This window comes from Ranitomeya imitator, chromosome 5, assembly GCF_032444005.1.
Source record: "Ranitomeya imitator isolate aRanImi1 chromosome 5, aRanImi1.pri, whole genome shotgun sequence".
Taxonomy (NCBI): Eukaryota; Metazoa; Chordata; class Amphibia; order Anura; family Dendrobatidae; genus Ranitomeya; species Ranitomeya imitator.
In genome coordinates this window covers 410,881,612-411,025,790 of record NC_091286.1, presented here as the reverse complement: position 1 = coordinate 411,025,790, position 144,179 = coordinate 410,881,612, and the positions used below count along the sequence as shown (strand labels likewise).

Genomic DNA, 144,179 nt, shown 5'->3' with positions numbered 1-144,179 from the left:
ACATATCATTAGTGCAAACTATGCGGCAGCACATGGGCCCAAGAGTTAAGGGGGCCCTTTTCTACCTCTAAATAAGGTGCAATTTTGTATTTATAGAAGTTCTTGGGCTGCAAAGGGCCCATATATTGTTCTTGCACATGGACCCTTTTCTGTCTGTGTCCACCTGTGGCCCTTAACTAGGTAACCATGATTGTAACTACGGTGGCATAGGGGAACCTCAGGAGATGACCGCACTGTTATTGAAAATAAATCTCTATACAATAACCAGCACTGATATTACCGCCATACGGTAATACCATATAGTGGTAGATACCAGTCCTGCATGACATAGAGAGATCACAGTACAGTTGTAGATGGTGACTTACAGAGGACGTTCTTTCCGGTGGAGCCATTCACTTTTCCCATCTCTGTATACTATTACTTCCACATTTTTCAGTCACCGCTCTGTGTATAGAGAGCGGCGATTGTAACTGATGCCCCGGTACAGACTGACAGCCGGTACAGCACTACCTGCCACCCAGTAGTTAGGCTTCAATGCTTCGTAAGTGCCTACTTAATATTTAGGAGCCCCCTATGTCCAGTAATAATGGCCCCAACATCGCTGATGAGAGCAGGAGGTCATGTGACGATTTTCTTCTATTGAGAGAAGTCAAACTTGTCTAGTCAACACGTGCAAATAGCAAACGTGGTCGCATGACCGCCTGACCACACCAGTGGTCTTGGGGTCTCATGACGGCAGGTGCACCCCATCATGATTTGGCAGTCTGTAGAGTGACTGCAGACAATTATCCCAAGCCTTTAATAACTTAAAGGGAACCTGTCACCCCCCCCAGGGCCTATTAAGGTAAAAGAGCCACCTTCTTCAGCACTAAGGCTGCATTCTGTGAAGGTGGCTCTTATGTTTTTTATCCCTAATAACACTGAAATATTCACTTTTATAAATTGTGCGCCATACCTGTATTGAGTCCAGGGGGTATGTTTTCTCCCCCTGACTCAGCCGCCTCGCAGCCGTTCATCATCCCACCAGGCGCCGCCTCCTTTCTGTCTTGTGCCGTCACCGGCGCTCTGCAATTATTTCTCGAGCATGCGCCGTGCGCGCTGCCCTGGAACTTATATCAAGTGATGTAAGTAGATCGCACCTGCGCATAGCACCAGATTCCCAGCCCCGCAGTGTGAATAAATCATAACACACTGCGGGGTGGGATCTCGGGCCTCCGCTACACGCAGGCGCAATATCAGTACATCAGCTGATGGGAGTTCCAGGGAAGTGCACACGGCGCATGCCCGAAAAATGAGAGCCCAGGCATCGGCGCCCGGTGGGATGATGGACGGCTGGGAGGCGGTTGTGTCCGGGGACAAAAGACATATCCCCCAGACTGAATACAGGTATGGGGCGCAATTTAAAAAAGTGAATATTTCAGCGTTATTAGGGAACAAAAACATAAGAGCCACCTTCACAGAATGCAGCCTTAGTGCTGAAGGTGGCTGGCTCTATTACCTTAATAGGCCCTGGGGGGGTGACAGGTTCCCTTTAATAATTTAATTATAAGCAATTTAATCTTATAACATAGAATGCAGCCCGTGGTTACTGTATTGTTATACTTGTTAGGGGGCAGACAGACGGACGTATTTCTCATGTGAGGATCGCATCGCAATCCTCGGACTGACCGTCGGCTCTCCTGACCTGAGGCTGACAGTTGCATAGTAATCTATCACGCTGTCAAGCTTATGTCAGGAGAGGTGTCAGGGCCAGTCCGAGGATTGCAATGCGCTTGTCGCATGAGTTATACAGTGTCTGTCTGCGCCCTTATGTTAATACTTATCCTTGTTATAGTTAACCTTCTTTGCTATGCTTGTTTTACTAATACTTATAAAAGACCCAGCTCGCAATAATAAAACCCCCCCGACCTCCCCATCTCCAGCACCCAAGACAGCAACTATTAGGGTATGTTTCCAAGGGGCATAGTGCTTGGGGTTTTGCTGGGGATTGGATGCTGTGTACATCCGCAGCATCGAAATTGCAGCTTCCAGATGTTACAGCATAGTGGAAAGGATTTTATGAAATCCCGTCTCCACTATGCGTACATAGACGCAGGTGGCAGACCTGTGTAACCGGACATGTGGCCCGTTTTTCTAGACAGCAGCATGTCTATTGATCTTGTGGAGATGCTCCGTCTCCACAAGATAAATAAAACAGTCTATGAATAGGATGTGGTGATTCCACCTGTGTTCAATGAATATATGCGGAATCACCGTGCGTACAACAGGGGGCAGCGCTTTAGGCAGAGATGGGTATCTGCTGTGTCCAAAGCGCTGCCAATTCACCTCGAGGACACATACCCTCAAATATGATAGAGTGAATATCTCATAACATTAAACAGTATAATAATAATCAGCTCCCCAGTGCCCCCTCACCCACGTCAGCCCTCATAATACCCTTAAACTCTCCCTTTCACCCCACAGTGCCCTGTCTCCCTCCCAGAATAACACCACCCTCTCATTTACCCCCACAGTGCCCTGTCTCCCTCCCACAATACCACCATCCTTCAACATTTACCCCACAGTGCCCTGTCTCCCTCCCACAATACCACCATCCTCTCACATTTACCCCACAGTGCCCTGTCCCCCTGCACACCCACAATAACCCCCATGATTGTTTCACATTTACCCCACAGTGCCCTGTCCCCCTGCACACCCACAATAACCCCCATGATTGTTTCACATTTACCCCACAGTGCCCTGTCCCCCTGCACACCCACAATAACCCCCATCATTTCACATTTACCCCACAGTGCCCTGTCCCCCTGCACACCTACAATAACCCCCATCATTTCACATTTACCCCACAGTGCCCTGTCCCCCTGCACACCTACAATAACCCCCATCGTTTCACATTTACCCCACAGTGCCTTGTCCTCCTCTCCCACTTCAGCCCCTACAATAACACAATCCTCTCACATTCACCCCCACAGTGACCATGATATGCCTAAATCGAATTACTCTAACAAACTCCATCTCCACTTACTGATGAAGTTTTCAGGCAGTGAGGAGAACCAGGAAGTGTCCATATAGATGCAAGGAGGGCACTAGGACCCAGCGTGCCTCAGCCAAACCAAACATAAGTAACTGCATCTGCTGCTGCCAGCCAGGAAGAGACTCCACAGGTGAGACCACATCGCACTCTGCAGGAGGGGGGCTCTGCAGCTGGCATTGTGCTGCTCTCTCCCTGACACCTCACACTCGGCAGTTTATCTCCCAGTGGGCCCCTTCAGGTGACTGGGCCCGGGGCAATGGCCCCCTCTGCCCCCCCAGTAGCTACGCTACTGACTGTACACCTAGATTAATTCATTGAAAGGTTTAGTTTGTAAAATGGGGTCACGTATGGGGGGTTCTGCTGTGTTAGCACCTAAGGGGCTATGCCAATGTAACATGGCACCCTCAAACAAGTGAAGCAAAATCTACACTGTAATATGGTGCTACTTCCCTTCTGAGCTTTGCACTGTGCCTCAAAATTAGTTTTTGATTACATATGTGGTATCAGTGAACTCAGGAGAAATTGCACAACAAATATCGCGGCCCGTTTTCTCCTGTTATCCTTGTGAAAATACAAAATCATTGAGAATCAGCTGACACCGGGCTGCAATCGGCAGCACACCCTCCCCCCCGTGTGCGCCGCCGATCGCTGAGACATATAATCTCAAACATTGTCATACGGGCCCAGGCCACATGGATGAGATAGTACATCAGATGGCTGAGAGGGGTTCAACTTACCCAACAGCATTTTATTTTTGGCCATTACTGAGATCCACAGACAAAGCAAGCAGGGCACTGTGTTGTGCACTACTTCTATTGCGCTCCATGCACGCATATGTGCATGCTGCTGTATCCCACCTTTTCATTTACTGCTGTGGTGATATGAAATTGCACACCTAAGGCACATTTAAAAATTATAATTTTTCAGTTGGAAAAAGTTAGACCACCGTATCACACTTCGTCATTTTGTTGGGTTGAAATTAAGCTGTCTGCAGATCTCATGCACATAATCAAAAAATGTTTACTGTTGCTAAACGTCATACAGTAGGAGACCTGATTTTTAAATAGTTTGCAGCATCTAATGAGTTATAGAGGCCTGATCCAGAGGCTAGAAAAAAATATTCTGTTCCTAGTGTCATACAGTAGTGGACCTGACTTTAAAATAGTTTGCAGCATCTAATGTTTTATAAAGGCCTGATTCAGAGGCCACAAAAAATTCTTGAGTGCCTAACGTCATACAGTAGGGGACATCTGACTTCCAAATTGTTTGTAGCATATCTTCTTTGTCATACAGGCCTCATCCACACTCAAACAATTCTTTTTTCTGTGACTAACTCGATACAGCACGCCATATTTTACCTTGGAATTTACTGTCGCTGAAATTCAGCTGTTTGCAGAGATGGTGAAAAGCTTAAAATCTAATTTTTTGGTGCAAATAATGTGCTCCTACTACAGTATCTGAGCAACATTCCTGGAAAAAAGTGAGGCCATGGTGGAAAGGGAATTAGGCTTGGTGTTCAAGGTGTACGTGGGGTAAGTGGTAAGGTTAGTGAACCAACAACGTCATGTCCTATGCAAAGACATCTGACAACTTTGTTACAGGATGGGCTACTCCACTACCTTTCTTTGGTAGACACGCAGCAGTACGCCTTGTTGATGAGGCTCAGAATGAGCGCGTGCTTGAGTGGATGGCAAGTGCAGTTTCAAGTGGCCTCTCTTCCTCTTCATCCACCTCAACATCACACCCAGTACAGTCCACAGAGGTGGCACCCAAATTCTCCTTGCTTCCCCCCCCCCCCCCGCGTCCCAACTCTCCAACCGTACAACTGAATGTACGGAACCACAGACGGGCGTGTCTGAAGAGCTGTTCAAACATTCTGTGCCATGGTCTTTTGACCGATTTCAGAGAATGAGCACATCACATCTTTCTCAATCTGCCTGAACCTCCCTCACGGTCCAGCAGTTTGACTGGTTCACTGCACCATGCCCTCTCTCAGCACTGGAGCCAACCCACGGTTCTGCAGTTGTGGTCAAGTAAAAGATTGTTTCCTGCTATGCATGTGTAGGGAATATGATATATTGCGGTTATGTTTTTGCCATATATCATCTGTTTGTATATATTTGTAATATACAGTTAGGGCCAGAAATATTTGGACAGTGACACAATTTTCGCGAGTTGGGCTCTGCATGCCACCACATTGAATTTGAAATGAAACCTCTACAACAGAATTCAAGTGCAGATTGTAACGTTTAATTTGAAGGGTTGAACAAAAATATCTGATAGAAAATGTAGGAATTGTACACATTTCTTTACAAACACTCCACATTTTAGGAGGTCAAAAGTTATTGGACAAATAAACATAACCCAAACAAAATATTTTTATTTTCAATATTTTGTTGCAAATCCTTTGGAGGCAATCACTGCCTTAAGTCTGGAACCCATGGACATCACCAAACGCTGGATTTCCTCCTTCTTAATGCTTTGCCAGGCCTTTACAACCGCAGCCTTCAGGTCTTGCTTGTTTGTGGGTCTTTCCGTCTTAAGTCTGGATTTGAGCAAGTGAAATGCATGCTCAATTGGGTTTAGATCTGGAGATTGACTTGGCCATTGCAGAATGTGCCACTTTTTGGCACTCATGAACTCCTGGGTAGCTTTGGCTGTATGCTTGGGGTCATTGTCCATCTGTACTATGAAGCGCCGTCCAATCAACTTTGCAGCATTTGGCTGAATCTGGGCTGAAAGTATATCCCGGTACACTTCAGAATTCATCCGGCTACTCTTGTCTGCTCTTATGTCATCAATAAACACAAGTGACCCAGTGCCATTGAAAGCCATGCATGCCCATGCCATCACGTTGCCTCCACCATGTTTTACAGAGGATGTGGTGTGCCTTGGATCATGTGCCGTTCCCTTTCTTCTCCAAACTTTTTTCTTCCCATCATTCTGGTACAGGTTGATCTTTGTCTCATCTGTCCATAGAATACTTTTCCAGAACTGAGCTGGCTTCTTGAGGTGTTTTTCTGCAAATTTAACTCTGGCCTGTCTATTTTTGGTATTGATGAATGGTTTGCATCTAGATGTGAACCCTTTGTATTTACTGTCATGGAGTCTTCTCTTTACTGTTGACTTAGAGACAGATACACCTACTTCACTGAGAGTGTTCTGGACTTCAGTTAATGTTGTGAACGGGTTCTTCTTCACCAAATTAAGTATGCGGCGATCATCCACCACTGTTGTCATCCGTGGACGCCCAGGCCTTTTTGAGTTCCCAAGCTCACCAGTCAATTCCTTTTTTCTCAGAATGTACCCAACTGTTGATTTTGCTACTCCAAGCATGTCTGCTATCTCTCTGATGGATTTTTTCTTTTTTTTCAGCCTCAGGATGTTCTGCTTCACCTCAATTGAGAGTTCCTTTGACCGCATGTTGTCTGCTCACAGCAACAGCTTCCAAATGCAAAACCACACACCTGGAATCCACCCCTGACCTTTTAACTACTTCATTGATTACAGGTTAACGAGGGAGACGCCTTCAGAGTTAATTGCAGCCCTTAGAGTCCATTGTCCAATTACTTTTGGTCCCTTGAAAAAAAGGACGCTATGCATTACAGAGCTATGATTCCTAAACCCTTTCTCCGATTTGGATGTGGAAACTATCATATTGCAGCTGGGAGTGTGCACTTTCAGCCCATATCTAATATATAATTGCCTAGAATACTACTTCCTGCAATTTGTGCCAACTTCCTGTCCGGAGCTAATGTCCGGAGCTAATGTCCGGAGATAATGTCCGGAGCTAATGTCCGGAGATAAGTGACGTCAACAGTGTCCAGTGTCTGATTGGTTGCCGCCTGCTGCGAGCGACCAATCAGAAACGTGCCGTACTGTGACACACTCCGCCCGCCATTTTGGTGTGATTTTTGAATTTTTACCTCACAGCAAGTTTCTACTGCGTGGAGGCGGGCCCAGTGACGTTGCTCTTCAAGCTCCTGCCGAATTCCGTCAAAAAAATGATAATACCATTTACCAAAACTATATATATTTAGTTGTGAAGTGGTTCAGTGACATTTTCACACCAATTTTGAACTTTTGTTTGGTGTTTTCTCCATATACTGCCTATTATTCACTGACTGTTATACTGAGAGACTGCCGTTTATTAACCTCTTCTTTGCCACATTGGGTATATTGCTCTATTATTTGCCACATAAGGACATTGTCCATTATTGCCCAGCAATTTCTCTGCAATATAAACTGCCTATTTATTAATATCTGCATTCCTGCAAAGAACTATTGCCTATTATTAACTGGGTATTTTCCTACTACCTGACATTGTTCTTAAGCAAAGAACCGTTGTTGTGGCATTTGCCACAACACGCAAAGTTGTCGTCTGATGTCTTTCATCCCTCCCCTCATAAGCATGTTCATGGATCCTGTGTAACTGTACCTTAAATAACAAGAATTGTCAACAGCTGGTGAGTGCAGCCATTTTTTGTTCTTTCTTACTATTTATTAATTGTATTATTTTTACATTTGAATAAATAAAGTATATATGGATTCTAGACTCCCGATTCTTTAGAATCGGGCTGCCATCTAGTTATATATATAATTGTATTTCTGAACATGTTTTTGTAAACAGCTAAAATAACAAAACTTGTGTCACTGTCCAAATATTTCTGGCCCTAACTGTATATACACATTGGTTCTGCTACACATTTGAGTGTATTACCATTTGTGTATAAGGATACTGCTACACATCATGTGTATTACTCCTCTTGTAATTTTATGTTTGTATTAATGTATAAGGTTATACCCTTTTATTGTTGTCAGGATAATGTGTACATTATGCCTCCTGTTAATGTATATTTGTGCTTAGTGGATAGTGTAAGTGCAGTAAGAAGTTTTGCCACTAGATGGGGCATTAGAGGATAGGACATGTAGTACAGTGTTAGTTAGGAATTTAGGACAGTATATGGTTAACAGTAGGAGGGGCTGCTGCTTGGTAAGCCAAGGAATAGTTCCTGGAATAGTTCAGTAGGGCGGGAGCAGCCAGAGGGTCCACATGGGCTATAGGCCCAGGACACAGCAGCAGCTCTGCACCGTTAAAGTGGGGCCTAGCCATCCACAGCAGAAGGAAGAAAATACAGCAGGCTTGTACAGCAGAGTGCCCAAGGAAACATCAGTATGTGGCAGCTCTTGGCATGGGTGGAAACTCTGAGGTCCAGGACAGAGCGGTCGGGGAACCTCACAGATGCAGTGAGTACAGACAAAAGGAATCTGGCACCTACACATAGCGCAGCACAGAAGGGCAGTTTACTCTCTGAGTGGCAAGTGACTCCGGTAATTATTGAACTTGTGCCTGGGGCGAAGCAGACTGAAGGATGCTTAACTGTAGCAGAGCTGTACAGAGAGTATTCAGAGGAGCCTTCAGGGACGGTCCGACCCGTGCTATGTAACCATGGGAGAGGTGCAGGGAAAGAAAAGGAACAATGCACTGTGATGAATGTGGTGAATGCTGTAAAGACCACAGATGTGCTGAGTAAAGATAATTTTGTTCAAGTTACTTTGGACTGTGTCTCAGTTAATAAAAATTTGCCTGGAGTGGGTCTACCGCATCCTAGGGAAGATCCAGAAGGAGCTGGACCTGAAGACACAGGTATGCTGACTAAAGGTGGTTATTTTTCTGTGAGGGGAGGCCAGGACACAAAAGCACAATTGTCCTTGGCCAAGTCTACAGTCCGGGCCGACCCTTACACTTGGCGAAGTCGACAGGATGCGAGTACCTTGCAATGCGGAGAACCTGCGAAGAAAAGAGATAATGATGTTGTGTCTGCGACTGCTGTGTCCCTGAAAGATGACAAGGAAAAGGAGCAAGTAGTTGCTGTATTTAGAGAATTAACCCCTTAATGACCGCCAATACGTCTTTTAACTGACCTGAGATATAAGAGAATAGCCTCCCCATACAGATGACAATCCAGCATCTGTTGGTTGTGCACTATAGCTGACAACTTGCTGTATCAGCCACGATCAGTATTTGCACCTTCTAAATCTGTTTAACCCCTTAGATGCTGCTGTCAATAGTGACTACATCATTATAAATGGTTAACAGAGTGTGGGGGCTTCTTCTTTATCCCAATTGGTGCCCTCAGATCATGATTTTGTTGTCCTGATGTTTGCGATGGCAATTCATGACCAAATAGCGGCCTTAGAGTCTGACGGCTATAGTAATCTGTTTAGAAGTTAGCAACATTTAGGTGGTAAAAATACACATTTTCATTTCTGTCATGCCACTTTGCATTAATAACTGTAAAGCACCTGAAGGGTTAATAAACTACCTGACAGCAGTTTTTGATATGTCAGGGGGTGCTGTTTTTAAAATGGTATCACGTTTGGGGGTTTCCCAATATATGGGACCCCGAAAGTCACTTCAAACATGGATAAGTCCCTAAAAAAATAAATGTGGTAAATTTCTTTGAAAAATTGAAAAATTGCTGCTACATTTTTAAACCTCCTAAAATGCTAACAAAATAAAATAACATTTTACAAATGGTGCTGATGTACAGCAGACATGTGGGAAATGTTATTTATTAATGGTTTGCTGTTGTATGACTATCTGGATTAAAGGGATAATCATTCAAATTTAGAAAATTGCTAATTTTTTAACATTTTTCTCAAATTTTTTATATTTTTTATAAAGAAACACAAAAAATGTTGAACTAAATTTACCATTATCATAAAGTATAATGAGTCACGAAAAAACAGTCTCAAAATCACTGGGATTTGTTGAAGCGTTGCAGAGTTATTACCACATAAAGTGACACTGGTCAGATTTCAAAAATTTGGCTCGGTCACTAAGGGGTTAAAAGAAGAAGATTTTTAGTATATTGATGAAACACTGGATTTGAATGTTAAAGATTCTGTGACAACACCAGACTTGACTACCATATTGGACATTGGCTTATTTTGTGAGAAAGTCTGACACCATTATCGTGACTAAGATGGTGGCTGTGGAATTGGCGGGAAATGGTGGTAAGGAAGAAGATGACCAATGTGATCTCATCCTTCGTGGGTGTGACTGCACTGAGATGTCGTGAAAATCTGCCAGACGACATCCCTGGTATCGCCCTCAGAGGGCGCGGCGAGTGCCGTTGGCCCCTCGTTTCCTGAAGCAAATTGCCAGAAAATGGGTGGAGCGGCCAGAAGCGACCCACCCTGGAACAGGTGGGGCCCAGAACACTATTCCATGGGCAGCTGCGGCGGCCTGGGCCGCATTCAATGTAGTCAAGAAGAAGAGAAGGCCCGACCCGGACGACAGGGGACTCGCCAATGAGTCCTGGACTCACCGTTTCCCTGGTCTTGCGGAGGAGCAGTGCCGGCGGCAACCGGAACAAGAACGCCAACATCGGGAGCTGGAACCTCTTATTGCGGAGCTTCAACGTCCTCTGGAGCAGGAACCTTGTCGCCGAGAACTGGAACCAAGTCATTGGGAGCTGGAGGCCGGCGGACCGGAAACAGCAACCCCCTCGGAGAGCCTGTGCCAGAAGTGAAGGCCGAGCCAGAACTTCAGTCAACACCAGAGTGCGCAGCCGCAACCGTGGAAGAATACAGCGGGCCCCGAGGCGAGCGCGGTCAGCGACAGCAAGTAGGAGAGAGTGAGTGCACCACAACCCTTGACCCCAGATGGATGGTCCCTGCCTTAGCCCGCCGCTGCAGGAGCTGTTGCCCAATCCCTCGCCCCTGATGACTGGTCAGCATCTTGACCCCACACCCCGGAGGCTGGGCCTACCTTCAGCAAGGCCATGTCCCTGGGGACCTCGCGCTTCCATCACCCAGCGAAGGGCCCCTTCTCATCCCCCGGGGAAGCCGCATGGAGTGTGGAGGATCACCTGGAGTTATATGCGGGTCTGGAGCAGGAGCAATCGGCCCCCCGGGAAACAGGGTTTCCCGGTTAATGAATGGCTGGGTTTTGCCCCTCTCCTGTCATTGGGGTGCAGGGTCGTCTACTGGAGTATGGGCACAGAGGTCAATGTGGAGTGGAGCGACACAGGATGCGTACCACTGAAGATAAAGTTTTGCTGTCTGTATGTCTTGTTGCACCTAAACGGCTTATGGAAGGACTGTTCTGCGTCCTACAGGGTAGAGGAAAAGCCCTGATATTTTGCCCTCAAATGATGGGGGAGTTACATGGCCAAAACTAGTCATAAGGACTTTTTTTTGTGTGTATGTATGTTTTGACCTGGAGGACTGCGAGCCGGGTATACATTTATATAAAACCTGTGGACACTCCTTGTTTTCTTGCACCGTTGTGCCCATTCTGCTGGAAAAGCAGGACCTTATTTAGGAACTGTGTTCCAGTGTACATTAGTACCTCTTACAAAGGAAGGGGGTGGAACATCTCCCTTTGAAGAAAAGGAAAAGTTGTGGACTTGACTCATACTGAGTCCCCTTTGCTGTTTTTAGTATTGTTCTTTGTATGATGGATATATATTAAAATTTTTACAGTGGTTGAGGACAACCATATTAAAAGGAAGGGGGAATGTACAGCCAGCTCTTCCCTCTCCTAGTGTATCCTCACCCACCCCCTGCAGACTGTGAGCCCTCGCGGGCAGGGTCCTCCCTCCTTATGTACTCGTGTGCCTTGTTATCTGCTCATGTTTAATGTATTTGTCTATATTTGCCCCGTATTCACATGTAAAGCGCCATGGAATAAATGGCGCTATAAAAATGTATAATAATAATAATAATAATAATGTAGGGGTTATGATATATTGCGATTATGTTTTTGCCATATATTATTTGTTTGTATATAGTTGTAATATATACACATTGGTACTGCTACACATTTGAGTGTATTACCATTCGTGTATACGGGTACTGCTACACATCATGTGTATTACTCCTCTTGTAAGCTAATGCCTGTATAAATGTATAAGATTATACCCTTTTATTGTTGCCAGGATAATGTGTACAATATGCCTCCTGTTAATGTATATTTGTGCTTAGTGGCTAGGGTAAGTGCAGTAAGAAGTTTGGCCACGAGATAGGGCATTATAGGATAGGCCATGTAGTACAGTGTTAGTTAGGAATTTAGGACAGTATATGGCTAACATTAGGAGGGGCTGCTGCTTGGTAGGCCAGGGAATAGTTCCTGGAATAGTTCAGTAGAGCAGGAGCACCCAGAGGGTCCACATGGGCTATAGGCCCAGGACACAGCAGCAGCTCTGCACTGTTAAAGTGGGGCCTAGCCATTTGCAGCAGAAGGAAGGAAATACAGCAGGCTTGCACAGCAGGGTGCCCAAGGAAACATCAGTATGTGGCAGCTCTTGGTGTGGGTGGAAACTTTGAGGACCGGGACTTAGCGGTCGGGGAACCTCACAGATGCAGTGAGTACAGACAAAAGGAACCTGGCGCCTACACATAGCACTGCACAGAAGGGCAGTTTACTCTCCGAGTGGCAACTGATTCCGGTAATTAATGAACTTGTTTTTAGGGTGAAGCAGTCCGAGGGATGCTTAACTGTAGCAGAGCTGTACAGAGAGTATTCAGAGAAGCCTTCAGCAGGGCCGGACTGGCCATCGGGCACTTCTGGCAAATGCCAGAAGGGCCGGTCCCTCCAATGGGCCGCTCCGTAACCCCCCTATTCAGCGTGCACATCAGGCAGCACTAGCTTACCATGCAGACAGAATCACGCTGCAGTGCACTGATGAAACCAGCAGGAACAGGGGGGGCGGCTCTGTGCTGTTCTGTGCCGCCCCCTCCCTTGGCCCTGCTGATTTCATTTCTGCTGCGTGATCATGTAAGCAAGCAGGGGCGCTGTGCAGGTCCTTGTGCAGAAGTTGTAGGCCTCCCGGCACTGTACTGTACCATAGAGTTGTACAAGTGCAGGCCAGCCATCCCAGGATTACAGACACACATGATGGGAGGGTGGACGTCACCTGCGAGCGCCGGGATCAGAGGAGCTTCTGTGATGAGGTCAGCCAACAGAGCAGGGGGCCGGGGCTGGAGGTCACTGGCAGGGTCGGATCTTGCCTTGTGGTATCTGCAGTCGAGCTGAAGCAGGTGAGATTTATTTCTCTGCTTGAAGCTTGACACAGATCTGGTCGAGCTGTCAGTGGGGTCATCAGCTCCAGTGTGGCCTGATCTGTGTGTAACAACAAGCTGCAGCAATAACTCACAGCAGAGAGCTGTATACAGGATCATAGGCTGATCACTCCTGAGCCTGGCTGCAGGACATCATACACTGCATATATATATATATATATAGAGCCGCCATATATTATATCATGTATGTCCTGTAGCTAGGTCCAGGAGCGATCAGTCAGTGCATATATCTTAGTATACACAGTGTATAGGAGAATATGTCACTGACATATCCTATACTGCAGTGTTCCCCAAGTCCAGTCCTCAAAAGCCACCAACAGGTCATGTTTTCAGGATTTCCTTAGTATCGCACAGGTGATAATTGCATCACCTGGACAGGCAAGCATTCAATGACCTGTGCAATACTAAGGAAATCCTCAAAACATGACCTGTTGGTGGCTCTTGAGGACCGGAGTTGGGGAACACTGCTATACTGTGTGCACATACATCTGATCTTATATACAGGACAATTTGTGATGATATAAGACCTGATGTCTATATACATAGTGGAATATATAACACTAGCTGAAGAGCCCGGCGTTGCCCGGGCATAGTAAGTAACTGCCGTCCTGCTCTCTCCCTCTGCAGCCCCGCTCTCCACTTGCCGTCCCGCTTTGTCCCTCAGCAGCTCCGCAGCCCCGCTATCTCCCTCCGCAGCCCAGCTGTCTATCCACTGTCACGCTCTCTCCTTCTGCACCCCCACTCTACAATCACCATCCCCCATTCTCCCTCTACAGCCCCGCTCTACACCTCAGCAGCCCCGCTCTCCACTGGCCGTCCCGCTGACTCCCTCTGCAGCCCCGCTCTCCAATGGCCATCCGGCGCTCTCCATCCACAGCCCCGTTCCACTCGCCGTCCCTCTCTGCACTCGCCGTCCCGGTCTCCACCCACCGTCCCGCTCTCCACCCACCGTCCCGCTCTCCATTCACCCATCCACATGAGGTCTGGCATTGTCCTGCATTAGGAGGAACCCAGGGCCAACTGCACCAGCATATGGTCTCACAAGGGGTCTGAGGATCTCATCTCGTGGCAGTCAGGTTACCTCTGGCGAGCACATGGAGGGCTGTGCGGCTCTCAAAAGAAATGCCACCCCACACCATTACTGACCCACTGCCAATCCGGTCATGCTGAAGGATGTTGCAGGCGGCAGATCGCTCTCTACGGCATCTCCAGACTCTTTCACGTCTGTCACATGTGCTCAGTGTGAACCTGCTTTCATCTGTGAAGAGCACAGGGCGCCAGTGGCGAATTTGCCAATCCTGGTGTTCTGTGGCAAATGCCAATCGTCCTGCACGGTGTTGGACTGTGAGCACAACTCCCATCTGTGGACATCGAGCACTCACACCATCCTCATGGAGTCGGTTTCTAACCGTTTGTGCAGACACATGCACATTTGTGGCCTGCTGTAGGTCATTTTGCAGGGCTCTGGAAGTGCTCCTCCTGTTCCTCCTTGCACAAAGGCTGAGGTAGTGGTCCTACTGCTGGGTTGTTGCCCTCCTACGGCCCCTCCATGTCTACTGGTCTCCTGGCCTGTCTCCTGGTAGCGCCTCAAGCCTCTGGACACTACGCTGACAAACACAGCAAACCTTCTTGCCACAGCTTGCATTGATGTGCCATCCTGGATGAGCTGCACTACCTGAGCCACTTGTGTGGGTTGTAGAGTCTGTCTCATGCTACCATGAGTGTGAAAGCACAACCAACATTCAAAAGTGACCAAAACATCAGCCAGAAAGCATTGGTACTGAGATGTCTGTGGTCCCCACCTGCAGAATCACTTTATTGAGTGTGTCTTGATAATTGCCAATAATTTCATCTGTTGTCTATTCCATTTGCACAACAGCATATGAAACTGATTGTCAAGTGTTGCTTCCTAAGTGGACAGTTTGATTTCACAGAAGTTTCATTTACTTGGAATTATATTCTGTTGTCTAAGTGTTCCCTTTATTTTTTTGAGCAGTGTATATAACTGTACTGTGATCTCTTATATGTTCTGCAGAACTGATATCTACCAGTATATGGTCACGATATGGTGGTAACACAGATCTTGGCCTTTGTAGAGATTTTTCGTGGCTTAATGATTGGCACTGTTGCTTTGCAGCACTTGGGTCCTGAGTTCAAATCCTACTAAGGACAACATCTGCAAGGAGTTTGTATGTTCTCCCCCGTGTTTGCGTGCGTTTCTTCTGGGTACTCTGGTTTTCTCCCACACTCCCATGACTCATAGGGAATGTAGATTGTGAGCCCCAATGGGGACAGTAAAAATAACATCTGTAAAGTGCTGTGGAATTAATGACACTATATCAGTGAGTAAAATAAATAGATAAATATTAGCTCAGTGGGTACAGTTAAGTCCATATATATTTGGACAGAGACAACATTTTTCTAATTTTGGTTATAGACATTACCACAATGAATTTTAAACAAAACAATTCAGATGCAGTTGAAGTTCAGACTTTCAGCTTTCATTTGAGGGTATCCGCATTAAAATTGGATGAAGGGTTTAGGAGTTTCAGCTCCTTAACATGTGCCACCCTGTTTTTAAAGGGACCAAAAGTCTCCAATCTGTTGGCCACGGAAATGTTGCCCTTCTGCCTGGTAGATACAGATGGCTACTGTAAGACTCATGCTGGTGTGGTAGATGGAGGCAGGTATATCTCGCCCAGGTGTTTGTCCTATGTGAACTAGGCCACTCAGTATCTTCAGGGTGCTAATGGGTTAATGATTACAGGAATAAAAGATGACCAGCTGGGTGTTTCCAGTGTCTGCCTGGGGCACACAGATTGCCTGCCTGTGTGGGACAAACGTGAGTGAAGAGCTCTGCTCAAGAATTGTGTGATGTTAGCTGGGTGGGAGAAGCCCCCCAGTTGTTGAGATAGCAACGTATTTGTTTAGTTAGTGCCGGACAGGCTAGGATTTATTTTTATGTTTTGTTTTTTGTGTTGCTTTCACGTTAATAAATCTGACCTGAGGTCAGCCTGCTCAGAAACCTGCTGTACGCCTCAGATTCAATGCACAAACCACGTGTCCTTTGACCCCAGCAAAGGCGATCCCGGAGTGTTTTGTCACATTGTGGTGGAGAACACGGGCATACCGTGGCACAGGCGACAGCATGGAAGACGTGGTGAAAGCCTTAGTACAGTCCACTGCCGTACAGCAGCAGGCCACTGCCGCACACACGAAGCTAATCGCTTGATGGCCGCACAGCTGAAGGAGTTACTGGACATGACGGTTGCAGACCGCCAACTTCTCCAACAGGTGGCGCAGCGCCTGGTGAGCATGCCTGACGCTGACCCGGAAGCAGAGTCCAGAAGGATCCATGTGAGTCGATACTGGCAAAAGCTGACTGCAGAAGATGACGTCGAGGCATACCTGACAACGTTTGAGCGGACGGCATTGAGAGAGAAGTGGCCGAAGGCACGATGGGACGATTTGATTGCCCCGTTTCTCTCCGGCGAGGCCCAAAAAGCTTACCATGATTTGGACCCGGAGGTCGCTCAGGACTTTGAGAAGCTGAAAGCTGAGATCCTGGCCCGGCTGGGTGTGACGACGGCTGTCCGTGCACAGAGGGTACATCAGTGGACATACCAGCAAGATAAACCAGCGCAGTCTCAGATGTTCGACCTGATCTACTTGACAAAGAAATGGCTGCAACCCGAGGTACTGACAATACCCGAAATAATCCAGCGGGTTGTCCTGGACAAGTACCTGAGAGTACTACCCCCAGCGCTGAAAAGGTGGGTAAGCCAAGGAAATCCCACGACAGCGGATCAACTTGTGGAGTTGGTCGAGCGTTATTCCGTGGCAGAAGGACTTCCCGACGACACCGCCAAACCCCGGTCTGTGCCTCCTCCTCGTGGAACCGGTAAGACTGTTCCAGGGACCACGGGTGAAGGAAAATCGCTTAAAACTGTGGGGGAGGAGTCCGGGACTGCTCGCACTCCGAGACCAAGAGTATTGGACGGTGGTCTCAGTAGGGGACCTGTTAGGTGTTTCCGCTGCCATGAGAAGGGTCATGTTTCTGCGAACTGTCCTGTTACCGCTGAACCCATGCAGTGCGACGTTATAGACTCTAGAAAACGCATGTCTTTACCGCTGAACCCATACAGTGCGACGTTATAGACTCTAGAAAACGCATGTCTTTGGTTACACAGCTAGTGAGTGTGAATGCGGGTCAAAATGATACAGTGAAACACCTGTGTGAATTATCTGTTGATGGGAAAAATGTTGTGGCATTACTAGACTCTGGAAGTGTGGTGACTCTGGTGAAAGCTAGTCTGGTGGCACTTCCGTCTGGTCCGTCTGACAAGTTTTCTGTGACGTGTGTGCATGGTGACACCCGCTCGTACTTAACAGCGGTCATATGGATTTCTACTCCCTATGGGTCAGTGCAGCACAAAGTGGGACTCGTTCCCGCATTGTTACAGGATGTAATCCTGGGCAGGGATTTTCCCTATTTCTGGCAGTTGTGGGAGAATCAGTTGCTCCTTCACGGTAGCTGTACCCGTGAATCTTCTCCCATGCCATCTGGAGGTCCCGAGTCCCTAGAGGAGACCCCACAGGAAGATGTTGCTGGGGAGGGTAGTGAATCTAACCTTCAGTACCCCTTCTCCGTCATGGTGGGGGAAACAGAGGAAACTGAGGAACCTCAGCGAGAGGCGGAGGCAGACAGCCATCCGGCACCCTGCCTGCCAGATTTGGGAGTCCAGGTGGATGACTTCCACAGCGAGCAAATGAAAGATCCTACCCTGACTCCGGCTAGGAAAAATGTAAAAATGATAGATGGGGTACCCGTAGAACCTGACACTAGGCTAGCGTACCCGTATATGGTTCTTGAAAATGATTTGCTCTACCAGGTAGAAAAAAAGGGGGAAGACACAGTGCAACGGTTAGTGGTACCCAAACCTTATCGGCGGAAGGTACTGGATTTGGCCCACGGACATATAATGGGGGGACATCTGGGGGTACAGAAAACCACAGAAAGGATATTGCATTGTTTTGTGTGGCCTGGAATACATTGTGATGTGCGTAACTATTGTGAGTCCTGTCCAGAGTGCCAAATCGCGGCCCCTAAATCTCAGTTCCGTAGTCCTTTGGTACTCCTTCCTATCATCGGGGTCCCTTTTGAGAGAATTGGGATGGATTTGGTTGGGCCCCTTCCCCGATCCGCACGTGGGCACCAACATATCCTCGTCATCGTGGACTATGCCACTCGTTACCCGGAAGCCGTCCCTTTGCGTAACACAGCTACCAAGACGATCGCCAAGGAATTGGTACAAGTGTTTAGTCGGGTGGGAATTCCAAAACAGATACTCACCGACCAGGGGACTCCCTTTATGTCGAGGGTAATGAAGGAGCTCTGCAGGCTCTTACAAATAGACCCGTTGCGTACGTCTGTCTATCACCCTCAAACAGATGGCCTGGTTGAGCGTTTCAACAAAACCTTAAAACAGATGCTCCGGAAGGCGATAGACAAAGATGGGAAGAACTGGGATTACTTGTTACCCTATTTGCTGTTTGCCATTAGGGAAGTTCCCCAGTCTTCCACAGGGTTTTCGCCTTTCGAACTGTTGTACGCCCGTCGTCCCCGGGGACTGCTGGACGTCGCAAAAGAAACCTGGGAAGGTCAAGTCACTCCCTTTAAAACGGTGATCGACCATGTAACACAAATGCAGGATCGTATTGCCGCTGTCATGCCCATTGTTAGGGACCATATGTTACAGGCCCAGGGAGCCCAGAGGCAAAGTTATGATAGAGGCACTAAGGTCCGTACATTTGCACCCGGCGATAGGGTGTTGGTCCTAATCCCTACGGTGGATAGTAAATTCCTGGCGAAATGGCAGGGCCCATTTGAGGTCCGAGAAAGAGTTGGTGAAGTGAACTATAAAGTGTACCAGCCGGGTAAGAGAAAACCGGAACAGATTTATCATGTGAATCTGATAAAATCCTGGAAAGACCGCTCTGCCCTAACGGCGGATCTGCCCCGTCCGGTTTGTTCACCTACTGTACCAGAGGTGCAGGTTGCTGAGACTCTCTCAGAACAACAAAAATCTGAGGTTAAGCAATTTTTGTTACAGAACCGACAGTTTTTCTCCGAAAAACCTGGCCGGACTAAGTTGGTGAAACATGAGATTGTCACAGAGCCTGGCGTCACTGTTCATGTGAAGCCCTACCGGATTCCGGAAGCCCGCCGTGAAGCCATCTCCCGGGAAGTGATGGCAATGTTGGACTTAGGAGTCATTGAGGAGTCACACAGCGCCTGGTCCAGTCCAATTGTGTTGATACCTAAACCGGATGGCTCCATCCGGTTTTGTAATGACTTTAGGAAACTGAATGCAGTTTCTAAATTTGATGCGTACCCTATGCCCCGGGTCGATGAGTTGATCGACCGGCTTGGTAAAGCCCGATACATTACGACCCTGGATTTAACAAAGGGGTACTGGCAGATTCCTCTGGCCGAGGCGGCCAGAGAGAAGACGGCATTTGCTACACCGGAAGGTCTGTTCCAGTATGTCTATATGCCGTTTGGACTTCACGGAGCTCCCGCAACGTTCCAGAGATTGATGGATCGAGTCTTGAGGCCTCACAGACAGTACGCTTCTGCCTACCTGGATGACATCGTAATTTACAGCATGGCCTGGGAAACTCATCTCCAGAAGGTACAAGCGGTGATTGATGACCTGCGAGATGCAGGTTTAACGGCAAACCCCAAGAAATGCCACATCGGGCTTGAAGAAGCCCGATACTTGGGCTACGTGATTGGCCGAGGAGTGGTTAAACCCCAGATCGACAAAATACAGGCAATTCAGGGCTGGCCACAACCAGTGAACAAGAAACAAGTGCAGGCTTTCCTGGGGATTGCCGGCTATTATCGCCGGTTCATACCCAATTTTGCAGCCATGGCTACTCCCTTGACGGATCTTACCAAGGGGAAGGGTTCCGTCATGGTAAAATGGACCTCAGCTGCTGAAGAGGCCTTCCACAGCCTGAAACGGGCTTTGTGCTCTCAGCCCATTCTAGTGACTCCTGATTTCAGCAGCGAGTTTGTGGTACAAACTGATGCCTCTGATACTGGTGTCGGAGCTGTACTTTCCCAGGTGAGGGACGGAGTCGAACACCCGGTCCTCTATCTCAGTCGGAAACTGAATGTACATGAGCAGAGGTATGCGGTGGTTGAAAAAGAGTGCCTAGCCATTAAATGGGCTCTCGACTCCCTCAAGTATTACCTGGCTGGTAGGAAGTTTAGGCTGGTCACAGACCATGCCCCTCTCAAGTGGATGCACCTCCACAAGGACCGTAATAGTCGGGTAACCCGGTGGTTCCTTGCCCTGCAGGCTTACTCTTTTACGGTGGAGCACCGACCTGGGGTGCAGATGGGGAACGCCGATGCCCTATCCCGAGTGCACTGTTTCAAAAGTGTTCTTGCTCGACCGGAGTGGTCTGAGCAAGGGGGGGGGATATGTAAGACTCATGCTGGTGTGGTAGATGGAGGCAGGTATATCTCGCCCAGGTGTTTGTCCTATGTGAACTAGGCCACTCAGTATCTTCAGGGTGCTAATGGGTTAATGATTACAGGAATAAAAGATGACCAGCTGGGTGTTTCCAGTGTCTGCCTGGGGCACACAGATTGCCTGCCTGTGTGGGACAAACGTGAGTGAAGAGCTCTGCTCAAGAATTGTGTGATGTTAGCTGGGTGGGAGAAGCCCCCCAGTTGTTGAGATGGCAACGTATTTGTTTAGTTAGTGCCGGACAGGCTAGGATTTATTTTTATGTTTTGTTTTTTGTGTTGCTTTCACGTTAATAAATCTGACCTGAGGTCAGCCTGCTCAGAAACCTGCTGTACGCCTCAGATTCAATGCACAAACCACGTGTCCTTTGACCCCAGCAAAGGCGATCCCGGAGTGTTTTGTCACACTACCAAAAGCTGATGGACATCACAGTCCCCCAGTACCAACTGCCCAGTATCCATTACTTTTCTAAGAAAGCTGTACCTGCGCTACACCAGCATGACAACATCACACCTTCCTTGACTAAATCTCGGTCTGCCAGGGTGAATTTCACTACAGACTCTCGGACGAGTAAGCATGGCCAAGGGCGTTACATATCACTGACTGGGCACTGGGTGACTCTGGTGGCTGTGGGGGCAGGCACTGTTTCACAAGTCTTGGAATCCCTAAGGCTTGCAAGACAAAACTCTACATTTAACACTTCCTCCACTGTTTCTGCCTCCTCCACCTGCGCCCTCAACCTCTGCCTTAATGAGATACGCGTTCCAATAGTGCAAAGAAAATCCACACCACCTCCGTACTGTGCAGCCAGGGCTCACCACAATCAGGCAGTATTAAAATTGATATGCCTTGGAGATCGCAGTCATACAGCTGAAGAGTTGAGGACAGCTCTCCAGGCTGAGTTTAATCAATGACTGTCTCCGCTGAATGTGCATTCAGGGAAGGCTGTGTGCGATAATGGTGGAAACCTGGTGGCAGCCTTATGGCGAGGCAAGCTCACACACCTTGCATGCAGGGTCGGGTCCAGGTTTTTGAGGGCCTCGGGCGAAAGAGTCTCAGTGGGCCCCCCTTTAACACATACCACGATTCATGATGCACAGATACAGCAGAGAAATATACTGTAGGTATAGTACAATGCCAGATTTCACTTCTTACATGAGTGATAGCTATTGTAAATTCTACAATATCATACATCAGAGGGGCTTTATATACTGTAAGTCAGCCCCTTATATGCCAATTTTTGTGACCTACTCCCTCTTCCTCAGTTACCAGTAGGCATTTTATTGTTAGCTGAACTTGCTGCAAAGAAACAACTGCATACATTGAATATGAAATTTTTTTAATGGAAAACTTTTTTAAGGTAAACATGAAAGTATTAATGTAGAACATTTGTAAAAGTGCAAAATGGGTAGCATATAGCACAGCCAAGTAGTATATAGCACAGGCACGTAGTAAATAGCACAGCTACGTTGTATATAACACAGCCCACGTAACATATAACATAGCCCATGTAGTATATAGTGCAGCCACGTAGTATATAGCACAGCCACGTAGTATATAACACAGCCACGTAGTATATAACACAACCCATGTAGTATATCACACAGCCCACGTGGTATATAACAGCCACGTAGTATATAGCACAACCCACATAGCATATAACACAGCCCACGCAATATATAACACAGCCCATGTAGCATATAGCACAGCCATGTAGTATATAGCACAGCCACATAGTATATAACACAGCCACGTAATATATAACACATCCCACGTAGTATATAGCACAACCACGTAGTATATAACACAGCCCACGTAGCATATAACACAGCCCACCCAGTATATAACACAGCCCACGTAGCATAAAGCACAGCCATGTAGTATATAGCACAGCCACGTAGTATATTACACAGCCCATGTAGCATATAACACAGCCCACATAGCATATAACACAGCCACGTAGTATATAACACGGCCCACGTAGCATATAGCACAGCCATGTAGTATATAGCACAGCCACATAGTATATAACACAGCCGACATAGCATATAGCACAGCCATGTAATATATAGCACAGCCACATAGCATATAACACAGCCATGTAGTATATAATACATCCCACGTAGCATATAGCACAGCCATGTAGTATATAGCACAGCCACATAGTATATAACACAGCCCACGTAGCATATAGCACAGCCATGTAATATATAGGACAGCCCGCATCTCCCCCCGAGAATGGCCCCACAGTCCAGTACTCACTGTTATAGAAAAAAAAACACCTCACTCCTCATCTCTCCTCATGCCCGCGCCGCGCTCCCTGCTGCTGTCTCAGCAGCTGCATCTGGCACACAGTGAGTGCGCAATGACGTCATCGTGCACCCACAGTGTCAGAGGCAGAGCGGGGAATGATGGGAGAGGGAGCGTCAGCTGATGTTCTCTTCTCCATCATTGCTTTGAACTGTACCAGCAGATGCCGACATAGTTCAATGCGTTGGCAGTGGGGGAGTTGGCGCTGGTGGCAGGTGGGCCCCCCTGCCTCACAGGGGCCCCATAGCGGCTGTGTGATGTGCTGCCAGCTGAGGGCCCCATGGGGAGCAGGGGCCCTAGGCAGCTGCCTGTCGCTAATGCTGGCCCTGCCTGCAGGGGCCTTCCGGAGCTTCAGTGTACCATACGGTGAATGGCCAGGGCCCCGACACTTGCCTGGGTGCGCCGGGTGTTGACGCCGACCCTGCTTGCATGGCTCACATCCTCAACCTGGTGGTACAGCATTTTCTCCACCACAAACCTGGCCTGGGTGAGCTGCTCAAGAAAGCATGTAAGCTGTGTGCTCATTTCCGCCGTTCCCACCCCTTAGGTCATCGACTTACATCGATACAGAGGTCTTTGTCCATGCCAGTTAACAGGTTGGTATGCAATGTGCTGAGACGGTGGAATTGCACTTTGCACATGTTGCAGCAACAGTAGCAGCAGCAGCAACGAGCCCTGCTGCCATAAGTCATGTTGTATAGCCTGGGCCAACGCAGTACAGATGTGACGCATATCACATTTACAGAGTGAGCACCGATTAAGAACCTCTGCACCCTTCTGCACAGTTTCGAAATGGCCACTAAGTTGGTTAGCAGATGGAGGAAGCAGAGGAGGATGCGGAAGGGATAACTTTGTCTCTAAGTTCCAGACTGTCGTCACACAGGCGGGTGCCAAGTGATGGTGGATTACTGCGATCGAGGGGGGCTGGTGATAACAAACAAACTCTTATCGAAGGTGTAAGACCCGAGGAACAAATGGAGGAGGAAGAGGTAATTGGCGAGCAACTGTCAGATGAAGAGGATAATCCTCTCCTCTCTGTTCATGGTTGGCGGGAGGAGATGCAGGAAACAAGCCTCAAGGTAGAGCCTGACATGAGTGCCTTCTTGCTGCACTATCTGCAACATGATCCCCATATAGTTATGATTAGGAATACTGGTGACCACTGGGTTGCCACTCTGTTAGATCCACGTTCTAATACCAAATTTTGCCAGATGCTTCCCACCCTGGAAAGGGACCAGCGAATGCTGTAGTATCGAAACATGCTTTTACACATCCTTAACCCCTTTACCCCCAAGGGTGGTTTGCACGTTAATGACCAGGCCAATTTTTACAATTCTGACCAGTGTCACTTTATGAGGTTATAACTCTGGAAAGCTTCAACGGATCCCAGTGATTCTGACAATGTTTTCTCATGACATATTGTACTTCATGATAGTGGTAAAATTTCTTTCATATTACCTGCGTTTATTTGTGAAAAAAATGGAAATTTGGCGAAAATTTTGAAAATTTTGCAATTTTCCAACTTTGAATTTTTATGCAATTAAATCACAGAGATATGTCACACAAAATACTTAATAAGTAACATTTCCCACATGTCTACTTTACAACAGCACAATTTTGGAACCAAAATTTTTTTTGTTAGGGAGTTATAAGGGTTAAAACTTGACCAGCAATTTTTCATTTTTACAACACCATTTTTTTTAGGGACCACATCTCATTTGAAGTCATTTTGAGGAGTCTATATGATAGAAAATAACCAAGTGTGACACCATTCTAAAAACAGCACCCCTCAAGGTGCTCAAAACAACATTCAAGAAGTTTATTAACCCTTCAAGTGTTTCACAGGAATTTTTCGAATGGTTAAATAAAAAAAAATAAAAACATTTAACTTTTTTTCACAAAAAATTTAATTAAGCTCCAATTTGTTTTATGTTACCAAGGGTAACAGGAGAAAATGGACCCCAAAAGTTGTTGTACAATTTATCCTGAGTATGCTGATACCCCATATGTGGGGGTAAACCACTGTTTCGGCGCATGGGAGAGCTCGGAAGGGAAGGAGCGCCGTTTGACTTTTCAATGCAAAATTGACAGGAATTGAGATGGGACGCCATGTTGCGTTTGGAGAGCCAGTGATGTGCCTAAACATTGAAACCCCCCACAAGTGACTCCATTTTGGAAAGTAGACCCCCTAAGGAACTTTTCTAGATGTGTGGTGAGCACTTTGACCCACCAAGGGCTTCACAGAAGTTTATAATGCAGAGCCGTAAAAATAAAACAAACATTTTTTCCCACAAAAATTATTTTCTAGCCCCCAGTTTTGTATTTTCCCAAGGGTAACAGGAGAAATTGGACCCCGAAAGTTGTTTTTCAATTTGTCCTGAGTACGCTGATACCCCATATGTGGGGGGAACCACCATTTGGGCGCATGGGAGGGTGTTGTGAATTCTGTGGCAGAGCTCCCTCCTGTGGTCACAAGTGGTACTTCGGCTGGTTCTCTCTGTGAGCTTCCGTTGGTGGAGGAAAGTGGTACTGCGGCTTCTGAGTTTCCTTCCTCAGGTGATGTGGTGAAGTCGTTAGGTGCTGCTCTATTTAACTCCACCTAGTGCTTTGATCCTGGCCTCCAGTCAATGTTCTAGTATTGGACCTGTTTCCTCCTGGATCGTTCCTGTGGCCTGCTGCTCTGCATAGCTAAGTTCTTCTTTGCTATTTGTTTGCTGTTTTTTTCTGTCCAGCTTGTCAATTTGTTTTATACTGCTTGCTGGAAGCTCTGGGACGCAGAGGGTGTACCTCCGTGCCGTTAGTTCGGTACGGAGGGTCTTTTTGCCCCCTTTGCGTGGTTTTTGTAGGGTTTTGTGTTGACCGCAAAGTTACCTTTCCTATCCTCGCTCTGTTCAGAAAGTTGGGCCTCACTTTGCTAAATCTATTTCATCTCTACGTTTGTCTTTTCATCTTAACTCACAGTCATTATTTGTGGGGGCTGCCTTTTCCTTTGGGGTATTTCTCTGAGGCAAGGTAGGCTTATTTTCTATCTTCAGGCTAGCTAGTTTCTCAGGCCGTGCCGAGTTGCATAGGGAGCGTTAGGCGCAATCCACGGCTGCCTTTAGTGTGGTTGGAGAGGATTAGGGATTGCGGTCAACAGAGTTCCCACGTCTCAGAGCTCGTTCTTGTTTTTTGGGTTATTGCCAGGTCACTGTATGTGCGTTGACCTCTATGTCCATTGTGGTACTGAATTACCTTTCATAACAGTACTGGAGGCCCAAAGTACTAATGATTCTCAATAGAGGGAAAAAAGAAGTTATGAGACCATTTTTTTTTTCTTTGCACTGTGTTTTGCCTTTTTTTTCCCCTAGACATTTGGGTGGTTCAGGACACAGGTGTAGCAATGGACATTAAAGGTCTGTCTTCATGTGTGGATCAGCTCACGGCAAGAGTACAAAGTATTCAAGACCTTGTGGTTCAGAATTCTATGTTAGAACCGAGAATTCCTATTCCTGATTTGTTTTTTGGAGATAGAACTAAATTTCTGAGTTTCAAAAATAATTGTAAACTATTTCTGGCTTTGAAACCTCGCTCCTCTGGTGACCCAGTTCAACAAGTTAGGATCGTTATTTCTTTTTTGCGTGGCGACCCTCAGGACTGGGCATTTTCTCTTGCGTCCGGAGATCCTGCATTAAGTAATATCGATGCATTTTTCCTGGCGCTCGGATTGCTGTACGATGAGCCTAATTCTGTGGATCAGGCAGAGAAGAATTTGCTGGCTCTGTGTCAGGGTCAGGATGAAATAGAGGTATATTGTCAGAAATTTAGAAAGTGGTCCGTACTCACTCAGTGGAATGAAGGTGCGCTCGCAGCTATTTTCAGAAAAGGTCTCTCTGAAGCCCTTAAGGATGTCATGGTGGGATTTCCTATGCCTGCTGGTCTGAATGAGTCTATGTCTTTGGCCATTCAGATCGGTCGACGCTTGCGCGAGCGTAAATCTGTGCACCATTTGGCGGTATTACCTGAGCTTAAACCTGAGCCTATGCAGTGCGATAGGACTTTGACCAGAGTTGAACGGCAAGAACACAGACTGTTGTGAATTCTGTGGCAGAACTCCCTCCTGTGGTCACAAGTGGTACTTCGGCTGATTCTCTCTGTGAGCTTTTGTTGGTGGAGGGAAGTGGTACTGCGGCTTCTGAGTTTCCTCCCTCAGGTGATCTGGTGAGCTCTTTAGGTGCTTCTCTACTTAACTCCACCTAATGCTTTGATCCTGGCTTCCTGACAATGTTCCAGTGTTGGACTTGCTTTTCCCTGGATCATTCCTGTGGCCTGCTGCTCTGCATAGCTAAGTTCTTCTTTGCTATTTGTTTGCTATTTTTTCTGTCCAGCTTGTCTATTTTGTTGCTGGAAGCTCTGGGACGCAAAGGGTGTACCTCCGTGCCGTTAGTTCGGTACGGAGGGTCTTTTTGCCCCCTTTGCGTGGTTTTCTTTAGGGTTTTGTGTAGACCGCAAAGTTACCTTTTCTATCCTCGATCTGTTAAGAAAGTCGGGCCTCACTTTGCTGAATCTATTTCATCTCTACGTTTGTCTTTTCATCTTAACTCACAGTCATTATATGTGGGGGGCTGCCTTTTCCTTTGGGGTATTTCTCTGAGGCAAGGTAGGCTTATTTTCTATCTTCAGGCTAGTTAGTTTCTCAGGCTGTGCCGAGTTGCATAGGCAGAGTTAGGCGCAATCCACGGCTGCCTCTAGTGTTGTTTGGAGAGGATTAGGGATTGCGGTCTGCAGAGTTCCCACGTTTCAGAGCTCGTTCTATGATTTTGGGTTATTGTCAGATCACTGTATGTGCTCTGACCGCTATGTCCATTGTAGTACTGAATTGCCTTTCACTAGGGGGACTTGTCAGGGAGTCACAAAAACACTGAACTTTAGGAAGGCAAAGTTTGACCAGCTTAGAGATGCCCTTAATCTGGTAGACTGGGACAATATCCTCAGAAATAAGAATACAGATAATAAATGGGAAATGTTTAAGAGCATCCTAAATAGGCAGTGTAAGCGGTTTATACCTTGTGGGAATAAAAGGACCAGAAATAGGAAAAACCCAATGTGGCTAAACAAAGACGTAAGACAGGCAATTAACAGTAAAAAGAAAGCATTTGCACTACTAAAGCAGGATGGCACGATTGAAGCTCTAAAAAACTATAGGGAGAAAAATACTTTATCTAAAAAACTAATTAAAGCTGCCAAAAAGGAAACAGAGAAGCACATTGCTAAGGAGAGTAAAACTAATCCCAAACTGTTCTTCAACTATATCAATAGTAAAAGAATAAAAACTGAAAATGTAGGCCCCTTAAAAAATAGTGAGGAAAGAATGGTTGTAGATGACGAGGAAAAAGCTAACATATTAAACACCTTCTTCTCCACGGTATTCACGGTGGAAAATGAAATGCTAGGTGAAATCCCAAGAAACAATCAAAACCCTATATTAAGGGTCACCAATCTAACCCAAGAAGAGGTGCGAAACCGGCTAAATAAGATTAAAATAGATAAATCTCCGGGTCCGGATGGCATACACCCACGAGTACTAAGAGAACTAAGTAATGTAATAGATAAACCATTATTTCTTATTTTTAGGGACTCTATAGCGACAGGGTCTGTTCCGCAGGACTGGCGCAGAGCAAATGTGGTGCCAATATTCAAAAAGGGCTCTAAAAGTGAACCTGGAAATTATAGGCCAGTAAGTCTAACCTCTATTGTTGGTAAAATATTTGAAGGGTTTCTGAGGGATGTTATTCTGGATTATCTCAATGAGAATAACTGTTTAACTCCATATCAGCATGGGTTTATGAGAAATCGCTCCTGTCAAACCAATCTAATCAGTTTTTATGAAGAGGTAAGCTATAGGCTGGACCACGGTGAGTCATTGGACGTGGTATATCTCGATTTTTCCAAAGCGTTTGATACCGTGCCGCACAAGAGGTTGGTACACAAAATGAGAATGCTTGGTCTGGGGGAAAATGTGTGTAAATGGGTTAGTAACTGGCTTAGTGATAGAAAGCAGAGGGTGGTTATAAATGGTATAGTCTCTAACTGGGTCGCTGTCACCAGTGGGGTACCGCAGGGGTCGGTATTGGGACCTGTTCTCTTCAACATATTCATTAATGATCTGGTAGAAGGTTTACACAGTAAAATATCAATATTTGCAGATGATACAAAACTATGTAAAGCAGTTAATACAAGAGAAGATAGTATTCTGCTACAGATGGATCTGGATAAGTTGGAAACTTGGGCTGAAAGGTGGCAGATGAGGTTTAACAATGATAAATGTAAGGTTATACACATGGGAAGAAGGAATCAATATCACCATTACACACTGAATGGGAAACCACTGGGTAAATCTGACAGGGAGAAGGACTTGGGGATCCTAGTTAATGATAAACTTACCTGGAGCAGCCAGTGCCAGGCAGCAGCTGCCAAGGCAAACAGGATCATGGGGTGCATTAAAAGAGGTCTGGATACACATGATGAGAGCATTATACTGCCTCTGTACAAATCCCTAGTTAGACCGCACATGGAGTACTGTGTCCAGTTTTGGGCACCGGTGCTCAGGAAGGATATAATGGAACTAGAGAGAGTACAAAGGAGGGCAACAAAATTAATAAAGGGGATGGGAGAACTACAATACCCAGATAGATTAGCGAAATTAGGATTATTTAGTCTAGAAAAAAGACGACTGAGGGGCGATCTAATAACCATGTATAAGTATATAAGGGGACAATACAAATATCTCGCTGAGGATCTGTTTATACCAAGGAAGGTGACGGGCACAAGGGGGCATTCTTTGCGTCTGGAGGAGAAAAGGTTTTTCCACCAACATAGAAGAGGATTCTTTACTGTTAGGGCAGTGAGAATCTGGAATTGCTTGCCTGAGGAGGTGGTGATGGCGAACTCAGTCGAGGGGTTCAAGAGAGGCCTGGATGTCTTCCTGGAGCAGAACAATATTGTATCATACAATTATTAGGTTCTGTAGAAGGACGTAGATCTGGGGATTTATTATGATGGAATATAGGCTGAACTGGATGGACAAATGTCTTTTTTCGGCCTTACTAACTATGTTACTATGTTACTATGTAACAGCACAGGAAGCCCAAAGTACTAATGATTCTCAATAGAGGGAAAAAAGAAGTTCTGAGACCATTTTTTTTTCTTTGCACTGTGTTTTGCCTTTTTTTTCCCCTAGACATTTGGGTGGTTCAGTACACAGGTGTAGCGATGGACATTAGAAGTCTGTCTTCATTTGTGGATCAGCTATCGGCAAGAGTACAAAAGATTCAATACACTATTGATCAGAAAGCTATGTTGGAACCAAGAATTCCTATTCCTGATTTGTTTTTTGGAGATAGAACTAAGTTTCTGAGTTTCAAAAATAATTGTAAATTATTTCTGGCCTTGAAACCTCGCTCCTCTGGTGATCCAGTTCAACAGGTTTTGATTGTTATTTCTTTTTTGCGCGGCGACCCTCAGGACTGGGCATTTTCTCTTGCGCCAGGAGATCCTGCATTGAGTAATATCGATGCGTTTTTCCTGGCGCTCGGATTGCTGTACGATGAACCTAATTCAGTGGATCAGGCAGAGAAAAATTTGCTGGCTCTTTGTCAGGGTCAGGATGAGATAGAGGTATATTGTCAGAAATTTAGAAAGTGGTCCGTGCTCACTCAATGGAATGAATCTGCGCTGGCAGCTATGTTCAGAAAGGGTCTCTCTGAAGCCCTTAAGGATGTCATGGTGGGATTTCCTATGCCTGCTGGTTTGAATGAGTCTATGTCTTTGGCCATTCAGATCGGTCGACGCTTGCGTGAGCGTAAATCTGTGCACCATTTGGTGGTATTACCTGAGCTTAGAGGAATTGATGCCACGCCTTTGGCCAAGAATAAGCCTCAATACTGGACCCAGCTGACCATGTGCATGGCTCCTGCACATCAGGAGGTTATTCGCTTTCTGGTGTTGCATAATCTGCATGATGTGGTCGTGTTGGGGTTGCCATGGCTACAAGCCCATAATCCAGTATTAGATTGGAAATCCATGTCGGTGTCCAGCTGGGGTTGTCAGGGGGTACATGGTGATGTTCCATTTCTGTCAATTTCGTCATCCACCCCCTCTGAGGTTCCAGAGTTCTTGTCTGATTACCGGGATGTATTTGATGAGCCCAAGTCCGATGCCCTACCTCCGCATAGGGATTGTGATTGTGCTATCAATTTGATTCCTGGTAGTAAATTCCCAAAAGGTCGACTGTTTAATTTATCCGTGCCTGAGCACGCCGCTATGCGCAGTTATGTGAAGGAATCCCTGGAGAAGGGGCATATTCGCCCGTCATCGTCACCATTAGGAGCAGGGTTCTTTTTTGTAGCCACAAAGGATGGTTCACTGAGACCTTGTATAGATTACCGCCTTCTAAAAAAGATCACGGTTAAATTTCAGTACCCCTTGCATTGTTATCTGATTTGTTTGCTCGGATTAAGGGGGCTAGTTGGTTCACCAAGATAGATCTTCGTGTTGCGTATAATCTGGTGCGAATCAGGCGAGGAGATGAATGGAAAACTGCATTTAATACGCCCGAGGGTCATTTTGAGTATCTAGTGATGCCATTCGGACTTGCCAATGCTCCATCAGTGTTTCAGTCCTTTATGCATGACATCTTTCGAGAGTACCTGGATAAATTCCTGATTGTGTACTTGGATGACATTTTGATCTTCTCGGATGATTGGGAGTCTCATGTGAAGCAGGTCAGAACGGTGTTTCAGGTCCTGCGTGCTAATTCTTTGTTTGCGAAGGGATCAAAGTGTCTGTTTTGGTGTTCAGAAGGTTTCATTTTTGGGGTTCATCTTTTCCCCTTCTACTATCGAGATGGACCCTGTTAAGGTCCAAGCCATCCATAATTGGACTCAGCCGACATCTCTGAAAAGTCTGCAAAAGTTCCTGGGCTTTGCTAATTTTTATCGTCGCTTCATCTGCAATTTTTCTAGTATTGCTAAACCATTGACCGATTTGACCAAGAAAGGTGCTGATTTGGTCAATTGGTCTTCTGCTGCGTTGGAAGCTTTTCAAGAGTTGAAGCGTCGTTTTTCTTCTGCCCCTGTGTTGTGTCAACCAGATGTTTCGCTTCCGTTCCAGGTCGAGGTTGATGCTTCTGAGATTGGAGCAGGGGCTGTTTTGTCGCAGAGAAGTTCTGATTGCTCGGTGATGAAACCATGCGCCTTCTTTTCCAGGAAGTTTTCGCCTGCTGAGCGAAATTATGATGTGGGCAATCGAGAGTTGCTGGCCATGAAGTGGGCATTCGAGGAGTGGCGTCATTGGCTTGAAGAAGCTAAGCATCGCGCGGTGGTCTTGACTGATCACAAGAACTTGACTTATCTCGAGTCCGCCAAGCGGTTGAATCCTAGACAGGCTCGTTGGTCGTTGTTTTTTGCCCGTTTTGACTTTGTGATTTCATACCTTCCGGGCTCTAAAAATGTGAAGGCGGATGCTCTGTCTAGGAGTTTTGTGCCCGACTCTCCGGGTGTATCTGAGCCGGCGGGTATCCTCAAAGAGGGAGTAATTGTGTCTGCCATATCCCCTGATTTGCGGCGGGTGCTGCAAAAATTTCAGGCTAATAAACCTGATCGTTGCCTAGCGGAGAAACTGTTTGTCCCTGATAGGTGGACGAATAAAGTTATCTCTGAGGTTCATTGTTTGGTGTTGGCTGGTCATCCTGGAATCTTTGGTACCAGAGAGTTAGTGGCTAGATCCTTTTGGTGGCCATCTCTGTCGCGGGATGTGCGTACTTTTGTGCAGTCCTGTGGGATTTGTGCTCGGGCTAAGCCCTGCTGTTCTCGTGCCAGTGGGTTGCTTTTGCCCTTGCCGGTACGGAAGAGGCCTTGGACACATATCTCTATGGATTTTATTTCAGATCTTCCCGTCTCTCAAAAGATGTCAGTCATTTGGGTGGTCTGTGATCGCTTCTCTAAGATGGTCCATTTGGTACCCTTGTCTAAATTGCCTTCCTCCTCTGATTTGGTGCCATTGTTTTTCCAGCATGTGGTTCGTTTACATGGCATTCCAGAGAATATCGTTTCTGACAGAGGTTCCCAGTTTGTTTCGAGGTTTTGGCGAGCCTTTTGTGGTAGGATGGGCATTGACTTGTCTTTTTCCTCGGCTTTCCATCCTCAGACTAATGGCCAGACCGAACGAACCAATCAGACCTTGGAAACATATCTGAGATGCTTTGTTTCTGCTGATCAGGATGACTGGGTGTCCTTTTTGCCTTTGGCTGAGTTCGCCCTTAATAATCGGGCCAGCTCGGCTACCTTGGTTTCACCGTTTTTCTGCAACTCTGGGTTCCATCCTCGTTTCTCTTCAGGGCAGGTTGAGTCTTCGGACTGTCCTGGTGTGCATACTGTGGTGGACAGGTTGCAGCAGATTTGGACTCATGTGGTGGACAATTTGACTTTGTCCCAGGAGAAGGCTCAACGTTTCGCTAATCGCAGACGCTGTGTGGGTCCCCGACTTCGGGTTGGGGACTTGGTTTGGTTATCTTCTCGTCATATTCCTATGAAGGTTTCCTCTCCTAAGTTTAAACCTCGTTTTATTGGTCCGTATAGGATTTCTGAGGTTCTTAATCCTGTGTCTTTTCGTCTGACCCTTCCAGATTCTTATTCCATACATAACGTATTCCATAGGTCATTGTTGCGGAGATACGTGGCACCTATGGTTCCATCTGTTGACCCTCCTGCCCCGGTTTTGGTGGAGGGGGAGTTGGAGTATATTGTGGAGAAGATTTTGGATTCTCGTGTTTCAAGGCGGAAACTCCAGTATCTGGTTAAGTGGAAGGGTTATGCTCAGGAAGATAATTCCTGGGTCTTTGCCTCTGATGTCCATGCTCCTGATCTTGTTCGTGCCTTTCATATGGCTCATCCTGGTCGTCCTGGGAGCTCTGGTGAGGGTTCGGTGACCCCTCCTCAAGGGGGGGGGGTACTGTTGTGAATTCTGTGGCAGAGCTCCCTCCTGTGGTCACAAGTGGTACTTCGGCTGGTTCTCTCTGTGAGCTTCCGTTGGTGGAGGAAAGTGGTACTGCGGCTTCTGAGTTTCCTTCCTCAGGTGATGTGGTGAAGTCGTTAGGTGCTGCTCTATTTAACTCCACCTAGTGCTTTGATCCTGGCCTCCAGTCAATGTTCTAGTATTGGACCTGTTTCCTCCTGGATCGTTCCTGTGGCCTGCTGCTCTGCATAGCTAAGTTCTTCTTTGCTATTTGTTTGCTGTTTTTTTCTGTCCAGCTTGTCAATTTGTTTTTTACTGCTTGCTGGAAGCTCTGGGACGCAGAGGGTGTACCTCCGTGCCGTTAGTTCGGTACGGAGGGTCTTTTTGCCCTCTTTGCGTGGTTTTTGTAGGGTTTTGTGTTGACCGCAAAGTTACCTTTCCTATCCTCGCTCTGTTCAGAAAGTTGGGCCTCACTTTGCTAAATCTATTTCATCTCTACGTTTGTCTTTTCATCTTAACTCACAGTCATTATATGTGGGGGCTGCCTTTTCCTTTGGGGTATTTCTCTGAGGCAAGGTAGGCTTATTTTCTATCTTCAGGCTAGATAGTTTCTCAGGCCGTGCCGAGTTGCATAGGGAGCGTTAGGCGCAATCCACAGCTGCCTTTAGTGTGGTTGGAGAGGATTAGGGATTGCGGTCAACAGAGTTCCCACGTCTCAGAGCTCGTTCTTGTTTTTTGGGTTATTGCCAGGTCACTGTATGTGCGTTGACCTCTATGTCCATTGTGGTACTGAATTACCTTTCATAACAGGAGGGCTCGGAAAGGAAGGAGCGCCATTTGGAATGCAGACTTAGATGGAATGGTCTGCAGGCGTCACATTGCGTTTGCAGAGCCTCTAATGTACCTAAACAGTAGAAACCCCCCACAAGTGAAACCATTTTGGAAAGTAGACCCCCTAAGGAACTCATCTAGATATGTTGTGAGAGCTTTGAACCCCCAAGTGTTTCACTACAGTTTATAACTCAGAGCCGTGCAAATAAAAAATATTTTTTTTCCACAAAAATTATTTTTTAGCCCCCAGTTTTGTATTTTTCCAGGGGTAACAGGAGAAATTGAACCCTAAATATTGTTGTCCAATTTGTCCTGAGTACGCTGATACCCGATATGTGGGGGGGGGGGGGAACCACCGTTTAAGCACATGGCAGAGCTCGGAAGGGAAGGAGCATTATTTGGAATGCAGACTTAAATGGATTGGTCTGCAGGCGTCACATTGCGTTTGCCGAGCCCCTAATGTACCTAAACAGTAGAAACCCCCACAAGTGACCCCATATTGGAAACTAGACCCCCCAAGGAACTTATCTAGATGTGTTGTGAGAACTTTGAACCCCCAAGTGTATCACTACAGTTTATAACGCAGAGCCGTGCAAATAAAAAATATTTTTTTTTCCACAGAAGTTATTTTTTAGCCCCCAGTTTTGTATTTTTCCAAGGTTAACAGGAGAAATTGGATCCTAAATATTATTGTCCAATTTGTCCTGAGTACGTTGATACCCAATATGTGGGGGGGAACCACCATTTGAGCGCATGGCAGAGCTCGGAAGGGAAGGAGCATAATTTGGAATGCAGACTTAGATGGATTGGTCTGCAGGCGTCACATTGCATTTGCAGAGCCCCTAATGTACCTAAACAGTAGAAACCCCCCACAAGTGACCCCATATTGGAAACTAGACCCCCCAAGGAACTTATCTAGATGTGTTTATAACACAGAGCCGTGAAAAAAAAATTTCCCCCCAAAATTATTTTTTAGCCCCCAGTTTGGTATTTTCCCAAGGGTAACAGGAGAAATTGGACCCCAAAAGTTGTTGTCCAATTTGTCCTGAGTATGCTGATTCCCCATATGTTGGGGTAAACCCCTGTTTGGGCACACGGGAGAGCTCGGAAGGGAAGGAGCACTGTTTTACTTTTTCAACGCAGAATTGGCTGGCATTGAGATCGGACGCCATGTCCCGTTTGGAGAGCCCCTGATGTGCCTAAAGAGTGGAAACCCCCCAATTATAACTGAAACCCTAATCCAAACACACCCCTAACCCTAATCCCAATGGTAACCCTAACCACACCTCTAACCCAGACACACCCCTAACCCTAATCCCAACCCTATTCCCAACCGTAAATGTAATCCAAACCCTAACTTTAGCCCCAACCCTAACTGTAGCCTTAACCCTAGCCCCAACCCGAACCCTAGCCCTAACCCTAGCCCTAACCCTAGCCCTTATCCCTAGCCCTAACCATAACCTTAGCCCTAATTCTAAGGGGAAAATGGAAATAAATACATTTTTTTAATTTTTCCCTAACTAAGGGGGTGATGAAGGGGGGTTTGATTTACTTTTATAGCGGGTTTTTAATGGATTTTTATGATTGGCAGCCGTCACACACTGAAAGACGCTTTTTATTGCAAAAAATATTTTTTGCGTTAACACATTTTGAGAGCTATAATTTTTGGATATTTCAGTCCACAGAGTCATGTGAGGTCTTGTTTTTTGCGGGACGAGTTGACGTTTTTATTGGTAACATTTTCGGCACATGACATTTTTTGATCGCTTTTTATTCCGACTTTTGTGAGGCAGAATAACCAAAAACCAGCTATTCATGAATTTCTTTTGGGGGAGGCGTTTATACCGTTCCCCGTTTGGTAAAATTGATAAAGCAGTTTTATTCTTCGGGTCAGTACGATTGCAGCGGTACCTCATTTATATCATTTTTTATGTTTTGGCGCTTTTATACGATAAAAACTATTTTATAGAAAAAATTATAAAAAAATTATTTTTGCATCTCCTTATTCTAAGGACTATAACTTTTTTATTTTTTTGTTGATGATGCTGTATGGCGGCTCGTTTTTTGCGGGACAAGATGATGTTTTCAGCGGTACTATGGTTATTTATATCTGTCTTTTTAATCACGTGTTATTCCACTTTATGTTCGGCAGTATGATAATAAAGCGTTGTTTTTTGCCTCCTTTTTTTTTTGTCTTACGGTGTTTACTGAAGGGGTTAACTAGTGGGACAGTTAGGTTGGGTCGTTACGGACGCGGCGATACTAAATATTTGTACTTTTATTGTTTGTTTTTTTATTTAGATAAAGAAATGTATTTATGGGAATAATATTTTTTTTAATTTATTTATTTAGGATTTTTTTTTTTTTTTACACATGTGGAATTTTTTTTTTAAACTTTTTAACTTTGGCCCAGGGGGGAAATCACAGATCGCTGATCTGACAGTTTGCACAGCACTCTGTCAGATCAGCGATCTGACTTACAGCACTGCAGGCTTACCAAGCGCCTGCTCTGAGCAGGCACTTGGTAAGCCACCTCCCTCCCTGCAGGCCATTTTGGATCCGGGGCTGCTGCAGGGAGGAAGGTAAGAGACCCTCGCAGAAACGCGATCACATCGCGTTGCTGCGGGGGTCTCAGGGAAGCCCGCAGGGAGCCCCCTCCCTGCGTGATGCTTCCCTATACCGCCGGCACACCACGATCATGTTTGATCACGGTGTGCCGGGGGTTAATGTGACGGGAGCGGTCCGTGACCACTCCTGGCACATAGTGCTGGATGTCAGCTGCGATAGGCAGCTGACACCCGGCTGCGATCCGCCGCGCTCCCCCCGTGAGCGTGGCCGATCGCGCTGGACGTACTATTCCGTCCGTGGGAATTAAGGCCCACCCCACATGGACGGAATAGTACGTCCGATGGTAGAAAGGGGGAAGAGAGCATTTCCCCAAGACAGCAGTGAAGCACATACTTTGCATCACAGCTCTAGACTTCCAACCTCTGGCACGTCAATTTGTCAACACCAAAACATTAGCATTAGCTGTCTAAATGACTGAAGCAATTTCTGTGAGTCTTTCAACTTTCTGTGAGTCTTTGGACACTTTTTGTTAGAGTCCAAGTTTTACACATGGTGACCGAATGGAGAGGATGGTGCAGGAGTATCTAGAACTGAATATCAATACCATCAGTCAGGGTTTGGACCCCTTCACATTTTGGTCTTCCAAAATGGATGAGCGGCCTGAGCTCGCCTCACACGCCTTGGAGGCTTTATCATGCCCGCAACCAGAGTTCTCTCAGAACGTGTCTTCAGCACTGCTGCAGTGGCGTATCTAGGGGGGGGCAGCCGGGGCATGTGCCCCGGGCGCAGCTGGCAGGGGGGCGCAGTTGGGCCGCCAAATGTCTCCCCTGGCAGCTGCATTCTGCCGCCCTGCACTCGGAGTCAGCTTTTCTCTGTGTCGGACTATCAAGCTGACATCCGGCACAGAGACGCTGCAGCGCGCGGCTCCCAGTGTTCAATTGTACTCGTATCTTACGGACATGAGTACAATTGAACATCTGACTGCAGTGCCTGTCTAGAATGGAGCTGATTTTGGGAGTTAAGATGTCACCGGAAGGGGCGGGGCCTCCTTCAGTCCAGTGAAGACAGATAGCAGGAACCAGGAAGCTGCTGGAGTCGTGTGAGGAGGACTGAGGGTCTGCAGCATGCAGCCATGTGAGGAGATTACCGAGGTGTGTGGGGAATGGAGGGATAATGATGAGGGGCTGTGTAGTGGATGATGAGACGCTGTGGGGAATGGAGGGATAATGATGAGGGGCTGTGTAGTGGATGATGAGAGGCTGTGGGGAATGGAGGGATAATGATGAGGGGCTGTGTAGTGGATGATGAGACGCTGTGGGGAATGGAGGGATAATGATGAGGGGCTGTGTAGTGGATGATGAGAGGCTGTGGGGAATGGAGGGATAATGATGAGGGGCTGTGTAGTGGATGATGAGACGCTGTGGGGAATGGAGGGATAATGATGAGGGGCTGTGTAGTGGATGATGAGAAGCTGTGTGGGGAATGATGATGGGCTGTGTAGTGGATGATGAGGGGCTGTGTGGGGAATGGAGCATGATGAGGGGCAGTGTGGAAAAAGAAGGAATGATGAGGGGCTGTGTGGGAGAAGGGGGGTGATGAGGGGCTTTGGGGGAGAAGGGGGGTGATGAGGGGCTGTATGGGGGTGATGGGCTGTGTGGGGAATGGGGGGATGAGAGGCTGTGTGGGTGATAATGGGGGGCTGTGTGGGGAATGGGGGATGAGAGGCTGTGTGGGTGATAATTAGGGCCTGTGGGGAATGGGGGGATGATGAGGGGCTCTGTGGAGAAGCGGGGTGATGAGGGCCTTTTTGGGGAATGATGAGGGCCTGTGGGGAATGGGAGGATGATGAGGGACTGTGTAGGGGTGATGAGGGGGAGATGGGGTTGATGAGGGGCTGTGTGGGGGATCAGGAGATGGGGGTGATGAGGGGCTGTGTGGGTAATGGGGGGATTTATTGTGTGGGGTTGAATTGGAGTGGAGATGGGAGATTTGAGGACACAAAATGAACAGCAAAGGGGGTGATGGGGCACAGAATAGAAACTGAGTAGTGGGTTCGTAGCATGGGGGCAGTGTAAGGGCACAGCCAGGAGGGGACAGTATACCAAGGAGGGGGAGTGTGATGAGAGAGTACAGTATAAATACTGGGCCCTATATGGGGGACACAGTGTGAGAGGACAGTGTGAAGAGGGGACCGGTATGGAAAGGAGAGGTCAGTGTGAAGAGCATGTACCATAAGAGGGACAGTGTGGGGGTCATATTTTGTGAAGACAATATAGTGAGGGGCAATTTTTCATTCAGGAGCATTATAATGACACTTGTATCTTTAAGGGCATCGTGAAGATGAAGAAAAGAAGAACGACTCCAGAGACGACATCATCTATAAGGTACCTGGATGTAAATGTTAATTGTGATACTGACTAACTCTCATGTTTTTATTTATGTTAGGAGCATTAAAGGGGATGTCCAGGTTTGTAATGAGTCTGCAGTCATTCTTCGTGACTGCAGACTTCTGAGTTCTCACAGTGCTCATTGCACGCTGTCAGGATTCTCTCGTGCTGGCAATTTACATACATGTGGTCACGTGCTGACTAGACATGTGTGGCCTCCGTCAATGAAAATGAACTGAGCGAGGCCGGGCACGTCTAGTCGGAATGTGTTCAGAATTATACAAATCACATGCTTGTACTGACATGACCGTCCACCGGCAAGGGAGAATCCTAAAAGTGTCCAGTGCATTCGTTGTGAGAATTCAGAAGTCTGCGATGTTAGGATTCAGGTCAGCAGGTTCCAGTAGTCGTCACATGGACACTTCACTCATATGTGACTTTCACACTTATGGTCTGGTGACAACGAGCTTCTCTTCTGCTTCTCAGTTTTTCACTGAACATTGAGAGCATTAGGGAGAGGAGCTTGTGGGTACATGACTAAGTGCGCAAATCGCATATGTGCTGGGGGGGGGGAGAGGGGGGGGGCGCCAAAATTAATTCTTGCCCCGGGTGCCAGAAACCCTAGATACGCCTCTGCACTGCTGGTGGTGTCCTGACGGATAAGCGCAGCCGGCTGTGCCCTGAAAGTGTAGACCGCCTAAGTTTCAACAAGATGAACAAGTCATGGATCTCCAAGGACCTTTGCACCCCAATCGCAGACTGTACAGGCTAGGTGATATTACATTTTTTAGTGTGATACACTCTGTGATATCTTTAGTGTTGCTTCTGTGCTTGCTGCTGATGTTAACAGAAATTTGGTGAAATGTGAACAGTCATGTTTGGTCTACATCTGCTGGATTAGCTTTAGTGGAAGATGTGTCGGTCCCAATTATTCTATTTCTATTATCGTGACCGTTATTTTACATCAGTGGCGTCAGGCCCTCATTTTTTTAAATGCGGAACTCTAGGTTGGGTGTCCATTTGCTGGATTAGGCATAGTGGAAGGCCTGTCGGTCCCTATTTTAATATTTCTACAGTGGTGAAATTGATGCCACTTTGGTATTGTCTGCCAATAATTTTTGGAAATGTGAACACTCCTGGTTGGGTTTCCTGCATGCGTGAGGCCTGTAGAAGTAGGCCTCTGAGACGGTCCGGCCTCCACTTCCTTGGACTCAACTACCCATGTTACTATCCTTAAATTTTTCTGACAATGGTAGACTATGAAACTGATATTTGTGCCACCTAAGTGTGGCTCAGCATGAAAGCAGGTAGAGGTTTTGCATGTGGTATCAGGTCTCCCAGCAAAGGAGGCCTACACCGATCCCGCACCCACCTTGTCTTACTGAGACGTTCAATTCAAAGCTGTAAATGCTGTCCCAGACCCCGATACCTCATACCTGGCTGATTGCTGCAGTGCCATGCTACAATTTGTACTGTGGGTGAATTGAGGCCACTTTCCTGGTGTCTGTCCCTCATTTGATGTGTTTTTGCAGCATTTGGGGCCGTTATCAGGTGCTGGGCATGCATTTGTTTTTGCCTCCCATTGACATGAATGGCATTTGGTTATGTTCGGCGAATATTCGACAAATTAAATGGCGAATATTGCAAATTCGGCGATCATAATCCGAACATTGAAATATTCAATCATCTCTGTTGCTGGGTAATGGATTATTTCCAGAACCATATGTGATGATGGTGAGGAGGCTTTTTGCCATAGTTTAGCCCAATATCTTCGTCAAATCTCCTCTGAATTAAGGCTACAAGTATAGACCTTCATATTATACCTCATACATGCAGCCATCCCCCCAAATAACCTTCAACATATATTTTTGCATACCTAGAAAAAAGCCACCAAACACCGATTCAGTGCCACCAACCATCCAGCAATGTGTCTGCTCAGGCAAAAGTCAATTCTGCCACAGCTCATCCGTCTTCCACCGTTCAATAAACAGACTCAGTACACCCTCTTCCAGTATCCCTCCTACTGACTCAGGTCATCCTCATACCAGTGGGCCTCCACCATATTTATGCCAGCATCCCACCACTGCCCATCTGCCATCAACAGGACCTTCTGCAGTAGGTACTCACCAAAGATCCTACAGACAAACTACACACACAGGAACTCATGCAGCATGTGGTCCAGCAGAAACACATTATGGGCAGCATTGCTAATATGCACCCTACTCCACACAACCACAATTTTCTAGCCAAAGTGAAGGCTGGCATCATGGCCCTCCCCAGCAGCCCTCCAATATTGGCCATCACAGCCAAAGATCCTCATGGCCAACCCTCCAGGATCCTTGACTATGTCCCTAGTCAACAAACACCAAACCCACCCCCTAACAACCCACTGGAAAGTATTTTGCCATATCAACCAAGCCTTCAGCAAACCTATCAACCCCAAGTATCTTACTGGCCACCCTTTCCCTCCACATACCATCATTCCTTTTTCCAGTTTTAATTTTTGGGGGGTTATTGTTAAATTAGTATTCACATTTTCATATTTAAAAATCTGCCGAAATTAAGGCTTCATTTAACTAAGTGAAGAATATTTTTTTTTCAGTTTTGATGCTACATACAGTGGGGAAAAAATTATTTAGTCAACCACCAATTGTGCAAGTTCTCCCACTTAAACAGATGAGAGAGGCCTGTAATTGACATCATAGTTAGACCACAACTATGAGAGTCAAAATTAAGAAAACAAATCCAGAAAATCACCTTGTCTGATTTGGCAAGATTTTTTTATGCGAATTAAATTATGCTGGCTGACTAAATACTTTTTTCCCCACTGTATAGTATATCCTTAAGAATATATGGATGTACTCAGCAACCTAACATAACCTACAATAACAGGATGATTTGTATTTGAAAAAATATGTGAAAAATGCATTGCACAAGGATTGCATATGCATGTAATATGGCTGTCACATGGATGCTCTGTTGAGAAAATCATGTTATACTCGCACTCCACTCACATGACATTCATCCGAATTTCAGAAACAACATCAGATTTTTTTTAAAATCACAGATGAATATGTGCCCTTAAGGCAAAGCTTGGAAGGGAAGGCGTGCCATATTATAGTGCAGATTTACTGTTATGGTTTGGGAGTGCCAAAACCAGCCCTGACCATAATTACTAACGACCTACTTACAGCCAAAGCTAACGGACAATACTCTTTACTCCTCCTTCTAGACCTGTCCTCTGCTTTCAACACAGTTGATCACTGCCTCCCGAATTTCTCAAAAATTGTGGACCTTTTGCGAAAAAATGGCTGGCAAAGTTCTTCTCAGATATCATGGAGAATGCTCAAGTCCCTAGTAAATTAAAACACACCAAGATCATTGCATTGTTAAAACCTGGGAAGCCTGAAGATAATCCATCAAGCTATAGACCCATTGGTTTATTGAGCTGCCTTTACAAGCTGTTAGAACGCTTAATCTATAACAAGATCAATTTAAAGATTTTTGACTCAATACCTATAGAGCAAGCCGGCTTTAGACCTGCTCGAAACTGCAGTGACTAAGTTTTAGCCATGACAACTTTAATTGAAGCTGAATTTCAAAAGAACAAGAAGTTTTCAGTGGCGTTCATCGATCTTTCTACCGCATATGACACTGTGTGGAGGGAAGGACTTCTATATAAGTTTCGGAAGGTGATTCCATGTAAGAAAATTATGTACCTCTTGAATAATATGATTGCAAATCGAACCTTTCAACTTATCATGGGTGATTCAACCAGAAAACCTTAAACAATGGTTTGGCCCAGGGATCAGTGCTGGCACCTGTCCTGTTTGCTTTGTACCTAGCTGACATTCCTGACACAATATCACAGAAATTTGGATACGCCGATGACTGGGCACTTGCTACAGTGAGCAAAACAATGGAGGAAGCAGAGGAGGTTCTAACAGAAGATCTTACCACCCGAAAATCAGTGCCCAATGTCTGTTTTGAGGATCTGATTGAGGACAGTCCCACTTTGGAGGTGCAGTTTGCAGGCAAGAAGGTGGCGTGCCTGGTGGATATCGGGTCGGAGGTGACTACGATGCCAATTAAGTTTTTTAAGGCGCACTTCGAAGGGACTGTGAAACCGGAGTTGGGACATCTATTAAAACTGAGGGCCGCCAATAATGAGGAAATCCCAGTGGCGGGCATTGCATGGATGAAGGTACAGCTGTGTGGTCAGGAGTTGGGGACCAAGGGAATGGTGCTCGTGAGATGCAGCGAGACCAAACCTTCCGGTGGTTCTGGGAATGAACATCCTGAGAGAGCTGGATTCCTTTTTGCTTGAACTTGATGGTCCGCGTTATTGGAAGCGGTTAACGCCCCACAAAGTCACTCAGAGAGTCATGCAGCAGTTGGTCCGTTCGTGCGGCATTCAGAAGAGTTCGGCAGAAGGAAGAGCAGTGGGAGCGGTGTATATCCCATGCGGGTCTGCTGTTGTGATCGGTCCGGGTCAAGAGAAGCTTGTATTGATGCTGGTAGGGACACACAGAAAACTGAATGGTGTGGAGGTGATTCTGGAACCGACCAGTCGGTCAGAAGACCCGGATAGTCTAATGGTAGCACGAACAGTGGCCGTTGTACGAGATGGAAGTGTACCAATAAGGTGCTTGAATCTGCAAGATCATGGGATGACTCTGGCGGCAGGCACCAAGCTGGCTGATGTATATGTGTGCGGCGAGAGAGTAATTCCCAAAAGTCAGTTTACACTGATCGCAGACCGCAGGACTGCCTGGATCCTGTCAATGCAGACAACAACCGAAGAGTCTCCCACACCTGCATGGAATGGCAGGAAGATCATGGAGATTATGGGGGTGGATGAGTCCCAGTTAGCATTCGAGCAGGCGCGCAGGCTGGAGGATACACTGTGGGAATATCAGGCTGCTTTCTCCAGGGATGATGAAGACTTTGGTTGCACAAAGGCAGTGGAACATGAAATACCCACAGGAGATACCCCTCCTACTTGAGAGAGATATTGTCAGATCCTGCCGAACCTCTATCAAGAGGTTAAGGGGATGATAGTGCAAATGCTAGACAATGGGGTGATCCGCCAGAGTCAGAGTCCTTGGGGCGCACCAGTCGTGTTGGTACGGAAAAAGGATGGGTCTATACGGTTTTGTGTTGATTCCCGCAAGCTGAATGCACATACTGTATGTGATTCTTATCCGTTACCAAGAATCGAGGAATCCTTGTCCGCATTAGGGAAGGCGAAGTATTTCTCTACGCTTGACGTAGCCAGTGGCTACTGGCAGGTGCCCGTGGTGGCTCGAGATCGGCAGAAGACAGCATTCATCTTGCTGATGGGTCTGTTCGAGTTTAACCGGATGCCCTTTGGACTGAGTAATGCCCCAGGAGCGTTTCAGAGATTGATGGAGTACTGCTTGGGTGATTACAATTTTGAATCTGTGTTGATCTATCTGGATGATGTAATCATATTCGGAAATTCATTCGATGATCACCTGAAAAAGCTGCGGCAAGTGTTGCACCGACGGAGAGACAATGGACTTAAGATCAAGCCAAAAAAATGTCAACTGTTTTGGATGCAGATTGAGTATCTGGGGCATGTAGTTTCGGCTGAGGGTGTGCATTCGGCACTGAGTAAAATTGAGGCCATTCAAGGGTGGCCCAGACCCAAGACCCGGAGAGAAGTGCAGGCATTTCTCGGTCTAGCCAGATACTATCGCCGATTTGTAAAAGACTTCGCTAAAGATGATGAGCTACTGAACGAGCTTTTGAGAGGGATGGCGCAAGGGCTCAAGAACCAACCAATCCAATGGACAGATCGACAACAACAGGCATTCGATCGGATCCGGGATGCCCTTGTGTAGGCACCTTTGTTTGCGTATGCACGTTTTGAACAACCTTTCATTCTGTGCACTGACGGGAGCCTCCATGGCCTGGGAGCTGTGTTAGCCCAAGAGCAGGAGGGGCGTGATCGGGTTATTGATATGCCAGTCGGTCTCTACGAGACACCGAGCGAAACCCAGATAATTATAGCTCGTTTAAGTTGGAGATGTTGGCCTTGGTGTGGGCTATGACTGAGAAATTTGCAGAGTACCTTGCTGGCTCTGAGATTTTTGTGATGACTGACCTGCTGGCACACCTGGAGAATGCCAGGCTGGGAGCCTTAGAGCAGAGGTGGGTAGCGCGATGTCCAAGTTTAATTACCGGATTTGGTTCTGTTCTGGTAAAGAGAACTCCAATGCTGACACACTGTCACGAGTGACTTGTGGTACTCCCAGGCATGTTGTGGATGAAGACCTTGAGGATACCGAGATTCCTGACCTGAGGCAATTACATGTGTTCGTGGATGTGGCACGGTTAAGTGGGGTGGCGACATGAGTCGCCACGTTGATGGGAAAGACTCGTCAGGAGTGGGCCGATTTACAGGATGCAGACTCCGAGTTGTCATGAGTAAAGAAGTGGCTGAGTCAAAAGTCCTGGCCCGAAGGAAGGGCGAGAGCTCGGCTGGGTGCAGAGGGGCAGAAACTGCTTCGGCAGTGGGATCGATTGGCCATAACGGCAGGGGTACTGTATCACTGGATCTACATAGCGGCAGAGCTTGGGTGCCGTTGGCAGGTGGTGATCCCAGCCTCAATGGCTCTGGACATTGCCCAAGAGGCTCATACGCAGGGTGCACATTTTGGACCTGAAAAGTCTTATAGATGGTTGCACAGATTTGTGTACACACCTGGCTTGGAAGAAGTCGTGCGAGAGGTGTGTGCTAAGTGCCGACCCTGTGAATTGAATAAGTCCCCAGAACAGAGAGCTCCTGTTCAAACAATCGTTACGTCTGCCCCGCTGGAAGTATTAATAGTGGATTAATTTATCTATCCATTGGGTACTCCAGAAGCGGTCATCATTCATGCCTGGTCATGACCGATCATTTCACAAAATTTGCTGTGGCCGTTCCCACTAAAGATCAGACTGCTAAGTCCGCAGCAGAGGCGATCTGTAAACATTTCATTCCGGTGTATGGGTGCCCCCAAAGAGTGCATTCAGACCAAGGTACCTGTTTTCAGGGTCAGCTCATGACTGAGTTGCTGCAGGTCTATGGGATTCAGCAATCACGGATGACGCCCTATCACCCGCAAGGAAATGGAGCTTGTGAGCGATTCAACCGAACGTTGCTCCAGATGCTGAGAACACTGGAACAAAGGCAAGAGGGTCGATGACCTGAGTTTCTCCCTGAACTTATGTGGGCTTATAATAACAGAGTCCATAACACTACAGCGTTCAAGCCTTATCCGATGATGTTCGGCCGGCCTGGACAAGAAATCGGGGAGCAGAGTCTGACGATACTGGATGAGCCGCAGTATCGTACAGCCAGTGAGTGGGTCCAGGATCACCGAAGAAAACTGCGAGAGATCCATCAGATAGTGAAAGAACGTGTACGGGATCATCCACCGAGATCGAAAACCAGTGCACGGGGATGAGTTCCAGGTGAGTGACAGAGTGCTAGTGTGGGAGGATATGCCTTACACAGTAGTGGAAAGCATGTTCCCAGGAGGAAGTGTGTACACGGTGGTCCCTGAGGGGTGTATCGGACCTCATCGCACGATGCATCGGAATTGGCTAAAGCGGTGTATATCCGGCGCACCTGTCTGTTCCCCTAAGTCATCCGATCCAACGATGGTGCAACCGAGCAATGTTGAGTGTTACTGTTGGGATGACTCTCATGGCGATCTCCCAGAAATGCAGAGTCCGACAGTGCAAACTCCAGATATGCCCACTGATGTTACTGTTCCACCAGATACGACAAATGTTTTGTTGAACCCGACAGGTAATGGCTTACGGAGGTCTGAGAGGAGCACAGCTGGAATTCCTCCAATACGATATAATCCTGATGAGTATGTGTTGCTTGTGAGTTGTGAGAAGCCATTTATCGGGACGCCAAATTGAAAGTGGGGTGGAGTGTAAAATGGTGATTTTTTTTTCTGTCATAAAAAGTGTTGATACAGTAACTGTGTTCAGCCACAGGAGGTCACCCTTTAATAATAGACAGGATAATTAAAATGTTATTGCAGTAATTTTGTTTAGCCACCGGAGGTCACCCATGAGTTAAAGACAAGAAGATTCTGGAAACAGGACAGTTACCTGAGCGAGAGATTTTGGGCATTTGAGAAGAAGCAGCACGGTGATGGAGAGTGGGGAATCCAGGTCTTGAGGCATTCCTGTTTTGGGACTGTGTGATTTCAAGAAAGCTATTCTTGTGATTTAACAGAGAAGTGTGACCAGTCACTGACTGTGTAGTTAGCTAGGGATAGCTAGATAGGAATCACAGCCTATTTAAGGACAGTCTTGTATTAAGAATTGCATGATACTGTAACTAATAGACACTGTGTGGATTCCTGCACTTCACGATTCTGGCTATGGGATATTCCTGGAATTATTTGTGAACTTTATCTGGATCTGCATCAGAAGATTTGGTGGCTCAAATACTTATTTAATCCGCTGCTGGACATCTGTATAACAAATTTAGTTATTTACCATTGAAGCATATATTGTGAAAGAGTACACTCTGAGCACTCAACAATAAGACAGTGCACTGTGTATACGTTGAGTATATACTGTGATATATAAATATGTTGGGGAAAAAAATGGGTACCCGTGATTTATTGTAAATTAGGCGGGAGGCGGGTGTAAGATTGTATTCCTGAGAGGACCACGTGTCACAGGCACAGTATAACCCTGTGTAGGCCCATTACAGTTAAGGGAGGGAGTGGTATAGTTGTGGGGTAGACTGATTCCTGCCTGTGAAGCTGGCACTTGGGGTCTCTCAGGCTGCATAACTTGGATTCTGTGAGTTGTGGCTGTTGTGGCCCATATTGTGTTGGGAGAGAAAATTCTGTCATTTTTTTTTGCATAAGTTATAAAGAAAAGTTGGTTTAATATCATATTGTGCTCTGAGTCATTCATAGCAGCGCCGTATTCTGTTCTCGAGCAGCGACCGGCATAACAGTCGTTACACAAACATGAGGACACTTAGGCAATGTGCACACGTTGTAGAATTTCTGCGGAAATTTCTGCGGCCATTCTGCAACTCCCTGCCACGGGAAATACGCATGCAGAATTGGCATGCATATTCCCGCTAAACACTAGCGTTTTGCAAGCGTAATTAGCTTGCAGAATGCTAGCATTTTCCAAGCGATCTTCAGCATCGCTTGGAAAACTGATTAACAGGTTGGTCACACTTGTCAAACATAGTGTTTGACAAGTGTGACCAACTTTTTACTATTGATGCTGCCTATGCAGCATCAATAGTAAAAAGATATAATGTTAAAAATGATAATAAAAAAAAATTGTGATATTCTCACCTTCTGGCGTCCCCCGCAGCCTTCTCGCTCCTCGTGATGCTCCCGCTCCCAGTAATGCCTTGCGACAATGACCCCAGATGCGATTCCACACAAAGAATGAACATGCTGTGTTTTTTTTTACGGAATGCGATTCCGCCACGGGAAAAAAAGCAGCATGTGCACAAAAAATGCGGAATGCGTTAAGAATGATGGGATGCTTATGTAAGCATTTTTTTTAGAGTTTTTTTTGGCAGAAAACGGGCAAAAAAAACGCTAAAAATCCTAAACGTATGCACATAGCCTAAATGTGGTTTAGGCACACTGTAGGGCTCAGAAGAGAGGGGGCATGTGGATCTAAGAGCACAGAATTTGGTGAATTTCTTTTAGGGGCGAGAAGCCATTTTGCCTTTTCATAGCCTGTGTACTACCAGTAGCATGGAAGCCCCTATATTTCCGTTATCAGATGAAGGGCCCTGAGTTTTTTGTGGATTGATTTGAAGCTTTTGCTCTGAACATTTTACATAACTTTTTGGATCAAGTTTATCCTGGGTTCTACGCTGAGCACTTACATGGCAGTTTCCATCTAAATCTCTGAGTGATGTGATTCAGATGAACCCCCCCCCCCCCCCCGACGGATTCAATCACTATAATGAGGCAGAAGAGTTTCTCTGGACTCCATCTGGCTTCTGTACAGCAGTGTCCATTTCAGAGGTGCACAAGACTTTAGCTGAGCGTGCTTTTATACACTCTTAAAAAGGTGGACATTACTGATCATAACCTAGACGATATCCACAGTGGCTACATCTGCCTCATTATAAGGCAATTTTCTGCTGGGGTTCCATTTGAATTCCGTACTTTAGAGATTTAAACAGAAAGCTTTATATAAACACGGCGTATAGCCTGGGATAAATGTTAGCCGAGCCTTCCTGCAATCTTTGGGAGGCAGAATGAATAAATCAACTGTAGGTGAAGAATTTTTTAAATATTTTTTATGCCATTCCTCATGCAGTATGAGGCCGGTTTCACACGTCAGTGGCTCCGGTACGTGAGGTGACAGTTTCCTAACGTACCCGAGACACTGACTCACGTAGACACATTAAAATCAATGTGTCTCTGCAAATGTCAGCATGTTTTCACGGACCGTGTGTCCGTTTGAAAAACACGGAGACATGTCAGTGTTCGTGGGAGCGCACGTATTATACGGACCCATTAAAGTCAATGGGTCCGTGTAAAACACGTACCGCACACGGATGTTGTCCGTGTGCACTCCGTGTGCCGTGCAGGAGACAGCGCTACAGTAAGCGCTGTCCCCCCAGCGTGGTGCTGAAGCCGCCATTCATTTCTTCTCTCCAGCAGCATTTGCTGGAGAGAAGATATGAAAAATCTTTTTTTTTTTTTTGGTGTTTAAAAAAAAGATCCATGTCCCCAACCCCCTCCCACCCCCTGTGCGCCCCCCCCCCCCCTGTTAATAAAATACTTACCCGGCTCCCTCGCTGCTTCCTCTCCTGGCCGCAGCTTCTCCTGTATGAGCGGTCACGTGGTGCCGCCCATTACAGTGATGAATATGCGGCTCCACCTCCCATAGGAGGTGAGCACACGGATACACGGACACGGATAATTCCGGTACCGATTTTTCCGGTACCGGAATTATCTGGACGTGTGAGACTGGCCTAAGTGATTAGACAACTCTATTCTTCGGGTCGGTGAGAGTACAGTGATACCAGATTTATATAGTTTTTATTTTACTTTTTGCTGCTGTCACAGACAACAAGATGATTTTTTTTTTGCATCGCCATACTTGAGAGTTATAATTTTTCCATAATTCTGCAGACAATCATGTGAGGGCTTGTTTTCGGTCATATAATGCTTAATGAACAAAAGCTAGCAATCCAGGTATTGCATTTTTTTTATGCCGCTCCACATGTGGAAAAATTGATAAGACAGCTAGCTTTAGTATTTTGGTCAGTACAATTACAGCAATACCACATTTATATAATTTTTTCATGGTTTGGCGCTTTTACACAAAAGCTATTGTAAAAAAAACAATAAAAATTTGTATTGCTGTATTTTGAGCTATAGCTTTTTTACTTTTCCACTGATGGAGCTGTACGTGGCTTGTTTTCTTGCAAGCACAGCTTTTTACGGTGTTTGTTGAAGGAGTTAACTAGTGTGACAGTTTTATAAGGCTAGGGTCACATTGCGTTATGTGACCGCGTTTAACGTAGTACGTTACACCGCGGCATAACGCGGTGTAACATAGTCCGTTAACGCCGCCATAGCCTGTAATGGCGAACGCATCGCTAGCGCACGCCCACATTGGGCGTGCGCTAGTGATGTGCCATCATTTTCATTTGAGAAAAGTACGTCTGGCCGCACCCTACAACAGTACCGTCTCTATGGACATCAGGGCGCACGTCCTCACCAGGGGGTCCATCCCAGAAAACGAATCCAAATATAGAAACAAAAAAGAGGACAGCGCCACACCAGGAAGTGAAAAAAGCAGCTCACATTTAATTCTGCCTTCTGCGGCAACGTTTCGGTCGTAAGACCTTTGTCAAGCACAGTACAGCAGCAATCCAACCACCATTATAAACCCTTAAACACACCCATTAATTAGCTAACAGCCAATAGGGATCATATGACAAAATAGAAAAAACATACACCAATGTAAACCACATAAACACAGGTAAAAACAAGGATACATAAACAGTAATCACTACATATCTACATCTAACACAGCCTAGTCACCCCTGATCGCTTTTATTCATATGGTAACACTCATAATGCAGCATAGCGTTCCCAGCACCTACAATGTAAACAAACCACATCCTCCTATCCGGGCGGTGCATCTATCGTTGTCATAGCACCGCAGGTCTGCCCATGGGACACGCCGTCCAATCCGGACACAGTGTATCCTTGTTTTTACCTGTGTTTATGTGGTTTACATTGGTGTATGTTTTTTCTATTTTGTCATATGATCCCTATTGGCTGTTAGCTAATTAATGGGTGTGTTTAAGGGTTTATAATGGTGGTTGGATTGCTGCTGTACTGTGCTTGACAAAGGTCTTACGACCGAAACGTTGCCGCAGAAGGCAGAATTAAATGTGAGCTGCTTTTTTCACTTCCTGGTATGGCGCTGTCCTCTTTTTTGTTTCTATATTTGGATTCGTTTTCTGGGATGGACCCCCTGGTGAGGACGTGCGCCCTGATGTCCATAGAGACGGTACTGTTGTAGGGTGCGGCCAGACGTACTTTTCTTGGATACTGACATTTTGTGGGTTCAGTTTGGCCTGCATCCTTGCACATTATTAATATGGATAATACTGCTGGTACGAGTGGTGGTGAACCAGCGTCTGCCTGTTTTTCTTACACTGATGAGGATGCTGCAAGGATTTTATCTGAGGCTGGGGGAGACAACTCGTATTTGAGCCAGCCGTCCAGTGAAATGTTGAAAACGAGGTGGGAGATGGAGAGGAGGAAACTCATCTCGTTGGAATTGCATGCTGGGACATTGGTGGAGTATTATAAGGCCAAGAGAATCCCGAGGGGGTTAAGGCCTAATTTAAGACCCACCTTAATGCCGAATAATACGCAGTTTTGTGCTAAGTTCGAAGCTATTGACAATAAATACGCTTTTGATATTATGTTACTGAATATGGAATTTTTAAAAAAAGAGATTGATTCTCTTGGACTGAAATGCGATGAGACTAAGAATGCTCTTTTGACCGCCACCTCAGCGGATGATCTTGGCAGCATAAATAACAAGATTGAGGAGAATCTCTTGAGATTCAGAACTGGACTGGAGGACACTAAAAGGTCCAAATGGTTCAGGGATCTGGACGATTACAACAATGGCAGGATTTATGGTTGGCAATTTAGAAACAATATGCCAAATAAATCCACACCAGGGCCAGGACGTTCAAGAGGTGCTATTAAGAGCACAAGGAAACCTCATAAGCAAGCAGCTGCACATACATCTTTTGGGTTCACAGGTGGTGAATCCGATTCGACTGATGATGGTGGCATGACAAATCCTGAGTCAACTCATTTTTTAGCCAAAGGAACAGAAGTCGCATCCCGAGGAGACGGAGGGGCCACAGGGGTGGCAGGAAACACAGGAAAGGGGAACCAGAGCCTGATGACCAGGTCCAAAACGAAGAAGAGGTGAATGATACAACTTCACTTGAGGTAAATATATCTTCATTTACTCTGTCAGATGTACAAACCAGGGTGCTCTCTAGGGGGCTATCATTTTGCCCCACAGGTAGCACCAATTGGTTTAATGTTGATAATGATCTTTTTGCTTTCTTTCGTCGCCTTAAGTTAGCTTTGTTTTTTTCGGACAAAGAGAAGGCTGTGACCTCAGCCTCACCAACACATCTGTCTTTGGATATGTTTGGTCTCTTCAACAAAAGTGATTTTGTGCCTCCGGTACATGATCCGGTTGTGGATACCTTTTGTAAGTTTGTTAAGGCGGATGTAGCCAGATTAAAACGTAATGGGAAAAGATGGGGCCGTTCCAATTTAACCTATGCGGAACGCAGGGAAATTGGAATATTGAAAAGAAATAAATCCATTACCATAAAGCCAGCCGACAAAGGCGGGGCGTTGGTGGTAATGGATACTGCCCAGTATGTTGGTGAGATAAGGTCACAGCTTTCGGACGCGGGTGTCTACGAGAGGTTACAGGTGAACCCAACCCAGGGTTACAAATTGGAATTGGATGGTATAATCGATGGGGCATTCAATGATGGTCTCATTGATAGTAAATTGGTTAAATACCTTAAAGTGGAACATCCAGTGGTTCCTGTCCTGTACACCCTCCCAAAGATCCATAAGGACTTACAGAGGCCCCCTGGTCGCCCCATTGTGTCGGGCAGGGGGTCTCTGTGTAACAAAGTGGCAATCTTTTTAGATCAGCTGCTGAGGAGATTTGCTACATCTGCACCCTCATATGTGAGGGATACGAGTGATTTCATCAAGTCTTTGGAGGGTGTGCGGGTCGAGGAGTCCACTTGGTTGGTTTCCTTTGATGTCACATCGTTGTACACGTCCATCGAACATGTCAGGGGGTTGTCAGCTGTCGGTGTGGCGCTTGCCGGCTCCGATATGGCTCCGATATGGCTCCGGATTGTGCACGGTTTGCCCTGGCGCTGCTGGAATTCATCCTTGGGAGGAATTTCTTTCTCTTTGGGGATGGGTTCTATTTGCAGCGCCGCGGGACAGCCATGGGGTCCAATGTGGCCCCCACTTATGCAAACATCTATATGGCTGTCCTGGAGGGCGAACATGTGTACGGTTCATATTTCTGGGGCCATGTCAGGGGCTGGCGGCGCTACATCGATGACATCTTCCTGGTATGGGATGGGGATCGGAGTGAGCTTGAGGCATTCCATCTGTATCTTAATAATATACATCCTGGGTTGGGGTTCACTATGGATTGCTCCCAGACTAAAATGCAATTTTTAGACACTTGTGTGTACAAGATGGATGGCCTCTTACATACTGATCTGTTCATTAAACATACGGACAGAAATAATCTGTTGCACTTTTCTAGCGAACATCCACGCCGTATGGTGGAGTCTCTGCCATGGAGCCAATTGCTGAGAGTTAGAAGAGTTGTCTCCAGTGATACTCTTATTGATGAGAGACTCAACGAAATGTGTCAGAAATTTCTTAAAAGAGGTTACCCCAAGGCTGACTTGGATAGGTTTAAAATGAGAGCTTTGTCCATAGATCGTGATGTGCTTCTTACCCCTAGGGTGACTGCGGAATCCAATAAGAGGATTCCGTTTGTAATAGCATACAATAGTATGAGTAATCAGATTTCGGCAGTCATACGGAGGCATTGGCCACTACTTGGTAGAGGTCATGCCCATGTTAATGAGTTTCAACAACCTCCCCTGTTTTCCTACAGAAGGAATAAAAATTTGAGGGATGAGTTGGTGGTATCGGATGTGGGCAGCGCTAGGAGGGACCTACAAACTACTCTTAGCCGTCCGAGCATGGGTAATTTCCCTTGTCTCGGTTGTGCATGTTGTAACAACATGCTTAAGGGGGCTTATTTCTATCATCCCCATACTGGAAAGAAATATGAGATACGTAAACGATACACGTGTAAGAGTAGTTTTGTGGTCTATGTCCTTAGCTGCCCATGTGGCCTCTATTATGTGGGTGAAACCACGATGGAGGTCAAAGCTAGAATTAGTAAACACAAGAGTACTATTAGAACTAATCGCACTGAGCTTCCGGTACCTAAGCATTTTCATGAATTTGGACATTCAGTCAATCAGTTGAGGTATAGAGTAATTGATGATGTTCCTGTGTTAGGCGGGGTGGTGATCGTATCTCTCTTTTGAAGAAAAAGGAGCTCAAGTGGATTTTTGAGCTTGACACACTTTCCCCTAGGGGACTTAATATTGAATACCAGCAAAGTTGTCTCCTCTAGTATGATGTGGATCCATTGTAAATTTCTCGTCAGTGTATTGCTTTTAACCACATTATAGTGTTTCTTCTTTTTTCTTTTTTCCTTTTTTTGTTTTGATGTATGAATAGTTAGATGTATTATTCCATTATATCTGGTTCCATGAAATTCTTTTTCGTGTAGCACGGTATAGTGGGTTTGATGGGTATTTTATTGTAGATATGTATAACATGCCTTTATAACAATTGTTAGGTGCCTTCATCACTGGAGTTCAGCTTTCTGTTGTTTCACTCTTTTGATGACGGCACAAATTAAAGTTTCGTGACATATGGTATATGTATGTATTTATATTCCCTTACTAGTACTTTTATGGAAAGTGGCCCTTATTGAATGTAGAGTTATACCACTATGTATGTATGATTGATATTGCTGTTTGTATAGTGTATCTAGAATTTATTTTATAGGTTCTACACGGCAAATATAGGGAGCTTTATCCTACCATATATTGAAGTATCATAAGGAATGTACAACATATTCACCTATACTGCCCGGATGTATTATGTTTTGTGCGCTATGGACTTGGAATAAAGAGATATATCCTTGTAATCTTCTGTGACAAGCGCTACAAAGATTGTCTGTGAACATGCGCATAAGAGGATGTTACACATCGGAATTGGGACATGCGCACTGGAGTTTTGGAGGACTTTGTTATTTATGCATGATGGAACGCTGAGCCCGGATATCTATGGGCGTATCTACGCCTGGGACATGCGCAGTTGCTATAATGACACTGGACTCGTGCTGGGATTGGCGCTGTGCCATATATCCCCTGCTGATTAAGGATCCACGGCGTTGTACACAGGGAGGTGGGCTCTGACATGTGTGGGTGGACCTCTCTCCGGGAATCTGTGCGGTTGGAACAGCACCTGTGGGTCTGTGTATTGGGCGGCGTTGCCTGCTGGGAAGGTTGCGGTCACATGGGACCTACACTGTGTCCGGATTGGACGGCGTGTCCCATGGGCAGACCTGCGGTGCTATGACAACGATAGATGCACCGCCCGGATAGGAGGATGTGGTTTGTTTACATTGTAGGTGCTGGGAACGCTATGCTGCATTATGAGTGTTACCATATGAATAAAAGCGATCAGGGGTGACTAGGCTGTGTTAGATGTAGATATGTAGTGATTACTGTTTATGTATCCTTGTTTTTACCTGTGTTTATGTGGTTTACATTGGTGTATGTTTTTTCTATTTTGTCATATGATCCCTATTGGCTGTTAGCTAATTAATGGGTGTGTTTAAGGGTTTATAATGGTGGTTGGATTGCTGCTGTACTGTGCTTGACAAAGGTCTTACGACCGAAACGTTGCCGCAGAAGGCAGAATTAAATGTGAGCTGCTTTTTTCACTTCCTGGTGTGGCGCTGTCCTCTTTTTTGTTTCTATATTTGGTGCCATCATTTGAGTGCGTTGCGCTAGCGGGATCGGCTAACGCGATCCCTTTTGGGGCATTGCATTAGCGAAGTCCGTAGTGCTATGCGCTAGACGGACTGCCCTAACGCAATGTGACCCTAGCCTAAGACAGGTCGTTCCAGACACAGCGATGCCAAATATGTATACTTTTATTTTTATTACATAAAAATACGTATTTATGGGTATCATTTTTTTTATTATTTGGTCATTTTTTTAAATACATATTGTTACAATTTTTTTAAACTTTTTAAAAAAATGTCCTTACTTAATCCCTTTATGGGACTTTATCGCTGATATAATGCATTGCACCAGCATTGCAGTGCTTAATTACTTGTCAGTGCTGCACTAGCAAAAGCCTCTTAGACCATGCTCAGAGTTTGGTCTAACAGGCTTTCCATCGCATAGTGGCCCTTGTGATGACGTAGTGGGGGAACTGATCGGACAGGAGAAAGAGCACCCTCCCTTTCCCAGCCTCCTTAATGATGCAATTGATATCGGGAGTTTGCTGTGAGGCCAGCTTCACACTCAGCGTATGAAAATACGGCCCGTATATTACGGCCGTAATACGCTGAAAAGTCCCGAAAATAGTGGTCCGTAGCTCCTCCGTAGGCAGGGTGTTTCAGCGTTTTTTGCGCATGGCATCCTCTGTATGTAATCCGTATGTCATCCGTACTGCGTGTTTTTATCGCAGGCTTGCAAAACCGACATACGGCTATACAAGGGATCCATGTGTAAAAAAAAAAAAAAAACATATAATACTGTCTATATATATACAGTGGGGCAAAAAAGTATTTAGTCAGTCAGCAATAGTGCAAGTTCCACCACTTAAAAAGATGAGAGGCGTCTGTAATTTATATCATAGGTAGACCTCAACTATGGGAGACAAACTGAGAGAAAAAAATCCAGAAAATCACATTGTCTGTTTTTTTTATCATTTTTTTTGCATATTATGGTGGAAAATAAGTATTTGGTCAGAAACAAACAATCAAGATTTCTGGCTCTCACAGACCTGTAACTTCTTCTTTAAGAGTCTCCTCTTTCCTCCACTCATTACCTGTAGTAATGGCACCTGTTTAAACTTGTTATCAGTATAAAAAGACACCTGTGCACACCCTCAAACAGTCTGACTCCAAACTCCACTATGGTGAAGACCAAAGAGCTGTCAAAGGACACCAGAAACAAAATTGTAGCCCTCCACCAGGCTGGGAAGACTGAATCTGCAATAGCCAACCAGCTTGGAGTGAAGAAATCAACAGTGGGAGCAATAATTAGAAAATGGAAGACATACAAGACCACTGATAATCTCCCTCGATCTGGGGCTCCACGCAAAATCCCACCCCGTGGGGTCAGAATGATCACAAGAACGGTGAGCAAAAATCCCAGAACCACGCGGCGGGACCTAGTGAATGAACTGCAGAAAGCTGGGACCAATGTAACAAGGCCTACCATAAGTAACACACTACGCCACCATGGACTCAGATCCTGCAGTGCCAGACGTGTCCCACTGCTTAAGCCAGTACATGTCCGGGCCCGTCTGAAGTTTGCTAGAGAGCATTTGGATGATCCAGAGGAGTTTTGGGAGAATGTCCTATGGTCTGAGGAAACCAAACTGGAACTGTTTGGTAGAAACACAACTTGTCGTGTTTGGAGGAAAAAGAATACTGAGTTGCATCCATCAAACACCATACCTACTGTAAAGCATGGTGGTGGAAACATCATGCTTTGGGTGTTGTGTTTGCTAATGACAGGTGTTATGAAGGCAATCCAGAAACACAGTGTGCTTAGCGATCAGAGCGCACACAGTGATCTGACAAATACCCAAAAATACAAGAACGAGCTCTGAGACGTGGAAACTCTGTAGACTGCACACCTGATCCTATCCTAAACACAACTAAAAGCGGCTGTGGATTGCGCCTAACAACTACCTAGGCAACTCGGCACAGCCTAAGAAACTAGCTAGCCTGAAGATAGAAAAATAGGCCTGACTTGCCCCAGAGAAATTCCCCAAAGGAAAAGGCAGCCCCCCACATATAATGACTGTGAGTAAGATGAAAAGACAAAACGTAGGGATGAAATAGATTCAGCAAAGTGGGGCCCGATATTCTAGGACAGAGCGAGGACAGTAAAGCGAACTTTGCAGTCTACAAAAAACCCTAAAGCAAAACCACGCAAAGGGGGCAAAAAAAACCCACCGTGCCGAACTAACGGCGCGGCGGTACACCCTTTGCGTCTCAGAGCTTCCAGCAAAACAAAAGACAAGCTGGACAGAAAAAAAGCAACAAACAAAAAAAGCAAAAAGCACTTAGCTATACAGAGCAGCAGGTCACAGGAACAATCAGGAGAAGCTCAGATCCAACACTGAAACATTGACAAGGAGCAAGGATAGCAGCATCAGGCGGAGTTAAGTAATGAAGCAGTTAACGAGCTCACCAGAACACCTGAGGGAGGAAGCTCAGAAGCTGCAGTACCACTTGTGACCACAGGAGTGAATTCAGCCACAGAATTCACAACAGTACCCCCCCCTTGAGGAGGGGTCACCGAACCCTCACCAGAGCCCCCAGGCCGACCAGGATGAGCCGCATGAAAGGCACGAACAAGATCGGAAGCATGAACATCAGAGGCAAAAACCCAGGAATTATCTTCCTGAGCATAACCCTTCCATTTAACCAGATACTGGAGTTTCCGTCTAGAAACACGAGAATCCAAAATCTTCTCCACAATATACTCCAATTCCCCCTCCACCAAAACCGGGGCAGGAGGCTCAACAGATGGAACCATAGGTGCCACGTATCTCCGCAACAACGACCTATGGAATACATTATGTATGGAAAAGGAGTCTGGGAGGGTCAAACGAAAAGACACAGGATTGAGAACCTCAGAAATCCTATACGGACCAATAAAACGAGGTTTAAATTTAGGAGAGGAAACCTTCATAGGAATATGACGAGAAGATAACCAAACCAGATCCCCAACACGAAGTCGGGGACCCACACGGCGTCTGCGATTAGCGAAAAGTTGAGCTTTCTCCTGGGACAAGATCAAATTGTCCACTACCTGAGTCCAGATCTGCTGCAACCTATCCACCACAGAATCCACACCAGGACAGTCCGAAGACTCAACCTGTCCTGAAGAGAAACGAGGATGGAACCCAGAATTGCAAAAAAATGGAGAAACCAAGGTAGCCGAGCTGGCCCGATTATTAAGGGCGAACTCAGCCAACGGCAAAAAGGACACCCAATCATCCTGGTCTGCAGAAACAAAACATCTCAGATATGTTTCCAAGGTCTGATTGGTTCGTTCGGTCTGGCCATTAGTCTGAGGATGGAAAGCCGAGGAAAAGGATAGGTCAATGCCCATCCTACCACAAAAGGCTCGCCAAAACCTTGAAACAAACTGGGAACCTCTGTCAGAAACAATATTCTCAGGAATGCCATGCAACCGAACCACATGCTGAAAGAACAAAGGTACCAAATCAGAGGAGGAAGGCAATTTAGCCAAGGGCACCAGATGGACCATTTTAGAAAAGCGATCACAGACCACCCAAATGACTGACATCTTTTGAGAAACGGGAAGGTCAGAAATGAAATCCATCGAAATATGTGTCCAAGGCCTCTTTGGGACCGGCAAGGGCAAAAACAACCCACTGGCACGAGAACAGCAGGGCTTAGCCCTAGCACAAATCCCACAGGACTGCACAAAAGTACGTACATCCCGTGACAGAGATGGCCACCAGAAGGATCTAGCCACTAACTCTCTGGTACCAAAGATTCCAGGATGACCAGCCAACACCGAACAATGAAGTTCAGAAATAAGTTTATTAGTCCACCTATCAGGGACGAACAGTTTCTCTGCTGGACAACGATCAGGTTTATTCGCCTGAAATTTTTGCAGCACCCGCCGCAAATCAGGGGAGATGGCAGACACAATGACTCCTTCCTTGAGGATACCCGCTGGCTCAGATAAACCCGGAGAGTCGGGCACAAAACTCCTAGACAGAGCATCCGCCTTCACATTTTTAGAGCCCGGAAGGTACGAAATCACAAAGTCGAAGCGGGCAAAAAATAACGACCAACGGGCCTGTCTAGGATTCAAGCGCTTGGCAGACTCGAGATAAGTCAAGTTCTTATGATCAGTCAATACCACCACGCGATGCTTAGCTCCTTCAAGCCAATGACGCCACTCCTCGAATGCCCACTTCATGGCCAGCAACTCTCGATTGCCCACATCATAATTACGCTCAGCGGGCGAAAACTTCCTGGAAAAGAAAGCACATGGTTTCATCACTGAGCAATCAGAACCTCTCTGTGACAAAACCGCCCCTGCTCCAATCTCAGAAGCATCAACCTCGACCTGGAACGGAAGAGAAACATCTGGCTGACACAACACAGGGGCAGAACAAAAACGACGCTTCAACTCCTGAAAAGCTTCCACAGCAGCAGAAGACCAATTAACCAAATCAGCACCCTTCTTGGTCAAATCGGTCAATGGTTTGGCAATGCTAGAAAAATTACAGATGAAGCGACGATAAAAATTAGCAAAGCCCAGGAACTTTTGCAGACTTTTCAGAGATGTCGGCTGAATCCAATCCTGGATGGCTTGGACCTTAACTGGATCCATCTCGATAGTAGAAGGGGTAAAGATGAACCCCAAAAATGAAACTTTCTGCACACCGAAGAGACACTTTGATCCCTTCACAAACAAAGAGTTAGCACGCAGGACCTGAAAAACCATTCTGACCTGCTTCACATGAGACTCCCAATCATCTGAGAAGATCAAAATGTCATCCAAGTAAACAATCAGGAATTTATCCAGATACTCACGGAAGATGTCATGCATAAAAGACTGAAACACAGATGGAGCATTGGCAAGTCCGAACGGCATCACTAGATACTCAAAATGACCCTCGGGCGTATTGAATGCAGTTTTCCATTCATCTCCTTGCCTGATTCTCACCAGATTATACGCACCACGAAGATCTATCTTAGTGAACCAACTAGCCCCCTTAATCCGAGCAAACAAGTCAGATAACAATGGCAAGGGATACTGAAATTTAACAGTGATCTTATTAAGAAGGCGGTAATCAATACACGGTCTCAGCGAACCATCCTTCTTGGCTACAAAGAAGAACCCTGCTCCCAGTGGTGATGACGATGGGCGAATATGTCCCTTCTCCAGGGATTCCTTCACATAACTGCGCATAGCGGCGTGTTCGGGCACGGATAAATTAAATAATCGACCTTTAGGGAATTTACTACCAGGAATCAAATTGATAGCACAATCACAATCCCTATGCGGAGGTAGAGCATCGGACTTGGGCTCTTCAAATACATCCTGATAAGAACTCTGGGACCTCAGAAGGGGTGGATGACGAAATCGACAAAAATGGAACATCACCATGTACCCCCTGACAACCCCAGCTGGATACCGACATGGAATTCCAATCCAATACTGGATTATGGGTTTGTAGCCATGGCAACCCCAACACGACCACATCATGCAGATTATGCAACACCAGAAAGCGAATAACTTCCTGATGTGCAGGAGCCATGCACATGGTCAGCTGGGCCCAGTATTGAGGTTTATTCTTGGCCAAAGGTGTAGCATCAATTCCTCTCAATGGAATAGGACACCGCAAAGGCTCCAAGAAAAACCCACAACGTTTAGCATAATCCAAATCCATCAGATTCAGGGCAGCGCCCGAATCCACAAACGCCATGACAGAAAACGACGACAAAGAGCATATCAAGGTAATGGACAGAAGGAATTTGGACTGTACAGTACCAATGACGGCAGACCTAGCGGACCGCTTAGTGCGCTTAGGACAATCAGAAATAGCATGAGTGGAATCAGAGGCGTAGCTAGAGCTTTTGCCGCCCGGGGCTGATCCCGAGTTTGGCGCCCCCCCCCCCAGCTCAATACACACAAAGGTTACCAAAAATGGTTTTCCTGTTTTGTAGAACTTAAACTGGGCCTAATGGTGTCACCCCCACATGCCACACCTGTGACTTAATACCACCACACCATGACCAGGCCACATAGTGACCGAATAATACTACATACAAGGGACAAATACCACCGCACCATTTCCAGACCACATATTACCACCACATAGTGACTGAATACTACAATACTGATCAGTAATAAAAAAAAAACCACAATACTATCACCATAAGTGCCAGTATTCACAGGAGATCTGTACTTAGTATGCAGTGTCTGTGTACAGGTAATACAGAGATCACTGGTGACATTATACACAGGACCTCTATATAGTATACAGTGTATAGTGTCAGTGTATAGGTAACACTGACTCACCAGTGACGTCTCTAGGTGAAGTCCTTCATCTTTCATCCAGCACAGACCGCCATCATTCCTTCCAGCCAGGACTCGTTTCTGCAGGAAATAACACAGTTATCTCGAGCTCCGCTTGCAGAACACATTACTTAATTTTTCACAACTTCTACATTACACCACATGAAGAAAAAAAGGTGATATAGTGTCACTCTGCACAGTAACAGGACCGCCCCCCCATTTAAAACAGTATACTCAAAAAATAAAATAAATACATCACTGCAGTAACAATATCCCTTAATTATCCCCTATGGTAATAATATTCCCCACCCTGGCCCCGTTTATCTCATTCCTGGCTCCAGCCATATGTTGTCGTATCCTGCCCTCATGAGTATCCATTCTACCCCATATGATCTCCCCATCCTGCCCCACCAGCCTCCATCGTATCCGTCCTGCCCCATGATCCAATCCTGCCCCGTGTCTCCAATCATGCCCCGTATCTACATTCTGCCCATGCCTCAAGTCCTGCCCCCAGTGTGTCCAGCATATTACCCCCATGTTGTCCAGCAATCTGCCCCAGTGTGTCCAGCATATTACCCCCATGTTGTCCAGCAATCTGCCCCAGTGTGTCCAGCATATTACCCCCATGTTGTCCAGCAATCTGCCCCAGTGTGTCCAGCATATTACCCCCAGTGTGTCCAGCAATCTGCCCCAGTATGTCCAGCATATTACCCCCAGTGTGTCCAGCAATCTGCCCTCAGTGTGTCCAGCAATCTGCCCCAGTGTCCAGCCTTTCCCCAGTGTGTCCAGCAGTCTGCCCCAGTGTGTCCAGCATATTACCCCCAGTGTCCAGCATTGCCCCAGTGTGTCCAGTATATTACCCCCAGTGTGTCCAGCAATCTGCCCCAGTGTCCAGCATTGCCCCAGTGTGTCCAGAAGTCTGCCCCAGGGTCTCCAGCATTGCCTCAATGTGTCCAGAAATCTGCCCCAGGGTCTCCAGTATTGCCCCAGTGTGTCCAGCAATCTGCCCCAGGGTCTCCAGTATTGCCCCAGTGTGTCCAGCAATCTGCCCCATGGTCTCCTGTATTGCCCCAGTGTGTCCAGCATTCTGCCCCATGGTCTCCAGTATTGCCCCGGTGTGTCCAGCAATCTGCCCCATGGTCTCCAGTATTGCCCCAGTATGTCCAGAAGTCTGCCCCAGGGTCTCCAGCATTGCCTCAATGTGTCCTGAAATCTGCCCCATGGTCTCCAGTATTCAGTGTGTCCAGCATTCTGCCCCATAGTCTCCTGTACTGCCCCAGTGTGTCCAGCATTCTGCCCCATGGTCTCCAGTATTGCCCCAGTGTGTCCAGCAATCTGCCCCATGGTCTCCTGTATTGCCCCAGTGTGTCCAGCATTCTGCCCCATGGTCTCCAGTATTGCCCCGGTGTGTCCAGCAATCTGCCCCATGGTCTCCAGCATTCTGCCCCATGGTCTCCAGTATTGCCCCAGTGTGTCCAGCATTCTGCCCCATGGTCTCCAGTATTGCCCCAGTGTGTCCAGCATTCTGCCCCATGGTCTCCATTATTGCCCCAGTGTGTCCAGCATTCTGCCCCATGGTCTCCAGTATTGCCCCAGTGTGTCCAGCAATCTGCCCCATAGTCTCCTGTATTGCCCCAGTGTGTCCAGCAATCTGCCCCATGGTCTCCTGTATTGCCCCAGTGTGTCCAGCAATCTGCCCCATAGTCTCCTGTATTGCCCCAGTGTGTCCAGCATTCTGCCCCATGGTCTCCAGTACTGCCCCAGTGTGTCCAGCAATCTGCCCCATGGTCTCCAGCATTGCCCCAGCCCCAGACAGTCAGACATAAAGAAAAAAAAAAAAAAGTAAAATCCTCACCTCTCCCGTTCCCAGCACAGGTCCGGTGCAGTCAGCGTCTCTCCGGCTCTGCGACGCTCAGGACAGAGAGGCAGAGCGGCGCGCACAGTAGTGACGTCATCGCGCCCTCTGCTCTGAGACGTCGCAGAGTCAGAGGACGCTGCAGCTGCCGGCGCCGCAGGAACCAGGAGAGGTGAGTATAGAGCGGGGGGCGGGGTCCGGTGGTGGGGGGAGCTGGCCCTGGTCGTGGCGGCGGACGGCGCCGCCCGAAGATTTAAAGGGGCGTCTTTTTTTTTTTTTTTTTTATCTTCTCCTGCAGCGCCGGCCGCCCCCAGCATTGTGCCGCCCGGGGCGGACCGCCCCCCCCCCCGCACCCCCCTTCCTACGCCACTGAGTGGAATCACCACAGTAGAAACACAGACCATTCAGACGTCTGTATTCCTGCCGTTCAACTCTAGTCATAGTCCTATCGCACTGCATAGGCTCAGGTTTAACCTCAGGCAGTACCGCCAAATGGTGCACAGATTTACGCTCGCGCAAGCGTCGACCGATCTGAATGGCCAAAGACAAAGACTCATTCAAACCAGCAGGCATAGGAAATCCCACCATGACATCCTTAAGAGCCTCAGAGAGACCCTTTCTGAACAAAGCTGCCAGCGCAGATTCATTCCACTGAGTGAGTACTGACCATTTCCTAAATTTCTGACAATATACTTCTATATCATCCTGACCCTGGCACAAAGCCAGCAAATTTTTCTCAGCCTGATCCACTGAATTAGGCTCATCGTACAGCAATCCGAGCGCCAGGAAAAACGCATCGACACTACTCAATGCAGGGTCTCCTGGCGCAAGAGAAAATGCCCAGTCTTGAGGGTCGCCGCGCAAAAAAGAAATAATAATCAAAACCTGTTGAATAGGATTACCAGAAGAATGAGGTTTCAAGGCCAGAAATAGCTTACAATTATTTTTGAAACTTAGAAACTTAGTTCTATCTCCAAAAAACAAATCAGGAATAGGAATTCTTGGTTCTAACATAGATTTCTGATCAATAGTATCTTGAATTTTTTGTACATTTATAACGAGATTATCCATTGAAGAGCACAGACCCTGAATATCCATGTCCACACCTGTGTCCAGAATCACCCAAATGTCTAGGGGAAAAAAAAAAAGTGAACACAGAGCAGAAAAAAAAAAAAAATGATGTCAGAACTTTTTTCTTTCCCTCTATTGAGAATCATTAGTTGGGCTCCTTGTACTGTTGTGTTTGCTAATGACAGGTGTTATGAAGGCAATCCAGAAACACAGTGTGCTTAGCGATCAGAGCGCACACAGTGATCTGACAAATACCCAAAAATACAAGAACGAGCTCTGAGACGTGGAAACTCTGTAGACTGCACACCTGATCCTATCCTAAACACAACTAAAAGCGGCTGTGGATTGCGCCTAACAACTACCTAGGCAACTCGGCACAGCCTAAGAAACTAGCTAGCCTGAAGATAGAAAAATAGGCCTGACTTGCCCCAGAGAAATTCCCCAAAGGAAAAGGCAGCCCCCCACATATAATGACTGTGAGTAAGATGAAAAGACAAAACGTAGGGATGAAATAGATTCAGCAAAGTGGGGCCCGATATTCTAGGACAGAGCGAGGACAGTAAAGCGAACTTTGCAGTCTACAAAAAACCCTAAAGCAAAACCACGCAAAGGGGGCAAAAAAACCCCACCGTGCCGAACTAACGGCACGGCGGTACACCCTTTGCGTCTCAGAGCTTCCAGCAAAACAAAAGACAAGCTGGACAGAAAAAAAGCAACAAACAAAAAAAGCAAAAAGCACTTAGCTATACAGAGCAGCAGGTCACAGGAACAATCAGGAGAAGCTCAGATCCAACACTGAAACATTGACAAGGAGCAAGGATAGCAGCATCAGGCGGAGTTAAGTAATGAAGCAGTTAACGAGCTCACCAGAACACCTGAGGGAGGAAGCTCAGAAGCTGCAGTACCACTTGTGACCACAGGAGTGAATTCAGCCACAGAATTCACAACATTTGGGGCTGTTTCTCTGCAAAGGGGCCAGGACGACTGATCCGGGTACATGAAAGAGTGAATGGGGCCATGTATCGTGAGATTTTGAGTGCAAACCTCCTTCCATCAGCAAGGGCATTGAAGATGAAACTTGGCTGGGTCTTTCAACATGACAATGATCCAAAGCACACCGCCAGGGCAACGAAGGAGTGGCTTCGTAAGAAGCATTTCAAGGTCCTGGAGTGGCCTAGCCAGTCTCCAGATCTCAACCCTATAGAAAACCTTTGGAGAGAGTTGAAAGTCCGTGTTGCCAAGCGAAAAGCCAAAAACATCACTGCTCTAGAGGAGATCTGCATGGAGGAATGGGCCAACATACCAACAACAGTGTGTGGTAACCTTGTGAAGACTTACAGAAAACGTTTGACCTCTGTCATTGCCAACAAAGGATATATTACAAAGTATTGAGATGAAATTTTGTTTCTGACCAAATACTTATTTTCCACCATAATATGCAAATAAAATGTTAAAAAAACAGACAATGTGATTTTCTGGATTTTTTTTTCTCAGTTTGTCTCCCATAGTTGAGGTCTACCTATGATGTAAATTACAGACGCCTCTCATCTTTTTAAGTGGTGGAACTTGCACTATTGCTGACTGACTAAATACTTTTTTGCCCCACTGTATATATATATATATATATATATATATATATATATATATATATATATGTCAGTAGATACATATATGTATATATATTAATATTTCATCCAGCGCGATATAGCAGAAAGCCGGTAATTCAATTACTGGCTTTTGCTATCTCCTTCCTAAACCCGACATGATATGAGACCTGGTTTACATACAGTAAACCATCTCATATCACCATTTTTTTTGCATATTCCACACTACTAATGTTAGTAGTGTGTCTATGCAAAATTTGGCCGTTCTAGCTAGTAAATTAAGGGGTTAAATGGCGGAAAAAATTGGCGGCGGCTCCCGCACAATTTTCTCCGCCAGAGTGGTAAAGCCAGTGACTGAGGGCAGATATTAATAGCCTGGAGATGGTCCACGGTTATTGGCCCCCCTGGCTAAAAACACCTGCCCCCAGCCACCCCAGAAAAGGCACATCTGGAATTATGGAAACAGGAACACATGGGCTACTTGCACAGTGAACATGTCTGTATGATCATGTTCACACACCACCAAGAAACCTGAAGACACAAAAGAGAATAGTAAAACCAAAAACACTCAGTTTGAAAAAATGTTGCAGTAATCCGCAAGTGCTAGTAAAAGATGTAAAAAACAGGGTATTTGGTTGATACGTTTTTTGCAAAAAATGTATACTAAGCTGCTCTACCAATCTTCACGGTATACCCTTATCAGAGCAGTCCTAACTAATGTATGCAATCCCTATCTGATGTATTTAAAAACCTAACGTATCAACCAAATACATACAAGAAGACATACAAGACGACTGATAATCTCCCTCGATCTGGGGCTCCACGCAAAATCCCACCCCGTGGGGTCAGAATGATCACAAGAACGGTGAGCAAAAATCCCAGAACCACGCGGGGGACCTAGTGAATGAACTGCAGAGAGCTGGGACCAATGTAACAAGGCCTACCATAAGTAACACACTACGCCACCATGGACTCAGATCCTGCAGTGCCAGACGTGTCCCACTGCTTAAGCCAGTACATGTCCGGGCCCGTCTAAAGTTTGCTAGAGAGCATTTGGATGATCCAGAGGAGTTTTGGGAGAATGTCCTATGGTCTGATGAAACCAAACTGGAACTGTTTGGTAGAAACACAACTTGTCGTGTTTGGAGGAAAAAGAATACTGAGTTGCATCCATCAAACACCATACCTACTGTAAAGCATGGTGGTGGAAACATCATGCTTTGGGGCTGTTTCTCTGCAAAGGGGCCAGGACGACTGATCCGGGTACATGAAAGAATGAATGGGGCCATGTATCGTGAGATTTTGAGTGCAAACCTCCTTCCATCAGCAAGGGCATTGAAGATGAAACGTGGCTGGGTCTTTCAACATGACAATGATCCAAAGCACACCGCCAGGGCAACGAAGGAGTGGCTTCGTAAGAAGTATTTCAAGGTCCTGGAGTGGCCTAGCCAGTCTCCAGATCTCAACCCTATAGAAAACCTTTGGAGGGAGTTGAAAGTCCGTGTTGCCAAGCGAAAAGCCAAAAACATCACTGCTCTAGAGGAGATCTGCATGGAGGAATGGGCCAACATACCAACAACAGTGTGTGGCAACCTTGTGAAGACTTACAGAAAACGTTTGACCTCTGTCATTGCCAACAAAGGATATATTACAAAGTATTGAGATGAAATTTTGTTTCTGACCAAATACTTATTTTCCACCATAATATGCAAATAAAATGTTAAAAACACAGACAATGTGATTTTCTGGATTTTTTTTCTCAGTTTGTCTCCCATAGTTGAGGTCTACCTATGATGTAAATTACAGACGCCTCTCATCTTTTTAAGTGGTGGAACTTGCACTATTGCTGACTGACTAAATACTTTTTTGCCCCACTGTATATATACAGGTCCTTCTCAAAAAATTAGCATATAGTGTTAAATTTCATTATTTACCATAATGTAATGATTACAATTAAACTTTCATATATTGAAATTTGTCAGGTCTTTTATTGTTTTAATACTGATGATTTTGGCATACAACTCCTGATAACCCAAAAAACCTGTTTCAATAAATTAGCATATTTCACCCATCCAATCAAATAAAAGTGTTTTTTAATAACAAACAAAAAAACCATCAAATAATAATGTTCAGTTATGCACTCAATACTTGGTCGGGAATCCTTTGGCAGAAATGACTGCTTCAATGCGGCGTGGCATGGAGGCAATCAGCCTGTGACACTGCTGAGATGTTATGGAGGCCCAGGATGCTTCAATAGCGGCCTTAAGCTCATCCAGAGTGTTGGGTCTTGCGTCTCTCAACTTTCTCTTCACAATATCCCACAGATTCTCTATGGGGTTCAGGTCAGGAGAGTTGGCAGGCCAATTGAGCACAGTAATACCATGGTCAGTAAACCATTTACCAGTGGTTTTGGCACTGTGAGCAGGTGCCAGGTCGTGCTGAAAAATGAAATCTTCATCTCCATAAAGCATTTCAGCCGATGGAAGCATGAAGTGCTCCAAAATCTCCTGATAGCTAGCTGCATTGACCCTGCCCTTGATGAAACACAGTGGACCAACACCAGCAGCTGACATGGCACCCCACACCATCACTGACTGTGGGTACTTGACACTGGACTTCAGGCATTTTGGCATTTCCTTCTCCCCAGTCTTCCTCCAGACTCTGGCACCTTGATTTCCGAATGACATGCAAAATTTGCTTTCATCAGAAAAAAGTACTTGGGACCACTTAGCAACAGTCCAGTGCTGCTTCTCTGTAGCCCAGGTCAGGCGCCTCTGCCGCTGTTTATGGTTCAAAAGTGGCTTTACCTGGGGAATGCGGCACCTGTAGCCCATTTCCTGCACACGCCTGTGCACGGTGGCTCTGGATGTTTCCACACCAGACTCAGTCCACTGCTTCCTCAGGTTCCCCAAGGTCTGGAATCGGTCCTTCTCCACAATCTTCCTCAGGGTCCGGTCTCCTCTTCTCGTTGTACAGCGTTTTCTGCCACATTGTTTCCTTCCAACAGACTTACCATTGAGGTGCCTTGATACAGCACTCTGGGAACAGCCTATTTGTTGAGAAATTTATTTCTGGGTCTTACCCTCTTGCTTGAGGGTGTCAATGATGGCCTTCTTGACATCTGTCAGGTCGCTAGTCTTACCCATGATGGGGGTTTTGAGTAATGAACCAGGCAGGGAGTTTATAAAAGCCTCAGGTATCTTTTGCATGTGTTTAGAGTTAATTAGTTGATTCAGAAGATAAGGGTAATAGGTCGTTTAGAGAACCTTTTCTTGATATGCTAATTTATTGAGACAGGTTTTTTGGGTTATCAGGAGTTGTATGCCAAAATCATCAGTATTAAAACAATAAAAGACCTGACATTTCAGTTGGTGGATAATGAATCTATAATATATGAAAGTTTAATTGTAATCATTACATTATGGTAAATAATGAAATTTAACACTATATGCTAATTTTTTGAGAAGGACCTGTACATATATGTGTCTCCCTGACATATATATATATATATATATATATATATATATATATATATATATATATATATATATATACCTATTCTATGTGTACACATTTATTCTACCTATTCTACTGGAAGCTGTCAGTGTGATTTTACTGTACACCGCAATGAATTACCGGCTTTTCTCGCTAACACCGCTGCGTATTTCTCGCAAGTCACACTGCTGGTCCGTGTGTGATCCGTATTTTTGGGGCTTCCATAGACTTTCATTGACGTTTTATTTGCGCAATACGGTGACAAACGCAGCATGCTGCGATTTTCTACGGCCGTAGAAAGCCGTATAATACTGATCAGTTTAATACGGCAGATAGGAGCAGGGGCATCGAGAATAATTGTGCCGTATGTTTTGCGAGTTTTACGAACGTAGTTTCTGCGCTCTTACGTCCGTAAAACTCGCAAGTGTGACGCCGGCCTGAGAGACAGGTGTCAGCTGAACTCCAGGTTGCAATAGTATGTGCCCAGCTACTGTACCTGCACAATGGCCAGGATGTATCCATACGTCCAAGGTCGGGGACCCCTTTCTGAACAGGGCGTATGGATACGTCCAAGTTCGTGAAGGGGTTAATAGAAGCTTCTATTCTGCTCATGCCCTTATTTGGGTACAGGTTAATGTGAATAGAAAGGGAGGATTTGAGATGTGACCATCACCTATTATAAGTGGTGGATTCCAGTATATTCAGCTCAACCAACAAAAAAACGTGCACACAGAACCAAAAAAAACTTATTAAAGTAGTAAACCTTTGCTGAAGTAAGTAGAATAAAAATATTTAAAAATATAGATTAAGGGGCACATGCGCGGGGCTTGATGTCGGCAGATGCGTGGCACTGAGCTCCGTTCCATGTGGAGCTAAAAATGGCCCAATCTACAGCGCGGATCGCACCGATACTTATATCGGAGAACTCCTCACACAGAGATCTCCGTGACCCGAGATGCCGAATAAAGGAGGTGCTGCACAGCCGCTAAGCGGCTCCATCGCCGAACTCCTTACTGAAGGAAATAGCAACAAAATGGCCGCCGTCACTACTGCAGCCTCCTCACAAAGCGCACTACAGAGCCCTGTCACAGAGGGGGAAAACCTCTCCTCACAAGAAGACTCCATTGTACCTACAGCGACAAACTATGCAGGAAACATTCAGATCAGAATTAGCTAGCGCAATGCAAAATGTTACCTCTCAAATAGGATATTATGCAGCGCACTTCTTCTCTGGAGGAAAAAATGGACTCAATGACTGATGCACTGGGAGAGGATCAAGAAATTATAAAACAACATATGGATCGTATTAATGATTTGGAGCTTAAATGTGAAGATTTTGAAAACAGATCACGCAGAGGTAATCTACGCATAAGGAGCCTCTCTGAAAGCATTACTGCTCTTAAAGAAACCTCGTCCACTCTCTTCACAGCCCTGCTCCCACAGACTGATTCTGACTTACTTCACATTACCAGGATCCACAGGGCTTTGGGAAAACCAAGATCTGACAATACACCTAGAGATGTGGTACTTAAGTTTCATCATGAAGAAACTAGAGATCTTATATTAGCCGCAGCACGAAAAACTTCCTCACTACCTGACCTACCAGATTCTGTGCATTTATTTGCGGACATTGCACCAACCACACTTGCTAGAAGAAGGTCTCTTAAATCGATTACAATGGCTTTACAAGCGGCTCAAATTAAATACCGGTGGGGATATCCATTTGCCCTTTCTTTTTCCTTTGAAAATAAAAATTATACATGTCGCTCCTTGGAGGAGGGTAAAATTATTTTAGACCAAGCCGGCATCCAGGTTCCAGAATCCACACACCCACTTTCCGAACGGAAATCAAGACCAACTAGAGAGTGGACGAAAGTTCACAGAACAACAAGAAGCACACGCCAGAATGTTACCTGAGGATAATTAATTTGATTTATCTTTATTTCTGGCTCGTTGGAATTGATAACTGAAAAATTAAAACTTTGAGGTGGATGTTTATTACCTGTTGCGATCCGTGCCTTACATTCATCTATGATGACCCTTAATAGCATTTTATTTTTAACAATAGTTCTTATTGACCCTATACATCATATATAACCAATATAAGCAGGGGCATGGCTCCCAGGGATTTCACATGTTGCGTGACCTTAGTGTTTACTGGAATACTCGTTTAATATGGGACTCCAGTCCACTATGTTTGTTGAGCAAATTGCTCACCTGTTCATATATCTGTGTTTTATGTTGTATGTTCCTTCCCGCCCTTCTCTTCCCTCCCTTTTCTGTTTTTCCACACGGTTTTAAATAATTGCAGTCTTTTCCTGATTGAAATATACATAGAAGTTACCTCTTGGTACCTCAGGTGTCATGCTTTTTGGATAAGAGATAGGGGCGAGCTATTTTACAAATCGAATCTTATCCATCATGTGTAAGGTGTTATCCCATAATGTATGAGGATTCAATTCTCCTTTCAAACAAAAAAAAGCCTTCCTACATTATAAAAACAAAATCCTGACATTATCTTTTGGGCAGCACGGTGGCTCAGTGGTTAGCACAGCAGCCTTGCAGCGCTGGAGTCCTGGGTTCAAACCCCATCAAGGACAACATCTGCAAAGAGTTTGTATGTTCCCTCCCTGTTTGCGTGGGTTTCCTCCGGGTACTCCGGTTTCCTCCCACATTCCAAAGACATACTGATAGGGAATTTAGATTGTGAGCCCCAACGGGGACAGCGATGATAATGTGTGCAAACTGTAAAGCGCTGCGGAATATGTTAGCGCTATATAAAAATAAAGATTATTATTATTATTATCTGCCTTCAGGAGACTCATTTTTCATATTCGTCCTGCCCTAAATTGTTTGATTCTAATTATTCTCGGTTCCATATATCATCATGGTCACGTAAGACAAGAGGAGTGGCCATTTTACTTAAAAATGGCTTCCCATTTCAAATTGTTAACTCTATAATAGATACAAAAGGAAGATTCATTATACTACAAGGCTCACTACAAGGCCAAGACATATGTATAGTAAACTGTTACCTTCCTGCCTCCTTACAGTTTTCAGTTTTTAAGCTAATTTTGTCCAAACTTGACTTGATCTCTTTTCGACACTTAATATGGTGTGGTGATTTCAATTTCATTTTTAATACAATTTTAGATAGTACTGCCCCAAAGAGCTTTGATATTTCCAAATCAGAGCGAAAAAAGATTCTTCACCTTATGAAAGCCCACCATCTAGTGGACATATGGAGGGAGTTGCATGGGAATAACCGAGGCTACACTTATTTCTCTTCTGCACACAAAATTTATTCTAGGATTGATCTCCAACTGACAAAAGCTACTTCATTACCATCGTTATTATACACTCGTCATGTATATTCAGCTTGGTTAGACCATGATGCCACCCTATCGGTCTTTAATTATAATATTATTTCCTCGAGACTATTTAAATGGAGAATAAACAAATCTTTACTAGCAGATCCTATAACCACTAATACAATCAGAGAAGACCTTGTGAAATATTTCAAAATTAATACCACAGAAGATTCCTCTCCGGGTATGATTTGGCTAGCTCATAAAAAATACATTACAGGTACCCTGATTAAGTTAGCTGCTAGCAGAAAGAAAGCTAGAACAGAACACCAAACCAAACTGGAGAATAGACTTGCTAAACTAGAGCTAGCTAACCAAATAACTACAACTCTCTACCTTACTAAACAAATCCGAGACCTTAAATTTCAGTTGGACGCTATCCTTACCAATAAGACTGAAAAAGCACTAACTTGGAGAAAAGCTACCTTTAATAAACATCTTAATAAACCAAGTAGAATGCAAGCACGAAAATTGAAACTGACAGAATCACATAATCTTATCACTGCTATAAAAGATAATACAGGGAAGGTCTCAGCCCATCCAGATTTTATTTACAACACATTCCATAACTATTACCAAAACCTTTATTCAGCCCCACCTCCACCAAAACTCATGGACGATTTTTTCCATAATCTAGGACTTTATAAAGTCCCGGAATCTATGGCCCAACAATTATATTCAGATCAAACAGAAGAATATACTTGAGGATAAATAATTAAAGAGAAAATGTTTAAAAAATTCAAATTTCTTTATTAGACACCACTAGACAAGTACACAAATAAGTTAAAAACAAAGAGGGGCAAACTTTGGACATACATATTGTCACTTAATATACATCAAAAAATACCTCTTTTATATAGTATCTGAGCACTGATAAAACAAGAAAGAGTATATAAGAAAAAGATTTTTTATAATGGGATATATCATAGGATATGTATCTCTTGAGGCTATTACACCGCCAGGATCTGTGTACACACTGGAGCGTAAGTAGAGAAAATAAGAAACAAATAATATGATCCAATATGTGTGCCTGTAGCAAATGTAAATAGCCTTTTCATGTATTGCACAACTCCTCCATATAAAACAGCCTCAACCAGGTTCTATAAAGTGGCAGATACTCAGGAAAGTGCTTAGTGCATAGTGCAAATGGGTATGTGCATCTACTAACCAGTGCTCATGATGAATGTGCCAAAGCTGCCTCCTCACACTCCAACGCGCGTTTCACACGTTCTGCTTCCTCAGGGAGGAAGATCCTGGCGGTGTAATAGCCTCAAGAGATACATATCCTATGATATATCCCATTATAAAAAATCTTTTTCTTATATACTCTTTCTTGTTTTATCAGTGCTCAGATACTATATAAAAGAGGTATTTTTTGATGTATATTAAGTGACAATATGTATGTCCAAAGTTTGCCCCTCTTTGTTTTTAACTTATTTGTGTACTTGTCTAGTGGTGTCTAATAAAGAAATTTGAATTTTTTAAACATTTTCTCTTTAATTATTTATCCTCAAGTATATTCTTCTGTTTGGTTTAAAGTTTGGTATCCACTTGAGGTGCATATATATTGTAATTTTGGGATTTTTCCTCTTTGGATTAAATTATATTCAGATGTCTCTGAGGATGTCCTCCTCAGGGAGGAAGCAGAACGTGTGAAACGCGCGTTGGAGTGTGAGGAGGCAGCTTTGGCACATTCATCATGAGCACTGGTTAGTAGATGCACATACCCATTTGCACTATGCACTAAGCACTTTCCTGAGTATCTGCCACTTTATAGAACCTGGTTGAGGCTGTTTTATATGGAGGAGTTGTGCAATACATGAAAAGGCTATTTACATTTGCTACAGGCACACATATTGGATCATATTATTTGTTTCTTATTTTCTCTACTTACGCTCCAGTGTGTACACAGATCCTGGCGGTGTAATAGCCTCAAGAGATACATATCCTATGATATATCCCATTATAAAAAATCTTTTTCTTATATACTCTTTCTTGTTTTATCAGTGCTCAGATACTATATAAAAGAGGTATTTTTTGATGTATATTAAGTGACAATATGTATGTCCAAAGTTTGCCCCTCTTTGTTTTTAACTTATTTGTGTACTTGTCTAGTGGTGTCTAATAAAGAAATTTGAATTTTTTAAACATTTTCTCTTTAATTATTTATCCTCAAGTATATTCTTCTGTTTGGTTTAAAGTTTGGTATCCACTTGAGGTGCATATATATTGTAATTTTGGGATTTTTCCTCTTTGGATTAAATTATATTCAGATGTCTCTGAGGAAGATAAATTTTACTATTAAAAACTTAAAAAAAGGGATATCTCCTGGGCCAGATGGCCTTACTATAAAAAACTTAAAGATACTCTTGCACCACATTTACGAAAAATATGTAATTCACTTTTGAATGGCCTACGGATGCCTCCAGAATTCTATTTAGCACATATTACTGTAATACCCAAACCTAAAAGAGACCATCTTTTGACAAAAATTTTTAGGCCCATTTCTCTTTTAAATATAGATTTAAAACTCTTTACATCAATTATAATCAACAGAATAAATAGATTTCTACCCTCACTTATACATTATGACCAGGTGGGATTCATACCCGCGAGACAGGCTCCAGACAACATCAGACGAAATCTCAACATAATCCACTCAGCAAATGCCCATCAAAAACAACTACTACTTTTAGCCTTAGATATTGAAAAGGCATTTGACTCACTCTCCTGGCCTTATCTATTTTCTGTTGTCACAAAATTGGGCTTTCCAGGCTCAATTTATTTCATGCTTTCGCCTCCTCTACGACAACCCGATGGCATACTTAAAACTCCCAACAATGCACCCAACTCCGGTTAAAATACAACGAGGTACAAGACGAGGCTGCCCATTGTCCCCGGCCCTTTTTGCATTAGCTATGGAACCACTTGCAGAAGCCATAAGAAGGAATCCGAATATAACAGGTCCCTCAAATTTAGAAGACCAATATAAGGTCAGTCTATTTGCAGACTTCTAACAATCACCAACCCCCATACCACTCTTCCTAATTTATTTTCCTTACTTCATGATTTTGAAACTATCTCTGGACTCAAAATAAATGTAGATAAGTCAGAAGCTCTCTTTATAAACATGCCTAAGGAGACACAGGACAATATAATATCTCACTTCAATTTTATTAAAAAGGAAAATTACTTAACATATTTAGGTACTCTTTTTAAGTGGAATTACACCCCACTTATCCAGAATTTCCAAACTGATCTTACCAAGTGGTCATTGGTAAGAATCCACTCAAATAAAATGGCCTCCCTACCTCGTTTCCAATATTTTTTCCGTTCCCTACCAATAGCTCTACCAGCTATAACATTTACTAAGATACATAATTTAGTATTTGACTATATTTGGCAGAAAAATAAACCTTGAATTTTGTGAAAAACTATGTTTCTCCATACAAAACTAGGAGGTGTCTCACAACCAAATTTTGCCCTGTATTATAGGTCTGCGCAAATAGCTCAATTAACAAGTACTTGTTCATATGCCAATAAACCGAGATGGGTAATACTAGAATCATCCTTTATTAAACCATTTTCATTACTGGGTCTACTGTGGACAATGGGAAAAATTCCAAAAGGTATTAATAGCATAGCACCTTTTACAGCCCACTCTTTGCTCCTTTGGAGAAAGGCTAGATTTAAATTTGGACTTCAGTCAACTCCTTCCCCTATGATCAATCTCTTCCATAATCCAATGTTTGCTCCTGGTTTAGACCCACCCCTATTTTCTTTGTGGATCTTAAAGGGATTTTTTACATTAAAACATTTATGCTTACCATTTAACATATTATTGGATAAACAGGAGTTTATTCGGAAATACAAGCCCCCAGTAAGGGAATTTTCTCTAGTAACCCCCCACGACAGCACATCTGGAGGATGTTACTCCTTTCCTAATAGGGACAGGAAATGACAAAGAGGTTAAATAACCCCTCCCTCCTCCTCCCCTCAGTGTTTTTTCCTGTCCCTAATAGAGACGAAGAGGTCATCCCAGGTGTACTGTGCCGGCAGCGGTCACCAAGGGGGAAAAAAAGTTAACGCCGGGCAGCTCGGGAGCAGACTTACTTCTCTTCCCCGAGCGCTGCTCCCGTCTCCTCCGGACTCAGAACTTCCGCCTCCAGTCCGCACCTGCAGGGCAAGGTCTGGGCGGCATTCCTCGGCTGGAGACCTCTCGTAGCTCTCCAGCCCCTCTCCTCCTCCAGCGATGCGCGCGTATGAGGACTTCCAGTCTGAAGCCAGTGGCAGGATGTGATGTCAGACGCCGGCCGGCTTCAGCGTTCAGGAAGATCCTTTTGCGTTCCACGCTGGAACGCATGATAGAAATGGCGTGGATGATGTCGGCGGCCTCCTTCCACATACATCCGGACCTTGGAGGAGGAGGTCCTCTCACCGGGAGGACAGGTGCTGCGTCCGGTCGCCTATTTAAGAGCCCCGGACAAGAAGACATCTCAGGTAGGACCACTGTGTGGTGAAAATCATGGAGATGTCCGCTGCCTCGCGCTCTGCTCTTGCAGATCCCAGCACCATCCCGGCCCTAGTAAGTAGTCGGGCCCAGGGTGGCCACTCCCTGATGCGGGTTGCAAATTTATGATTCCTTCTCCCCTTTATTTCAGGGGGACAAGGAATCCGCATCAGGAGGCAAATCCAAATCTGCACGCAAATGCGCAGTTTGTGTAAAGAAATTGTCCTCTTCATACAAAAAGACATTGTGCAAAGAATGCACAGAGAAAATTATTAGAGAAGAGCAGCCATCTCTCATGGAAGAGATTAAAGGCTTAATCCAGCATGAGATCAAAAGCTCTCTGGCCACCTTTTCCCAATCCACACCCTCCACTAGTGCTCCTCCGGATGCTAAGAAAAGAAGGCTTAATCCAGAGGATGAAGGACATGAGGATTCTCAGGGGGAAATGTCTGATGAACCTCCAGAAGAGGGTGAAATATCATTAGATTCAGTGGCTTCTCAGCAGGAGAGATATTACTTCTCCTAGAGTAACATAGAAGAACTCCTCACAGCAGTGAGGAAGACTATGGAGATTGAAGAAGAAAAAACGGCTCAGTCAGTACAGGAAAAGATGTTTCGGGGGTCTCCGTTCTAAGAAAAAACAAGTATTTCCCATTCACAAAAATATCCGTGACTTAGTCCTAGAAGAATGGGAATCTCCAGAAAAAAGGCTGACCACCCTGGCAGAAATTAACAATCGATTTCCGGTAGATGATGACACTGCTTCATGCTGGTCGGAGATTCCAAAGGTGGACGTTCAAATAGCTAGGGTAGCTAAAAAAACCACTCTACCATTTGAAGATTCCTACCAGTTGAAAGATCCTCTGGAACGTAAAATGGACGGACTACTAAGGAAATCATGGGAGACGTCACCATCCTTTCTGGACATCAATTCTGTATCTACCTGTGTGGCTAGGTCAATGCACCGTTGGCTGGGACAACCTGTCCTCAGGCACTCCCAGAGAAGATATTCTTGCCTCCCTACCTATCTTCCAGAAAGCGACAGGATTTCTAGCAGATGCCTCGGCCGAATCGGTGAGGGTGGCGGCAAGATCATCAGGGTTGTCAAATTCCGTACGACGAGCACTCTGGCTAAGATCTTGGTCTGGAAACATGACTTCAAAGATGAGGCTGTGTTCTATTCCTTTCAAAGGAAAATATATGTTCAGGCCTGCCCTGGATGATCTACTGGAGAAAGCCTCAGACAAAAAGAAGTCATTGCCAGAGCCTAGAAACCCTAGAAAGAGACCCTTTCGCTCTCAACAAGAGCATACTCCTCAATACAGAGGTAAGGGTAAGTCGGGGCGTTGGAGTTATCCAAAAGGAGGGAAAGATAGGAATCTTTTTCTTCCCCAACCCCAAAATCAAAGAAAACAATGACGCCACCACGGTGGGGGGTCATATCTCAAACTTCCTCCCATACTGGCAAACAATCTGCTGAGACCAATGGACCTTGAGATCAGTCAGAGACGGGATAAAAAGAGAGTTTGTATCGTATCCTCAAAAGATGTTAAAGACAACATCTTTATCCACACCAAAGTTACAATCCACATTGATAGCGGGAGTACAAGATCTCAGAGTCAACAACGTGATCTCCACAATCCCGGAGAACGAACGGAACAAAGGACATTATTCAAACTTATTCCTAATACAGAAACCGAATGGGTCCCATCGGGTGATAATCAACCTAAAACCCCTGAATCGATACGTAGCCTGTTATGACCTGGTGGTCAGGACAATAATGGACCAGGTGGTTAAGAGCACACGGAATGGCCAGATAGTTACTGATAATATAGGACGAGCTCTGGGACGTGGGAACTCTGCTGACCGCAATCCCTAATCCTATCAACCACTGTTATGGCTGGCAATCAGGCAACACAGCTTGCAGTAATCAGCGCACATACAGAGATCTGGCAATAACCAAAAACAATAGGACGAGCTCTGAGACGTGGAATCTCTGTAGACTGCAGTACCTGATCTATCCTCACACAACTATAAGCAGCAGTGGATTGCGCCTATCACTACCTATGCAACTCGGCACTGCCTGAGGAGCTGACTAGCCTGAAGATAGAAATACAAGCCTGACTTACCTCAGAGAAATACCCCAAAGGAATAGGCAGCCCCCCACATATAATGACTGTTAGCAAGATGAAAAGACAAACGTAGGAATGAAATAGATTCAGCAAAGTGAGGCCCGATATTCTAGACAGAGCGAGGATAGCAAAGAGAACTATGCAGTCTACAAAAAACCCTAAAACGAAAACCACGCAAAGGGGCAAAAAGACCCACCGTGCCGAACTAACAGCACGGCGGTGCACCCCTTTGCTTCTCAGAGCTTCCAGCAAAAGTTAATAGCAAGCTGGACAGAAAAAACAGAAAACAAACTAGAAGCACTTATCTAGCAGAGCAGCAGGCCCAAGGAAAGATGCAGTAGCTCAGATCCAACACTGGAACATTGACAAGGAGCAAGGAAGACAGACTCAGGTGGAGCTAAATAGCAAGGCAGCCAACGAGCTCACCAAAACACCTGAGGGAGGAAGCCCAGAGACTGCAATACCACTTGTGACCACAGAAGTGAACTCAGCCACAGAATTCACAACAAACCACACTAGAAATAGCCGTGGATTGCGCCTAACGCTCCCTATGCAATTCGGCACAGCCTAAGGAACTAGCTAGCCCTGAAGATAGAAAAATAAAGCCTACCTTGCCTCAGAGAAATTCCCCAAAGGAAAAGGCAGCCCCCCACATATAATGACTGTGAGTAAAGATGAAAATACAAACACAGAGATGAAATAGATTAAGCAAAGTGAGGCCCGACTTACTGAACAGACTGAGGATAGGAAAGGTAGCTTTGCGGTCAGCACAAAAACCTACAAAAAGACCACGCAGAGGGCGCAAAAAGACCCTCCGCACCGACTCACGGTGCGGAGGCGCTCCCTCTGCGTCCCAGAGCTTCCAGCAAGCAAGACAAAAATCAAAATAGCAAGCTGGACAGAAAAATAGCAAACCAGAGAAAAACAAGCAGTCACTTAGCTTCTGCTGGGACGACAGGTCACAAGAACGATCCAGGAGTGAACTAGACCAATACTGGAACATTGACAGGTGGCATGGAGCAAAGATCTAAGTGGAGTTAAATAGAGCAGCCAGCTAACGAATTAACCTCGTCAACTGTGGGAGGAAACTCAGAAACACCCACAGCCACCAGAGAAAGTCCATGGACAGAACCAGCCGAAGTACCATTCATGACCACAGGAGGGAGCCCGACAACAGAATTCATAACAGTACCCCCCCCCCTTGAGGAGGGGTCACCGAACCCTCACCAGAGCCACCAGGCCGACCAGGATGAGCCAAATGAAAGGCACAAACCAGATCGGCAGCATGAACATCAGAGGCAAAAACCCAGGAATTATTTTCCTGACCATAACCCTTCCACTTGACCAGGTACTGGAGTTTCCGTCTCGAAATACGAGAATCCAAAATCTTCTCCACCACATACTCCAACTCCCCCTCAACCAACACCGGGGCAGGAGGATAAACGGATGGAACCACAGGTGCCACGTATCTCCGCAATAACGACCTATGGAACACATTATGGATGGCAAAAGAAGCAGGAAGGGCCAAACGAAATGACACAGGATTGATAACCTCAGAAATCTTATACGGACCAATGAAACGAGGCTTAAACTTAGGAGAGGAAACCTTCATAGGAACAAAACGAGACGACAACCAAACCAAATCCCCAACACGAAGTCGGGGACCCACACAACGCCGGCGGTTAGCGAAATGTTGAGCCTTCTCCTGGGACAATGTCAAATTGTCCACCACATGAGTCCAAATCTGCTGCAACCTATCCACCACAGGATCTACACCAGGACAGTCTGAAGATTCAACCTGCCCTGAAGAGAAACGCGGATGGAAACCAGAATTGCAGAAAAACGGCGAAACCAAAGTAGCCGAGCTGGCCCGATTATTAAGGGCGAACTCAGCCAACGGCAAAAAGGACACCCAATCATCCTGATCAGCAGAAACAAAGCATCTCAGATATGTTTCCAAAGTCTGATTAGTTCGTTCGGTTTGGCCATTTGTCTGAGGATGGAAAGCCGAGGAAAAAGACAAATCAATGCCCATCCTAGCACAAAAAGATCGCCAAAACCTCGAAACAAACTGGGAACCTCTGTCAGAAACGATGTTCTCCGGGATACCATGTAAACGAACCACATGCTGGAAAAATAATGGCACCAAATCAGAGGAGGAAGGCAATTTAGACAAAGGTACCAAATGGACCATCTTAGAAAAGCGATCACAAACCACCCAAATGACCGACATCTTTTGAGAGACGGGGAGATCCGAAATAAAATCCATAGAAATATGCGTCCAGGGCCTCTTCGGGACCGGCAAGGGCAAAAGCAACCCACTGGCACGAGAACAGCAGGGCTTAGCCCGAGCACAAGTCCCACAGGACTGCACAAAAGAACGCACATCCCGTGACAAAGACGGCCACCAAAAGGATCTAGCCACCAAATCTCTGGTACCAAAGATTCCAGGATGCCCAGCCAACACTGAACAATGAATCTCAGAGATAACTCTACTAGTCCATCTATCAGGGACAAACAGTTTCTCCGCTGGGCAACAGTCAGGTCTATCAGCCTGAAATTTTTGCAGCACCCGCCGCAAATCAGGGGAGATGGCAGACAAAATTACCCCCTCTTTGAGAATACCCGCCGGCTCAGGAACACCCGGAGAGTCAGGCACAAAACTCCTTGACAGGGCATCAGCCTTCACATTCTTAGAGCCCGGAAGGTACGAAACCACAAAATCAAAACGGGAGAAAAATAACGACCATCGAGCCTGTCTCGGATTCAACCGTTTGGCAGACTCAAGATAAGTCAAATTCTTGTGATCTGTCAAGACCACCACGCGATGCTTGGCTGCTTCAAGCCAATGACGCCACTCCTCGAATGCCCGCTTCATGGCAGACAACTCTCGATTGCCAACATCATAATTGCGCTCAGCAGGCGAACACTTTCTAGAAAAGAAAGCACATGGCTTCATCACCGAGCCATCAGAACTTCTTTGCGACAAAACAGCCCCAGCTCCAATCTCAGAAGCATCAACCTCAACCTGAAACGGGAGCGAAACATCTGGCTGGCACAACACAGGGGCAGAAGAAAAACAACGCTTCAACTCCTGAAAAGCCTCTACAGCTGCAGAAGACCAATTGACCACATCAGCACCCTTCTTGGTCAAATCAGTCAACGGTTTAGCAACACTAGAAAAATTAGCGATGAAGAGCCGATAAAAATTAGCAAAGCCCAGGAACTTTTGCAGGCTCTTCACAGATGTCGGCTGGGTCCAATCGTAAATGGCTTGGACTTTAACAGGGTCCATCTTCATAGTAGAAGGGGAAAAAATGAACCCCAAAAATGAAACCTTCTGAACTCCAAAGAGACACTTTGACCCTTTCACAAACAAGGAATTCGCACGAAGGACCTGGAACACCATTCTGACCTGCTTCACTTGAGACTCCCAATCATCCGAAAAGACCAAAATATCATCCAAATACACAATCAGGAATTTATCCAGGTACTCTCGGAAGATGTCATGCATAAAGGACTGAAATACTGATGGAGCATTGGAAAGCCCGAATGGCATAACCAGGTACTCAAAATGGCCCTCGGCCGTATTAAATGCTGTTTTCCATTCATCGCCTTGTTTAATACGCACAAGATTATACGCCCCTCGAAGATCTATCTTGGTGAACCAACTAGCCCCTTTAATACGAGCAAACAAATCAGACAGCAACGGCAAAGGATACTGAAATTTGACTGTAATTTTATTGAGAAGGCGGTAATCAATACAAGGTCTCAAAGAACCATCCTTCTTGGCCACAAAAAGAACCCTGCTCCTAACGGTGATGACGACGGGCGAATATGGCCTTTCTCCAAGGATTCCTTTATATAACTCCGCATAGCGGCGTGTTCTGGCACAGATAAATTGAACAATCGGCCCTTAGGAAACTTACTACCAGGAATCAAATTAATTGCACAATCGCAATCCCTATGAGGAGGTAGGGCACTGGCTTTGGGCTCATCAAATACATCCCGATAATCCGACAAAAACTCTGGAACTTCAGAAGGAGTGGAAGACGAAATAGACAAAAATGGAACATCACCATGTACCCCCTGGCAACCCCAGCTGGACACAGACATAGATTTCCAGTCCAATACTGGATTATGAACCTGTAGCCATGGCCACCCCAAAACGACCACATCATAAAATTATTAGAGATCCCAATATCATAGTGCTGGTCCGGGTCACACCATGCAACCATAAAGGTGCCCCCGGATCAGACCTACAAGCTCCATATAAACATTTATATTAAACAGGAGAAAAAAAGGAGCATACAGTCTAAATATAATGAAATAGACACGTCTTTATTAGTATACAAAAAGATAAAATACAAACATGATTCTGTATAAGGTGCAATCCAGTCAAGCACAGGGGGGGAGGAGCCAACCCCTGCACATCCCATATAGCGTATGACAATGGAAAAATAAGGGGCAGAGAGAAAAGCCCAAAATAGTAGATAGATACTGAAGGGCCTAACCACACCTATGCCTTAAACAACTAGGTTATAAATAGTGGTACTAGGCTAAGAATAGTATACAGTGCACAGCCAAGTGACAGGCACTGTGATGAAGTCCATCAATGAACATATATAGCAGCCAATAATACCACTATTGCGCATATTACGCCAAAACAAAAAGACACATAAACATGGTGGAGAGGCTCACCTACCAGGGATGCAGAGGAAGGGTCCCCCCGGAAGAAAGAAAGCGCTTTTACCAATAATACCAATAGTGGTATTATTGGCTGCTATATATGTTCATTGATGGACTTCATCACAGTGCCTGTCACTTGGCTGTGCACTGTATACTATTCTTAGCCTAGTACCACTATTTATAACCTAGTTGTTTAAGGCATAGGTGTGGTTAGGCCCTTCAGTATCTATCTACTATTTTGGGCTTTTCTCTCTGCCCCTTATTTTTCCATTGTCATACGCTATATGGGATGTGCAGGGGTTGGCTCCTCCCCCCCTGTGCTTGACTGGATTGCACCTTATACAGAATCATGTTTGTATTTTATCTTTTTGTATACTAATAAAGACGTGTCTATTTCATTATATTTAGACTGTATGCTCCTTTTTTTCTCCTGTTTAATATAAACGACCACATCATGCAGATTATGCAACACCAGAAAGCGGATATCCTCCTGATGTGCAGGAGCCATGCACATGGTCAATTGGGTCCAGTACTGAGGCTTATTCTTGGCCAAAGGCGTAGCATCAATTCCTCTCAATGGAATAGGATACTGCAAGGGCTCCAAGAAAAAACCACAGCGCCTGGCAAACTCCAAGTCCATCAAATTCAGGGCAGCGCCTGAATCCACAAATGCCATAACAGAATAGGATGACAAAGAGCAAATCAGAGTAACGGACAATAGAAATTTAGACTGTACCGTACCAATGGTGTCAGACCTAGCGAACCGCTTAGTGCGCCTAGGACAATCGGAGATAGCATGAGTGGAATCACCACAGTAAAAACATAACCCATTCCGACGTCTGTGTTCTTGCCGTTCAGCTCTGGTCAAAGTCCTATCACATTGCATAGGCTGAGGCCCATGCTCAGATAGTACCGCCAAATGGCGCACAGCTTTACGCTCACGCAAACGTCGATCGATCTGAATGGCCAAAGACATAGACTCATTCAGACCAGCAGGCATGGGAAATCCCACCATGACATCCTTAAGGGCTTCAGAGAGACCCTTTCTGAAGATTGCTGCCAGGGCACATTCATTCCACTGAGTGAGCACAGACCACTTTCTAAACTTCTGACAATATATATCCGCTTCATCCTGACCCTGACACAGAGCCAGCAAGATTTTCTCTGCCTGATCCACTGAATTAGGTTCGTCATAAAGCAATCCAAGCGCCAGGAAAAACGCATCAACATCACGCAATGCCGGATCTCCTGGCGCAAGGGAAAATGCCCAGTCTTGAGGGTCACCACGTAACAAAGAAATAATGATCTTTACTTGTTGAACAGGGTCACCTGAGGAGCGAGGTTTCAAGGCAAGAAACAATTTACAATTATTTTTGAAATTCAAGAACTTAGATCTATCACCAAAAAACAAATCAGGAATTGAAATCCTAGGCTCTGACATCGGATTCTGAACCACAAAATCTTGAATGTTTTGTACACTTATAGTGAGATTATCCATCAAAGAGGACAGACCTTGAATTTCCATGTCTACACCTGTGTTCTGAACCACCCAGATGTAAATGGGAAAAGAGAGACAGAACACACTGCAAAGAAAAAAAAATGGTCTCAGAACTTCTCATATCCCTCTATTGAGATGCATTAGTACTTTGGGCCACCTGTACTGTTATGACCTGGTGGTCAGGACAATAATGGACCTGGTGGTTAAGAGCACACGGAATGACCAGATAGTTACTGATAATATAGGACGAGCTCTGGGACGTGGGAACTCTGCTGACCGCAATCCCTAATCCTATCAACCACACTAGAAATAGCCGTGGATTGCGCCTAACGCTCCCTATGCAACTCGGCACAGCCTAAGGAACTAGCTAGCCCTGAAGATAGAAAAATAAAGCCTACCTTGCCTCAGAGAAATTCCCCAAAGGAAAAGGCAGCCCCCCACATATAATGACTGTGAGTAAAGATGAAAATACAAACACAGAGATGAAATAGATTAAGCAAAGTGAGGCCCGACTTACTGAACAGACTAAGGATAGGAAAGGTAGCTTTGCGGTCAGCACAAAAACCTACAAAAAGACCACGCAGAGGGCGCAAAAAGACCCTCCGCACCGACTCACGGTGCGGAGGCGCTCCCTCTGCGTCCCAGAGCTTCCAGCAAGCAAGACAAAAATCAAAATAGCAAGCTGGACAGAAAAATAGCAAACCAGAGAAAAACAAGCAGTCACTTAGCTTCTGCTGGGAAGACAGGTCACAAGAACGATCCAGGAGTGAACTAGACCAATACTGGAACATTGACAGGTGGCATGGAGCAAAGATCTAAGTGGAGTTAAATAGAGCAGCCAGCTAACGAATTAACCTCGTCACCTGTGGGAGGAAACTCAGAAACACCCACAGCCACCAGAGAAAGTCCATGGACAGAACCAGCCGAAGTACCATTCATGACCACAGGAGGGAGCCCGACAACAGAATTCACAACAGTAGCCTACAGAAGGTTCAAGATGGAATCAGTAAGATCTACAGTACCCCTCATAGGACAAGATTTCGTCATGGCAACTATAGATTTACAAGATGCGTACTATCACGTCCCAATCCATCCAACTTATCGGAAATTCCTAAGATTTGCAGTCGCCAGGGGAGAAAACATAGACCATTTTCAGCTCAATGTCCTCCCGTTCGGGCTATCCTCAGCCCCAAGAATCTTCAAAAGATTATGTCCGAAGTGATGGCCTGCATCAGAGGGCAACAAATATGCATAATTCCATACCTCGACGACCTCCTGTTAGTGGCTCCCACAGTTCCCATTCTACAAGAGCACCTTCAAAAGACAGTCCAGATCTTGTCGTCACTAGGTTGGATAGTGAACCACAAGAAATCGGATATGGTTCCGTCAACAACAAAGGTCTTTTTAGGGGTCTTACTAGACTCTCACAGCCAAACATCTTTCTTACCAAAACAAAAACGGACCTTGCTTATAGCAAAAATAAGAATGTTGCGGGACAAGAAGATAGTATCTTTAAGATGGGCCATGTCGGTTCTCGGGACCATGACATCATGCATCCAGATGGTGTCATGGGCACAAGCCCACACTAAAATACTCCAAACTCATGTCCTGTCAAACTGGGATGGATCCCCAGATTCTCTAGACAAAAAGATCCGAATACCACCACACGTAAAGTCCTCTTTGACATGGTGGCTACAAAAGGAGAACTTAATCAGAGGAGTTCCCTGGTCGCAGGATCCAGCAATCTCTATAATAGTAGATGCCAGCGCAAGAGGTTGGGGAGCTACGGTGGCCCAACACATATTTCAAGAAGACTGGCCAAACGAGATAAGCCAACGGTCCTCGAACTTCAGAGAACTAAAAGCGGTAGAGGAAGTTCTCAAAGCAGCAGTAACTCTTGTTCAAAATTCCCATATCAAGATCTACTCGGACAACATGACAACAGTTGCCCACCTTCGCCATCAGGGAAGTACAAGACACGAGGATCTAAAGGCCATATCAGCCAGAATATTTTCCTGGGCCGAAGAACACATTCTCTCACTTTCTGCCCTACACATAAAAGGGGAAATAAATATACAGGCCGACTTCCTGAGCAGGGAAAGGATCCATCCCAGAGAATGGGGTCTAGACCCAAAAATTTTTCATGTTTTGGTCAGAAAGTTTTTCGCTAGATCCAACCAATCCGGGGCTAGGGGTAGACGCATTGGCCCAACCATGGACATTCTCACTGGCCTATGCTTTTCCTCCATTACCAAATCTACCAAAAGTCCTACAAAAGATAAGGACAGAAAGGATCAGTGTAATCCTAGTGGCTCCATTTTGGCCCAAAAGAAGCTGGTTTGGGTCCCTCATCAGCCTAAAAGTAGATGGACCAATGGCACTACCTCCGGTCAAAAACCTTCTCTATTAGGGGCCAATACTTCATCCAGAGAGATTACACCTGAATGCCTGGCTTCTGAATTCTCAATTCTGAGGACCAGAAGGCTATCAAAGAACGTAATTAGAACGCTACAGAAAAGCCGAAAGACAGTTACCAATTCCATTTATCAGAAAATATTTAAAACCTATATCACATGGAGTGCTCCTGAACGACCTAACCCAGACCGACCGAACCTAGCCAGGATCCTGGATTTTTTACAGGATGGGCTGGAAAAAGGTCTCAGACCCAGCACCCTCAAGGTACAGGTGGCTGTTATGATCAGGTGGCCTAGGAGCAGCATGAGACGTACTCTGGAGAAGGTGGTACCTGTACTGACCGCAGACCCTGAACCTAACACCGCAACTAGAAGTAGCCGTGGGATGTACCTAACACTCCCTAGACACCTCGACACAGCCGGAGGACTAAGTACCCCTAGAGATAGAAACGGGAAAACTATCTTGCCTCAGAGAAAATCCCCAAAGGATAGACAGCCCCCCTCATTGACTGTGAGAGGAGAGGGAAATGACATACGCAGACTGAAATCAGGATTTAGCAAAGGAGGCCATTCTAGCTCAAAAGAAAGGATAGAACAGAGTACTATGCGGTCAGTATTAAAACACTAGAAAATATCCACCACAGAAAATACAAAATCTCCACATCTGACTAAAGACATGGAGGGTATATCTGCATCTCCAGAGATACCAGCTTGGCTGAAAAAATCCTTACACAGACAAAGCTGGAGAAGACAAAACATGGAAATGCATTGAACAATAAGGCCCACAGCATGTGGACTGCAAAAACAAAACCAGAACTTATCTTTGTTGAAAAGAACAGCAAAACAGGAGATACCAGGCAGGGATGTGAATCCTCCAAAAACAATGGACTACTGGCACTGACTAAAGAATCAAGCAAGACTAAATAGCCCAGTCCTAATTGCAAAAAGTGGACACACCTGATGAATGCTGCGATCCAAAGACAGCAGCACTACCACTCATAACCACCGGAGGGAGCCCAAGAGCAGAATTCACAACAGGTGGCGGCACTGAGCTCGTATTTTGACCAGCCTTTAGCCGAACACAGATGGATAAGAAGATTTATGACGGCAGCATCCCGCATATTTCCAAGATCCATAAATATAGTCCCATCCTGGGACCTCAATATAGTCCTGAAAGGACTTACACTTCCACCTTTTGAACCCTTGTCATCAATAGGAATGGATAGACTCACCTGGAAAACCACCTTCCTGATAGAAATAACTACAGCCAGGAGAATAGGTGAACTACAGGCCCTGTCAATCAATGAGCCCTACATGAAGATTCTACAAGACAGACTTATCCTGCGATTGGATCCATCCTTTCTCCCAAAGGTCGTCTCTGACTTCCACAAGTCGCAGGAGATAATTCTCCCCTCCTTTTATCAGGAACCAAAGAATGAAGAAGAAGAACAGTTCCATACTTTGGATGTTCGGAGAACGGTACTTTATTATCTTCAAGTTTCAGACAAAATGAGAAAGGATCAGAATTTATTTATTAATCTTCACGGCCAGAATAAAGGGAAGAAGACTTCCAAATCTACAATTGCCAGCTGGATCAAAAGAGCAATCTTGGAGGCTTACCAGATCCAGAGCCTTCCACCACCAGAAAAATTCACAGCTCATTCTACCAGAGCAAGAGCTGTCTCCTGGGCCAAGAAAGCCAGTGCTTCCATCGAACAAATATGCAGAGCTGCTACATGGTCCTCGGTCCATATATTTTCCAAACATTACAGGCTAGACCTGATGTCAAAGGAAGACTTAGGCTAGGGTCACATTGCGTTAGTGTAATCCGTTTAGCGCTAGCGCTAGCGGATTGCGCTAACGCAATGTTTTTACCGGGGCCGCGTCCCAGGGTCGCGGTAACGTCCCCGCTCTCGCAGATCCCCGATCTGTGAGAGCGGGGAACGGACCGCGGGCGTGCCTCGGACGCTGCAAGCAGCGTCCGCGGTGCGCCACAAAACACCGGCGCGTCGCTAGCGCATGCCGAACATGGCACGCGCTAGTGCTGCGTGTTCCCATTGCCGTGAATGGGCGCGCTAACGGACGCGTTGCACGGCGTTAATTTCGCCGTGCAACGCTGTCCGTTAGCGCGTTCCCATTAACGCAATGGGAACCTAGCCTTAGCCTTCGGAGAAATAGTCCTTAGAGCTATAGTCCCTCCCTAAATATTACTCTTGGGTACGGCTCCAGGTGTGCTGTCGTGGAGGGTTACTAGAGAAAATGGAATTATTCCTACCGTTAATTCGGTTTCTAGTAACCCACCACGACAGCAGGAGTAATCCCTCCCATTGTTTAATATGTGTTCTGAAAAGAATAAATATAATTTGAAGCATTACTTCTCCTGTGGTCCTTTATAATAATACTGAGGGGAGGAGGAGATAGGGATTATTTAACCTCTTTGTCATTTCCTGTCCCTATTAGGAAAGGAGTAACATCCTCCAGGTGTGCTCTCGTGGTGGGTTACTAGAAACCGAATTAACGGTAGGAATAATTCCATTTTTTCAATTGAACCAAATTTTCCATTTTGCTAAGACTCTTATTCCAAATAAAAATCCAGAGGAAAGTACTGCAGCGCGCAGGCGCCGGGAAATGTCAGAGAGGCCCAGCACCTGCGCACTGCAGTACTTTGCTCTGCTCTCAACAGGGAGGAGCCCCAGCGTGAAGACCAGAAAAGGACGTCATCTGATGACGATGGGAGGCGCCGGACCCGGACCAACAGCGGGACCGCCCCTGGGTGAGTATAATCTAACGTCTTTTTCTCATCTTTTAGGATACATCGGGGGCTTATCTACAGCATTCCAGAATGCTGTAGATAAGCCCCTGATGCTGGTGGGCTTACCTCACCCGCGATTTTGGGGGTGACAGGTTCCCTTTAAGTTCAAATTGTTTAAATAAAACCTCATTGAAATTAAAAATATAGAGTAACCAGCAGATGGCATCACAACACTATATGGCAGGAGGTACTGTAAGTGCAGAGTGCATGTAATACAAATATAGTGTACAAATACATAACACAAAAAGTGTACAATGGCATGTAAAAGTTTGTTCACCCATGTTATTGTGAACAGTTATGCAAGTTGAAGATGAAAAGATCTCTAAAAAAAACTAAAGTTACAGATGACACATTTTGTATTTTAGGTGAAAAAACTATGCATATTAACATTTTTTAAATTTTAAACATTACAAAAAGGAAATCCGAACAATGCAAAAGCTTTTTCACCCTTGAAGATTTGAGCACTTAGATATCTTTGACCAAGGTTCCAGACCTTAATTAGCCTGTTAGACTTATGGCTTGTTCACTGTCATTAGGAAATGATGCAAATTTCCCAGCTTTATAATAATCCAGCCTCTTCTAACCTTGTGCCAAAAACAGAAGCCATGAATTATTCTAAGCATCTGCCCAGCACACTGAAAATGAAAATGGTGGAGGTCCACAACACAACAGAAGGCTATAAGAAGATAAAGCGTTTTCAAGTTGCCCTCTCCTCAGTTCGAAATGTAATTAGGAAACGACAGTCAACTGGAACAGTGGAGGTCAAGATAAAGACTGGAAGACCAAGCAAAATTTCAGTGAGAGCTGCTTGTTGGATTGCTAGAGAGGCAAATCAGAACCCCCCTCTTTACTGCAAAAGACCATTAGAAAGATTTAGCAGACTCTGAATTTGTGATACAATGTTCTACTGTTAACAGACATCTGCACAAATATGACCTTCATGGAAGAAACTTTAGAAGAAAACCTCTCCTCTGTCCTCACCATAAAATTCAGGGTCAGAAGTTTGCAAAGGAACATCTAAACAAGCCTGATGCATTTTTGAAACAAGTTCCGTGCACCGATGAGGTTAAAATGGAACAATTTGACCACAATGATCAAAGGTATATGTGGAGATAAAAAAGCACAGAATTTCAGGAAAAGAACATCTCGCCAACCATTAATTATGGGGGTGGATCAATCATGCGTTGGGGATGAGTAGCAGCCAATGGGACGGAGAACATTCTAGGGGTAGAGGAAAGGATGTATTCAATTAAATTTAAACAAATTCTTGCAGCAAACATAACACCATCTGTAAAAAAGCACAAGTTGAAAAGAGGATGGCTTCTGCAAATATATCATGATCCTAAACACACGTCAAAATCCACAATAAACTACCGGTACCTCAAAAGGCAAAAGCTAAAGGTTTTAAAATGGTCCTCACAGTCCGCTGATCTGAAAATCATTGAAAATATGTGGCTAGACCTCAAAATAGCAGTACATATAAGACAACTGGAGCGCCCGCCAGGGCCTAGAGGTTACTTGATACAGGGTTCGGTCGTCATTAAAGGGGTGGTCACGGTGGCAGTGACCCAGTCCGTAGCCCTAGGCATCCAAATTAAAGGAAAGGTCTTTAAAGGGGTGATTAGAAATAAGAATGTTCGTGACGCCACCTGTGGTGTTTGGTCAGGGATGACCGACGCTGCTTAAAGGGGTCCTCTGGGGTGATGTTATGGCAGCTAGGATAGTATGGATTCCCACAGGTGAAGCTGGTTCCCCAAGACTCCTGGTGTAGTAGATAAAGATGGTGTAGTAAGAAACAGGACACAAGGTTGCAGTCTCTTTATCTCTTTACTGGTGTAAGGTAGCCACAGTCCAGGGTACCGGATCACAGGTACTGGTACGGTCCGGCCGGCTCGGAAGCGACTCAGGAATCCCCTTAGCCAGGTGGGGTTGGAAGCCTTCCCTTCTGCGCTGTGTTGTAGTCCCTTGCTGCTTTAGGCCTCACACAAGGTCCTCACGTTCTCTCTGTCCCACTTGTTGGTAGGACACTACCACATGGCAGGTAACTCAAGCCTTTTTACAGGGTCTCTGAGGATGACTCTGGGCTCTATGTGTTACTCTGACTTCGGGTGTTTATGGTGGACAGGCGACCTGCAATCTTCTGCCCGCCGGTTTCTTCTGTGGGGCATAGAGTTACCCCCACAACCTCGGTTTTCTAGCTACCGGAATTCTGCGCTTCAGCGTGGAGGAAGCTCAGCCGTAGCTTCCCTCCAGCTCTTTACTCTCCTTTACTTCTCTTCCCTGTCAGTCTCCTACAGACTGCTCTGCTTTTCTCTTTCCTTCTCCAGGAGCTGCAGAATAACTCATCTGCACAACCCCAGCTTTCCTTTCTCAGACTCTCTCTGTCTGCTTCCACTCTCCTCTGTCTCTTTGACAGACTGACTAATTCCTCCCCCAGACCAGAATATATATGTCTATATCTAGGGAAGCTCCCCTGAAACTGGGTACAGAGCTCCCCTTCTGGCCTGGAGTCAAAACAGTGTTGTATGTGCTGAATACCTGTTACAGGGATCCTTCCTCACTTCTAAGCATGGCATCACTCTCCCCATGAGGAAAGCAATATCACTGTAACAACCGGTTACCTGGGGTGTTTGTTGTGAATTCTGTTGTCGGGCTCCCTCCTGTGGTCATGAATGGTACTTCAGCTGGTTCTGTTAATGGACTTCCTCTGGTGGGTGTTTCTGAGTTTCCTTCCACAGCTGACGAGCTTAATTCGTTAGCTGGTTGCTCTATTTAACTCCACTCAGATCTTTGCTCCATGCCACCTGTCAATGTTCCAGTATTGGTCTAGTTCACTCCTGGATCGTTCTTGTGACCTGTCTTCCCAGCAGAAGCTAAGTTCCAGCTTGTATTTCTTTGGTTTGCTATTTTCCTGTCCAGCTTGCTATTTTTTTTGTTGTCTTGCTTGCTGGGACGCAGAGGGAGCGCCTCCGCACCGTGAGTCGGTGCGGAGTGTTCTGAATTCTGTGGCAGAGCTCCCTCTTGTGGTCACAAGTGGTACTTCGGCTGATTCTCTCTGTGAGCTTCCGTTGGTGGAGGAAAGTGGTACTGCGGCTTCTGAGTTTCCTTCCTCAGGTGATATGGTGAAGTCGTTAGGTGCTGCTCTATTTAACTCCACCTAGTGCTTTGATCCTGGCCTCCAGTCAATGTTCTAGTATTGGACCTGTGTCCTCCTGGATCGTTCCTGTGGCCTGCTGCTCTGCATAGCTAAGTTATTCTTTGCTATTTGTTTGCTGTTTTTTTTCTGTCCAGCTTGTCTATTTGTTTTTTCCTGCTTGCTGGAAGCTCTGGGACGCAGAGGGTGTACCTCCGTGCCGTTAGTTCGGTACGGAGGGTCTTTTTGCCCCCTTTGCATGGTTTTTGTAGGGTTTTGTGTTGACCGCAAAGTTACCTTTCCTATCCTCGCTCTGTTCAGAAAGTTGGGCCTCGCTTTGCTAAATCTATTTCATCTCTACGTTTGTCTTTTCATCTTAACTCACAGTCATTATATGTGGGGGGCTGCCTTTTCCTTTGGGGATATTTCTCTGAGGCAAGGTAGGCTTATTTTCTATCTTCAGGCTAGCTAGTTTCTCAGGCCGTGCCGAGTTGCATAGGGAGCGTGAGGCGCAATCCACGGCTGCCTTTAGTGTGGTTGGAGAGGATTAGGGATTGCGGTCAACAGAGTTCCCACGTCTCAGAGCTCGTTCTTGTTTTTGGGTTATTGCCAGGTCACTGTATGTGCGCTGACCTCTATGTCCATTGTGGTACTGAATTACCTTTCATAACAGTAATGGAGGCCAAAAGTACTAATGATTCTCAATAGAGGGAAAAAAGAAGTTCTGAGACCATTTTTTTTTTCTTTGCACTGTGTTTTGCCTTTTTTTTCCCCTAGACATTTGGGTAGTTCAGGACACAGGTGTGGACATGGATATTCAGGGTCTGTGCTCTTCATTGGATAATCTCGTTATAAATGTACAAAAGATTCAAGATTTGGTGGTTCAGAAGCCTATGTTAGAACCAAGAATTCCTATTCCTGATTTGTTTTATGGTGATAGAGCCAAGTTTGTGAATTTCAAAAATAATTGCAAACTGTTTCTGGCCTTGAAACCTCGCTCCTCTGGTGATCCAGTTCAACAAGTGAGAATTGTTATTTCTTTTTTGCGTGGCGATCCTCAGGACTGGGCATTTTCCCTTGCGCCAGGGGATCCTGCATTAAGTAATATTGATGCATTTTTCCTGGTGCTCGGATTGCTGTACGATGAGCCTAATTCAGTGGATCAGGCAGAGAAGAATTTGCTGGCTCTGTGTCAGGGTCAGGATGAGATAGAGGTATATTGTCAGAAATTTAGAAAGTGGTCTGTACTCACTCAGTGGAATGAAGGTGCGCTCACGGCTATTTTCAGAAGAGGTCTCTCTGAAGCCCTTAAGGATGTCATGGTGGGATTTCCTATGGCTGCTGGTCTGAATGAGTCTATGTCTTTGGCCATTCAGATCAGTCGACGCTTGCGCGAGCGTAAATCTGTGCACCATTTGGCGGTATTACCTGAGCTTAAACCTGAGCCTATGCAGTGCGATAGGATTTTGACCAGAGTTGAACGGCAAGAACACAGACGTCTGAATGGGCTGTGTTTCTACTGTGGCGATTCCACTCATGCTATCTCTGATTGTCCTAAGCGCACTAAGCGGTTCGCTAGGTCTGCCACCATTGGTACGGTACAGTCAAAATTTCTTCTGTCCGTTACCTTGATCTGCTCTTTGTCATCGTATTCTGTCATGGCATTTGTGGACTCAGGCGCTGCTCTGAATTTGATGGACTTGGAGTATGCTAGGCGTTGTGGGTGTTTCTTGGAGCCCTTGCAGTGTCCTATTCCATTGAGAGGAATTGATGCTACGCCTTTGGCCAAGAATAAGCCTCAGTACTGGACCCAGCTGACCATGTGCATGGCTCCTGCACATCAGGAGGTTATTCGCTTTCTGGTGTTGCATAATCTGCATGATGTGGTCGTGTTGGGGTTGCCATGGCTACAAGTCCATAATCCAGTATTAGATTGGAAATCCATGTCTGTGTCCAGCTGGGGTTGTCAGGGGGTACATGGTGATGTTCCATTTCTGACTATTTCGTCATCCACCCCTTCTGAGGTTCCTGAGTTCTTGTCTGATTACCGGGATTAATTTGATGAGCCCAAGTCCGATACCTTACTTCCGCATAGGGATTGTGATTGTGCTATCGATTTGATTCCTGGTAGTAAATTCCCAAAAGGTCGACTGTTTAATTTATCTGTGCCTGAGCACGCCGCTATGCGGAGTTATGTGAAGGAGTCTTTGGAGAAGGGGCATATTCGCCCGTCATTGTCGCCATTAGGAGCAGGGTTCTTTTTTGTAGCCAAGAAGGATGGTTCACTGAGACCTTGTATAGATTACCGCCTTCTAAATAAGATCACGGTTAAATTTCAGTACCCTTTGCCATTATTATCTGATTTGTTTGCTCGCATTAAGGGGGCTAGTTGGTTCACCAAGATAGATCTTCGTGGTGCGTATAATCTTGTGCGTATTAAGTGAGGCGATGAGTGGAAAACTGCATTTAATACGCCCGAGGGCCATTTTGAGTATCTAATATTGCCATTCGGACTTGCCAATGCTCCATCAGTGTTTCAGTCCTTTATGCATGACATCTTCCGAGAGTACCTGGATAAATTCCTCATTGTGTACTTAGATGACATTTTGATCTTCTCGGATGATTGGGAGTCTCATGTGAAGCAGGTCAGAACGGTGTTTCAGGTCCTGCGTGCTAATTCTTTGTTTGTGAAGGGATCAAAGTGTCTCTTTGGTGTCCAGAAGGTTTCATTTTTGGGGTTCATCTTTTCCCCTTCTACTATTGAGATGGACCCTGTTAAGGTCCAAGCCATCCATAATTGGACTCAGCCGACATCTCTGAAAAGTCTGCAAAAGTTCCTGGGCTTTGCTAATTTTTATCGTCGCTTCATCTGCAATTTTTCTAGTATTGCTAAACCATTGACCGATTTGACCAAGAAAGGTGCTGATGTGGTCAATTGGTCTTCTGCTGCTGTGGAAGCTTTTCAAGAGTTGAAGCGTCGTTTTTCTTCTGCCCCTGTGTTGTGTCAACCAGATGTTTCGCTTCCGTTCCAGGTCGAGGTTGATGCTTCTGAGATTGGAGCAGGGGCTGTTTTGTCGCAGAGAAGTTCTGATTGCTCGGTGATGAAACCATGCGCCTTCTTTTCCAGGAAGTTTTCGCCTGCTGAGCGAAATTATGATGTGGGCAATCGAGAGTTGCTGGCCATGAAGTGGGCATTCGAGGAGTGGCGTCATTGGCTTGAAGGAGCTAAGCATTGCGTGGTGGTCTTGACTGATCATAAGAACTTGACTTATCTCGAGTCCGCCAAGCGGTTGAATCCTAGACAAGCTCGTTGGTCGTTGTTTTTTGCCCGTTTTGACTTTGTGATTTCATATCTTCCGGGCTCTAAAAATGTGAAGGCGGATGCTCTGTCTAGGAGTTTTGTGCCCGACTCTCCGGGTGTATCTGAGCCGGCGGGTATCCTCAAAGAGGGAGTAATTGTGTCTGCCATCTCCCCTGATTTGCGGCGGGTGCTGCAAAAATTTCAGGCTGATAAACCTGATCGTTGCCCAGCGGAGAAACTGTTTGTCCCTGATAGGTGGACGAATAAAGTTATCTCTGAGGTTCATTGTTCGGTGTTGGCTGGTCATCCTGGAATCTTTGGTACCAGAGAGTTAGTGGCTAGATCCTTTTGGTGGCCATCTCTGTCGCGGGATGTGCGTACTTTTGTGCAGTCCTGTGGGATTTGTGCTCGGGCTAAGCCCTGCTGTTCTCGTGCCAGTGTGTTGCTTTTGCCCTTGCCGGTCCTGAAGAGACCTTGGACACATATCTCTATGGATTTTATTTCAGATCTTCCCGTCTCTCAAAAGATGTCAGTCATTTGGGTGGTCTGTGATTGCTTCTCTAAGATGGTCCATTTGGTACCCTTGTCTAAATTGCCTTCCTCCTCTGATTTGGTGCCATTGTTTTTCCAGCATGTGGTTCGTTTACATGGCATTCCAGAGAATATCGTTTCTGACAGAGGTTCCCAGTTTGTTTCGAGGTTTTGGCGAGCCTTTTGTGGTAGGATGGGCATTGACTTGTCTTTTTCCTCGGCTTTCCATCCTCAGACTAATGGCCAGACCGAACGAACCAATCAGACCTTGGAAACATATCTGAGATGCTTTGTTTCTGCTGATCAGGATGACTGGGTGTCCTTTTTGCCTTTGGCTGAGTTCGCCCTTAATAATCGGGCCAGCTCGGCTACCTTGGTTTCACCGTTTTTCTGCAACTCTGGGTTCCATCCTCGTTTCTCTTCAGGGCAGGTTGAGTCTTCGGACTGTCCTGGTGTGGATACTGTGGTGGACAGGTTGCAGCAGATTTGGACTCATGTAGTGGAGAATTTGACCTTGTCCCAGGAGAAGGCTCAACGTTTCGCTAATCGCAGACGCTGTGTGGGTCCCCGACTTTGGGTTGGGGACTTGGTTTGGTTATCTTCTCGTCATATTCCTATGAAGGTTTCCTCTCCTAAGTTTAAACCTCGTTTTATTGGTCCGTATAGGATTTCTAAGGTTCTTAATCCTGTGTCTTTTCGTCTGACCCTTCCAGATTCTTTTTCCATACATAACGTATTCCATAGGTCATTGTTGCGGAGATACGTGGCACCCGTGGTTCCATCTGTTGATCCTCCTGCCCCGGTTTTGGTGGAGGGGGAGTTGGAGTATATTGTGGAGAAGATTTTGGATTCTCGTGTTTCTAGACGGAAACTCCAGTATCTGGTTAAGTGGAAGGGTTATGCTCAGGAAGATAATTCCTGGGTCTTTGCCTCTGATGTCCATGCTCCCGATCTTGTTCGTGCCTTTCATATGGCTCATCCTGGTCGTCCTGGGAGCTCTGGTGAGGGTTCGGTGACCCCTCCTCAAGAGGGGGGTACTGTTGTGAATTCTGTGGCAGAGCTCCCTCTTGTGGTCACAAGTGGTACTTCGGCTGATTCTCTCTGTGAGCTTCCGTTGGTGGAGGAAAGTGGTACTGCGGCTTCTGAGTTTCCTTCCTCAGGTGATATGGTGAAGTCGTTAGGTGCTGCTCTATTTAACTCCACCTAGTGCTTTGATCCTGGCCTCCAGTCAATGTTCTAGTATTGGACCTGTCTCCTCCTGGATCGTTCCTGTGGCCTGCTGCTCTGCATAGCTAAGTTATTCTTTGCTATTTGTTTGCTGTTTTTTTTCTGTCCAGCTTGTCTATTTGTTTTTTTCCTGCTTGCTGGAAGCTCTGGGACGCAGAGGGTGTACCTCCGTGCCGTTAGTTCGGTATGGAGGGTCTTTTTGCCCCCTTTGCGTGGTTTTTGTAGGGTTTTGTGTTGACCGCAAAGTTACCTATCCTATCCTCGCTCTGTTCAGAAAGTTGGGCCTCACTTTGCTAAATCTATTTCATCTCTACGTTTGTCTTTTCATCTTAACTCACAGTCATTATATGTGGGGGCTGCCTTTTCCTTTGGGGATATTTCTCTGAGGCAAGGTAGGCTTATTTTCTATCTTCAGGCTAGCTAGTTTCTCTGGCCGTGCCGAGTTGCATAGGGAGCGTTAGGCGCAATCCACGGCTGCCTTTAGTGTGGTTGGAGAGGATTAGGGATTGCGGTCAACAGAGTTCCCACGTCTCAGAGCTCGTTCTTGTTTTTTGGGTTATTGCCAGGTCACTGTATGTGCGCTGACCTCTATGTCCATTGTGGTACTGAATTACCTTTCATAACAGCGGAGGGTCTTTTTGCACTCTCTGCGTGGTCTTTTTGTAGGTTTTTGTGCTGACCGCAAAGTAACCTTTCCTATCCTCGGTCTGTTCAGTTAGTCGGGCCTCACTTTGCTAAATCTATTTCATCTCTGTGTTTGTATTTTCATCTTACTCACAGTCATTATATGTGGGGGGCTGCTGTTGTGAATTCTGTGGTCAAGCTCCCTCCTGTGGTCATGAGTGGTACTTCGGCTGGTTCTGTCCATAAGCTTCCTCTGGTGGATGTGAGTGGGGCTGCGGCTTCTGAGTTTCCTTCCTCAGGTGATGAGGTTAAGTCGTTAGGTGCTGCTCTATTTAACTCCACCTAGTTCTTTGTTCCTGGCCTCCAGTCAATGTTCCAGTATTGGTCTTGCTCTCTCCTGGATCGTTCTTGTGGCCTGTCTGCCCTGCATAAGCTAAGTTCTGCTTGTGTTACTTTTGTTTGCTATTTTTTTCTGTCCAGCTTGCTATATTGGTTTTTCTTGCTTGCTGGAAGCTCTGGGACGCAGAGGGAGCACCTCCGTACCGTTAGTCGGTGCGGAGGGTCTTTTTGCGCCCTCTGCGTGGTTGTTTGTAGGTTTTTGTGCTGGCCGCAAAGCTATCTTTCCTATCCTCGGTCTGTTCAGTAAGTCGGGTCTCACTTTGCTAAAATCTATTTCATCTCTGTGTTTGTCTTTTCATCTTTACTCACAGTCATTATATGTGGGGGGCTGCCTTTTCCTTTGGGGAATTTCTCTGAGGCAAGGTAGGCTTATTTTTCTATCTTCAGGGCTAGCTAGTTTCTCAGGCTGTGCCCGAGGCGCCTAGGTCTGGTCAGGAGCGCTCCACGGCTACCTCTAGTGTGGTGTGATAGGATTAGGGATTGCGGTCAGCAGAGTTCCCACGTCTCAGAGCTCGTCCTATGTTATTAGTAACTATCAGGTCACTTTGTGTGCTCTTAACCACCAGGTCCATTGTGGTTCTAAATCACCAGTTCATAACAGTACTGGAGGCCCAAAGTACTAATGCTTCTCAATAGAGGGAAAAGAGAAGTTCTGAGACCATTTTTTTTTCTTTGCACTGTGTTTTGTCTTTCTTTTCCCCTTTACATCTGGGTGGTTCAGAACACGGGTGTGGACATGGACATTCAAGGTCTGTTCTCTTTGATGGATAATCTCACTATAAGTGTACAGAACATTCAAGATTTAGTGGTTCCGAATCCTATGTTAGAACCTAAAATTCCTATTCCTGAGTTATTTTATGGAGATAGAGCTAAGTTTCTGAATTTTAAAAATAATTGTAAACTATTTCTGGCTTTGAAACCCCGCTCCTCTGGTGACCCAGTTCAACAACTTAAGATCATTATTTCTTTATTACATGGCGACCCTCAAGACTGGGCATTTTCCCTTGCGCCAGGAGATCCTGCATTATGTGATATTGATGCGTTTTTTCTGGCGCTCGGATTGCTTTATGATGAACCTAATTCAGTGGATCAGGCAGAGAAAAAATTGTTGGCTCTGTGTCAGGGTCAGGATGAGGTAGAGATATATTGTCAGAAGTTTAGGAAGTGGTCTGTGCTCACTCAATGGAATGAATGTGCGCTGACGGCAATTTTCAGAAAGGGTCTCTCTGAAGCCCTTAAGGATGTCATGGTGGGATTTCCTATGCCTGCTGGTCTGAATGAGTCTATGTCTTTGGCCATTCAGATTGATCGACGCTTACGTGAGCGTAAAACTGTGCACCATTTGGCGGTATTACCTGAGCTTAAACCTGAGCCTATGCAATGTGATAGGACTTTGACCAGAGCTGAACGGCAAAAACACAGACGTCAGAATGGGCTGTGTTTTTACTGTGGTGATTCCACTCATGCTATCTCCGATTGTCCTAAGCACACCAGGCGTTTCGCTAGGTCTACCATCATTGGTACGGTACAGTCGAAATTTCTTTTGTCCGTTACTTTGATCTGCTCTTTGTCATCCTATTCTGTCATGGCATTTGTGGATTCAGGCGCTGCCCTGAATTTGATGGACTTGGAGTATGCTAGGCGCTGTGGGTTTTTCTTGGAGCCCTTGCAGTATCATATTCCACTGAGAGGAATTGATGCTACGCCTTTGGCCAAGAATAAGCCTCAGTACTGGACCCAACTGACCATGTGCATGGCTCCTGCGCATCAGGAGGATATTCGCTTTTTGGTGTTGCATAATCTGCATGATGTGGTCGTGTTGGGGTTGCCATGGCTACAAGTCCATAACCCAGTATTAGATTGGAAATCTATGTCTGTGTCCAGCTGGGGTTGTCAGGGGGTACATGGTGATGTTCCATTTTTGACTATTTCGTCATCCACCCCTTCTGAGGTCCCAGAGTTCTTGTCGGATTACTGGGATGTATTTGATGAGCCCAAGTCCAGTGCCCTACCTCCGCATAGGGATTGCGATTGTGCTATCGATTTGATTCCTGGTAGTAAGTTTCCTAAAGGTCGACTGTTTAATTTGTCTGTGCCTGAGCACGCCGCTATGCGGAGTTACGTAAAGGAATCCTTGGAGAAGGGTCATATTCGCCCGTCGTCGTCGCCATTGGGAGCAGGGTTCTTTTTTGTGGCCAAGAAGGATGGTTTGTTGAGACCTTGTATTGATTACCGCCTTCTAAATAAAATCACAGTCAAATTTCAGTACCCCTTGCCGCTGCTGTTTGATTTGTTTGCTCGGATTAAGGGGGCTAGTTGGTTCACCAAGATAGATCTTCGTGGTGCGTATAATCTTGTGCGTATTAAACAGGGCGATGAATGGAAAACAGCATTTCATACGCCCGAGGGCCATTTTGAGTACCTGGTTATGCCATTCGGGCTTTCCAATGCTCCATCAGTATTTCAGTCCTTTATGCATGACATCTTCCGAGAGTACCTGGATAAATTCCTGATTGTATACTTGGATGATATTTTGGTCTTCTCGGATGATTGGGAGTCTCACGTGAAGCAGGTTAGAATGGTGTTCCAGGTCCTGCGTGCTAATTCTTTGTTTGTGAAGGGGTCAAAGTGTCTCTTTGGTGTTCAGAAGGTTTCATTTTTGGGTTTCATTTTTTCCCCTTCTACTATCGAGATGGACCCTGTTAAAGTTCAGGCCATTTATGAGTGGACTTAGCCAACATCTCTGAAGAGTCTGCAAAAGTTCCTGGGCTTTGCTAATTTTTATCGTCGCTTCATCAATAATTTTTCTAGTATTGCTAAACCATTGACTGATTTAACCAAGAAGGGTGCTGATGTGGTCAATTGGTCTTCTGCTGCTGTGGAAGCTTTTCAGGAGTTGAAGCGTCGTTTTTCTTCTGCCCCTGTGTTGTGCCAGCCAGATGTTTCGCTCCCATTCCAGGTCGAGGTTTATGCTTCTGAAATTGGAGCAGGGGCTGTTTTGTCGCAAAGAAGTTCTGATGGCTCAGTGATGAAACCATGTGCCTTCTTTTCCAGGAAGTTTTCGCCTGCTGAGCGTAATTATGATGTTGGCAATCGAGAGTTGCTGGCCATGAAGTGGGCATTCGAGGAGTGGCGTCATTGGCTTGAAGGAGCTAAGCATCGCGTGGTGGTCTTGACTGATCACAAGAACTTGACTTATCTCGAGTCTGCCAAACGGTTGAATCCTAGACAGGCTCGTTGGTCGCTGTTTTTCTCCCGTTTTGACTTTGTGGTTTCGTACCTTCCGGGCTCTAAGAATGTGAAGGCGGATGCCCTTTCTAGGAGTTTTGTGCCCGACTCTCCGGGTTTGCCTGAGCCGGCGGGTATTCTCAAAGAGGGGGTAATTTTGTCTGCCATCTCCCCTGATTTGCGGCGGGTGCTGCACAAATTTCAGGCTGATAGACCTGACCGTTGCCCAGCGGAGAAACTGTTTGTCCCTGATAAATGGACGAGTAGAGTTATCTCTGAGGTTCATTGTTCGGTGTTGGCTGGTCATCCTGGAATCTTTGGTACCAGAGATTTGGTGGCTAGATCCTTTTGGTGGCCGTCTCTGTCGCGGGATGTGCGTACTTTTGTGCAGTCCTGTGGGATTTGTGCTCGGGCTAAGCCCTGCTGTTCTCGTGCCAGTGGGTTGATTTTGCCATTGCCGGTCCCGAAGAGGCCCTGGACACATATCTCTGTGGATTTTATTTCGGATCTCCCCGTCTCTCAAAAGATGTAGGGCATTTGGGTGGTTTGTGATCGCTTCTCTAAGATGGTCCATTTGGTGCCCTTGTCTAAATTGCCTTCCTCCTCTGATTTGGTGCCAGTGTTTTTCCAACATGTGGTTCGTTTACATGGCATTCCGGAGAACATCGTTTCTGACAGAGGTTCCCAGTTTGTTTCGAGGTTTTGGCGAGCCTTTTGTGCTAGGATGGGCATTGATTTGTCTTTTTCCTCGGCTTTCCATCCTCAGACAAATGGCCAAACTGAACGAACCAATCAGACCTTGGAAACATATCTGAAATGTTTTGTTTCTGCTGATCAGGATGATTGGGTGTCCTTTTTGCCTTTGGCCGAGTTCGCCCTTAATAATCGGGCCAGCTCAGCTACTTTGGTTTCGCCGTTTTTCTGCAATTCTGGTTTCCATCCTCATTTCTCTTCAGGGCAGGTTGAGTCTTCAGACTGTCCTGGTGTGGATACTGTGGTGGATAGGTTGCAGCAGATTTGGACTCATGTGGTTGACAATTTGACATTGTCCCAGGAGAAGGCTCAACGTTTCGCTAACCGCAGGCGCTGTGTGGGTCCCCGACTTCGTGTTGGGGATTTGGTTTGGTTGTCGTCTCGTTTTATTCCTATGAAAGTTTCCTCTCCTAAGTTTAAGCCTCGTTTCATTGGTCCGTATAGGATTTCTGAGGTTCTTAATCCTGTGTCTTTTCGTTTGACCTTTCCAGCTTCTTTTTCCATCCATAATGTATTCCATAGGTCATTGTTGCGGAGATACGTGGCACCTGTGGTTCCATCCGTTGATCCTCCTGCCCCGGTTTTGGTTGAGGGGGAGTTGGAGTATATAGTGGAGAAGATTTTGGATTCTCGTATTTCGAGACGGAAACTCCAGTATCTGGTTAAGTGGAAGGGTTATGGTCAGGAAGATAATTCCTGGGTCTTTGCCTCTGATGTTCATGCTGCCAATCTGGTTCGTGCCTTTAATTTGGCTCATCCTGGTCGGCCTGGGGTCTCTGGTGAGGGTTCGGTGACCCCTCCTCAAGGGGGGGGGGGGGGTACTGTTGTGAATTCTGTGGTCAAGCTCCCTCCTGTGGTCAAGAGTGGTACTTCGGCTGGTTCTGTCCATAAGCTTCCTCTGGTGGATGTGAGTGGGGCTGCGGCTTCTGAGTTTCCTTCCTCAGGTGATGAGGTTAAGTCGTTAGGTGCTGCTCTATTTAACTCTACCTAGTTCTTTGTTCCTGGCCTCCAGTCAATGTTCCAGTATTGGTCTTGCTCTCTCCTGGATCGTTCTTGTGGCCTGTCTGCCCTGCATAAGCTAAGTTCTGCTTGTGTTACTTTTGTTTGCTATTTTTTTCTGTCCAGCTTGCTATATTGGTTTTTCTTGCTTGCTGGAAGCTCTGGGACGCAGAGGGAGCACCTCCGTACCGTTAGTCGGTGCGGAGGGTCTTTTTGCGCCCTCTGCGTGGTTGTTTGTAGGCTTTTGTGCTGGCCGCAAAGCTATCTTTCCTATCCTCGGTCTGTTCAGTAAGTCGGGCCTCACTTTGCTAAAATCTATTTCATCTCTGTGTTTGTCTTTTCATCTTTACTCACAGTCATTATATGTGGGGGGCTGCCTTTTCCTTTGGGGAATTTCTCTGAGGCAAGGTAGGCTTATTTTTCTATCTTCAGGGCTAGCTAGTTTCTCAGGCTGTGCCCGAGGCGCCTAGGTCTGGTCAGGAGCGCTCCACGGCTACCTCTAGTGTGGTGTGATAGGATTAGGGATTGCGGTCAGCAGAGTTCCCACGTCTCAGAGCTCGTTCTATGTTATTAGTAACTATCAGGTCACTTTGTGTGCTCTTAACCACCAGGTCCATTGTGGTTCTAAATCACCAGTTCATAACAGGCTTCCTTTTCCTTTGGGGAATTTCTCTGAGGCAAGGTAGGCTTTATTTTTCTTTCTTCAGGGCTAGCTAGTTCCTTAGGCTGTGCCGAGTTGCATAGGGAGCGTTAGGCGCAATCCACGGCTATTTCTAGTGTGTTTGATAGGATTAGGGATTGCGGTTAGCAGAGTTCCCACGTCCCAGAGCTCGTCCTTAATTATCAGTAACTATCAGGTCATTCCGTGTGCTCTTAACCACCAGGTCCATTATTGTCCTGACCACCAGGTCATAACAGTACAGGTGACACAAAGTACTAATGCATCTCAATAGAGGGATAAGAGAAGTTCTGAGACCATTTTTTTTCTTTCCACTGTGTTTTGTCTCTCTTTTCCCCTTTACCTCTGGGTGGTTCAGGACATAGGTGTAAACATGGACATTCAAGGTCTGTCCTCTTGGATGGATAATTGTTATGAAAGGCAATTCAGTACCACAATTGACATAGCGGTCAGAGCACATACAGTGATCTGACAATAACCCAAAATCATAGAACGAGCTCTGAGACGTGGGAACTCTGCAGACCGCAATCCCTAATCCTCTCCAAACAACACTAGAGGCAGCCGTGGATTGCGCCTAACTCTGCCTATGCAACTCGGCACAGCCTGAGAAACTAACTAGCCTGAAGATAGAAAATAAGCCTACCTTGCCTCAGAGAAATACCCCAAAGGAAAAGGCAGCCCCCCACATATAATGACTGTGAGTTAAGATGAAAAGACAAACGTAGAGATGAAATAGATTCAGCAAAGTGAGGCCCGACTTTCTTAACAGAGCGAGGATAGAAAGGTAACTTTGCGGTTTACACAAAACCCTAAAGAAAACCACGCAAAGGGGGCAAAAAGACCCTCCACACCGAACTAACGGCACGGAGGTACACCCTTTGCGTCCCAGAGCTTCCAGCAACAAATTAGACAAGCTGGACAGAAAAAATAGCAAACAAATAGCAAAGAAGAACTTAGCTATGCAGAGCAGCAGGCCACAGGAATGATCCAGGGAAAAGCAAGTCCAACACTGGAACATTGACAGGAAGCCAGGATCAAAGCATTAGGTGGAGTTAAGTAGAGAAGCACCTAACGACCTCACCAGATCACCTGAGGGAGGAAACTCAGAAGTCGCAGTACCACTTCCCTCCACCAACAGAAGCTCACAGAGAGAATCAGCCGAAGTACCACTTGTGACCACAGGAGGGAGCTCTGCCACAGAATTCACAACAGATAATCTCACTACAAGGGTACAAAACATTCAAGATTTTGTGGTTCAGAATCCGATGTCAGAGCCTAGGATTCCAATTTCTGATTTGTTTTTTGGTGATAGATCTAAGTTCTTGATTTTCAAAAATAATTGTAAATTGTTTCTTGCCTTGAAACCTTGCTCCTCAGGTGACCCTGTTCAACAAGTAAAGATCATTATTTCTTTGTTACGTGGTGACCCTCAAGACTGGGCATTTTCCCTTGCGCCAGGAGATCCGGCATTGCGTGATGTTGATGCGTTTTTCCTGGCGCTTGGATTGCTTTATGATGAACCTAATTCAGTGGATCAGGCAGAGAAAATCTTGCTGGCTCTGTGTCAGGGTCAGGATGAAGCGGAGATATATTGTCAGAAGTTTAGAAAGTGGTCTGTGCTCACTCAGTGGAATGAATGTGCCCTGGCAGCAATCTTCAGAAAGGGTCTCTCTGAAGCCCTTAAGGATGTCATGGTGGGATTTCCCATGCCTGCTGGTCTGAATGAGTCTATGTCCTTGGCCATTCAGATCGATCGACGCTTGCGTGAGCGTAAAGCTGTGCACCATTTGGCGGTACTATCTGAGCATGGGCCTGAGCCTATGCAATGTGATAGGACTTTGACCAGAGCTGAACGGCAAGAACATAGACGTCGGAATGGGCTATGTTTTTACTGTGGTGATTCCACTCATGCTATCTCCGATTGTCCTAAGCGCACCAGGCGTTTCGCTAGGTCTACCAACATTGGTACGGTACAGTCGAAATTTCTTTTGTCCGTTACTTTGATCTGCTCTTTGTCATCCTATTCTGTTATGGCATTTGTGGATTCAGGCGCTGCCCTGAATTTGATGGACTTGGAGTTTGCTAGGCGCTGTGGTTTTTTCTTGGAGCCCTTGCAGTATCCTATTCCATTGAGAGGAATTGATGCTACGCCTTTGGCCAAGAATAAGCCTCAGTACTGGACCCAATTGACCATGTGCATGGCTCCTGCACATCAGGAGGATATCCGCTTTCTGGTGTTACATAATCTGCATGATGTGGTCGTTTTGGGGTTGCCATGGCTACAGGTTCATAATCCATAATCCAGTATTGGACTGGAAATCAATGTCTGTGTCCAGCTGGGGTTGTCAGGGGGTACATGGTGATGTTCCATGTTTGTCTATTTCATCTTCCACTCCTTCTGAAGTTCCAGAGTTTTTGTCGGATTATCGGGATGTATTTGATGAGCCCAAAGCCAGTGCTCTACCTCCTCATAGGGATTGCGATTGTGCAATTAATTTGATTCCTGGTAGTAAGTTTCCTAAAGGCCGATTGTTCAATTTATCTGTGCCAGAACACACCGCTATGCGGAGTTATATAAAGGAATCCTTGGAGAAAGGCCATATTCGCCCGTCGTCATCACCGTTAGGAGCAGGGTTCTTTTTTGTGGCCAAGAAGGATGGTTCTTTGAGACCTTGTATTGATTACCGCCTTCTTAATAAAATTACAGTCAAATTTCAGTATCCTTTGCCGTTGCTGTCTGATTTGTTTGCTCGTATTAAAGGGGCTAGTTGGTTCACCAAGATAGATCTTCGAGGGGCGTATAATCTTGTGCGTATTAAACAAGGAGATGAATGGAAAACAGCATTTAATACGCCCGAGGGCCATTTTGAGTACCTGGTTATGCCATTCGGGCTTTCCAATGCTCCATCAGTATTTCAGTCCTTTATGCATGACATCTTCCGAGAGTACCTGGATAAATTCCTGATTGTGTATTTGGATGATATTTTGGTCTTTTCGGATGATTGGGAGTCTCATGTGAAGCAGGTCAGAATGGTGTTCCAGGTCCTTCGTGCGAATTCCTTGTTTGTGAAGGGGTCAAAGTGTCTCTTTGGAGTTCAGAAGGTTTCATTTTTGGGGTTCATTTTTTCCCCTTCTACTATCGAGATGGACCCTGTTAAAGTCCAGGCCATTTACGATTGGACTCAGCCGACATCTGTGAAGAGCCTGCAAAAGTTCCTGGGCTTTGCTAATTTTTATCGGCGCTTCATCGCTAATTTTTCTACTGTTGCTAAACCGTTGACTGATTTGACCAAGAAGGGTGCTGATGTGGTCAATTGGTCTTCTGCAGCTGTAGAGGCTTTTCAGGAGTTGAAGCGTCGTTTTTCTTCTGCCCCTGTGTTGTGCCAGCCAGATGTTTCGCTCCTGTTTCAGGTTGAGGTTGATGCTTCTGAGATTGGAGATGCTTCTGAGATTGGCTGTTTTGTCGCAAAGAAGTTCTGATGGCTCGGTGATGAAGCCATGTGCTTTCTTTTCCAGAAAGTTTTCGCCTGCTGAGCGTAATTATGATGTTGGTAATCGTGAGTTGTTGGCCATGAAGTGGGCATTCGAGGAGTGGCGTCATTGGCTTGAAGGAGCCAAGCATCGCGTGGTGGTCTTGACAGATCACAAGAATTTGACTTATCTTGAGTCTGCCAAACGGTTGAATCCGAGACAGGCTCGATGGTCGTTATTTTTCTCCCGTTTTGATTTTGTGGTTTCGTACCTTCCGGGCTCTAAGAATGTGAAGGCTGATGCCCTGTCAAGGAGTTTTGTGCCTGACTCTCCGGGTGTTCCTGAGCCGGCGGGTATTCTCAAAGAGGGGGTAATTTTGTCTGCCATCTCCCCTGATTTGCGGCGGGTGCTGCAAAAATTTCAGGCTGATAGACCTGACCGTTGCCCAGCGGAGAAACTGTTTGTCCCTGATAGATGGACTAGTAGGGTTATCTCTGAGATTCATTGTTCAATGTTGGCTGGGCATCCTGGAATCTTTGGTACCAGAGATTTGGTGGCTAGATCCTTTTGGTGGCCGTCTTTGTCACGGGATGTGCGTTCTTTTGTGCAGTCCTGTGGGACTTGTGCTCGGGCTAAGCCCTGCTGTTCTCGTGCCAGTGGGTTGCTTTTGCCCTTGCCGGTCCCGAAGAGGCCCTGGACGCATATTTCTATGGATTTTATTTCGGATCTCCCCGTCTCTCAAAAGATGTCGGTCATTTGGGTGGTTTGTGATCGCTTTTCTAAGATGGTCCATTTGGTACCTTTGTCTAAATTGCCTTCCTCCTCTGATTTGGTGCTATTATTTTTCCAGCATGTGGTTCGTTTACATGGTATCCCGGAGAACATCGTTTCTGACAGAGGTTCCCAGTTTGTTTCGAGGTTTTGGCGATCCTTTTGTGCAAGGATGGGCATTGATTTGTCTTTTTCCTCGGCTTTCCATCCTGAGACAAATGGCCAAACCAAACGAACTAATCAAACTTTGGAAACATATCTGAGATGCTTTGTTTCTGCTGATCAGGATGATTGGGTGTCCTTTTTGCCATTGGCTGAGTTCGCCCTTAATAATCGGGCCAGCTCGGCTACTTTGGTTTCGCCGTTTTTCTGCAATTCTGGTTTCCATCCTCGTTTCTCTTCAGGGCAGGTTGAGTCTTCGGACTGTCCTGGTGTAGATACTGTCGTGGATAGGTTGCAGCAGATTTGGACTCATGTGGTGGACAATTTGACATTGTCCCAGGAGAAGGCTCAACGTTTCGCTAACCGCCGGCGCTGTGTGGGTCCCCGACTTCGTGTTGGGGATTTGGTTTGGTTGTCGTCTCGTTATGTTCCTATGAAGGTTTCCTCTCCTAAGTTTAAGCCTCGTTTCATTGGTCCGTATAAGATTTCTGAGGTTATCAATCCTGTGTCATTTCGTTTGGCCCTTCCTGCTTCTTTTGCCATCCATAATGTGTTCCATAGGTCGTTATTGCGGAGATACGTGGCGCCTGTGGTTCCATCCGTTGATCCTCCTGCCCCGCTGTTGGTTGAGGGGGAGTTGGAGTATGTGGTGGAGAAGATTTTGGATTCTCGTGTTTCGAGACGGAAACTCCAGTACCTGGTCAAGTGGAAGGGTTATGGTCAGGAAGATAATTCCTGGGTTTTTGCCTCTGATGTTCATGCTGCCGATCTGGTTCGTGCCTTTCATTTGGCTCATCCTGGTCGGCCTGGGGGCTCTGGTGAGGGTTCGGTGACCCCTCCTCAAGGGGGGTTACTGTTGTGAATTCTGTTGTCGGGCTCCCTCCTGTGGTCATGAATGGTACTTCGGCTGGTTCTGTCCATGGACTTCCTCTGGTGGCTGTTTCTGAGTTTTCTTCCACAGGTGACGAGCTTAATTCGTTAGCTGGTTGCTCTATTTAACTCCACTTAGATCTTTGCTCCATGCCACCTGTCAATGTTCCAGTATTGGTCTAGTTCACTCCTGGATCGTTCTTGTGACCTGTCTTCCCAGCAGAAGCTAAGTTCCAGCTTGTATTTCTTTGGTTTGCTATTTTCCTGTCCAGCTTGCTATTTTTTTTGTTGTCTTGCTTGCTGGAAGCTCTGGGACGCAGAGGGAGCGCCTCCGCACCGTGAGTCGGTGCGGAGGGTCTTTTTGCGCCCTCTGCGTGGTCTTTTTGTAGGTTTTTGTGCTGACCGCAAAGTAACCTTTCCTATCCTCGGTCTGTTCAGTTAGTCGGGCCTCACTTTGCTAAATCTATTTCATCTCTGTGTTTGTATTTTCATCTTACTCACAGTCATTATATGTGGGGGGCTGCCTTTTCCTTTGGGGAATTTCTCTGAGGCAAGGTAGGCTTTATTTTTCTTTCTTCAGGGCTAGCTAGTTCCTTAGGCTGTGCCGAGTTGCATAGGGAGCGTTAGGCGCAATCCACGGCTATTTCTAGTGTGTTTGATAGGATTAGGGATTGCGGTTAGCAGAGTTCCCACGTCCCAGAGCTCGTCCTTAATTATCAGTAACTATCAGGTCATTCCGTGTGCTCTTAACCACCAGGTCCATTATTGTCCTGACCACCAGGTCATAACAGGTGTTGCACTCTCCCCCATTACATCCAGTACTCCCAGACTGGGAAAACGAAAACAATAATACAGGTTAAAGATATTGCAAAACATTTTTGAAGTGCACTTGAACAGATTAAACAGGTATAAAATGTTTGCTTCCCTTTATGGGAGGTTATGACCTTGGAACATTGCAAAACATATATACAAGTACAAAATATTAGGTTTACCCAAAATGTAGCATATATTAACTATCTGACTTATAAAATACGACTCTTCTCCCTTTTACGGGTTAACTTTTCTAGAAATACTAAAGACTAGCACTTTCTTAATCAAAGTGCAACAAGATCAACATTTTGTATTCTGAGGTTGTGCAACATTTACTATTGCAAACATTCAAGCATTCCAACATCACATTAGTAACATTTTCATTCAGCAAATTGTGAGATCTCTTTCACCAACAACAGCAGTGATGCGGTGGATCCGTTCTAAACCCCCAACGTAGGTCTTCAGTGGGCTGCAAGGCATAAGTGGTCTCCTTTCTGGACCGCTTCTTCGGCCACGCCTAATGGTTTGTCTTCTCGGTCCCTTTAAGACAAACAACTCTGTAGTGCAAACAACAAGAAACAGTTTCTTCAATGGTTACTTGTAAAACCAGTAGAAAGCACCTTATGAGGTGCCAACTATTTACGATGGAAAGTTTGTGGACCATTCACTGTCCATGGCCTCAGTGTCTTTTCAAACGAATTAACTTTAAAACTTTAACAGTCATTTTGAGCTTTCAGTAACAATGGTTTATTCCTCTACTTCCTCTTCCAGGGTAGCTGCTGCTGGTGCTACTCCCTGACCGGGAAAACTCAGGATCGTACCTTTCAACTGGTACGTCGTACCATGGCACATTGGTTGGTTCCACCACTGGTGTCTGGATGGACCTATGACATTTGGTAACTGGCCTGGCCAGGCCAGAGATTGTTGCCTCTCCTGCTCCTCCCGCCATTTGCAGTGCCCCCACCAGATTATAATGGAGATTTCTCCTTGGAGCGCTATCATGTCCTCCTCCGTTGTTCCCTCTTCAAACACCATGAGTTCAGTATAGTTAACCCGGGCCCAATGGTTGGAACTAGCGGGGCTGCCATCTCAACCAAGCTACCATCCCCCCGGTCCCAGTACAGTCGACGATCTGCTCCTCCGGGGAAATCTTGAAAAATTATATTCTCAAAGCACAATCATTAACAATTCCGAAAAGAGGGAAGAATAGGAAGCATTTAACCCTTCCCGACCTTTGACGCAGCGTATGCGTCATGAAAACCTGTGCCAATCCGACCTGTGACGCAGCATATGCGTCATGGTCGAATCGCGCTCCTGCAGGCCGGGTGAAAGGGTTAACTGTAATTTCACCCGACCTGCAGGGACAGGGGGAGTGGTACTTGAGCCCAGGGGTGTTGGCTTCGCCCCCCCTTGGCTACTATCACTCTGATTGGCTGTTGAAAGTGACGTTTCACTTTCAATCAGAGCGATAGTAATATTTTACCAATGAAAATTGGTGAAATATTACAATCCAGCCATGGCCGATGCTGCAATAGCATCAGCCATGGCTGGAGATCGCGATCTGCCCCCTCCACTGCCACCGATCTCCTCCCCTCCGTCCTGTCATTGCTGTCCTCCCCTCCCCTCCGTCCTCCTGTCCGCTCCCCCCACAGTCCGATCCCCCCCCCGCTGTCCGATTTACCCCCCTCATACTTACCGAACTCTGGTGTCCCTCCCGGTGTCCGTCCGTCTGCTCTATGGGCACCGCCATCTTCCAAAATGGCGGGCGCATGCGCAGTGCGCCCGCCGAATCTGCCGGCCGGCAGATTCATTACAAGTACATTTTGATCGCTGTGATAGCTTCTATCACAGCGATTAAAATAAAAAAATAATAAATAAACCCCCCCTTTATCACCCCCATAGGTAGGGACAATAATAAAATAAATAAATATATATATATATATTTTTCCACTAGGGTTAGAGCTAGGGTTAGGATTAGGGCTAGGGTTAGCGTTAGGGCTAGAATTAGGGTTAGAACTAGGGTTAGGGTTAGAATTAGGCTATGGTGCGGATTGGGCTGCGGATCCGCAGCGTATTGGCCGCTGCGGATCTGCAGCGGATTGGCCGCTGCGGATTCGTTGCAGTTTTCCATCAGGTTTACAGTACCATGTAAGTAAAGAAGCTGCGGAGACACCATCACGTGTTTCTCGACGCAAGCAGTGAATAGCCAGGCCTTTCCCCGGGAAGGAACAACCACGGGAAGGGCAGCATCCTATGAAGGAAAGCCACCTATGCCAAGCATGGTATCCATCCACAGACAGCTGTTTCGGGGTTTTTGCCCCTCATCAGTGTGGAGTAGGAATCTGGCTATTAGGAGCAGTGCCTAGTAAAAAGGCTATAAAGGCACAGATGATTGGCCTCGGGGAGACCAAAACATCCAACACCGTGGAGACACCATCACGTGTTTCTCAACGCAGTGATTCCAGAACACTGCCCCCATCCCTTATGGGAAATATGCAGATGCAAGTAAAGAAGCTGCGGAGACACCATCACGTGTTTCTCGACGCAAGCAGTGAATAGCCAGGCCTTTCCCCGGGAAGGAACAACCACGGGAAGGGCAGCATCCTATGAAGGAAAGCCACCTATGCCAATCATGGTATTCATCCACAGACAGCTGTTTCGGGGTTTTTGCCCCTCATCAGTGTGGAGTAGGAATCTGGCTATTAGGAGCAGTGCCTAGTAAAAAGGCTATAAAGGCACAGATGATTGGCCCATGAGGGATGGGGGCAGTGTTCTGGAATCACTGCGTTGAGAAACACGTGATGGTGTCTCCGCGGTGTTGGATGTTTTGGTCTCCCCGAGGCCAATCATCTGTGCCTTTACAGTACCATGTAAACCTATGGAAAACCAAATCCGCTGTGCCCATGGTGTGGAAAATACCGTGCGGAAAAGCTGTGCTGTATTTTCCGCAGCATGTCAATTCTTTGTGCGGATTCCGCAGCGTTTTACACCTGTTCCTCAATAGGAATTCGCATGTGAAATCTGCACAAAAAACACTGGAAATCCGCGGTAAATCTGCACGTAAAACGCAGTGCCCTTTACTAGAGTTGAGCGACTTTTACATTTTTAGGATCGAGTCGGGTTTCGCGAAACCAAACAAGTAGGCCAAATGCAGTTTAATATCCGAAACAGGATGAAAATTGAGGCTCAGCTTTGTTCAGTGGAGGAGAAGAGCAAGGAGCGGCAGACACCGTTAGTAGGCCCAACCAAACAAGTAGGCCAAATGCAGTTTAATATCCAAAACAGGATGAAAATTGAGGCTCAACTTTGTTCAGTGGAGGAGAAAAGCAAGGAGCGGCAGACACCGTTACTAGGAGGCCCAAGCAAACAAGTAGGCCAAATGCAGTTTAACCCCTTTCTGTCATTCGACGTACTATTCTGTCCATGTGGGGTGGGCCTTACTTCCCAAGGACGGAATAGTACGTCCAGCGCGATCGGCTGCGCTCATGGGGGGAGCGCAGCCGATCGCGGCCGGGTGTCGGCTGCCTATCTCAGCTGACATCCGGCACTATGTGCCAGGAGCGGTCACGGCCCGCCCCCAGCACATTAACCCCCACATTAACATGAACGCGGTGTGCCGGCGGTATAGGGAAGTATCGCGCAGGGAGGTGGCTCCCTGCGGGCTTCCCTGAGACCCCCGCAGCAACGCTATGTGATCATGTTGCTCCGGGGGTCTCCTACCTCTTTCCCTGCTGCAGGCCCCGAATCCAAGATGGCCGCGGCATCCGGGTCCTGCAGGGAGGGAGGTGGCTTACCAAGTGCCTGCTCAGAGCCGGCGCTTGGTAAGCCTGCAGTGCTCTAAGTCAGATCGCTGTGCAAACTGTGAGATCAGCGATCTGTGATGTCCCCCCCTGAAAGTTTAAAAAAAATTTCCACATGTGTAAAAATGAAAAAAATAAAATAAATCCTAAATAAAGAAAAAAAAATATTATTCCCATAAATACATTTCTTTATCTAAATAAAAAAACAAACAATAAAAGTACACATATTTAGTATCGCCGCGTCCGTAATTACCCGACCTATAAAACTGGCCCACTAGTTAACCCCTTCAGTAAGCACTGTAAAAAAAAGTTAAAAAAACGAGGCAAAAAACAAACGCTTTATTATCATACCGCTGAACAAAAAGTGGAATAACACGCGATCAAAAAGACAGATATAAATATCCATGGTACCGCTGAAAACGTCATCTTGTCCCGCAAAAAACGAGCCGCCATACAGCATCATCAGCAAACAAATAAAAAAGTTATAGTCCTCAGAATAAAGCGATGCAAAAATAATTATTTTTTCTATAAAATAGTTTTTATCGTATAAAAGCGCCAAAATATAAAAAAAGATATAAATGAGGTATCGCTGTAATCCTACTGACCCGAAGAATAAAACTGTTTTATCAATTTTACCAAACGCGGAACGGTATAAACGCCTCCCCCAAAAGAAATTCATGAATAGCTGGTTTTTGGTCATTCTGCCTCACAAAAATCGGAATAAAAAGCGATCAAAAAATGTCATGTGCCCGAAAATGTTACCAATATAAACGTCAACTTGTCCCGCAAAAAACAAGACCTCACATGACTCTGTGGACTCAAATATGGAAAGATTATAGCTCTCAAAATGTGGTTACGCAAAAAATATTTTTTGCAATAAAAAGCATTTTTCAGTGTGTGACGGCTGCCAATCATAAAAGTCCACTAAAAAAACCCGCTATAAAAGTAAATCAAACCCCCCTTCATCACCCCCTTAGTTAGGGAAAAATTTAAAAATTTAAAAAAATGTATTAATTTCTATTTTCCCATTAGGGTTAGGGCTAGTGTTATGCCTAGTGCTAGGGTTAGGGCTAGGGTTAGGGATAGGGTTGGGGCTAGGGTTAAGGCTACAGTTAGGGTTGGGGCTAAAGTTAGGGTTAGGGTTTGGGCTAAAATAAGGGTTAGGGTTGGGGCTACATTTACGGTTGGGAATAGGGTTGGGATTAGGGTTAGGGGTGTGTTTGGATTAGGGTTTCAGTTATAATTGGGGGTTTTTCACTGTTTAGGCACATCAGGGGCTCTCCAAACGCGACATGGCGTCCGATCTCAATTCCAGCCAATTCTGCGTTGAAAAAAAAAAACAGTGCTCCTTCCCTTCCGAGCTCTCCCGTGTGTCCAAACAGGGGTTTACCCCAACATATGGGGTATCAGTGTACTAAGAACACATTGGACAACAACTTTTGTGGTCCAATTTCTCCTGTTACCCTTGGGAAAATACAAAACTGGGGGCTAAAAAATAATTTTTGTGGGAATTTTTATTTTTTTTATTTTCACGGCTCTGCGTTATAAACTGTAGTGAAATACTTGGGGGTTCAAAGTTCTCACAACACATCTAGATATGTTCCTTGGGGGTCTAGTTTCCAATATGGGGTCACTTGTGGGGGGTTTCTACTGTTTAGGTACATTAGGGCCTCTGCAAACGCAATGTGACGCCTGCAGACCAATCCATTTAAGTCTGCATTCCAAATGATGCTCCTTCCCTTCCGAGCTCTGCCATGCGCTCAAACGGTGGTTCCCCCCACATATCGGGTATCAGCGTACTCAGGACAAATTGGACAACAACTTTTAGGGTCTAATTTCAACTGTTACCCTTGGAAAAATACAAAACTGGGGGCTAAAAAATAATTTTTGTGGAAAAAAAATATTTTTTATTTGCACGGCTCTGCGTTATAAACTGCAGTGAAACACTTGGGGGTTCAAAGCTCTCACAACACATCTAGATGAGTTCCTTAGGGGGTCTACTTTTCAAAATAGTGTCACTTGTGAGGGGTTTCTACTGTTTAGGTACATTAGGGGCTCTGCAAACGCAATGTGACACCTGCAGACCATTCCATCTAAGTCTGCATTCCAAATGGCGCACCTTCCCTTCCGAGCCCTCCCATGCGCCAAAACGGTGGTTCCCCCCCACATATGGGGTATCAGGGTACTCAGGACAAATTGGACAACAACTTTTGGGGTCCAATTTCTCCTGTTACCCTTGCGAAAATACAAAACTGGGGGCTAAAAAATAATTCTTGTGGGAAATTTTTTATTTTTTTATTTTTACGGCTCTGCATTATAAACTTCTGTGAAGCCCTAGGTGGGTCAAATTGCTTACCACACATCTAGATTAAGTTCCTTAGGGGGTCTACTTTCCAAAATGGTGTCACTTGTGGGGGGTTTCAATGTTTAGGCACATCAGTGGCTCTCCAAACGCAACATGGCGTCCCATGTCAATTCCTGTCAATTTTGCATTGAAAAGTCAAACGGCGATCCTTCCCTTCCGAGCTCTCCCATGCGCCCAAACAGTGGTTTACCCCCACATATGTGGTATCAGCGTACTCAGGACAAATTGTACAACAACTATTCGGGTCCAATTTCTTCTCTTACCCTTTGGAAAATAAAAAATTGGGGGCGAAAAGATCATTTTTGGGAAAAAATATGACTTTTTATTTTTATGGCTCTGCATTATAAACTTCTGTGAAGCCCTAGGTGGGTCAAAGTGCTCACCACACATCTAGATAAGTTCCTTAGGTGGTCTACTTTCCAAAATGGTGTCACTTGTGGGGGGTTTCAATGTTTAGGCACATCAGGGGCTCTCCAAACGCAACATGGCGTTCCATCTCAATTCCAGCCAAATTTGCATTGAAAAGTCAAATGGCGCTCCTTCCCTTCCGAGCTCTGTCATGCGCCCAAACAGTTGTTTACCCCCACATATGAGGTATCGGCGTACTCAGGACAAATTGTACAACAACTTTTGCTGTCCATTTTCTCCTGTTACCCTTGGTAAAATAAAACAAATTGGAGCTGAAGTAAATTTTTTGTGAAAAAAAGTTTAATGTTTATTTTTATTTAAACATTCCAAAAATTCCTGTGAAACACCTGAAGGGTTAATAAACTTCTTGAATGTGGTTTTGAGCACCTTGAGGGGTGCAGTTTTTAGAATGGTGTCACACTTGGGTATTTTCTATCATATAGACCCCTAAAAATGACTTCAAATGAGATGTGGTCCCTAAAACAAATGGCGTTGCAAAAATGAGAAATTGCTGGTCAACTTTTAACCCTTATAACTCCCTAATAAAAAAAAATTGTGGTTCCAAAATTGTTCTGATGTAAAGTAGACATGTAGGAAATGTTACTTATTAAGTATTTTGTGTGACATACCTCTGTGATTTAATTGCATAAAAATTCAAAGTTGGAAAATTGCGAAATTTTAAATATTTTTGCGAAATATCCATTTTTTTCACAAATAAACGCAGGTAATATCAAAGAAATTTTACCACTAGCATGAAGTACAATATGTCACAAGAAAAATATGTCAGAATCACCAGGATCCGTTGAAGCGTTCCAGAGTTATAACCTCATAAAGAGACAGTGGTCAGAATTGTAAAAATTGGCCCGGTCATTAACATGCAAACCACCCTTGGGGGTAAAGGGGTTAATATCTGCCCTCACTCACTGGCTTTCCCTCTGTGGCGGTGAAAATTGCGCGGGAGCCCACAACATTTTTTTTCCACGATTATAGCCTTAAATTTCACCTCCAAATTTCCAAATTTTTCCTAACACAAGCTAAAACATTTATTAAAGCCTTACCTAAAAAATGGTTTTGATATGACATGGTTTACTGTATGTAAACCATGTGTCATATCATGTCAGGTTCTGTAATGATTTTTGCGCTAGGGTTAGGGTTGGGGCTAGGGCTCAGGGCTAGGGGTTAGGGCTAGGGTTGGGACTAGGGCTAGGGTTGGGATTAGGGTGAGGGCTATGGTTGGGATTAGGGTTAGGGTTGGGATTAGGGATAGAGGTGTGACAGGGTTAGTGGTGTGGTTAGGATTATGGTTAGGGTTGGGATTAGGGTGAGGGGTGTGTTGGGGTTACGTTTGGAGTTTTGAATTGGGGGGTTTCCACTGTTCCGGCACATCAGGGGCTCTGCAAACGCGAGCTGCCGTCTGATCTCAATTCCAGCCAATTCTGCGTTGAAAAAGTGAAACGGTGCTCCTTCCATTCCAAGCTGTGCCATGCGACCAATCCTATGTTTACTACCACATATGGGGTCTCCGTGTACTCAGGACAATTGTGTCCAGCTGTTATGTGTTTATAAGTTTCTCCGTTATGTGTCAGAAATATCATCACGATTCGTACCGTAGATTCTGTTGAAAGAGTTGTGTAGGGAGGGTTGTGTGTGTGCGTGCGCACATGCGTACATGGATTCATACATACCTATATCAGTTTTGCATGTGTGTTTCAGTGTGGATATATATGTATATATGTGTGTAAATATATATATGTATATATATATATATATACATATATATATATATATATAATATTTTGATTTTTTTGAAGCTACAATTAATTTGATAAAATTTATTGACTTGTATCTTAAACATTGTAGATCAAAAAACACCTGGAGGTCTGGGATTCTGCCAGTGAAGAATATAAGGGCTCATATACAAAATGCGATGCCTGGCTGGTTATTGTGACGGAAATGTATCCCCACTGGCCTCAGCTACCTAAAGCGGGAAAAAAATGATTTGTAAGTATTAATTAATTTGAATTTGTGTACTTTTTGGAAATATAGATTTTGGAAATCATGTTTTTTTTTATTGTTTCATTTCAGGGGACGACGTAAAGAAAAGGTGGAGATCTGTGACAGACAGGCTGATGAAGTCACTGAGGACACAAAGCGGCAGCTCGCCAGCCAAGAGGAGGGTGCCGTACGCAGACCAGCTGCAGTTCATTTTGACAAGCAGGAATTTGCAGAGGTAAATTATATATACCGTATATATATATATATATATATATATATATATATATATATATATATGTATATATATATATATATATATACTGTATATACTCGAGTATAAGCCAACCCGAGTATAAGCTGACCCCCCCTAATTTTGCCACAAAAAACTGGGAAAACTTATTGACTTGAGTATAAGCCTGGGGTGGAAAATGCAGCAGCTACTGGTGAATTTCAAAAATAAAAATAGATGCTCCATACCGTTCATTATTGCCCCATAGATGCTCCATATAAAGCTGTGCCATATATAATGCTCTATACCGTTCATTATGATCCCATAGATGCTCCATATAACAATGTGCCACATATAATGCTCTGCACCGTTCATTATGGCCCCATAGATGCTCCATATAAAGCTGTGCCACATATAATGCTCTGCACCGTTCATTATGGCCCCATAGATGCTCCACATAAAGCTGTGCCATGTATAATTCTCTGCACCGTTCATTATGGCCCCATAGATGCTCCATATAAAGCTGTGCCATATATAATGCTCTGCACCGTTCATTATGGCCCCATAGATGCTCCATATAAAGCTGTGCCATATATAATGCTCTGCACCGTTCATTATGGCCCCATAGATGCTCCATATAAAGCTGTGCCACATATAATGCTCTGCACCGTTCATTATGGCCCCATAGATGCTCCATATAAAGCTGTGCCCCATATATAATGCTCTGCAACGTTCATTATGGCCCCATAGATGCTCCATATAAAGCTGTGCCCCATATATAATGCTCCATACCGTTGATTATTGCCCCATCGATGCTCCATATAAAGCTGTGCAATATATAATGCTGCTGCTGCAATAAAAAAAAAATTACGAACTCACCTCTCTTCGCTCAGGACGCCGGCGCTTTCAATATTTACCTGCTCCTCGTGCGGCTCCGTCTCCAGCACTGACGCTCAGCAGAGGGCGCGCAGTGACCACGTCACCGCGCCCCCTGACCTGAGCGTCACAGCCAGAGGACGCTGGAGACGGAGCCGCACCGGAATGAGGAGTGGTAAATATTGCGCAGCGGTCCCCTCCCCGTATACTTACCTGCTCCTGGCGTGGTCCCTGCAGTCCCTGCTTCTTCCACCGCTGCATCTTCTTCCTGTATTGAGCGGTCACAGTTACCGCTCATTGCAGTCATGAATATGCGGCTCCACCTCTATAGGAGGTGGAGCCGCATATTCATGACTGCAATGAGCGGTACCATGTGACCGCTCAATACAGGAAGAAGATGCAGCGGTGGAAGAAGCAGGGACTGCAGGGACCGCGCCGGGAGTAGGTAAGTATAACTAGACAGCCCCCGCTCCCACTCCCCTGCCGACCCCCGGGTATGACTCGAGTATAAGCCGAGAGGGGGACTTTCAGCCCAAAACAATGGGCTGAAAATCTCGGCTTATACTCGAGTATATATGATATATATATTATTTCCAATGTTTCAAATAGTCTTTTATTAACAAGGCTTTTTTATTCCTTCTACAGAACTGAAGGCAATATAAGGGCCAAAATACCACCAGCCCATGAAGGCAACAGCCTGGAGAACAGTCTTGGAGAGGAGGTCGAGGACTTTCCATTGTGATCCAGTCCTCACCATATCCTCTGGGGTCCAGGCCTTCTTCTGCCACGTCATCTGCTATGTCTGAAGCTGGTACGGAATCCTCCTGTGCGGATGCCAGTTCGTCCTCTGCGGTGGAAGTGGCGTCGGTGTCTAGTGATGCTGCTCCTGCTTCTGGTGCTGTGTCAAGCTCTGCTGGTGGCGTCTCAATGCCCACTGGGATGGGGGCTAGTTCTGCCTATCCCGTGACATTGAGAAGGGCGGCACCCAAGAAGGGAAAAAAGATTGACGGTTCGACTAGTGTGGTTGAAACACTCACTAGTCGAACCCTCAATCTGATAGACAATTCTTCTCAGCAAGGTGAGCTGGACAAAATTCGGCTCATTGTTAGCCGGCCGCTTAAGGTCCATGCCACGGGACAGGCAGATCATCTACATGTCAGCAGCCAATGTTCATTTAATGGCTGTTGACATCCCATCCCCTAAACCCCTGCCACCAGTTATAATAAAGGGGATTATGAATTTATTTAATCCCCAAAGTATGCCTCCACCGCCAGCAGCAGCTGCATCGCAGCATTTTGTGCAGGCGGCTGCATAAAGGCCCAACGCTGCTGAAGCCTACAATTTTGGCCGCCCACCAGCACCTCCAACAACTGGCCATCATGCAATCTCCCCGAAGACCTGTTTCCGGGGTATGGGTACGAGCCGGAGTACCAGCAGTTTTATTGCTTTAAATTGCCTTTAACCCTTAAATTTAATAGCTACAGGCAATTTAAGGGTTAAATAGCGGGAAAAATTGGCGTGGGCTCCCGCGCAATTTTCTCCGCCAGAGTGGTAAAGCCAGTGACTGAGGGCAGATATTAATAGCCTGGAGAAGGTCCATGGTTATTGGCCCCCCTGGCTAAAAACATCTGCCCCCAGCCACCCCAGAAAAGGCACATCTGTAAGATGCGCCTATTCTGGCATTTGGCCACTCTCTTCCCATTCCCGTGTAGCGGTGGAATATGGGGTAATGAAGGGTTAATGTCACCTTGCTATTGTAAGGTGACATTAAGCCGGGTTAATAACGGAGAGGCGTCAATAAGATGCCTATCCAATTATTAATCCAATTTTAGTAAAGGGTTAATAAAACACACAGTCTGGAAAAAGTATTTTAATTAAATGATGACAACAGGTTTTTGACCATTTTTTTTATTTTACAGCAAAGGGTTAACTAGTTTGGCTGACCGGAGATGGACTGATAAGTTCATCTCCGGTCAGCCGGTGAGTCCGCGCAGCCGCAGTGACTACCGAACGAGTTCACCCAAGCAGCGCGAGCTGCATTCGGGAGAACTCGGTATACAGTGAACGGGATCACTTTACGATCCCGTTCATTGTATCGGCGGCCGCGGTTTAGAGCAGCCACATGTTATGTGGCTGCTCTAAACTCAAGATCATCATGGGACACTCGTTTATTTGGATGTTGCGGAGGGTAGGTACACGTTGTGGTTTTTTTTTTAAACTTTTTTTCTGACGAGGGATTTGTGGAATTGGGCGTATAGGTGAGTATGTTTTTTTAATTTTTTTATTTATTTTAGGTGGCGATCGGCGGGGACAGGTATGTATATTTTATTTTCACAGGTAACCACTGGTCACCAATGAAACTTTTGGGGGACTAAAATATAAGGGCCACTGGCCACCAATGAACCTTTTCTAGGGGGAGGGGGGGAATACGGGCCACTGGCCACCAATGAACCTTTTCTAGGGGGAGGGGGGAATACGGGCCACTGGCCACCAATGAACCTTTTCTAGGGGGAGGGGGGGGGAATACGGGCCACTGGCCACCAATGAACCTTTTCTAGGGGGAGGGGGGGAATACGGGCCACTGGCCACCAATTAAACTTTTTATGGGGGGGGGGCATTACTTCGGGTCGTGGATGATGTTATTTAAACAAAAAAAAAAGTGTGTGTATTTTTTTGGAAGCAGGAACAGTTCGATGGGAAATACTGCTCCCATCGAGCTGAGCCTGCTGCGACTATAGGGAATAGACATAGGCCGATGGGAGTAGTAGTAGTCTCATCAGCCTATGTCTGACAACACACATACACAATATACACAATCTACACCACACACACGGACACACACACACAAAACACACACATAGACACACACACAAAACACACACATAGACACTTACCACACTAATCATGAAAGGCACATCCAGCTGCATCCGGTCATACCAGTCCATGTTGGCAGCCATCATCCAGGAAGACGGATATTGTCTTCCTGGATTATGGGATGCTCCTGGCATGATGGGATGGCCATGTGACTTCCGGTATGCCGCATTTTTTACCTTCGCAAATCTGCTTGAATTCCGCGATTTTTTTTAGATTTGCGGAATTCAAGCGGTACAATAGAAGTTTATGGACGCGGAATCGCCGCGATTCCGCAAATTAATGAACATGCTGCGTATTTTACCGCAAATCTTTTCCGCTGCGGAAAAATACTCAGTATGTGCACAAAATTTGCGGTTTCCATTATAATTGATAGGATGCTTAATGTTAGCGTTTTTTTTTCGCGGTTTTATAGCGTTTTTATAGCGAAAAACCGTGGGAAAACCGTGAAAAAAACGCAACGTGTGCACACAGCCTTGAGGATTTCTGTCACCAACAACCAGCCTGGCCGTCCCAAACACCCCCCTTCCCTGCCCTCTTGACAGGTGGTTATAACGTCTGTTCTTGATAGACATGTTTGGACAATGTCCTAATTTACTATATAAGTCTAGCTAAGACTTTTGGTATATATGTTTCTTATATATCTAATGTTTTTAAAAAAATTGTTATGGAAAACTGTGTCTGTGGTCATTTTTAAAAAAAATAAATGGAGTATATGCTTAATTAGAGTTCGGGTACTGTGGGTAATGGGAACAGGAAAAGTGTCAGTCACAAAGAGTCAAAAACTCATGTGTCTGGCAGTATGGGGGGCACTGTATCTGGCAGTATTGTGGGGCACTGTGGCAGTATTATGGGGCACTGTGGCAGTATTATGGGGCCACTGTGGCAGCATTATGGGGGAAATGTGTTTGGCAGTATGAGGGCACTTTATTTAGCAGTATTATGGGGCACTGTGAAAGTATTATGGGGCCACTGTGGCAGCATTATGGGGGCAATGTGTCTGGAAGTATGGGGCACTGTGAAAGTATTATGGGGCCACTGTGGCATCATCTTTATGGGGCCAATGTGTCTGGCAGTATTATGGGGCACGGAAGCAGTAAACAAAATGGAGAAGAGGGGTTGAACTAGAAAATGACCTCATAGAGGCCTCATTTTTTTAACCCAACTTTGTGTTAAAAAATGCTTAAAAATGCTTAGAAAAAACGCATGAAAAACGGATGAAAAACACATCAAATCCGCATGGGTTTTTCCTGGGAAGGGTATGCGGTTTTGATCAGAAAAAAATCTGCTTGTATTCTGCAATGTAGGCACATAGCCTAAGGCTGCTTTCACACATCTGTTTTTTGCCGTCAGGCACAATCCGTCAAATTTTGAAAAAAATGGATGCAGCAAAAGTTGCCACCGGATCCGTTTTTTTCATAGACTTGTATTAGCGACGGATGGCTTCACGTTTCATCCGTTTTTCGCCGGATCCGTTGAAAATTGTCTTTCCAACGGTCAGAGAAAATGGACATATTAACGTTTTTTTGTGTCCGTCGCTTGCTATAGTGGAACCCTATGGCACTGGATCCGTCAAATGACAGAAAACAGTGACGGATTCCGTTTTTAAAACTAAGCATGCGTTTTCCATTCTGGGGTCTCTCTCCCCCCTGGATCAGCTAGTCAGATCCGGTGAAAAAACGGATCAGTCGCATCAGTTTTTCACAATTTGCGACGGATCGCTTTTTTCAAAATTCGCCGGATTGAGCCTGACTGCAAAAAAACTGATGTGTGAATGTAGCCTAAGACGGGCGGTATGCGTACCACTTCTCCTGTGTGGCATGCATCTTCCTAGAAATGCTCCTCCAGACAATTACTGGAATAGTATTTCTGGAGCACGAAACACTGAATTTGACATGCAGCTATGACCATTCCCGGTCTCCTCCCCAGCATCACCCATTAGGTACAACCAATTTAAGCTGGCATGAAATGTTGCAAACGTTTTGAGCTACAACGCGTTGTGTAAAAATGTTGCAACTTTACAAGCTTTAATGCCAGTGTGCAGATGTAAAAGCTTTGATGAACTGGCTCCTGTGTTTTTAATCGCCAGCACTAATCTTGGTAATTTAATAACCTTTGCCCAAATGACTGCTCAGCCAGACATTTAGGCCGGCTTCACACTTGCGAGGAAAGTTCCCACGATCAATGAACATCCAGCAGAGGGCGCCTCACCGCAAATGAAGCTAAATATAGCTCATTGATCTATATTTAGACTCATTCCCCAGGGTTTTGCAGCGAGGAGTAGCATTGCATTAGCAAAGCTCCTTGCTGCAAAATGTTTTAACCCCTTCAGATGGATTTACATCGTTGGACGTTACAGATCTGCGGAGGGTAAGTATATTGTTGGTTTATTATGTTTTTTCTTTCACAGAACGAGGGTCTTCAGTGACTGGATTGGGCGTAGAATAAAATACTCCAACAACCATTGTTTTTATTTCATTAAAATAATTTTAAATAATGTGTTTGTGTTTTATTTAACCCTTTACTACAATTGGATTAATAATGGATAGGTGTCATAATTGACGCCTCTCCATTATTAATTAGGCTTAATGTCACCTTACAATAGCAAGGTGGCATTAACCCTTCATTACCCCATATCCCACCGCTACACGGGAATGGGAAGAGAGTGGCCAAGTGCCAGAATAGGCGCATCTTCCAGATGTGCCTTTTCTGGGGTGGCTGGGGGCAGATATTTTTAGCCAGGGGGGGGCCAATAACCATGGACCCTCTCCAGGCTATTAATATCTGCCCTCAGTCACTGGCTTTACTACTCTGGCGGAGAAAATTGCGCGGGAGCCCACGCCAATTTTTTCCGCCATTTAACCCTTTATTTTAAGAGCTAGAACGGCCAAATTTTGCAGATACACTCTACTGACATTAGTAGTGTGGAATCTGCAAAAAAATGGAGAGAATACATGGTTTACTGTATGTAAACCATGTCTCAAATCATGTCGGGTTTTAGGAAGGAGAAAGAAAAAGCCGGTAATTGAATTACTGGCTTTCAAGCTGTATAGCGCTGGAAAAAATAATATATATACATATATGTGTCTAATGACATATATATATCTATATATATATATATATATCTATATATATATATATATATAGACAGTATATATATATATTTTTTTCTTTTTGGGACACATGGATCATTTCTATAGCGGTATGTTGGTTTTGCAAGCCTGCGAGAAAACCACGCAGTACGGATGCCATACGGATTACATACGGAGGATGCCATGCGCAAAAAACGCTGACACACCCTGCCTACGGAGGAGCTACGGACCACTATTTTCGGGACATTTCAGCGTATTACGGCCGTAATATACGGACCGTATTTTCATACGCTGAGTGTGAAGCCGGCCTTAAATGTGGAGAATTACTATGTAATCATATCAGCACCTGTGGTCTGCCTGACTGGCTATCATTAGCTGTGTAAGTAGAGGCCTAAAAAAGTTCCGACCATCAGCTGAGAAATCGCACGCACGCCATTATATACTGCAGCGCTCTCGCCAATCGCGCGCGCAGCATTCATTTCCAGATCCCACCGCTATCACAAAATGGCGCTCAAACAAGACTACATTTCCCAGCGTGCACCGCCTTCAGCCTCTGAGGCGGAAGTGGCTATATTGTCCACGCCTCGTTTCCTGGCTTTCTGTAAACGTGCTTGCCATATCGGGGCAGGTAGTGATGCTGCACGGCTGGCCGGCTGGCCTTGTGTGTTTCCCGCTCTTTTTGTATTGCAGATGTGGCGCCTTACAGAAAAGTCTGAGGTAATTGTCTCTCTAGCGGTTTATATTGGGATGTGCACACTTTGCTTTAATAATACCCACTATAATTGTTATTGGGTGTTTCTGCCCTGTGTGCCAGAGTGAGTCTCCCCAGACAGCCTGAGCTCATCCTGCCGTGGCTGCCTAGGTTCGCAGTGGGAGATACATGTCCTATACAGGTCGGGAAGTCGCTCTTTCTGGGATTTACATGGCGTTTATACCTGTTTTTTCTGTTACAGGTTGTCTTTTCTGTGGGGCCTCACACTAGAATCTGAGGTAATGTATGGTCACTGAAAAATGTGCTTCCAGTATGGATATAATCTACACATTTTGCTTCACTTACACCTAAGGCCTATATGTCCTATATTAAAGCAACAGCCTGACATGACCTCTTAAGGTCACACTTTTTTTTTCTGTATATTTGTGTAAAACTGCTATGTTTTAGAATACCAACAAAATGACGAGGCTGAAGTTGGTTTCTTATTTGTAGCTGAAGTTGGCTTTAGGCTACTTTCATACTTGGTTTTTCAGCTTTCCGTCACAATCCGTCGATTTTTGAGAATGCAGGATCCTGCATTTTCCCATAGACTTGTATAAGCGACGGATTGTGACGGATAGCCATCCGTTTCATCCGTCGTTCACTGGATCCATCGGAATATAGCGGTCCGTCGTGTGGAGAAAACGTTCATAGGAACGTTTTTTTTCTGCACGTCGGAAAATCGGTCAGGGAGGCATCCTGCGCTGCTCGTCGTCGGCTATAATGGAAGCCTATGGACACAGGATCCGTCGCACACAGGAATCCAGCGACATATCACGTTTTTCCCCTCGGAGCATGCCCGGAAGGATTTTCAAATCCTGGAAAAAGTCAGTCCCTCTCTCCCCCCCGACACTTAATTCCCAGAAACTTCTCCATTCAAATTGTGGACGACGCATTACACCGGATGCATCACACACGTTTTACGTGATATCCGTCGATACGTCATTTTGATGTAGAGCAGAAGACAGTGTGAAAGAAGCATTTGTTAGTTTCCTATTCTGCATTTTATTCTGTTTTTTATAGGTTTAACAAAAAATAAGTATCACAATAATAACATACAATGCAGAGAGATGCCCTGATGTGAGTACACTTAAAAACAGCTACAAAAATTATAAAACTGGCACAAAAATGGGCACCAATGGGCGTTAATCAAAGGCTTAAATTACTTTGGGCCACTGATATCACAGTGCAGACATATAGAACAGGGAGTCCCACATCAAAACCAGGTATTTTCAGCCTGGGCATCAGAACTGGCATCAAAGTGGTCAAACAGCCCGTTTTCACACATTTGAATAACTGATGGTTTGTAAGGGGTTAATGACTGGGCTACTGATCTCACACTTAGAATACACAGATAGTGATGCCCTGCATCAAACTCAGGTCCCTATAGCCTGTCCCAAATGGGTTCTGGGCATCAGAATTGTCATCAAAGTGGGCAAAAAGCCACTTTTCACGGATATGAGTAAGTACCTTATATTTATAAAGGGATAAATCGGCAGTTTGCCCACTTTGGTGCCAGTTCTGATGCCAGAACCCATTTAGGCTAGGCTATAGGGACCTGGTTTTATTATTTATATAGCACCATTAATTCCATGGTGCTGTACATGAGACGGGGTTACATCAAAATACAAATACCACTTACAGTAAACAAAACTTAACAATCAGACTGATACAGAGGGGAGATGACCCTGCCCTTGCGGGCTTACATTCTACAGGATTGTGGGGAAGGAGACCATAAGTCGGGGGTTATGGTAGTTCCGATGGTGTTGAAGTGGTCTGTGTGGTCACTACAGGTTGTAAGCGTCTTTGAAGAGATGGGTTTTCAGGTTCCGTTTGAAGGATCCAAATGTGGTAGATAACTGGTTGTGTTGGGGCACAGAATTCCAGATGATGGGGTATATTCGGGAGAAGTTTTGGAGACGATTGGGTGAGGAGCGAATAAGCGTGGAGGAGAGAAGGTCTTGGGAGGACAGGAGATTACGTGAGGGAAGATAATGAGAGATTAGTTTGGAAATATACGGAGGAGAAAGGTTATGGATGCCTTTGTAGGTCAGTGTTAGTAGTTTAAACTGGATATGCTGGGAAATTGGGAGCTAGTGAAGGGATTTGCAAAGAGGGGAAGCAGAAGTGTAGCGAGTAGAGAGATTAGTCGGGCAGCAGAGTTAAGGACGGACTGGAGGGGTGTTGAGGGTAGGCCACAAAGGAGGATGTTGCAGTAGTCGAGGCGAGAGATGATTACGGCATGCACAAGCATTTTGGTAGAGTGAGGGTTGAGGAAAGGACAGATTCTGGAAATATTTTTGAGCTGGAGGTGGCGAGAGCTTGGAATTGCGGTTTAAATGACAGGGCTGAGTCAAGGGTTACTACAAGGCAGCGGATTACCGGGACGGGGAAAGTGTCATAGATAGATTAGGTAGGGAAGATGTGCTAGATGGAGGAAATATAATTAGTTTGTTTTTGTCCACATTGAGTTTGAGGAGGAGGAGGATATGGCTTAAAGACACTCTAGAATTCTGGAGAGCAGAGAGGTGACATCTAGGCCAGAGAGGTACCGTATATACTCGAGTATAAGCCGACCCGAGTATAAGCCAACCCCCCTAATTTGCCACAAAAACCTGGGAAAACTTAATGACTCGAGTATAAGCCTAGGGTGGGAAATGCAGCAGCTACCGTTAAATTTCAAAAGTAAAAATGGATACCAATAAAAGTAAAATTAAATGAGACATCAGTAGGTTAAGTGTCTTTGAATATCCATATTGAATCAGGAGCCTCATATAATGCTCCATAAAGTTTGATGGGCCCCATTAGATATTCCATATTAAAATACGCCCCATATAATCCTGCATAAAGGGTAATAAGGGCCCCATAAGATGCTCCATAGAGATATTTGCCCTATATAGTGCTGCACAAGCGTTATGGCCCCATAAGATGCTCCGTACAGTCACTTGCCCCATATAGTGCTGCACAAGTGTTATGGCTCCATAAGATGCTCTGTACAGTCACTTGCCCCATATAGTGCTGCACAAGTGTTATGGCCCCATAAGATGCTCTGTACAGTCACTTGCCCCATATAGTGCTGCACAAGTGTTATGGCCACATAAGATGCTCTGTACAGTCACTTGCCCCATATAGTGCTGCACAAGTGTTATGGCCCCATAAGATGCTCCATACAGCCACTTGCCCCATATAGTGCTGCACAAGTGTTACGGCCCCATAAGATGCTCCGTACAGTCACTGCCCCATATGCTTTTGCTGCCATAAAAAAAAAAAAAAATCATACTCGCCTCTCTTCGCTGAGGACCCCGGCTCTTTTACCTGCTCCTCGTGCGGCTCCGTCTTCGGCACTGACGATCAGCAGAGGGCGCGCACTGACTACGTCTCCGCGCCCTCTGACCTGAGCGTCACTGCCAGAGGACGCTGAAGACGGAGCCGCACAGGAACGAGGAGAGGTAAATATCGCGCAGCGCTGCGCTCCCCTCCCCGTATACTTAACTGCTCCTGGCGCTGCGTCCCTGCTTCTTCCAGCGCTGCATCTTCTTCCTGCACTGAGCGGTCACAGTTACCGATCATTACAGAAATGAATATGCGGCTCCACCCCTATGGGAGGTGGAGCCGCATATTCATTTCTTTAATGAGCAGTACAATGTGACCGCTCAGTGCAGGAAGAATCTGCAGAGCTGGAAGAAGCAGGGACCGCGCCGGGAGTAGGTAAGTATAATTATAGAGCCCCTGCCGACCCTGGGTATGACTCGAGTATAAGCCGAGAGGGGGACTTTCAGCCCAAAAAATGGGCTGAAAATCTCGGCTTATACTCGAGTATATACGGTAGATCTGTCATCGGCATATAGATGGTACTGGAAGCCATAGGACTTTGAGTTGTTCCAGTTCAAAGGTATAGATTAGGAAAAGGGATCTTGGGATAGAAGAAAAAATAAGCCAGCTCACCCGTGATGCATAAGCCAATCTTCGGGAGCACGGACCCGCTGTGTCCAGGCGTGTAAAATCAAAAAAAGAATGAATGTCCAGCTTCACCGAATCCGTAAAAAAGAGTTTTCTTTATTCACAAACTTTAGACATGGAGGATACAGACTTCAGCACGAACCATATAGGTAGTAATCTCAACGCGTTTCTGGAGACTAGGCTCCCTTAATCATGATCATCAATTTTGATGAATCGTGATTTCACCCGCCTCTATTGCGGGCATATGTCAGCTGTTCAAAACAGCTGATGTGTCCCGGCTTTGATGCGGGCTCACCGCCAGAGCCCTGCATCAAAGCGGGGTATCTGACCTCGGACGTACTATCCCACCCGAGGTCAGAAAGGGGTTAAACAAAACAATTCAGATGCTGTTGAAGTTCAGACTTTCAGCTTTCATTTGAGGGTATCCACATTAAAATTGGATGAAAGGTTTAGGAGTTTCAGCTCCTTAACATGTGCCACCCTGTTTTTAAAGGGACCAAAAGTAATTGGACAATTGACTCCAAGGCTATTTCATGGACAGGTGTGGGCAATCCCTTCGTTATGTCATTCTCAATAAAGCAGATAAAAGGTCTGGAGTTGATTTGAGGTGTGGTGCTTGCATTTGGAAGGTTTTGCTGTGAAGTAAACATGCAGTCAAATGAGCTCTCCATGCAGGTGAAACAAGCCATCCTTAGGGTATGTGCACACGTTGCAGGTTTGCCTGCAGATTTTTCTGCACTAAATCCGCAGCTCTTGGCAGAAAACGCAGGTGCGTTTTTGATGCGCTTTTGCGCGGTTTTGATGCTTTTTTTATGCATTTTTGTATGCGTTTTTGAAAGCTAAATAAAGATGTATTATTGAACAAAAAAAAAACTTTTCATGTCTTGTCCAACCTCTTTTACATTTGTCCAACCCACACTCCATTACACACATAGGTAACACTGGGGAACACAATTTTTTTAGGAGTTAGGTCAGACAACTGTTCTTAACTAATTTTTGGATGCTGAATCCAGAAATGATCTGTTTTTCTCTTACGTCAAGTTTTTGAACTATAGGATTTTTGTCTTTTCAAAAATATGTAAACTACTGTACCTAAAAAGTGTGTGTTTTTGTTTTTTTTAAATAGTACAAATAGGCATTTACGACGAGAGGAAGGAGCAGACGTGATCTGAAACAAAGGAAATATGTACATATGTAAATAAAACAATGAGATGGAAAGTTACAAGCTTTGAAAACTAACAAAGAATAAAATCATAAAAGATATATAAATTACAACTAAGCGCCCAATGTAAAGAGAAAAGCTATCACAAATCCTATTTATTCCTACTATGATAAATTTTTTGTGTAAAGATATTGATAATTATGACGTATTGGGAGCTGCACACACCTCACCACACTGTCTCAGTTGTGACTACTCTTACAAGTTGCCACGTAGCTCTATATGTGTCGAATTGTAATCAGATAACAAGTCTTATTACAGATATCAGTGCAATTGTGCTTCTCTGGCAGGTAAGTTGTGTAGGAAAAACTTGACATGCTAGAAAAAAACTGACTACATTTTTGGAATCAGCATGCCAATTTTAGTATAAATCAGCTCAAAAACCTAACTCAACAGAATTTTTTTTTTTCAAATTGTTCCCCAGTGTAATGTAGATAGATGGATAGTTGGGCTACTTTCACACATCAGGATTTTGCTGTCAGGCATAATCTGGGGAGTTCTGAAAAAAGGATCCGTTTTTTTTTTCTTCGCCAGATCCTTTATTATTTTTTTTTTTTCTCAGAGTTGTATTAGCGCCGGATTGTGCCTGATGGCCTCATGTTTCATCCGTTTTTTGCCGGATCCGTAAAAAAAAAACTTTCCGGCGGACGGAGAAAACGTACAAGGGAAAGTGTTGTTTTTTTTTTTGTTTGTTTGCTTGTTTTATTTCTGTCCGGCGAAAAAACACCCAACGATGAATCCAGCAAAAAAAGTATGAAACTGATATGTGAAATGATGAATCTGGCCTCCCAATCCGGTTTTCATACATTTTTTTTTTTTTTTGCCCCCCCTCATTGAAAGCATGCACATTTTCCGTTCTCTCTCACTCTTATCTGTTTTTTTTTTTCAAAAATTCTCCCGATCCTTCCTGACGGAAACTAATGTGTGAATGTAGCCTAACTATCCATATATCTATCTGCATCTATCCATCAGGCAGGATCCAGCGAATTTTTGAAAAAACTGATCCATTGCAAATAGTGAAAAACTGATGCAACTGAACAGTTTTTTGAGAGAGAACAGAAAATGTGCATGATTTAAATGGAAAAATCATGAAATACCGGATTCCGAAGCCAGATATATCTATGTATCTACAGATCTATCCTTATATCTATAAATATATCTATAGATGGCTATAGCCATAGTTATATCTATACATATATCTTTAGATATCCATGTATAGATAGGCCTTGCTATTATATATCCATAGATAAATCTGTTTCTTAATGTTTAATTAAAAAAAAAAAAATGGCGTGGACCCCTTTGCCAGAGGGGGAAAAGCATTATGTACAGTGCGGGGCTGGGATTCCTGGGCAGATTCCTGCACAGACCGACGCTGGAAGGCGGGGAACCTGGGGGAGCGTCTGACAAGCGCAGCGCGCATGCCCAGGAATCCCAGCCCCGCACTGTGCATAATGCATAACACAGTGCGGGGAGCGGATTCAGTAACAGGGTGGCCGCACTGCCCGTACAGGCGCAGGCAGGAACCTGGCATCTGAGATCTATGATGGCCAATACTCACTGCGCCTGCCCCAGGCAGGCACGCACAGCGCAGGCGCCGGATTTCAGAAGAAAACAGCGTGCAGGGGGCGGCGACCATCGCCCCAGAAGAGATGAGTGACTGCAGTTGGGTGCTTCACAGAGGAGGCTTCAGACCCGCCTCCATGGACAAAGACAGTTATTTTTGAAAAGTTTCAAAACGCTTTATTTTAGTAATACATGAACACAAAACTAAAAGAGCCACCTTGTTAGAATGCAGTATTACTGCTGCACAAGGTGGCTCTTTTAGTTTATAACGGCTGGAGGGGGGTGACAGTGGCCCTTTAAAGCAAAGAAGTGGAATATTCTTGAATGGCCAAGTCAGTCACCTGATCTCAACCCAATTGAGCATGCATTTCACTTGTTAACCCCTTCATGACTCGGCCTATTTTGACCTTAATGACCTGGCCGTTTTTTGTAATTCTGACCAGTGTCCCTTTATGACGTAATAACTCAGGAACGCTTCAACGGATCCTAGCGGTTCTGAGATTGTTTTTTCGTGACATATTGGGCTTCATGTTAGTGGTAAATTTAGGTCGATAATTTTTGCGTTTTTTGTGAAAAAAAATTGATCTCACAATTTTCAAAATTTGAATTTTTATTCTGTTAAACGAGAGAGTTGTGACACAAAATAGTTAATAAATAACATTACCCACATGTCTACTTTACATCAGCACAATTTTGGAAACGTTTTTTTTTTTGCTAGGAAGTTATAAGGGTTAAAATTTGACCAGCGATTTCTCATTTTTGCAACGAACTATACAAAACCATTTTTTTTTTTTTTTTTTTTTTTTTTTTTAGGGACCACCTCTCATTTGAAGTCAGTTTGAGGGGTCTATTTGGCTGAAAATACCCAAAAGTGACACCATTCTAAAAACTGCACCCCTCAAGGTGCTCAAAACCACATTCAAGAAGTTTATTAACCCTTCAGGTGTTTCACAGCAGCAGAAGCAACATGGAAGGAAAAAATGAACATTTAACTTTTTAGTCACAAAAATGATCTTTTAGCAACAATTTTTTTATTTTCCCAATGGTAAAAGGAGAAACTGAACCACAAAAGCTATGGTACAATTTGTCCTGAGTACGCAGATACCCTATATGTGGAGGGAACCACTGTTTGGGCGCACGTCAGGGCTCGGAAGGGAAGGAGCGCCATTTGACTTTTTCAATGAAAAATTAGCTCCAATCGTTAGCGGACACCATTTCACGTTTGGAGAGCCCCTATGTGCCTAAACATTGGAGCTCCCCCACAAGTGACCCCATTTTGGAAACGACCCCCCAAGGAGCTTATCTAGATGCATAGTGAGCACTTTGAACCCCCAGGTGCTTCACAAATTGATCCGTAAAAATGAAAAAGTACTTTTTTTTTTCACAAAAATTTTTTTAGCCTCAATTTGTTCATTTCCACATGGGCAACAGGATAAAATGGATCCTAAAATTTATTGGGCAATTTCTCCTGAGTACACTGATGCCTCACATGTGGGGGTAAACCACTGTTTGTGTACACGGCAGGGCTCGGAAGAGAAGCAGCGCCATTTGACTTTTTGAATGAAAAATTAGCTCCAATTGTTAGCGGACACCATGTGGCGTTTGGAGAGCCCCTGTGTTCCTAAACATTGGAGCTCCCCCACAAGTGACCCCATTTTTGAAACTAGACCTCCCATGGAACTAATCTAGATGTGTGGTGAGGACTTTAAACCCCCAAGTGCTTCACAGAAGTTTATAACACAGATCCGTGAAAATAAAAAATCATTTTTCTTGCCTCAAAAATTAATTTTTAGCAAGCTATTTTTTATTTTCACAAGAGTGACAGGAGAAATTGGACCCCAAAAGTTATTGTCTAGTTTGTCCTGAGTACGCCGATACCCCATATGTGGGGGGGGGGGGGGGAACCACTGTTTGGGCACAAGTCGGGGCTCAGAAGGGAAGTAGTGACGTTTTGAAAGGCAGACTTGGATGGAATGGTCTGCGGGCGTCACATTGCATTTGCAGAGCCCCTGATGTGCCTAAGCAGTAGAAACCCCCCACAAATGACCCCATTTTGGAAACTAGACCCCCCAAGGAACTTATCTAGATGTGTGGTGAGCACTTTTTAACCCCAAATGCTTCACAGAAGTTTATAACGCAGAGCCGTGAAAACAAAAAATCATTATTTTTCCCACAAAAGGGTTTTTAGGCCCCCAAATTTTTAATTTGCTATGGGTAACAAGAGAAATTGGACAAAAAGCTGTCCAATTTGTCCTGAGTACGCTGATTCCCCATATGTTGGGGTAAACCCCTGTTTAGGCGCACGGGATAGCTCGGAAGGGAAGGAGCACTGTTTTACCTTTTCAATGCAGAATTGGCTGGAATTGACATCGGACGCCATGTTGCGTTTGGAGAGCCCTGATGTGCCTAAACAGTGGAAACCCCAATTCTATCTCCAACCCTAACCCCAACACACCCCTAATCCTAACCCTACCCCTAATCCCAACCCTAATTTTAGCCCCAACCCTTAAGGTACCATCACACTAAGCGACGCTGCAGCGATACCAACAACGATGTCGATCGCTGCAGCGTCGCTGGAGAGCTGTCAGACAGCTCTCCAGCGACCAACGATCCCGAGGTCCCCGGTAACCAGGGTAAACATCGGGTTACTAAGCGCAGGGCCGCGCTTAGTAACCCGATGTTTACCCTGGTTACCAGCGTAAACGTTAAAAAAACAAACACTACATGCTTACCTTCAGCTGTCTGTCCTCCGGCGCTCTGCTTTCCTCTGCACTGTCAGCGCCGGTCAGCCGGAAAGCAGAGCGGTGACGTCACCGCTGTGCTTTCCGGCTGGCTGGCGCTGACACAGGATGCAGGAGGCGTGCAGAGAAGCAGAGCGCCGGGGACAGACAGCTGAAGGTAAGTATGTAGTGTTTGTTTTTTTAACGTTTACGCTGGTAACCAGGGTAAACATCGGGTTACTAAGCGCGGCCCTGCGCTTATTAACCCGATGTTTACCCTGGTTACCAGTGAAGACATCGGTGGATCGGTGTCACGCCGATCCAGCGATGTCAGCGGGAAGTCTGGCGACGAAATAAAGTTCTGGACTTTCCTCAGCGACCAACGATCTCCCAGCAGGGGCCTGATCGTTGGTCGCTGTCACACATAACGATTTCCTTAACGATATCGTTGCTACGTCACAAAAAGCAACAATGTTAACGATATCGTTGTGATGGTACCTTAACCCTAATGGGATAAACTGGGGCAGGGGGGAGATCTGCGGGGCAGGGGGGAGATCTGCGGGGCAGGGGGAGATCCGCGGGGCAGGGGAGGACATCAGCGGGGCAAGGGGCGATCCGCAGGGCAGGGGGACATCTGCAGGGCAGGGGAGGACATCAGCGGGGCAGGGGGCGATCCACAGGACGGGGAGATCTGCGGAGCAGGGTGGACATCATCGGGGCAGGGGGAGATCTGCGGGGCAGGGGAGGACATCAGCGAGGCAGGGGGTGGTCCACAGGGCAGGGGGGGTGGATCACTGGGGCGGGGGCTGTCGGGTGCGATGCAGCAGAAGGAGGAAATGGAGCCGGCAGCAGCAGGGGGGGTGATCTCCGGGGGAGGGGGCGAAGGTCGGGGGGCATGGCATCGCAAGACAAGGGGGGAAGAGAAGCAGAGGGGAGCACCTGGCCGTGGCGGCCACTGCGGCTGCGGCAATGACTGCAGCGGCGGTGATCGATGTTTGTGGCGGCGCAGTATACAGGCACCACTATACAGTATACAGGCAGCACTCGCTACACTCATCAGGAGGGCGTTAAACTAGAAGAAGAGGGGACGGGAAGAAAAACATTAGACTCGAACAAAGACGACCCAGGAAAACATACTCAGAAGGGAGGTAAGAACATTTCTAAAACAACACAGTGAGGAGATTGGAACAAAACAAAATCCTCTAAACTGCATGCTCGCAAACGCCAGAAGCCTGACAAACAAGATGGAAGAACTAGAAGCAGAAATATCTACAGGTAACTTTGACATAGTGGGAATAACCGAGACATGGTTCGATGAAAGCTATGACTGGGCAGTTAACTTACAGGGTTACAGTCTGTTTAGAAAGGATTAGATGAAAGCTATGACTGGGCAGTTAACTTACAGGGTTACAGTCTGTTTAGAAAGGATCGTAAAAATCGGAGAGGAGGAGGGGTTTGTCTCTATGTAAAGTCTTGTCTAAAGTCCACTTTAAGGGAGGATATTAGCGAAGGGAATGAGGATGTCGAGTCCATATGGGTTGAAATTCATGGAGGGAAAAATGGTAACAAAATTCTCATTGGGGTCTGTTACAAACCCCCAAATATAACAGAAAGCATGGAAAGTCTACTTCTAAAGCAGATAGATGAAGCTGCAACCCATAATGAGGTCCTGGTTATGGGGGACTTTAACTACCCGGATATTAACTGGGAAACAGAAACCTGTGAAACCCATAAAGGCAACAGGTTTCTGCTAATAACCAAGAAAAATTATCTTTCACAATTGGTGCAGAATCCAACCAGAGGAGCAGCACTTTTAGACCTAATACTATCTAATAGACCTGACAGAATAACAAATCTGCAGGTGGTTGGGCATTTAGGAAATAGCGACCACAATATTGTGCAGTTTCACCTGTCTTTCACTAGGGGGACTTGTCAGGGAGTCACAAAAACATTGAACTTTAGGAAGGCAAAGTTTGAACAGCTTAGAGATGCCCTTAATCTGGTAGACTGGGACAATATCCTCAGAAATGAGAATACAGATAATAAATGGGAAATGTTTAAGAACATCCTAAATAGGCAGTGTAAGCGGTTTATACCTTGTGGGAATAAAAGGACTAGAAATAGGAAAAACCCAATGTGGCTAAACAAAGAAGTAAGACAGGCAATTAACAGTAAAAAGAAAGCATTTGCACTACTAAAGCAGGATGGCACCATTGAAGCTCTAAAAAACTATAGGGAGAAAAATACTTTATCTAAAAAACTAATTAAAGCTGCCAAAAAGGAAACAGAGAAGCACATTGCTAAGGAGAGTAAAACTAATCCCAAACTGTTCTTCAACTATATCAATAGTAAAAGAATAAAAACTGAAAATGTAGGCCCCTTAAAAAAGTGAGGAAAGAATGGTTGTAGATGACGAGGAAAAAGCTAACATATTAAACACCTTCTTCTCCACGGTATTCACGGTGGAAAATGAAATGCTAGGTGAAATCCCAAGAAACAATGAAAACCCTATATTAAGGGTCACCAATCTAACCCAAGAAGAGGTGCGAAACCGGCTAAATAAGATTAAAATAGATAAATCTCCGGGTCCGGATGGCATACACCCACGAGTACTAAGAGAACTAAGTAATGTAATAGATAAACCATTATTTCTTATTTTTAGTGACTCTATAGCGACAGGGTCTGTTCCGCAGGACTGGCGCATAGCAAATGTGGTGCCAATATTCAAAAAGGGCTCTAAAAGTGAACCTGGAAATTATAGGCCAGTAAGTCTAACCTCTATTGTTGGTAAAATATTTGAAGGGTTTCTGAGGGATGTTATTCTGGATTATCTCAATGAGAATAACTGTTTAACTCCATATCAGCATGGGTTTATGAGAAATCGCTCCTGTCAAACCAATCTAATCAGTTTTTATGAAGAGGTAAGCTATAGACTGGACCACGGTGAGTCATTGGACGTGGTATATCTCGATTTTTCCAAAGCGTTTGATACCGTGCCGCACAAGAGGTTGGTACACAAAATGAGAATGCTTGGTCTGGGGGAAAATGTGTGTAAATGGGTTAGTAACTGGCTTAGTGATAGAAAGCAGAGGGTGGTTATAAATGGTATAGTCTCTAACTGGGTCGCTGTGACCAGTGGGGTACCGCAGGGGTCAGTATTGGGACCTGTTCTCTTCAACATATTCATTAATGATCTGGTAGAAGGTTTACACAGTAAAATATCGATATTTGCAGATGATACAAAACTATGTAAAGCAGTTAATACAAGAGAAGATAGTATTCTGCTACAGATGGATCTGGATAAGTTGGAAACTTGGGCTGAAAGGTGGCAGATGAGGTTTAACAAAGATAAATGTAAGGTTATACACATGGGAAGAGGGAATCAATATCACCATTACACACTGAACGGGAAACCACTGGGTAAATCTGACAGGGAGAAGGACTTGGGGATCCTAGTTAATGATAAACTTACCTGGAGCAGCCAGTGCCAGGCAGCAGCTGCCAAGGCAAACAGGATCATGGGGTGCATTAAAAGAGGTCTGGATACACATGATGAGAGCATTATACTGCCTCTGTACAAATCCCTAGTTAGACCGCACATGGAGTACTGTGTCCAGTTTTGGGCACCGGTGCTCAGGAAGGATATAATGGCACTAGAGAGAGTACAAAGGAGGGCAACAAAATTAATAAAGGGGATCGGAGAACTACAATACCCAGATAGATTAGCGAAATTAGGATTATTTAGTCTAGAAAAAAGACGACTGAGGGGCGATCTAATAACCATGTATAAGTATATAAGGGGACAATACAAATATCTCGCTGAGGATCTGTTTATACCAAGGAAGGTGACGGGCACAAGGGGGCATTCTTTGCGTCTGGAGGAGAGAAGGTTTTTCCACCAACATAGAAGAGGATTCTTTACTGTTAGGGCAGTGAGAATCTGGAATTGCTTGCCTGAGGAGGTGGTGATGGCGAACTCAGTCGAGGGGTTCAAGAGAGGCCTGGATGTCTTCCTGGAGCAGAACAATATTGTATCATACAATTATTAGGTTCTGTAGAAGGACGTAGATCTGGGGATTTATTATGATGGAATATAGGCTGAACTGGATGGACAAATGTCTTTTTTCGGCCTTACTAACTATGTTACCACGCTGTTCAGCTTCCATGGAAGGTATGAAGCTGGACAGCGAGGCAGCCATGATTTTCTCTGCCCCCCCCATCTGAATGGAGAGCTAGCGTCACATGGACGCTGGCTCCAATCAGATCTGGGGGGTGGTGACAAAGTGGTCACCAGGGCGGTCGTAGCCAAGTGGGGGCTAAGCCACACCCCCTGGGCTAAAGTACAAGCTCCCCTGTCCCTGCAGGTCGGGTGAAATTTCAGTTAACCCTTTCACCCGGCCTGCAGGAACGCGATTCCGCCATGAAGCATACGCTGCGTCACAGGTCGGATTGGCAGCGTATGCGTCATAGGTCAGGAAGGGGTTAAAGACTAAATTTCAGACTGCACTTTTCACCCGACTGCACCTTGATAAAGAGGCGAAATGCGCGTCTGTGGCGGCATGGACACGTGTCCTGACTCAGTAAAACTATGGGTAAGCACATATGCGAGCGCACAACCCGGTCCTAA

The 144,179-nt window shown here is 45.5% G+C and overlaps 1 long non-coding RNA gene across 1 annotated transcript; it reads left to right on the top strand.

Annotated features, from left to right (window-relative positions):
- Positions 1-129,730: 129,730 nt before the first annotated feature.
- LOC138638043 (uncharacterized) lies at positions 129,731-130,471 on the top strand. The gene is made up of 2 exons (XR_011312437.1): positions 129,731-130,056; positions 130,293-130,471. It is a non-coding gene; the product is annotated as an uncharacterized lncRNA (long non-coding RNA).
- Positions 130,472-144,179: the final 13,708 nt, after the last annotated feature.